Raw genomic sequence first — 132,507 nt, 5'->3', positions numbered from 1 at the left:
AGGAAAAATCTTCAGGGAAGGGCAAGTGAGGTAGGGTGGAGGTGGAGGGGTGGAGAGTGCGGGGTTTGGGGTGGGGGGCTCGGGGGCTCAGGGTGGCAATCACACCCAGACTTTTCTTTTTCTTGTAGCATATTTTGTATTCTCTTTTCTTTTCTTTTTTCTTTCTTTCTTTTTTTTTCTTTTGGATTTTTCAAGACAGGGTTTCTCTGTGTAACAGAGCCCTGGCTGTCCTAGACCCACTTCGTAGACCAGGCTGGCCTCGAACTCACATAAACCCGGAAGAAAATGCCAGTGTTATGGTGTGCTCTTAGAATCCCACCACTGGAAAGGAGGACAGAGAAGATCCTGGGGATATCTGGACAGCTTGGCTTCATCAGTGAGCACCAGGGTCAAGGAGAGACCCTGCCTCAAAGGTCAAGATGGACAGTTACTGGGTGTCTTAGCTTGGGTTTCATTGCTGTGAAGAGACACTATGATGAGGCAATTCTGGTAAAGAAAAACGTTTAATTGAGTCTGGCTTACAGCTTCAGAGGTTTAGTCCATTATCATCATGAAGCATGGCAGCGTGCAGGCAGACATGGTGCTGAAGGAGCCAAGAGTTCTACATCTTGATCTGAAGGCAGCAGGAGGAGACGGTGTGCCACACTGGGTGGAGCTTGAGCATAGGAGACCTCAAAGCCCCGCCCCCACAGTGACACACTTCCTCCTACAAGGCCACACCTCCTAATAGTGCTACTCACTGTGGCCAAGCATTCAAACACATGAGTCTATGGGTGCCCTACCTATTCAAACCACCACACTGAGGTTGACCTCTCTGGTTACCACAGCCATGTACACACATGTATATGCACTGCACATATGCACAAACACACACACACACACACTTAACCAATAAACACGTGGGACACATTTTTGGGAGGCACAGATATTTAAAATAAATACAATTATTTTCTTCAGAAAACCTTTGGCCGGAACCTTGTTCCCCACATACAAAGCGGGCAGAGATATAAAACTTTGGGTCTGAACTGCTGTGCTTCCCTGCAGACCTACTACAGAAATGGGCAACTCTAGTTTAATTGTTCCTTTTCCTCATTTCCAATTCAACGCACAGCCTCGAAGACAGGCAGGCAAATGTCTTCAGCTAGCTGATGGTAAACTAAGGCATTCCTGAAGTTGTCTCAACGAAGACAAAGAAGCAAATTCAGAGCTGAGACCTGCTTAAATCTTCAAGTCAGATGGCAACACAACCGGTTGCAGTTTCTGAACCTACTGATTTTCCTGGCAGCAAATCCGGCCGGGGATGAGGCAGCATGGGCAGCTGCTCTCTGTAGCTGCACAGCTCTCTTCTGTATCTGAGGGACACTGTGACACTAACTTTGCACATTGACTTGGCTTCCCAGGGACCTTCCTGCCATGCTTCCTGTTGCAGGCTCACAACAGGGCCCTGCCTCATGTGCCCCCTCCTCCTCGTGACCACCTGTGACCTTCAAAATGACAGAGGCGAAGGGTGCGCAAGACCGATCAGACAGAGGCTCATCACCAACTCTGGAACTCAGTGGCTGCCTCGGTGCAGATGGGGAAAAAAAAGAAATCTTGGTTTCATTCATCTCTGCCAGTGTCTCTTCCAGCAGCATACATCACCACCACATCCCAGCGGTCTCTGGAAGCAGCATAGCTATTTTCAGATCTGTTACGGTTGTGTCAGGTGGTTGAAAATGTCATTAAACCCATTACTTCTTCAAAATTACAGTCATTATTGAAGCCTGCTCCTAGACCTTGTTATTTAGAGTGTTAATAAACAAGTATTCCTAAAACCATAGACTCTTTTTTTTTTTTTTTTTTTTTTTTGTTTGTTTTTCGAGATAGGGTTTCCTTTTGTAGCCTTGGCTGTCTTGAACTCACTTTGTAGACCAGGCTGGCCTCGAACTCACAGCAATCTGCCTGCCTCTGCCTCCCAAGTAATGGGATTAAAGGCGTGCGCCACCACACCCAGCAACTCTTTCTTAAAGCATTGTACTAACTGTGTTTCAAAACAAAAGTTCTCTTCTGGCCCTGTGTATCATCCTTTTAACTAGAAATTTTCAAGAAGGGTTCTGTGGGTATCATAGACACCAGGGGGTCACACACACACACACACACACACACACACACACACACACACACACACACACACAAAGGACTAAGAACCATGGCTAAGAAATCTAAGTAAGTCTTGGATTTTGTGCAGGAAAATTTTCTGTTTTAGATTCCTGGAATTAAAAAAGAGAGAGACTTGAATATTTTATTTCCCTTTTCCTGCCATACGTCCATCCATTCATTCAACAAAAACTTAGTACCTACCTAAAAACTGACAGAGCATGGCACACCAAGGCAGCATGCCCTAAGACAGTTGCTGACTGTCAGCAGAGAGGATGGGGCCTCAGTTCTGGAAAATTAAGGAAAACTTAGATTCAGCTAGCTGCTCGTTGCTTTGAAACCCACAGACACCCCTTCCCTAAGGTATAAATTCTATCAGAATAATTAATGTCTTCCCCCCAAGGGTTCTCATCACTCTGTGACTCCTAACCCATTCTGTCAAAATCCTCCACATCCCCCTCCTCCCTGATGTCCTCCCAGGGGAAGTCAATCCCTTCCGCCCTCCCCCACGCTCACACTCTCCCCTGCAGATTTTTGCTCTGTCACTTCTGATTTTCATTCCTCACTGGAGTCTGACTTGCCTCTGGGATCTTGAGCCTTCTGGGTTGTGTGGGGAGGAGGAACAGCCTCTCTTCAACCCAGAACCTAGCTTATCCACTCAGAGCGCTGCCTCCTTAATTTCTTTAGCAAATACCTTCTCCATGGACAGGTGTGCAGCTCCTGGGAGCAAAATGGAACTCTTTTCTCCAAGACCTAACCCTTGACTTTCCACCTATGTCTCCCACCTAATGGGAACATGATTTCAAGACCTTGCTCTCGCTCTCCCATACTCTGCCCCCCCCCAGCCCCCGACAGGCCGTTTCCTTCTCACACCAGTTGTACCAAATCTCTCCTGGCCCACATGTGCAGCCCTGTGCTCATGGCACCTCACCCCACTTCCACCCTGCCACTGACGTACCCCTTTCTGCTTAGTTCCTCTGTCATCTTTCCACTCAGTCCAAGTGGCCTTGCCAAAGCTTTTCTATCATTCTTAACATCTCAACCAATACCCAGGCACAAATGACCCCATTTCCCCAGGTCCCACCGTCTCACCCCAACAGTTATCTCATGTCAGCTACAAGAAGCTGTTTGAAGGCAGATGCCAAGCCATAGCCATATTTGTGACCCAAGCACCTAAAAGGCTATATGGGCTAAGAGACGGCAGTGGAGGAATGCACAAATTAATGGGGGCCTCTCCTCCCCTCAATGCTTCTCTTTAATCAGTGGTAGTCTGGGGCTGGATTGACGTGATCATGCGAAAGTGACACCATGCCTCTGAAGAGTCATCATCCCTTTTCTGAAGGCAGAGGAAGGGGTGGAACTCGAGGCTCCTTGGTAGCTCTCCTACTCCCAGCCATGTGCTCCTGTGGTGTGACTGTGGGTGTCCTTGTGTGCTGGCCCAGAAGAGCCTTCCATACAAATCACACTCTGTCCTTGGTACCCACTCAGCACCAGGCTCCATTTCTCTCCATGGGAACTGGGAGAGTTCCTGAATCTGTGATGCTGTGGCTCATTCAAGCCCATCCTGTCTTTTGCCCAGCCAGGTACCAACCCTAGAGCTCAGTCTCTAGGCCACTAGCTTTGGGAACAGAGTTACCTGCAGGCAGAGGCCCCAAGGGAAACCTCAAGGTATGGCTTTGGTTTAGGAACCAAAAGCCGTTGCCTTCAAATGTTTCTGTCTGTGAATCTTGTCTCTCTTCTGCTTTCCCTAAGCGCCCGCCCAGCCTTGCCTTTCCGAGCATCCAGCAGACCCCTCTTTCTAGCTCACACAGGACAGGCTTCTTAGGAAGACCGCTCATCTGTGCACCTGCAAGCCTATGTGCGTTTGCACCCAGCGGCGTGGTCCTGCTGGCTCCGAGCAGGTTTCCCATGTGGGTTGTGGTTCCAGTGTCTTCTTGCCCCTTCCAGGAGCTACCAGTTTTTATATCTATGATTCACAAATGTGCAAAACGTCTTCAACCTTCCCATTTGCCCCACTTCCTTTCTCTGTTTTTCCACTTCTTTTAGCTGGGCCCTTAACATGCTGGTTTCTGCTCTGCCCTCTCACCACCTTGACCCCACCACCTCACCGACCATACCCTCGTCAGTTAGGTTTTTTGCTTTACTGTATCTAAACTCACCATTCCACAAGTTACCCAGCAACCCTTGAGGACACTTCCTACTGTTCTCTCGTGTTCATTCCAATGCTAGCCACACACTCCTTCTGGACTCCTTTGGCTTGCCTCTCTAAACATGAAAATTCTTCCTTGGTCCCCTTTACTGGTTCCAGCCCTAGTCTTCTCCCCCTGGGCTGTACTTGTTCTGAGCCCTGCATCCTCCCTAAATATTTGCTACTATCCACAACCATTCCTCAGAGAACAGAGAAAGGACCCTTGTTCACTGGGGACCCTGTAATTTACAAGCCACAGAGAGCCTAATTGAAACCAGTTAAGAGAGAAAGAGCTATATGCAGGGTAGGAATGGGGCTTCAGGGCCTACTGGTGACTGAGGGAATGAGATGAATGACACAGACTCACAGGCTCAGCCCAGCTGTCTTTCAGCTGCAGCTACTGTAGATCTACCTAATGACTCCCACAGATAGGGGAAGAAGAGGAGGAGGAGGAGGAAGAGGAAGAGGAGGTGAAGGATTTTATTGGGAGGGACACACAATACTGTGGCTGAAGTTCATTCTGATAGGAACCAAGCTGGGTCCCTCCTGTCCATGCTAACCACGGACAGTTCTATTGTCACTTGAGCGGTCCCTCAAAGGAAGGCGAGAGAACAAAAGACCCCCTCCCCCAACCCGGGAGCCAGCAAGAGCGGGTGTGAAACTCCTTTCTAAACAGGTAGGCAGTGAGGCTTTCTCTCTGAAGCTGTGCCTCTTCCTTCCTTACACACCCACTTGTTACACAAACACACCCTACACACTTCAGTGTGCTTGTCCTTCGTACAGCCCTGTAATAATCCCCCAGTGCATTTGGCCACTGGGCTGGGATGAGGTCTTTGTTTTTACCGTTTGGTACTCAGAACCACCGGGCTATCCCCAGTGCGGCACGGTGCCGGTGTTTAATTGGCACGTCAGGTTCATGAATGAGTCAATATGTCGTGGCATTGCCAACAGAAACGTTTAATCCTCCTGCACTGGTTTTCTGTCAAGTATCTATATGGGGTTGGGGAGCACAGATGGTATGTTTATACCGAGGCCACATCAGAGGGGGTAACGGGGAGTGATTCGACTTTAATGATCATCTGTGGGTCTTCTGATTCTTGAATTTACTCTTGCTCCTCTTTGGTGCGCCTCAGAAGATGCAGTTTCACGGGCTCCTGCTGGCCAGGTGACTTAAAAAGCCTTGTAAGAGCCTGAGGCAGGATCCTGCGTATTGCTTGTTTGCTGGAAAGGATGGATGTCCATGCTAGCCCCAACCTGATTCCACATGACTTCTCTTCCGGGCATCAACCAAGGCGATGGGCAGAATGGCAGCTCTGGGTCAGCTACAGACCCCCCCAGATAGGCTCTATTTTGCAAATATAGCTGCCTATTTTGGAGGAGTGGCCAAAAAGTAACTAAGCGCCCCAGATTTTGGCATGGGACAAATGTGATTTGCGCCATCTAAATTGTGTCTTTGAGCCGGGCGTGGTGGCGCACACCTTTAATCCTAGCACTTGGGAGGCAGAGGCAGGCGGATCACTGTGAGTTCGAGGCCAGCCTGGTCTACATAGTGAGTCCAGGACAGCCAAGGCTACACAGAGAAACTCTGTCTCAAAAAACCAAAAAATAAGTAAGTAAATAAATAAATAAATAAATAAATAGTGTCTTTGTAACTGACACAGTAGCAAGTGACTTCTCTCTTCTGCTGTGAAGAATCCTATCTGGAAAATGCTTAGGACATGGTAAGAGCACATGGTGTGTAGTAAGAAATGGATCCCGCATTCCTCTTCCCAGGAGGAGCCTGTGGGTCTCAAGCTGAGCCCCGTTCAGCCATTCCAAAGATGCTCATCTCTAATTGCTTAGACCAATGGCGCAAAACAGAATCCAGCAGTCAAGACACTAGGACCTATGCTTTTCTTCTTCTTTAGAAGGCCAAATCATACGAACTGTTATATGATACAGCCACACAATTGTAAGTGCCAGCTATAAGGGCTGATGAGATGGCTCAGTGGGTAAAGGCCCTGGCTGTCCATGCTGATGACCTAAGCAATAACACCTACTCCCACAGAGGAGAAGGGAACCAACACCCACAGCTGTTCTCTGACCACCACGTGTAGGAATGGCATGCACCTCACCTCAAATGAATTCTTTTTTTCTTTTTTTTTTTTTTTTTTGTTTTTTGGTTTTGTTTTGTTTTGGTTTTTTTTTGTTTTGTTTTGTTTTGTTTTTTTGAGACAGTTTCTCTGTGTAGCCTTGGCTGTCCTGGACTCACTTTGTAGACCAGGCTGGTCCCAACTCACAGCAATCCATCTGCCTCTGTCTCCCGAGTGCTGGGATTGAAGGTGTGTGCCACCACTGCCCATCAAATGAATTCTTAAACTATTTTAATAAAAAAGAATTAGCCTCTATAATCTGGCTTAAGAAGACAATCTCAAGTGCCTACCTGCACCAGGTATGGTCTGAATGAGTGGTACGTAAGTGTGGCTGATGATGGAGTCCACCACAGGAACTCAGCAAGAGTGGAGGGTTGTGGTGGCTGGACTGTCAGGCCTGGTCCCAAGGTCCTAGGTTCTCATGGCCTGGCAGCTGGCTGAGCACTGTCACAGGGAATTAGACTCAAGATGCCTTCGGCTTGGAACCAAGACCTCCTATCAGGATGAATGCTACTCAGTCACCTTTTAAAAAAACATGTCCGAAAACTGTATCTGGCCACTGGACTTGAGATGACCCAAGGGTCAACAGGCTTGACCTCTGATTGCAGCATGCACCCTGTCAGTGGTGGTTCTCAGAGTGAATCACAGTATGACTTTAGTCAGCCAATTCTCATTGCGGAATGCTTTCCTAAACTATTAGAAAAAAAAAAATTCATTCCCTCCACATAGGGAGGAGGCAAGTGTTTTGATTAACTATGCCAACGATTATTCTTCCCATGGTTATTTAATAGTTTCTTCAAAGTCAAACGCAAGAGTCATTTTTTTTTTCCAAGGGCTGGGCCACGTAGCTCAGTTGGTAGCAGGCTTACCTAGCATGCAGAAAGGCCTGGGTTTGATCCTCAGCTGGGCATGGTGGCACATGTCTATGATCTTAGCCCTCAGGAGGCAGAGGCAGAACCACCAGAAGTTCAAGGTCATCATCTTTATCTACTTAGTAAGTTTGAGGCCAGTCTGAGTACACAAGACCTGGTCTGTCTGTCTGTCTTGTCTGTCATGCTCTCTCATGTGTGTGCATGCTCACACATCTTTTTACGGATTGGGGGGGGGGTGGCGGTTCCAGGGTGGGGTTAGTAGGTAAAGTGACTATTGAGCAAGCCTGAGGTCCTGAGTTCAGACTCCAAGCACTTTTGTAACCTTAGGGCTGCAGAAGAGGAAGGAGACAGACCCATCCCTGAGCTTGCTGGCCAGCCAATCAAACCAACTGGTAAGCTCCAAGTTCAGTGAGGGATCTTTTGTTACAATATGCGGTGGGGAGTGACAGGAAGAGAACAATGGTATTGACCCCCGGCTTCCACATGTACTCACATGCACACATGTACACATCTACCAACAGGCACGTGCAGATTATCTTTTAAATGTATTCATCTATTTTCAATATCTCACTCTAATGTGCTCGATTTGCATAATATAATCCATTAATTCATATTTCTTTGAAACCACCTTACATATTTCATGTTTATGCACTAGTTAACAGACTAAAAATATGTCTAAATTAATACCAGAAATGTATTTCTTGCTCCTTTATGATCGGTTTAAGATGAAGCTAAGAGGACAAGGACTATGCTCCCCTCAGTCACTGGGGGCCTCGGGTTCGTAAGGCTAACCATCTTTCAACTGGTTTTAGTGGAGGTTGACAGAGCCCCAAGCACTGTCCATGGGAAGGGTCCTATGAACCCCCCTGGAAATGACAAGCCAACACGTCCCCTCCCCTGATATTCACAGTGGTGGCTCTGGGTACAATGTCTGCAAAGACACTCTTATTGGGAGCCAGGGAAACAATTGTGGGCCCCAATCATCAGCAACCATGAAGTCCTGCAGGGCAGGCTCTGAGAAGAGCTCTCTGCCCTGACAGCAGAGATGTGCTGTCTGATGCAGGTGACCCCAGCCTGTGGACATCGTCATGTGACAGTGCCATCTACAGAGTTCAAGCCAGAGAATGGTACAATTGAGTTTAAAAATAAAAATCACACACACACACACACACACACTTCTGGGTTGGCCACATTCACAGGGGCTCTTTGGTCCCAGGTTAAAACGCGTCTGGTAGATGCCGATTCTTCCCTATGGAAAAAGGTCTCTGGCACTTTGTTCTCCAAAGTTTCAAGTTGCTACCACTAGTTTTCCTGCCCAGGGCCTCCCAGAGAACAGTGTTTAGGAGACTGCACTTCTCGGGACCTAAACAGCTATCCAGACAGACCTGAGCACACTCCTGGCTCCTGAGGCCTGAGGGCTGTTGCTTTGAAGGCTGAGCTTTCCTGATCCAGGACAGCTGGGGAGGGCTTTCTACTTTGGTCATGCAGGATGGCACGTGCTTTACCGACATGGTCACTAGGTCTTCTGTCTGCAGACAGGGAAGAAGGCCCCAGGATCACTGAAAATGATTTTCTTCTGGGCCAGCTTGGCAGAATTCAAACCCCTCAGCACTCACCTCTAATGAGACCCAAGTCTCAAATGACCCTAACTCCAAGGAAGGTGCAAGAAAGAACTAGGCAATGGGACCTAAGGCTGCTGCTCTATCCAGGTTTGCCTGGGACTTTCCAGTGTTTAGAACTGAAAGCTACTTTCTGGGAAGACCCGAGCAAACAAGGTGGCCGGGCACTCTGAAAGCTGCCACGGCAGCAGCTGAGCACTTAGGAAAACTGTCTTCATTGAAATATACATTGTCCCTGGAAATTCAGAGAGTGTGTGACATAACCACATAGCACACACATCTACAACCAGTCTTGGTCCCTGGGTCAGCTACAGGAAGTGTGTGTGTGTGTGTGTGTGTGTGTGTGTGTGTGTGTGTGTGTGTGTTGGGGAGGGGGCATAGGGCCATCTTACCATGCATTTAACAGGACCCATTTAACAGTAATTTTTTTTAAAGGAATGTCTTGTTATATAGCATGGGATGACTTTGAACTCAAGATATTCTTGCTCCAGCTGGAACTACAGGCATACATCCCCACACCCATTAACAAAGAGTCCTTAAAGATTATCTAGCCGGGTACAGGAGCCCAGCACTGGGGGAGGCAGAGGCAGGTGGATCTCTTGAGTTTGAGGCCAGCCTGGTCTACAAAGTGAGTCCAGGACAGCCAAGGCTACACAGAGAAACCACGTTTTGGAAAACAAACAAAAAAAGATTATCCATCACTGGGTGTAGTGGTGCGCCTCTTTAATTCCAGCACTCGGGAGGGAGGCAGAGGTAGGAGGATCTCTGTGAGTTTGCAGCCAGTCATGGATGGCTTTGTTTAACAGAGAAACTCTGTCATGAAGAGCCAAAGACAAACAAGCAAACAAACAAAGGCTGAGCAAGCCAAGGGGAGTAAGTCGGTAAGCAGCACTCCTCCATGGCCTCTGCATCAGTGCCTGCCTAAAAAAATTATCATCTCTCTATGGATGCACACACATGTGCAGAGACTGATGGCAACAGTATCCCTGGCAGGTAGAAAGTTCTCATAGTCTCTGAAACTAGTACAGCATCTAAAACCCTGGTGCCCACAGTGTCCATCAGAAAGGCCTGATTTGAGCTAAAGTTTAGGCAAGCTATGGGTCTTAAAGGAGCTCTCACCCAAGCAATCCTTCTAAAAATGGGAAAGTGAGGCCGGGCATGGTGGCACACACCTTTAATCCCAGCACTCGGAAGGCAGAGGAAAGTAGATTGCTGTGAGTTCGAGGCCAGCCTGGTCTACAAAGCGAGTCCAGGGCAGCCAAGGCTACACAGAGAAACCCTGCCTCAAAAAAAAAAAAAAAAAAAAAAACCAAAACCAAAACAACAAAAATGGGAAAGTGGGTCTGCAGCTCCTATCACCTCCGAAGATCAAATACCTGGTTTACACAGTGCCTAGGCAGGATCAGAGCGGGGACCCCACCACAACACACTCCCAAGCTCTGTTAGTGGGCAGTTAGCGCTCCATTTTCAGGCTATTTTACCTTAGAGGCTATTTCATTTGCTTCTCTTTCTAATCTTACTGCTGTTATATAAAAGCAGTTCTCAGACAAGGCCCAATAGCTTCATCTTATACTTCATGCAGCCTAAGAGGCAGTAGTAGTAGTGCCTGCATTGAAATTCATTTCTAATTATGGTTATAATTAACTTTCATACATTTCTTGAGCAAATTTAAACCTGATTCTGGCGTTCTGTATTCATCACAAAATGAAAAAGTAAAATGTTGCTTTTAAAGGATGCAAAACTCAAAAAGCACAGCTCCTGAATTCTAAACATTGTTAATTTGAAACAGAAAGCAAGCACTCATTAAAATCAGGTAAAATCCGTCTGTCTCTCCTGCACCATGCAGCAGTCTATCCTGCTGAGGGTACGTCACAACACCAAGTGCTCATACAACATTGCAGGAATTTATTCCTGTCCCATGGAAACATGATGTGTGATACAACCAATTGTACAGTAACCTATAGGCCAAGGAGGCCTAGTGAAGTTTCGAAGCAAGTAGTAAAATGTCCTTAAAAATCACCTTTAAAAATGGTTAGATAGCAGCTAGCAGAGCAGAGCAGGGAAACTGTCCCAACTTTACAAAGGTGAGAGAAGGGCATGAAAACATCTTTGGGTATTTGTGATTATTATTTCACATATCATTGTCAAGATACCACAATTTTGTGGGAGTTTTGATTTAGTAGTATTTAATGAAACAAAGATGGAGACTTCAAATTCTGCACAATTACATTAGAAAGGCCACTGTCTGGTTTCCTTTAGAAGAGGGCTGCAGTTACTACTTAAGCACCCTTTGACGTCAGTGATGTAGCTCCAGGAACGATGGAGGCATTCAGGTACCTGCCAGTCCCCAGACCTCTCTCTGGCCACTGCCGCCAGCTTACAGTGAGCGACGCTTTACTCTTCCAGCTGGTAAACCATTCTTCTCAGTGAGCCCTGATGTGTGTCATGCTCCCTGACTCTCTCCGCCCCCAGCTCCTCTACCTTAGAGAATGCAGGACTCAGGTTAAGCCTCAGAGAGTGAGTGCGACCCAATTCCTGTCAGGTTAAAGAGCTGTGGCTGAGGTCCTGGGGCTGGGGACAAAGCCCAGCCCACCCTGTTGTCTCAAGGACCCTGCTACCTCCATTTATAGGATCACTCAGAAGGGACTTCAGTACCAGGTCCTACCTACCTCATGCCTAATAACAATCATTCAACCCCCAGAACCGTGTCTAAAAACACAGGAGCAGAGTTCTCAATGTGGAAGCCAACTTATCACTTCTACCTTTGATCCTGACTGTAAATACACATAGGATCTAGCCCTCTTTCTCCCCCTTGGGTAGCCACAGACCATTAAGCTCTACAGAAGCCCTTAGAATTTTAAGTAGGGAAACTGAAGGGTGAAGTGACTTTGTCACAATGTGGCCAGCCCCTCAGATAATGCAATGGCTCTAAGCATCCAATTTCTCTCACTTGTACAGTCAAGCCACTGGTGCTCCAACACTTCCACTTGTCCAGATTTTACTAGCCAAACTGCTGTTTGTCTAATGGCAGTTAGTATTAACACGGGCGCGTGGAGACATTTGTTTATCAACATTTTATATGCTTTATTGAAAGGTGACGAGTACAACAGTGAAATACAGTGGTAACTGTGTACAGAACATGCACAGAAGCGTATGCATCCAACTATACAGCTGATATGCAGAAACCCCTATCTCCCTAGCAACTGACCGTTTCCTCCAAGTAGTCAACCAGCTCAACCGAGATCTGTTCATCAGTGAGCTGGGAATTGACTTTGCAAGATTCAGCAGCTAGATTTCACATTACACGAAGTAACTAACTGTGCCAAATTTTTAAAATTTTCTTCAGGTGTGGTTTTTGCCATGAAGCAGTTTTTAAGTAGTTCTCTCTTTGAAGGACAGGCCACACCTTTTCAGACAGCCAATGTAACATCTAAATCCCAATCTGTACAACCTAAACAGTAGTTACGGTCCTCTATTGTACAAATTCGTTACACTACATACACAAATATACAATAAGCAAAACAACCTTCATAATAAGATAGCCTAGGTCCCAGCTACCTGTCACCGTTTTGCCACTAATAGCTTTGTGTCTTCTGATATTTCAGAAAAGAGGGACAGTACTACTGTGGTTTATAAACTTTGGTGACAGTTGTCGGTTTGTAAAATGACTGCATTCCCCCCGGCCCCCCTCACTGCAGTCTTGTTTCTGGCCTCTCAAGTTCCTTGAAGGGAAAAAAGAGGAGACCGAAAAAATCCTGGCACAGCCCACCTTCTGAGCCCCATGTAGGCAAGCCCCCAGGGCTCTCGGAAGCAGGGTGGGCGGCTTGGAAGGGTTGAAAAGGCACACAGCTCCTCGGCATCAATTAAACCATTCCTCAGACATCTGCCGAGCTGCACAGGGCGCTTTCCATGCTCATTCTCTGGTTAACCTTTAATTCACTCAACTAGTACATTTCTTCAAGCCAAAAGCATATGAGTGCTTAATACTGGGGGAAAAAAGCGAGAATGGCATGTGTGAGTCTCACGGCTCTTTCGTAGACAGCAATGAAATGAGTGACTGTGGAGGCGGTTTCTCGCTAGCACATCTCTTCTTCGGTCTGTTCAGTTCAGACAGCAACAGCCAGTTCTGTCGGGAGGGGCATAGCAGGCTATGCGGTTGATCCTGAGCCCTGGGACGCTGGCTGTGCAGGGGGCTGTGTGGTCCCCTGTGGCTGCGTGGTGGCAGGAGGGGAGCCAGTCTGCAGCTGGGCCTGAAACTGGGCAAGCTGCTCCGGACTGGCCAGTGTCTTCAATAGATTATTCTCCTGCTCCAGCTGGGAGTTTTTCTCTATTAGTTCTTTGATCTGCTCCTTCAGAACCTCCACCTCCTCTCTAACTGCATACATCAAATGGCTTTTCACCAGATCCTGAAAGCAAGAGGCAAAGAAAGGATTTAGCTCACTAGGTCCTGGGCTCTGGCGTTCTGAACTGTCCTTAGCTTTCCCTAACCAATGACTGTACTCCGCCTCCAGAGAGCATTAAAGCACACTTGTGGGAATCTGCGCATAACCACAACGGTGCCATACTTAAAAGTTTAATGTGATCGAGCTTTTCAAAAGTCTCTAGACTTTCTCTGCAGACATTAGGCAAGGATGGTGCCTACAGTCCAGTTTTCCCATTCAAGATGGCAAACCCGTTCCGGCCCTGTATTCCCATCCAGCCCTAGGCCTAGTGGCTGCTTCCCCGCCCCCAGGCCCTCCCATCCTAGGGAGGGCCTCCTCCCTCCCTCCCTCCACACCGGCTGCAGCCAGTTCCTACAGAGCGTGTTGCCGCATTTTCTTCCCTCCACCTCTACTCGCCCCCCTCCAGTGATTAAGCTGACATCACAGAAACCTGGGCAGACGTCGTAGCCAATGGGAGCCCGAGTTATTTATAGCTCTGAATTAAAGGTTCAGAGTTTGCCTAGCAACAGTGGGCAGAGAATCCCGTGAGAAGAGCCACAGGCGCTGCTCCAATAACAAAGAACGACCAAGGCGGAAATAAAAAATAGGAGAAATCCAGGCGCAGGCCGAGAAAACTAAACTTTTCTCCCATTCTCCTTCTCTGTGCAGCCGAGGGAGAGGTTCTGATATGGTCTAGAGACCCCCTTCCTCTGCTCCCTTCAGCCGGGACCCCCAACTCCCTCTCAGCTCCCCAGTAAAATCTTAGGGTTCCAAGTAAAGCCACATCACGGAAAGCGCTCCTAGGACGAGCAATGAGGAAGCTGGGCCGCTGTTGCCTCCTTATCCCGACATTACGTGAAATGGGTCCAGAGCAGGACCTGGGACCTGGGGCCCTTCTCCCTCGGTGGCAGGCGTCGGGGTATGTGGTTTCTCTCCATGCTGGCAGGGCACAGCGGGCAAGCGCTGGCATTTCTGACCTATGCAGCAGAGCAACCAGTACCATCTGGATTTAGCTAAGGGATGCACTAGTCCTTCCGAGACATCTCGGGTTTTGTGCTGTGCCCACATTGAGTACAACTAATTTTTAATCAGTACATACCATAGCTTGCTCGATTTTGTTGTCGATAGCTACCACACTTGCACCAGAGCTGGAAGAGAGGATAAAAAAAAAAAAAAGATCATCGATAAACGGAATTGATCTTCAGCATCCAGGATAAGGATAGATCTCTGAACTCAAATGACGTTACTACAATCATGTTTTGAGTATTTTTTAACACTACAAAATGCCTCATATTCCAGAAAATACCAGCCACTCTCCAATATCCAGGCATTTTCCTTTTTCAGTGAGCCACAAAGGACTAAATTACATAATGGGAGAAAGCCTGTTTTCGAGCCAGATCTCCGAAAATAAGGACCCTCTGACCATTTCAGAAAGCAACATCTATGTCACAGTAACCCTAGGCATGGACAAAGGAATTCGCATGGCTATCTTGTACCTGGCATTACCACAAGTCTGTTTACTCCGAGTCAATTTAAGCCAACTATCCCAGCTGACATTTACCTATTGTCAAGTCTCACAGAAGCGTTTTCAGTTCCCAGCAAAGACGACAAGAAAGAAATTGAAAAATGTCTCAGTTGGTAAACTCCTAGATCCATCGCCACTGCTCTACACCATTGGGATTTCATGCAATTGCGGCCAAAAAAAAAAAAAAAAAAAAAAAAAAGCCTCGTGGAAATAGCGAGAGGGAGGGAGCTCCAGTAGCAGCTCGGTAGAAACTAGATAAAGCCTCCTAGCTGTCCGCAGCCCGGGGCGTGTGAGAACGGCAGCGCTGGCTGGTGTGACCCGGCTTCGGCGGCGACTCGGTCCGACCCGGCTGCCGGCTCCACTCCTCTAGAGGAGGCCGCCCGGCCCCAGCGCCACATATAGGCGGGGAGGCGCCGCGCCGATTGGCCGCGCCATAGGCCCGCCCCGCGCGCTCCCGGGCTGCGGTCCCTCCCGGTGCCCGCGGCGGCGGGGAGGGGGGGGGGGGCTGGGCGCCACCTCCTCCGGGCCCGCGTCAGGGTCCCCGAAAGCACCCGGTGCCCGCAAGCTTACGTCTAAGGGAGTCAGACCCCGTCTCCAGAGCAGCCAGTCCCCGCGGCGGCGCTGAACCCGGCAGGCTTGCTATTTGCAACCAGACCCGGCCGAGCTACTGGGCATGCCCAGTCCCACCAAGACTCAGTCAGGAACGCCAGCGTCTCGATTTCAATTATTGGGTTCTTAGAAGAAGCAGTAACAGGAGGCTGTTTTGTGCAAGGATAATAACCCTGCTACAGGGATTCTTTTTTTCATGTTAATGAATTCAAAGGGATATTACATTTGCTTTTTCGGTGGGCGATAGCTTCATATAAAGTTTATCGCTTACGCGTAGAAAACAGCATTGCATTTTCTTCGCTAGGCAAATAAAAGAGTCAAAGGAATCCACAAGATGAAATGCAAGGAACCTTCCCCAAATGCCTCCAAAGTTGTAAGCCTTAAAATCAAAGCACCCTAACTGCATCAGTAATTATGTCTTCTATTTACAGCTAAAAAAAAGGTTAACCTACAGGTTCAATCCCAAACAGATCTATTTTCAGCTAGTCCCTGAGGCAAAGGGTTTTTGAAGTGCGCTGGCAATTCTGCCAAGACTCAATCCCCAGTCTTCTTCATCAGAGGGATTGGAATACTGTCAAGGACGTTTCCCAAAAAAGCACACAATTCCTTATATGTAGCCACTGCGCATTTGCAGTGTGTCCAGAACCAGTAAAAATGTCGACAGATTCTGGTGGTGGCTAAAAACAGTTCACCAGTCAAGAGACCTGCAGTCTCAGCCCCACTACACTTTGTTGTCACAGCAAACAGCTTAACGCCGCCGTCAACTCATGGTCATTAAATAAGAATGTAAAATAGTTTAACCCGGGGCAAAATTACCTCTAATAATTTAAATATCTGTAAAGGTACACCAACGAGGACTGTAATTTAACATAGTATAAAACTAAAGCTAGAAGTTTGATTACATGTTACATACAGTTTGCCTGAAGAAATTTTAACCTCTACAATACTGCCCTCTAATGGCAGAATACTATAAAAACAGGAAATCACTACTACCAAACTGCCTGTAAAAAACTCCCTACTCCACAGGCAAGTGGTAGTCATCACAAATAATTCCAAAATAAAAATTGACTATGAAACATAAATACACACTCTACACTCATATGCAAAGTGAACCCTTCATCTCTCAAGATGAGGCTCCTCCCTCGAGGAACATCCTTTCCTAAACCTGCCATCAGAGTCTCTTAGACAATCTTGGAAACTGAGTCACTGAAACACCAAATATAATTAAATACAGCACAAGAAGAGTAATTCTCTTCTGTGTCAAAATGGGTGTGACTACAAAACAATATTGTTTTTATTATGTTTCCTGTTGGGCTTTGCCTTTGAATAAAATGTTAGTGCATTGTAGTTTACGACGTGAGCTGTTTGAAGGCACCATTTTCAGTAAAAGGGAACACACAGTAAGTGAGGCCGAACAGCCAGGATGGCCCATGAAACAAGCACAGGGTCCCTATGTCCATGAGTGCTAAGCGGGGTGATAACTAGGTTCTTTGTAGCTTCTGAACTTTGAAAGTTAAACTTATAGCTCTATCAATCTGTATCTTTTAAAATATTCTACGCGATCACCAATGCCAGGGGAAAGGCTACTACACAGAGATAAGACTGTAAATGCAAAGGAGCGAAACACAGGAAGGAAACCCTCTGAGGCCACATAAAGAAACGAAGTTCAGATTCCTGGCTGGAATATAACAGGATCATGGGATTTTATTCGTGTTGACCTTCAACATAAATAGAAGACCTACACTGGTGCTGGTTCCTATCTATCCACAGCCCTACTGAGCACCATTTGGATCTCCAGTGCTGTCCACTTTAAATAACTAGCAAGGAGTGTGTGTGTGTGTGTGTGCGTGTGTGTCTGTGTGTACTTCTGGAAAACTGACTGGCTGGACCAAAGGCCAAAGAATTACCTTCCCTCCCCCTCCAAAAAACAAACAAATAAACAAACAAACAACCTGAGTCTTTTCAGCTCTTATGCACATGTGCTAGATTCCCTTAAAACTGGATTTTATACAAAGGCAAAGGAAACAGAAGTTGTCTTCTTGGGCTAAACCTTTGGATCAGAAGTCCCCTTAAATGTTCTTCTATTTATCAGGCAAGTATCTTGTGAGTCTACTGCCATGTTCGAGACTGTGACAGGCCTGCCAAGATAGTACAAAGGAAATGTAGCAGCTCTTCAGGAGAGACCCCCAAAGGCATCGGGCCTCTAAACACAGGAAAGGTACAGACACTTGAAATTTGCTACTGTGGTCTGCAGAATCTTTGAATGGGTTCCACTTCCACTGCCTCTGGCTGTGGACAGGGCCTCTGAGGTCCCAGGTAACCAACTGAGGCAGAGACTCACTTAGAACAACCTCTTTCCCCATCCAGACTCCTGGTGAAGCTACAGGGACTGCCAGGGAAACAGGCACGGTGTGCACCTTGTAAAAATGCTCGCCTAGGGACCCCCAGTCACCTACCTCATTTCCCCAGGTTCCTAGGAACCAGAAGTAGAAGAGCAAATGTAAGAAAACCATAGATTGCACAGCCGACGAAGACGTGATTAAACACATACACGGATACAGACTTGGAGAGGGGAACAGAAGCGAAGGTACCACTTGGCCATTACAGACAACACCCTGTAATGGCCACAACATGGATGGAACCACAGTTGAACTTAAATGGTTCAGGCAGCCAAAGACAGATGCAGCATGGTCTCACAGCTGGAGAAGGTGGCATCACCGAAGTAGAGGGCCAAACAGTGGTTACCAAGGTGAGGGTGATGGACGAACAAGAGGTGAATGAAAGGATGCTAGCCAAAGGATCCACAATCTCAGAGCGGAGGAGCAAGTCAAGACCAACTGACTAGCGTGGCAGCTTCAGTTAGCGAGTATAAGGAGTTCCCTTTAAAGAAGCGAAGAGCGGGTGCTGAGAACGTGGGAAATAATGCATGCTAGCAGCCACCTTAAACTAGCCCACATTATTACGTGGATATAGAAATATATGAAAACAGTGTTAAATAGTACCGTGTACCATCTTACCTTAAAGCAGAATATTGCAAGAAATAGAAATGCACAAGTCTCCTGACGAAATGAGATGAGCAAATGCCCGCTACAGTAAAAGCAAACAAACAAAACATCGAAACAAACCACCCAAGTTCACCATCACAAAACACATGAAGGCAGGGATGAAGGAGCACAGCCAAAGGGCCAGATAGAAAAGGCAAGTCACAGACAGAAAAGCGACATCAGCGGAAACGGTTTCGTACAGTTAGCACAAGACCACAGAGACAAAGGTCTTTACAGTTCTGAGAGAAAAGGCCTTCAGTGACTGGAGTCCCCACGTGGCCAAATTATCTCTTTCAGCGCAAAGCTAGAATAACATTTTTAGATATTTTATACAATATGGTGGAGACTGAAATCAAGAAAAACAGTGGGCGGGAGATACCACAGCCAGAGCCAAAGGTCAGACCCCGGGAAAGGGGATTGACAGGCCAGAAGGCTGTGACCTCAAGAAAGCCGCCCTCCCTCCCTCCCCCACAGCAGGCCTACACAGCAGCTGCTTGGTGCCTGGGTGGCCTGCTGGTGGAGGGGCAGGAGCAGAAGTAGGGCGAATAACCCAGGCTTGCAGAGTTGGGCAGCTGTGGCTCTGTAGGTACACGGTAACTCCCATGGAGCCAGCCTACACACCTCCCCCAATCTACACAGCCATTATGTTAGAGATTAAAAAACAAAAAACAAACAAACATGACATTTACTGAGAAGGTGGTAGGATATTTCTTGTGTGTGAATAGCTTAAAAGAGCTAAATTGCAGCTACATTTATCATAAATTGCTCATTTAATAACTCAAAATTGAAAAATCAAAAAGAGCAAAAGAAATCTCACAGAGAAATATGGAGGTAAAGAAAAGAAACATTAAAGTACCTGCACTCAAGAAACAGATGCGGGATCTTAAGGGGGAAATAGTAATTATTTTCACATTCATATTCAGCCTGGATTTAAAATGAAATCTTGTATTGAGGTAAAAGGGAAGAATGCAAACACAGGGACACCGAACACAAGTGTACTGACTCCCTACCAATAAAGCATCCATGAAAAGTACCCAAGCCTTGACCCTGCTGCAGCCAAAGAACAGGACAGCAGCAGCAAGAATCACGGCGGGTCTTGACTAATGAGGGCTACGGAAGCCCAAGTGAAAACATCTAAATCTGGAACAGCGAATGCTTAGAAGGACACTGGCACACCATGGAGTGGGCGTGCACCCATGTGTGTGTGAATGTGTGTGTGTGTGCCTGTATGTCTGTGCATGTGTGAATGTGTGTGTCTGTGCATGTATGAATGTGTGTGTGCCTGTATGCCTCTCTCTGTGTGTGAATCTATGTGTGTGCCTGTATGTCTGTGCATGTGTGAATGTGTGTGTGTGCCTGTATGTCTCTGTGTGTGTGTGCCTGTGTGCCTGTGTGTGTGTGTGTGTGTGTAAAACTGCCTAAAAGCAAGCCTAACATCAGTTACTCACCATGCCCGGCATTTGATAAAAAGCAGCAGATATACAAACAAGAAGACACGACGCACAATACAAGAAAAATCATTTAAATTACCTACGTGCGGCAAAGGTGGCAGAGCCTGTAGACAAGGACAGTAGAGTGACGTGTTCTTTGTATGTTCAAAGGTAGGCAAAGGAATTAGCATATTAAAGACAGGTATAAAAACCCAATGAAAAGTCAGATTAAGTTAAAATGAAAACTACAATATTTGAGAAGAAAAATATACCAGCTGGGGAGACGGCAGCAGGTCTGACGGCAGAAGGGTTAGTGCTGCATCAACAACAGACACTATGCAAAGTGCGCCACAGAGAAAAGGCTGTTAGGATATAGAGAGAGGAGGGGAGGGAGCAGTGGCCATAGCAGGAGGCGCTCAGAGTAGGGGGGACAATGTCAGTAATGCCAAGAAGGAGAACTATGGTAGAAAATAATGGTTCCTTTCCCCTAACTTTATTACAACAACAGCCCACCGATCCGAAGAGTAGCCACATAAGCCCCCAGGCAAGAAAGGGCCACAGAGAACAACCCGGTCAAACAGAGGGACAGCAGCCTCCTGCTTGCCTTCTACTTGGGAACAATACCAGGCAGCAGACAGTCCCAGCAATATATTTATGTCATGAAAGAAAAAGTCAGAAATAGATCAATATATAATGGCAAATTGATTTTTCACACCAATGTAAACATTTGAGAATAAATGGTAACTTTTCAATAAAGTCTCCTATGGTCCTGGGCCAATTGGATGAAGTCAGAATTAAAGTGCAGAAAAAGAAAAAAAAGAAGAAAAAAACCCCACCTTGAACAATTCCTCATACAGATGAAACATTGGCCACAAACACACCGTACCGTAAAGGTAAAACCCTGAACTAGACACCTTCTGTAAGAAAACCATGGAGAAATCATATACTCTTTGGGTTAGCAAATACTTTCTAGACATGACTCTAAAATCACAATCCATGAAGGAAAAAGAAAGTCAGCAACTAGGCTGCTACTGATTCAGAGTTTGGTCTCTGGAGTTGGTGCTAAAAGAATATTGGAAGCAACTTAAAAGGTGTCAGGAACTCAGAACTCAGCAGCCAGTAAAGAAATGGGCAGACAAAGATATGCATTTATATTGCTATATTAGCTTATACGTATTATATCCTATATACGTTAAACAAATGGAAAAATACTAAGCCCCATCAATTACAACAAAAACGAACCAAAGCTGTGAGCTAACCGTTATACAACACACCTGTATAAAAACAGCGTAAGGCCGGAAGTGGTGGCGCACGCCTTTAATCCCAGCACTCAGGAGGCAGAGGCAGGTGGATGTCTGTGAGTTCGAGGCCAGCCTGGTCTACAAAGTGAGTCCAGGACAGCCAAGGCTACGCAGAGAAACCCTGTCTCGAAAAACCAAATGAATAAATAAATAGAAATAAAAACAGCATGGTTAAAAACCAAACCTCAGTCTTTGACCTGAAAGCGCCGGCAGGCACCAGTCAGGCGGGCAATGGACCATTACCGGCAGTGGGAATGTATAATGGCCCAACTGCCTTGAACACACGTCCCATCAAGGCCAGTGATCCCAGCTCAGATTACGAATTCAAATCTGTATGTGCACGCTCAGAGGGGCTTTGTCATAAGCACTGTAACTGTCACTCAATTGCAAGACAGATAACCACATCCCAGCTAATCTAATGGGGTTCACTCAGTAGTAAAGAGACACGAGCTACCACTAACAGCATGAGTGAATCTCAGATAGGATGCAGTGAGTGCAAGAGGCCAAATGGGAAAGGCTGCAAAGCACAGGGCCCCATTTATATGCCATCCCAGGGAAGGCAAAACAGCAGGGATGGAAGACAGCTCCAAAGCTGCAGGAGCTTTGCGGGAGGGGAGGGAAGGTAGTAAGAGGACTCCATTCAAAGGATGCCTGTAAGTGGGAGCACCCTCAAAGCCTCGAGGTAATAGTATTCAAAGGGTTAACTGCCCCCGCCTCCCTTCCCCCACCCATGCTCCATGAGAAGGATCATTCCGAAGCCAAGTTTCTTCATAAACACCTCTCTGCTAAATGGTGGTAGATTATGAAAAATCAGGAGCCACAGATGAAAATGGCACCCCAGATTTAGAAGCGAAATGACATTCCATAAGAAACATCTGAAGCGAAAAGTTGTCCTGATTACGGTTCTATTTCAAGGATTTCATGCACATCGCCTATCAAAAATGAACACTAGTTCTTCTTTGCTTTTTATGCAGCCGTGGAAATAGATGATTTGAGCTTCTCTTACACCTTAAAAATAGCCACTTCAACCTAACATTTCATGATAAATTCCTGAGGGTAACAGTGGGAAGCACTGCAGGGGCCGTGACAGTCAGTCCTGTGGTGTGGTGACCTTAAGATGGACAAACTCAACAGAACTGTTTTATTTACAAAGGTGGAGATAAACTCGAGGGTGGTACCCAGCCTCCGACTGTCACAGCAGTATGGACTCAGGTGAGTCAGTGCATTGGAAAGGTAGCACAGTGTTACCCTCAAGTGTTCAGTGAACTTTCCTGCTTTGACAAAGGACATGTGCCTGTGCGATGGCCTCTCTGGACACTGGCTGTGGAGCTTCACCTGGGGGTCACTCTATGAGGCAGCCAAAATTTTAGAGGGAAAACTGGCTTTAGGGACCGTTTACCTTTGATAGACTTATTCTGCAGGTTTAGAAATGGAGGCTAAAGGCATTGTGTGTCCAGACTTAGCCATGCACCTGGAGGACGGCCACAGAAACGGCTTCTCAGCATATTATGCATTAGAAGTGTAGACCAAAAGTCCAGAGGCATGGACAGAGATCTAAAGCGATGGGCAACAGAGCTGGCATGGCAGAGAGAGCAGAAGATGGAGGGCCACTGTCCAGCTCAGGAGAACCTCAGCAGTCATCTAGACCCACCCTCCTTACAGGAGACTGGCAACCCACCCCACAGCCCAAATGTGGCACCCGAGCCTACAGGCTGGTGCCATGGTGTCCAGTCTGGAGAGGTGGCTGACCTTCCCAGCCTTCCATTTGGATGCAGGGCATGCTGGTCACAGATTTCAGTCAGTCCCACTGGCAGCATGCTCAGCAGTCTGTGCAGGTGCTCTCCCGGCACTGGGACAAAGTCCTGGCAGCAAGCAAGGCTCACCGCAGCTGCAGGCTGGCGCATTACAGTGCAGCCATGCCCAAGAAAGATATTCAAAGGGTGATGTCACGGGTCCTCCTTTGGAGAGAACTGTGAGAGAGGTCTGGGGGAGTTCAATAGGCCCAGAGGGAATGACACTTTGTCTCTAAGGTGGTGACCAGGAGCAAAGGAAGACCAGCTGTGGGAGCGGCTCCCCGTGATAAGCCTTGTGGTATCCAAGCACTCCTGTGGATCCTGGTGCACAGCAGAGTGCCCTCCACTCTCCTTAAGCATCGTCTGTATGTGATCCTGACCTTGTTATCGTCTCCACTAGTGACAATTCAGTAAGGGACAGGGGACAACAGCACTGGCCATGAAGAGGGAGCTCACTTTCAACACTCACACTCGCTGCCGGTGCTGGCGGGGTGATTCAGCAGTCAGGGCGCTCACCACCACACAATGCAGGCCTGACCATGTGAGGATGAAAGGAGAGAACTCACTCTGTAAAGCTGACCTCTGATTTCCACACATGCACGCACTCACTCACATAATCACACACACACACACACCACACACACACACACACACACACACAAAATGATTTTGAAAATAAAATGTGCTAACTTTTTTTTTTTTAAAGGACTAATAATACATTTTGACTAGCAGGATACAAACTAAAATTTTTAAAAATTCTCTTTGGGTACTCTTTCATTTATTTATTCATCCTTATTAAACAAGAACTGTGAAAGGCCAGGAAGTAAAGTTATAAAGATGAATGAGTCAGAGTCCCCACTTCAGTGACTCCAGAGGGGATGTGTGTGTGTGTGTGAGTGTGTGTATGTGTGAGTGTGTGTGAGTGTGAGTGTGTGTACGTGTGAGTGTGTGTGAGTGTGTGTACGTGTGAGTGTGTACGTGTGAGTGTGTGTACGTGTGAGTGTGTGTACGTGTGAGTGTATGTGTGAGTGTGTGTGTGAGTGTGTGTGGTCTCATAAGAATACAAATACATGATGATGGTTCAGAGAAAGAAGCTAAGGGGCGTCTCTGAGAGCGGAAGATCCCCTCTGGACCTTGAAAAACAAGGAATTTACGTGGTACAAGGGGAGAACATCTGTGAGAGAGGAATGACCAGGCAAATGCCTGGGTCTCCAAGCGGCCATGCCAAGCCTCTATGCCTCTCAGGAGCTGAGAGGGGGGCCGCACAGTAGAAAGATGGAGGCTGTGGCAGAGGGCTTGAAACAAGCCGGGGCTAGGCAGGCTAAAGGGAGCCGGGGATTCCTGGCAGCTGTGGTGTGTATTTCAGTAAGGTCATTGATGCACAAGTCTCCAGGAGAAGAGGTAGAAACGAAGAAAGACTACAAAGGGAGGGGCGATAAACGACTCTCTGCTTCCCAGGGTGTGGAAATGTGTGGAAGGTGATGTCATTGTTAACTGATCAGATGCTACAACTGGTGAAAGAAACTGGTTTTGGAAAACGATGGCGATTGGCTGGACCCAGCAGCCACTGGGAAATAAGGCCTGCAACTCAGGAGAGAGTAGGCATAAGAAAAATGTTTGAAGCCGTCAGGTGGCAAAAATACCTCTATTTATGGGTGAAATCACCTCAGGGCTCTACATGAGAAACAGACAGCAGAGCTGAGTTGAGTAGCACAAGGGCAGCCATTTGTCAGACACCCGAGCCTTCTAGGGGTCTGACAGAAGGTGGCGAGGTATAAGCCATTCCCCCTCCCCCCAAGATCCTGGCATAGGACAGTAGCCTTTTGAACAAGGAGACCAAAGTGATAGAGATGACCCAACAGTGGAGGGCAAGGAAGAAAGAGACAAGTCAAATTTACAATGCCTAGTGGCCCAAGGGTTCTTCAGGAAGCCCCCAAATGTGTCCTGTGAGAGAGCCCCTAACAAGTGAATGGCCAGTCCGTCAGGCAGAGGCAGACAGACACCGTCCCAATCAACAATGCAGAGAATGTTGTGACATGGCACAGGCATGCCCCACCTCCGCTCTCCCCTGCCACCTGCATGCTAGCTGGCACTACCTGAGGAGACGGCGGAGGGAAGTGCAAGAGCCAAATAGGGCCCACTGGGCCCAGGATCCAGATGGTTCTTTTCCTCTACGGGGAACAGTAGATGAGGGGTGCTTCGCTGCAGCCTCCTTCTAAAGAGAGCATTTTGCAACGACAAGAACTGAGTCGCTGCTTTTTGAAAACACTAATTGACAATTAAAATGGCCAAAACCTATTGAGAAGTGATGGAAATGGTTTGACAGGCTGGTAAAGAAGCCTGCCACCACTGAGAAAGAGCCATTCAACAGGCCCAATCAGCAGGAGTTCTCAGAAGAAATCAGACCATGAATGACCTGAGACAAAGTAAACACCCCCCCCCCCACCCCCGGAGTGATACAGAACAGTGCAGCAGAAACCACCTCATGGAGCTCCCTGGGGCTCAGCCTGGCCTTGTCTATGGGACCTGTGCCCCAAGAAAACAAGTGTGACCCACTGTGATGGGACTACAAGGTCACCAAGGGCTTCCTGGAAGTGCTAGAGGCCATGTCAGGAGGGACAAGGGCAGGTAGGTCCTGCTTGCTCTGTCCCAAACATCTGGACACAAGCACAGCCTGTGCTGGCCTCAAGGAGAGCTGTGCATCCATGACGCTAAGAAGTTTTATGCTTCTGTGAGTGTCTTAAGGGGCAAAATAGAGCTGTTAAAATAACGAACAGAATCAGAAGCCTTACAGAAGTAAACAGACTTGAAGCAGCCTGATTCTACTGCCAAGGGGAGGGGCTCCCCAAAGACAGTGTGTGGTTATCATCAGAATATCTGCCGCATAGTCGTGCCCCCCAGATGCTGAGGCCTCTCAGTAGACTGGTTCTACACACATCACCTCATCCCCACAACTCAACAGGAACAAAAACGGACAGAACTCTGCAGATGGGACTCACACTGCTCCGGGGTTGAAAAGTAACCCTGGCCAACAGATACAAACGGTGGTGTGTGACTCAGCACTGGAGAGACACAGCATGGAGCTGGGATAATCCAGATCAGAGGACAGGGATTTAGTCTTCAAGGAAGAACTCTTGAGCACAGTCTGGAAAGGAATGAGTCTACCATAGAAGACTTTTCACACAGAACAGCTAAGGACATAGGCTGCTCATGCTCAGGGACCTCGCAACAAAGGCATCGTGAGAATGGGCAGGAACCAATGCATGGTACGCAGGCTTCCTTTTGCTCTTTGATCTGGATAATCCAAGGACTGCCCCTTCTTTTAACAGAGGGACGTGCGGCCGGCATCACAAGGTACTTAGGAATTCCTGTGTGCTCTTAATAGCAATGGGTATTATAGACCTCAGTATTACAGACCTCTGTTGCGGCACGGTCTGGTGCTTTGTATTTCATCAATTGCTTGTCCCCCCCCCTGAGATCTTTACTGTTCTCTGTGCACGTGCTCACATATACTGCTGTGTAACCTTGCCTCCAAAATCATGCCAGATTGGCCACTAACACACCTATGCCGGGGCTGGGCAGAAAAGAGGTAGGCAGTGGTATGGTTCGCAGGCTTGGAGGAGAGAAGGATCATGGAAGAGGAGGAGGAGAGAGAGAGGCAAGAGAGGAAGGAGAAGCAGAGCTGCCATGGGCTGAGTGAACTAGAACCACGTGGCTGAGAGGGGCCTGCTTTGAGGACTGAGAGATGGAGAGCGGCAGCCCAGATGGAGAGCATGCGCAAGTGAAGTCGATAGGAGAGTTTTTGATGGAAGTAGCCCAGGTTGGAATGACTAAAGCAAACAGCATGGGGCTGTGAGCTGGGAGATAACAAGGTAGCTCAGAAGGTTTCTATCTGCCTTCCCCAGTGCTTTAAGGCGACTAAAAGTCTAACAGGTGTGTGTTTTATTGATACGACAGTGAGTTAACTAATAACTATGGTTTTAATAATCATATGAATTAATATTAGATATCAATGCACCTGTAATAGACCTCCTGATAGTCTAGACTAGCCTCTTCGAGAATCATTTGGGGTACTTCTTCCAAAAAGCCTTTTCCTGTCCCTAAGTACAAGTAATGTTTCCCAATTGAAGAACCATCTGCCTCAAGCATATGCACTAGCCACATGGGGGCAGCTAAGGTTTGCTAAGTCTTGACTTAGATAATTTCATGAAGCCATGTAGCTCTTATCAGGAGTTCACATGGTTAAGGAGCCGTTAAAGACTACTTCCGACCAACACGTGCGTCTGTTTCCACCTGCACACTACTGAAGTGAAAAAGAGCCCAGCTCTAACTACATAAAGAAAACAAACAAACAAACACGGTAAAACTATCAATTCTGACAGTTTTCAGGGGTGAGGGTGTGGCAAACAATCAAATGGAAGCCTTTGCAAGCGGTCAGGTGAGCGAGAGGACGGCTGACTGAGAAACAGAGGCACTGGAGAGAACACGTAGACTAGGACTGACAGGTAGATGGCCGTGAATAAAGACATCAATCTGAAGTAGCCTTTTCCACCATCAGAAAAATAATTATCTACAGAAAGACTACAGATTGCCGATCATGATTCTGTTCGAGCTAGTGGTGGCTGATTCATAGGTTTTTTTGTTTTTTGTTTTTTTTTTAATTATGTAGACAGTATGCACCAGATCTCATTATAAATGGTTGTGAGCTACCTTGTGGTTGCTGAGAATTGAACTCAGGACCTCTGGAAGAGTAGTCAGTGCTCTTAACCAGTGAACCATCTTTCCAGCCCTGATTCATAGTTTTCATAACCTTCAGCTATAGGGTGAAAGAGAGCTAAGAAAAAGGCCAGAGCTCCCACCCGTGATACGGAAGTTAGCTAAGGAAAGCAGTTACATGCCTCTAAAAAGCTTCCGAGGCCTCCATTGGGTTCATTTCATAACAGACATTCACGACACAATACTGGCCCTCATGACCTTTGGTTAGACTGACCCTCTACCGCAATGACCATCCGCATGGTTGACCATGACAATAAACAAAGTGCTACACAACGCGAACCGCATGCAATATCAAGACGAGCTCACTATTCGCATCTACGCAGTACACTTGGGTGGTACACTTGGGGCATTCACCTACATGATTGTGTAAAGTTCTTGATACAGGTCCTATGTCCACGTCAAAAGGAGCACATGAAATCTAGAGGTCCCTCAAAGAGCATGCTTTCACGTGTACACACACACACACGTACCACAAACACCACTCCTAAAACCTAAAGAGAGGAAAGTAAGAAGGGAAAGAATACAATGTCAGATTCATCCAGCTGGTGAATGCTCCTAGAAATGAAATGCACCTGTTTATCTGAGAAAAGTGCAATGTTGTAAGGTAAAGCATAATTTTAGCTGCACTTAGAAATTTAAACATTTATATCAGAGATCTTTTAAGCAGACATGGCAGCCAACACACACCTTTAACCTCAGTACTCAGGAGGCTGAAACAGGAGGGTAGCCATTAAAAGTTGAAACCAGCCTGGGCAACATAGTGAACTCAAGGCCAGCCTGAGATACATGACGAGGGGGTGCAGGGTGTGGGGGGGGGTGGGGGAGGAAGGGGGGAGGAAGGGGGGAGGAAGGGAGAGATCACTTAGCAATATTTTAGTCTGCTCTCATCTGAATTATTCTGAACCCTAACTGTAAAACAAAACTAAAGTTGACCATCTGCTCCATCGTCTAAGCAGAAGAGCGGAGCTGCAGTGCTGTGCTGGCTGCACCAGGCTCTGAGTTTAACGTGGAAGCGACCATCCTAAGCCTTGGAGCTGGGGCGGTGCAAAACACCATCAAATTACTGCTGAATCTTACTATGAGGAGACTGTCCTCTTGGGATGGCATTTTGTAACAGCCACTCTGACGTGTGGCTTTTGATTAGAGGACACCAGGAATTTTACACGACCATACCCAAGGCCACATAAAAATCTCTTCAGCATGGGGGCTGAAAGTGTCAAGAGTTTTAGAAACGCTGTCAGGGCCTTTCCTTTCCCAACACAGGCCAGGGTATCGTGCAGCACAAGTCCAACCACACTTAAAAGCAAGCTCCGCCACACGGAGTCCCTGCCAGGGCCCGCTGCCGCCTCCGCAGCCTCACCTCAGCCTGCTGGCTTGGAGCCCCACTCGCCTCTGTACAATCTCAGGACCACCTGCCGCCTCCACCCCATGACGACAATACCCCTGGCATTTCACTCTCCCCTTTTGTGTGTTTTTTATACCAACCACCAGAGCCTGCAGCCATTCTGAGCTGGTGCTGGCTTTTTGTTTGCCCAGTGCTCTGGTTACAAAGCTTCTCTCAAGAGTGGTTGGTCTCTACTCAGTTTTGTGCCTCCGCTGCCTTGTTTTTATAGTGTGAACAGTAACACCCAACAGACTACAGCACCAAGACAGGAACACAGGGATCATCTCCCCGAACCACGTAGGTGTAAGTGAGCGTTCTCCTTACCCTAAAGCCTTTGTCATGAGCTCCTGCCTTCCCCACGCACAAGACCTTGGCAGACTTGGCAGGAAGTTCTGGTCCCTTAACTCAGAGACGCAGTCTCTTGTCTAATGAGACTCGGTGTGGAGGGCTACGGCAGGGGTACAGCCAACTTGGTGGTTCTCAACTTTGGCTGAACTGTGGAATCAAGCAGGAGGCTTTTGTGGAAGACAGATGCTCATGGCTGCCTCATTTGCCAATTTCAGAGACTGGTGTGGAGTCGCGTTCCCAGGTAATTTCAATGTGGAGCCAGGCCAAACAGCCTCCAACTGCAGCTCCGGGCCGGTAGGTAAGCCAGCCGTACATAGGGAAGGGTTCTACCCACAGGAGCCACCTGGGGCTCTGAAAATCAAAAAGGCCCTATGCACAGCAGTTCTCTGAAACTCCAAGTCCCGTTGAGGCATTGGTGAGGCAGTTGCCTCTGTCCTGACAGTCAGCAGTGGACAGGCATCTCATGTTGCTACTCTGTGATCAGAGGGCTCTGCCAGGGCCCATCTTGAGAAGCAAAGGTTAGCAGGACCTCCCTGGGGCCCAAGAAGAAAAGCAATCACAAGTCAGGGACCCTGAATTCAAGCCGCACAGCAGAAGTGACAGCCCGGAGGGCAGCTGTGGCAGTGAGAAGGCTTGGCACAGGCGGTGATATCTCCAGGGAAAGGCAGCCTCACCATCCTTACATGAGAGCAGAAAGGACCAATGGACAACAACAGCTCTGGGGCTGGACAGTCCTGTGCCTGAGGGAAGCAGGCAGTTCACCCCTGAACCGCCCACCTGCTGCGAATTCCTGACGCAGAGGCACAGATTAGGGGCTAAGAATGCTGCTTTAACTTTCAAGACTTACAAAGGCAGGTCTATCAGCGTGCAGATCCCGTTGCCTTGCTTGTCTCTCCCATTCCCTTCACACTTGGGAGATACCTCAAAGCTACAACTTGCCACAACAGGGGGTAGGAACTGGGGCGGGGGTACTGTCCTGCCCAGCCCGAATACAACAAAGCGAAGGGAGACTAGCAGAGGCCCCCACAAGCAGAGGAGGGAAGCTTCAAAAGTGAAAGTAGTTCTGATGGGCGCTACAAGCCCAGTGCAGGCTCTGCACCAGCATGACTCAGGAAAGAAAAAAAATCCTCACGGTCACCTGTGCCTCTTCCCCACCCACTGCACGCACCTGCAAGCCTCCAATTTCCAACCTTTGTCTCCACACGAACGCTAACCCTTCTCCCCATCACACAGGGCTCCCTTTACTGATTTTGGTACAAAAGCTTCACTGTTTTACTTTTTAGTCTCTCTAATTTTGCTTCTGCGTTTTCCCACTGTTAGGCGATCTTAGTTTTCTAGCCTGTTTGTCTTTTCCCCTTCACAGGGTCTTCTCTTCCCCCCCCTTCCCGCCTCCCTTTCTTTACTGCACTTCTTTTTCACTCACGGTCATCATCAATCTGGTTACCCTGGACATTTTTCTACCTTCACAGCCCCGTCTGTGTTGGTTTTGTGCCCTTCTGTTCTATAGCCATTGGTAATGATTAGTGGCTTGTAATCGCTCCCCAGAACACTCTATCTTGCTCAGTTTGGTGCCATTACAGCAGCCTGTTTGCTCCTCTCTAGGTGGCACTGGGAATTCACTCTCAAGAGTAAACGGTTCATAGGAAGAGCCCCAAACAACACGGAATGTTATCTGTACTAGCAGATGTACAAACCACACAACAGGAGCTCACACGGCACAAAGAGGCACAGAAACGCGAGTCCTCTAAGGCAGCTAACCTCCGACTCCAGAGACACAGAAATGGGTGAAATGTATGAGGTCAGAGATCTCTAGATTTTATTTGTAAAAATGAGGAATAAATGAGATGAATCAAGTAAAATAGCAGAACAAACGAGAAAAAAACAGCAGTGTATGGAGTTAAAAAGTCAGCAAAATGAAACAAACTCAGCTAAATAACAGGCATTCTGAGGGACAGAAAAAGAAATGGTGGAATGAAAAGCTCAATAAATCCAATAAGAACCAACAGAAAAGACCTGGAGGAGGAGAATGAGTCCGGACGGCACTCATTCATCAACAACGAAGACGGGCAGGAGCGCAAGGTCCGAGAACCCTGATGAGGCCAGGAAGACGCCTCCGAGACTCCATGGCACAGAGCCACAAGCTGGGAGACAAACCGAAGCAGACGTCCAGACAATAAAATTAAAGGCATTTCTGAAATCTGCAAAAAGAAATGTGCATCCCAGCCGAGAGCAATTTAGAATCCTAAATAGACATGACCAAAGATGAGCCTCTCCACCACACACTACTCAAGATGCCAAATGCACAAAATTAGGAAACAGTGTTAAAAACACTTAAAGGACCCAGAAAGATAGACATGGCATATTCTCACTTATAACTGGACACTACTAGCCCAACAGGAATGTCCCCTGAAAGTCTTCACTTAGCAGGAGACTGGGATAGATGCTGGGACTTCCTACTAGGACTCCAGGTGAGAGAGGTACAGGAGAATGGGGAAATAGAAGGATCCAGAGGGTCCTAGAAACCTACAAGAAGACCATCAAGGCTGGCGGATCTGGACCCAGGAGGGCCTGCACAAACTGCTGTACCAACCAAGGACAATGCATGCAGTGAACCTAGATCCCCTACTCAGATCTAGCCAATGGACAGCTCATTCTCCATGGCTGTGTGGAGAGTAGGGACTGACTCTGACATGAACTCTGGCGCCCCCTATTTGACCACTTCCCCTTGGTGGGGAGGCCTGGTGGCACTCAGAGGAAGGGGAAGCAGGCTACCAGGATGAGACCTGATAGGCTGTGATCATATGGTGGGGGAGGAGATCTCCTTTTGTCACAGACTTAGGGGAGGAGAACAGGGTGAAAGAGGGAGGGAGGAAGGAATGGGAAGATATAAGGAAGGGAATAAAATTGACATGTAATCTGAATAAATTACTTTAAAAAATTTTAAAAACACTGAAGGAAAAAAATCACATCAACTCACTTGGGAAAACAAAGCATTAAAAGCCAGCAAAGTATGGAGCTGTGTTTCAAGTTCTGAAAACAAATAACTTTCAGGGAAAATTGTTGTCGCTTTTAAAATTGAGGGAGAAATAATGTCATTCCGAGACAAGAATAAACTAAGGCAGTTCAAGACCACCAGGCCAGCACTACAGAACATTAAGGAACATTATAGAGAGAGGAGGAAGACTGTGTGTGTGTGTGTGTGTGTGACATGCACATGAGTCTACAGATAAGCATGCATACCTGTGTACATGCAAAGACAAGAGTGAGCATCCTCCCATATTGCTGCTTTGAGCAAGGTCTTCCAGTGAACTGAAAGTTCACCATTTTGGCTAGGGTGGCTGGCTGGCCAGTGAACTCCCAAGAATCACCTGTCTCTGCACCTAATGCGGGGATTACAGGCAAACACAGCCATACTTGGCTTTTTGTGCTGGGGGAATTCGGAAAGGCAGTCTTAACCAAGAGAACACAAGAAAGAACAAGCGTTATAAACTTTTGTTTATAACATTTAATAACACACTTAATGTGACTAGCGAAGGAAGAGAAGAAGACTTAATACTCCAGCCAACCAGAGAAACAACGAAATTCAAGGAACTAGCAAACCTCTCCCCATAACATTCCCAAACTGTAAATTGAAAAATGGAACTTAGGAGACTGGACACAATCCAACTACTTGCTGCCTCACAGGAAAGGCATTCCTGGACAAAGAGTCAAAGTATGGAGTCAGTTTGCCAAGCAAACGAAGGCCTAAGCAAATAATTCAGTGTAGCTATTTGGATACTTTAAAAAGTAAGCTTCTGGACAAAACTAGAAACAAAGGAGGCAGCTTCACTAGTGGATACAAAGGGCAGACGGTCCTGATACAGCAGTAACAGACGTCTTCAACACTCCATTCTCATCAACAGGCCACCCGGACTAAGGCCAATGACGAGACTCAATCTTAGCTACAGCGTCCATGTACTTAGCGGAATGTTCCACCCAAGGGCTTCTGTAATGTAGAAAGGGAAGGAATGTTACCAAGCTGGTTCTCTGAAACCACCGCTATTCTGCTATCAAGCCCAGATAAGGACACACAGACAGAGACGAGAGAGAGAGAGAGAGAGAGAGAGAGAGAGAGAGAGAGAGAGAGAGAGAGAAGAGAGAAGAGAGAAAGAGAGAAGAGAGAAGAGAGAAGAGAGAAGAGAGAAGAGAGAAGAGAGAAGAGAGAAGAGAGAAGAGAGAAGAGAGAAGAGAGAAGAGAGAAGAGAGAAGAGAGAAGAGAGAAGAGAGAAGAGAGAAGAGAGAAGAGAGGGGGAGGGGCCACCACCACCTCCATCAACAATTATATACCAATAATCCAGATGAATAATGACACACAAAACTCAGTAAAGTGCCTGTAAACCAATTTCCCTAAACAGTAAGATCATGCATGCCACACCCAGGGTGATTTCATTCTGGGGGTGCAAAGACCCACACATGCAAATCAATGAAGCACAAAAATGGGCCACTTCCTCGGTGGGAAGGACAGCGCTTTGTCCTTTCTGGAGAGGACACTTATTCTGGTTATGGATTCGCCTTTCCTGCACGGAATGCTTCTGTCAGACCACCATCTGTGGACGTACAGAATGCCTTAACCTCGTGGTATTCCACACAGTACTGCTTCTAGCCAAAGAACTCACTCCACAATCAGAAGTGCGACAGTGACCCATGGTCTCGGAATCCACTGGCCTGACTGGATTCCCCACCATCCTGGTGCAGCTGGCCTGACAGAAAGATGAAAGGCCCTTGGAAGACAAAGGTGTAGCACCAATTAGGTGGGGGCAGGTACAACTAACTAATTTTTGACAAAGTTGTCAAAAAGCATATATTGAAGAAAGGACAGAGTTTTTAACAGAAGATTTTACTTCCGGGAAAACCAGATGTCCACAAGTAAAAGAAGTAAATCAGTATCTCTAACCCCGTGCAAAACATCAATTCAAAAATCAGTATATGACATCAATGTGTGACTTGAAACTCTTGATTCTGTTAGACAAAAACACAGTGAACATACTTCAGGATACAAGACCAGGCAAGGACTTTCCAAAATTTGCTTTGTGGAATTGTACGAAGTTAAAAGATTTCTACACAACAAAGGGCACGATCATAAAATTGGCTTTCGTTGATGTTTTCTGTTCCTGACAAAAACGTAATTTTACTTGACATTCTTTTTCTTAACCTCACCTGGCAAGTCCTGCTACCACCCTGACACAGCCTTTCACAGCAAGGCTTCTAGACCAACACAGCCATGCCATCCCATGCTCTTCAGGCAGATGCAGGGAAAACCCCACGCATTCTCGCAGCCTGGTTCTCTGCAAGCCCTACAGTGACTGTGGGCGACCTACACGACACGCCTCCAGTCTGAAGCCTGGGACCCACAGCCTGTAACAAGCTGCCTCCAGCAACAACAATGCATCTGAAAAAAAAAAAAAAAATCCTTCATAAAAACAAGAGGTAAGTGAATCTTAAGCTATTTTAAGATAACAAAAACACTTAGGTTGTAGCCTAATTCATTGAGCCCTCTTAATAAGATAGTAACATTTTTTGGAAGCAAATGTTCAGATGTCCTCTTTCAGATGAGCTGCATCTTTAGATAGCATGTTCTAAACACAGCTATGCTCCTGCTTCTGATCTCTCCGAGTTAGTTTCAGAGTATATAGTCCCACCAAGTTCTGCATTAAGGCCTTGAGGTTTTAGGGTAAGTCTAAAAGGGTAACTATATTATATATAATGTACTATGCCAGTGGGACAATTACTTCAAAGCATATAATACCTGGCCAAAAGGAAAATGTATACATTTTATAGCTACAAGATAGGAAAGCTACTCATATATTCTAAGCACTTTTACCTACCACATCTACATAGCTAGCCACGACAACATTAAGAAAGTTCTGCTACTGGGGAGAGCTGAGAAGAGAGGCTTAAGTGTCCACGGTCTGGTGTCCACTCAGGCAAAACTTAGCTCATCTGTACTTGGTAACTACTGCAGCTATGATGTACAATCCACACCACAGCCAGGGTTCGGACATTACAGAGGCCCAGGAAAGCACGGGATTGCCTTGAATCAGTACTGTAGCTACTGCTCTCTCTCTGCGCTCTTGTAAAAGAACAAACTATTAATGAACACTAGTGTGAAAATGAGCCACCAAGTGCTCTGGCCCAGGAGACAGAAGACTTAACCAGTGCCGTGTCACCAGAAACAAAAACGGCTTTGAACAGCTGATGGCTGGTCAGCCAAGGCCAGGATGAGCCACACCCCTGTGCTCAAGAGCATTTCCTCCATATAAACTATTTACAGTCTAGAGGCTGGAGGAGTACAGGAAAGATCCCGCAACACTGCTTTAGATTAGACCTTACATCTAACGGTGCTTCTCCAGAGGCCATGGCGTGCCACTTTGCCACGTGCCCTGTGATGAAGAAAACTCAAGGTTTCATAGCTCTATCATCCACCCCCCCCCCCAAACAACCAATGTCACAGAGCCCTTGAGAAAAGGCAGGGTTGGCCTGCCACCATGTGCTACATAATTTTGCAGAAAGCAGTCTTGTTCTGACATACCAAAAACCAGCGCCTGACGTGATGCCCTGCACCATTAATAGGAACACAAATGCAGATTAAAACAAAAACAACAACAAAGGCAAGCTGGTGTCAGGCAGTGTTTAAAAGCATAGGTCTTCACCCTCACCAGGGCCTCTCTAGTCCTTCAATTCCACTCCTACTTACTTTCCGTATTAGGCCTTTGTCTATCTAGTCACTGGTATCTAGAGGGGTCCCTTGTAACAGCTAAGCTACCTTTCACTGCTTAAGACACCCCGAAAGCATGGAATGAGGTTTTGACAGCATTCCATTATAAAAGTTAAACTTTAAAGTTCTGGTAGAGAAAATGTTTAACATTTAACCACATAGAAAAACTTGAGATTTTTGTAGTACCAAGAGCCTGCTGCTGTTCACTGAAGCCAAGGGAATCTACAAACATACAACCCTGCCACCTTGTGGAACACATTCAAAATTACAACCTCTGAGCTAAATTTGTTTCTCAAGACAGGGTGTTCTCTGGGCAGCCTTGGCTGTCCTGGAGCTCACTCTGTAGAACAGGCTGACCTGAAACTCAGAGAGCCGCCTGCCTCTGCCTCCAGAGTGCTGCGGTGAAAATTGTGCACCACCACCGCCCAGCTTGGGCCACATTTGTAATATACTAAAAGAAAAAAAAAAAAAAAAACCCAAAAAACAAAAACAAAAAAACAAACCAAAAAAACAGTAATCAAGATGACATGTATTTCGGATATTAACTATTAGTGTAGAAGCTCACTAGCATTCTTCAAATGTATTGTTATTAACGTTTTATTTAATGAACTCATTTGCAGTTGAAACTAAAATGTCTCTTTAAACATGCAGGACTGCTACTGCAGATTGTGAGCTCCAGTGAACTTGGTAACTCCATCTTCTCTGACAGTTGCAACAGCCACCCCACTCGGGCTAAAACAGAACCACAGCAACTTCACCAGCCACCAACAGCCCACGGGACCAATGCTAGACTACGAGAATTGTACAGGATCTTTACTATTTCATAATTAGATTGCAATTAGTCCAAACCCTCCCCAGAATCTAGTCATCATTTTCTTGATATTGAATCATCACAAAATACTTGGGTCTAAAATAAGTAACATAAAAACACACAAGAACAACCACTGACATTTTCAGAGTACCTTGTTGAAGTAATGAGTTCTTTAGAAAACAGGAAATGACGAAGCCGCCTTTAATGAGGATCCGGTTAGCAGCGGCTCCTGTGAGAACACGAGCTACCAGATTACAGAAACGAGGCTGACACCACATCAAGCCATGTGAACTGGATGTAGAGGCCAAGTGGCTGAATGAGGCTCCGTATGACCCAGAGCTCCCTATGCGTCTGTACCAGGCTCTTCCTCAGTTTCCTTTAACAGCCTCCAAGTCCGCCTTGGGGAGGAAGTAATCGTACATCCCTAATGGCACTGACAGGCCCTTAGACAGAGCCAACGTACTTCCTGTTTCTAAGGCTGTTTCCTGTTAGCACACCTAGATCGGATAGACAGCTATGGAGACAAAAATGGGGAATTTGTTCAAACCATTTTTGAAAAGCTAAGGAATTCCATCTTGTGGTGAATATTTTTTTCCCCCTTTCTGTGGGTGATCATTTTCAAGTGTTTTTCTTCGCACTGTTTCTTTACCACAAAACTTGTAGGAGCGGTGTGAAGAGAGATTACATTTTCCCCTGCTCTACAATACCATCTAAAGGAAGTTCTTTAAATTATCAAACTCTGGCCATCTCCTTATCTCATGCCTGGAGAAAAGCTCTTCTCTCTCCCTGGGAGCCAGCACTTCTCACCCTGTGAGTCAGCATTTCTCACCATGAGTCAGCATTTCTCACCCTCCCTCAGCCGCTCACCACCAATGGAATGTCTGGTCTGTCTTCCCCTTACCCATGCGTGCACCCAAACATCTGAGCACTAGCTCCTAAGAACCCTAAGTTACCCTCTGAAGACCTTAAGTACTTCAGAACCAGTCCACATGGAGTTTTATCCACACTGAAGGGGAGGCAAGAAATTCTGTTTTGAGCCATGCACTTTTGGTCTACTTATACCATTCCAGCTCACTTTCCAAAGAAGTTACACATTTCATCGTATGGCTTTGTGAAGAGTTTGCATTTACAGCCCAAATCCTGCAAGTACAGGGAGACTGCCTTTGAAAGATAAAAAGCACAAGACAAAATTTTATCAGGGACCATGAGTATACAAATGACTTCTTCTGACACTCCTTTTCTTTAAACTAAGATGACCAGACAGTCTACTAAGTGACTGTAGGAGAACTCAGGGTATCAGTAATAGGGCTCCACAGCAGCCCAGCAGTGCGTAGAGCTTTCGAGAGCAGCGTGGCCTGGCTCTGAGCCCCGCTGTGCCAACTGGGCATCACGGTCCAAGCTCAGTTACTATCCCAAGCTTCTAGCTCTGATTAAACGACAGAACCCCTCCGCCCAGCTTCTCTTGAGTTTCTCCCTCCCTGCAACAAGATGCATATTCCTCTGTATAAGCATTTTACTCAGTTGTACTGAGATTTAAAACACCCAAAAGGAAAAGATTTCAGTTAAAAAAAATAGACATGTGTGCATCGTTCTCTCTACTGTATACTTTGGATGTATTGATATAAAATGTCAAGGGTTTTATATACACCCTGACATGTATACCCAAGATAATTTTTTTACTCTTCATCCAATGTCTTGGTTAGACGTTTGCTAGAGACTTTTAGAATTTCTTGTATATTCTAAATGTCCCATATTAAGTAAATTCTCATTAAATCTCTAATGAATGTTACTTTAAATTTTTACTTTAATTCATCCACTATTTATCAAACATACTTTTTTGTTTTGTTTTTAAAGACAGAGTTTCTCTATGTAGCCTTGGCTGTCCTGGACTCACTTTGTAGAGCAGGCTGGCCTTGAACTCACATGGATCCACTTGCCTCTACCTCCTGTGTGTGGGGGGATTACAGGCAAGTGCACCACCACGCCCAGCTCAAGCATACTTTATATACACTACAAAGCACAGATTGTGGAGTAGAGTCTAGGAACCTGTCTAAGTATGCCCCGTGAGCAGCGGTTTCCTGACCTGTATCCTCACTTCTGAAAAAAAGATAAAGACATTTGCCTTCTCTCCCTCGTGAGTTATCAGTGGTCCAGATGAGAAAACACTTGTGATATGACTTATAAAACATTAACCGTCAATGCCAGTGATCAGAAGTCATGTTATAAAACAGGAAGGCGCAAAAGCTAGTTAGGGTAAGTTTCACATCACTCATAGTCCTGTGTGTTTAAAATAATTTTCAATCAACCCTTCACTTAAGGGAGATAGATATATGTGAATCACAAGCTCTAGCAGTTATAACAAAAGTGACGTTTTAATATTGTGGGAGCCATGAGGGGACTCGGTGGGCAAGGACACTTGCCACCAACCCTTACAAGCTGAGCCCAAGTCCCAGAGCCAAGATGGTAGAAAGAGAGGACTGACTTCCGACCTCCACATGTGAGCTATGGACACCCATAAATAAGTAATAAAAAAAAGCAACACAGCCAGTTTTTATAAGTATTAAATCCTAGCTGTATATTAAAAATGACAACTGAAATATAAATCACTTTAATATTTAACGAAACAGCTTTTTTCATCGGTCTTTATGTTACTGAGCGGCCATTTTCCCATTGGAAACCAGACACAGTTTAAGACGTATCCATATGTAATGTAAGCTGTACGTTTTACTCAAGCTGATGCTATTTTGTTGTTGCTGTTTTTAAGTCAAGGTCTCATAGGGGTTGTCCTTGAACTCAACATATAGCTTAAGAGGATCTTAAACTACTGACTCTCCTGCCTCGACTTCCTGTTGGCTGGGATAACAACCGCCATGGCTATCCTGATGAATTCTTAATCTGAAGAATTAAGATAAACCACTTTTAGAAGTATAGGTTAGAAATATAGGACCAGGTATGTATGCTTGGCGACATTCAATCCGCTTGAGTGACAGAGACAGCACTCTGTTTTATTACCAGCCCTTGCTATCTCCAGGGAGCTGGTTCTAGCATACCCCACTCTCTAACCCCTATATACGATGCACACACTCTGTGTACAATCTCCCAACTCTGGATTACATAGAGCACACAGTACACTGAAATGACACGTGAGTGACTGGGAGAGAGTCACTTGGGGAAGAGTGACAGGAGTCTGTGTGCCTGCAGCGCTGACACCGGCTGCTTCCTGCAGAGATAGTTTTGAAGGAAACTGGTTGAATCCAAAGAACCCACATGCATACAGAAGATCACCCGTTAACGTATACAATTCTTAAGTTATTAATAGAACCAGCCACCGCTGAACAGTATTCACAAAAAGCATGACCCTCTCCAAACAACTGTACAAGCACCCTGAAATAGTAAGAATGGCTAATATCATTATCCAAATATGGATGAACTAATACTTCCTGGCAAAAAAAGGGCTCACTATAAACCTTTTATGTAAACTCAGTACTTCTATATGAATTTCTCAAAAAAAAAAAAATAGTTAATAAGAGAAAGAAGAAACAAACTTTAAATCATTTCCAGTGTTAATTCAAAAATGGTTTCAATTGGGGTATCAAGTTTAAGGACTAACCATGCTATTCAACTTGATTTTCTTTTCCTTTTCTTCTTCTTTTTAGATAGAGGCTCACTCTGGGTGTGAGGGCGCACTAGGGAGACAGAGGCAGGTGGAGCTTTGTAAATTTGAGGCCAGTCTGGTCTACATAGCAAGGAGAGCTAGACAGTGAGAGACCCTGTCTTTAACAACAACAACAACAACAACAACAACAAAAAAAAAAAAAAAAAAACAAGGAAAGGAGGAAGAGAGGGTCTTACTATCTATCTGGCCTCACTGGCTGGCTGGGAACTCTGGAGAACAAGGGGTCCTCGGTTCCTTTATCCCCCTGCCCCTGCTGCCAAGGTGCTGCGACCACTCACTGGCTTGGACCATCGTGCTAGGGTTTTAAAAAGCATCTCATACAATTTATCTGTCAATCGCAGCAAAAGATTCCTCTTGTCAATCACCACGCAGTCCTCCAAGTAACTTAAAAGTAGCTTTTTGAGATTTCCTAACGAAGAAAAATAAAACAAAATGGCTGAACTGGACCCAATGCCAACCTCCAAGATGGGCAGAAGCCAACTGCCTTACCAGGTAAAAACCAGTGTGGGGGAGGGGACAGCCAACTCCTCCCTTATTAGAGCCACAGTCAGTACTCACAACGGTTTTTTCACTAGATCACAGTGAAGGTTTCATGTGTAGACACAATGGTAGCCGTCCTCCAAGCCTGCCTCTGGCCCCCACTCCCCCTACCCAGGCCCAACTGACACTCCTAGGGGACCAACAAGTAGTTTAGATAAAAGTTCTCAAGTTCCATCTGTCCCTGAAGGCAGTTTCTACTTAAAGGGGAAGCGACCTATTTTATTTATGATGACCCACTATTACAGAAAGAATAAAAATGCTGTGATACATGATACAGTTATCTGGCACATTTCAAGGGTTTAAGGGGCACAGGAGATTGACACGGGGTTTCCTGAAGTTACAACCATTATGACCTCTGTTGACCTTATCAACCCAACCCAAGACCTCGGAGAGTTCAGTGGGGTTCCCCCAGGCGATCAAACATGGTGTATGGTGAAAACTAGCAATAAACAACAAGAAGAGGACTTGGGAATGGAAGGAAGACTTGAAGAGAGAAAGGATAAACGGGAAAGAGGAAGGAGTGAAAGGAAGGAGGAAGGAGTGAAAAGGAAGGAGGAAGGAGTGAAAAGGGAGGAGGAAGGAGTGAAAAGGGAGGAGGAAGGAGTGAAAAGGGAGGAGGAAGGAGTGAAAAGGAAGGAGGAAGGAGTGAAAAGGGAGGAGGAAGGAGTGAAAAGGGAGGAGGAGGGAGAGGAGGGGAAAGGAAGGAGGAAGGAGTGAAAAGGGAGGAGGAAGGAGTGAAAAGGAAGGAGGAAGGAGTGAAAAGGGAGGAGGAGGGAGAGGAGGGGAAAGGAAGGAGGAAGGAGTGAAAAGGAAGGAGGAAGGAGTGAAAAGGGAGGAGGAAGTGAAAAGGGAGGAGGAAGGAGTGAAAAGGGAGGAGGAAGGAGTGAAAAGGAAGGAGGAAGGAGTGAAAGGAAGGAGTGAAAAGGGAGGAGGAAGGAGTGAAAAGGGAGGAGGAGGGAGGAGGGGAAAGGAAGGAGGAAGGAGTGAAAAGGGAGGAGGAAGGAGTGAAAAGGGAGGAGGAAGGAGTGAAAAGGGAGGAGGAAAGAGTGAAAAGGGAGGAGGAAGGAGTGAAAAGGGAGGAAGAGGGAGAGGAGGGAAGGCAGGAAAGAGGGAGAGGAGGGAGGAGGGGAGGGAGGAGGGAGAAGATGAGGAAAGGAAGAAGAGGAGTAGAAATGAGAGAGGAGGGGAGGTAAGAGACAGGGAGGAAGAAGAGAAGAAAGAAAGAGAAGCTAGAAAGGGAAGAAGAAGGGAGCAGGGGTGGAAGAAGGAGGTAAGAGGGGAGGAGGGGAAAAGGAGGGGGGAACAGAAGAGGAGAGGAGAGGAAGATGGAGATGGGGAGAGTTGAGAGGAGGAGAGGAAAAGGGAGGAGGGGGAAGGGAAGGAGGGGGGAGAGAAAAGGACCCAGTGCCCCAATTGAGCAGGTGATGACCTCTGCCCCCAAACATAGACCATGCAGTCACTGAAAATTAATATTCTAACAAAACTTGAGGGCAAAACAGATTTAGGGTTTTCAAGACTCAACTGCAACGTGACCACTGATGCGACAGGCAAGAAGGAGTTATGTCTCTCCAACTTCTCACCTCAGCAATGACAGAAACTGTGCACAACCTGTAAAGCCATGTGCAGAGCATGTCCAGGACAGAAGCTAAGTCAGAAGTATTAGAAAACAGAAGCCTTAGTTCTACATCAGTCAACAAAATAGACATTTGCAACATAGTATATGTAGTTGCCTGCTTAAGTTGACTTTCCTTTTGTTGATTTGTATCTAAAAATTGTCAATATGTAAAAATAATGATCATGTGCTCTCATTTTACCTTTATATTTTAAGTGTGTGTGTGCGCGCGCGTTCACGCACACTGTATGTGCAGGTACGCTCTTCCTGTGTTGTGTCATGGGAAGGTGAGACATCACCATTACATGTCTCCCATCATTCCCCACCGTTCTCTTGAGACTGGGTCACTGGGGCCTGGAGCCCACCATTTTGGATCTGGCAGTCTCCACCGTCCCTTGCCCCAGTACTAAGGTTTCAGATGGGCGCTGCCTCTCCCATCTGTCTCCCCTAGCTTTCACGTGGGTGCTGGAGGCCGAGCCCCAGACCTGGAGCTGGATGCTGTTTTCATTTTGTACCTCCATGCTTCACACGGTGCCTGGAAGTCAGAGGGCTTGAAGAGGAGGAAAAAGGAGAGCGTGGAGAATTGGAGAAGAATCAATGCTATGTTCTTTGAGAAAAAAAAAAAAAAAGTTCTTTACGTAAATGATAAAATAACTTCATCAGACATTGAAAAGTTTGGGACAGAACTTAAAACATGAACCATTTCACTGTTTGGATAGCTAAAACACTGCACTCTTGCAGATAGACGCCAGGCAGTTTCACTTGTTGTTTGTTTGTTGGGTTGGTTGGTTTTGTTTTCTCAAGACAGGGTTTCTCTGTGCAGCCCTAGCTGTCCTGGACTCACTCTGTAGACTGGCCTGGCCTTGAACTCACAGAGATCCGCTTGCCTCGGCCTCCCGAGTGCTGGGACTAAAGGCGTGTGCCACCATGCCCAGCAGGAAGTTTTACTTTCATTTCAAATGTTTTCTACAGAAAAAAATAGATAGGTAACACATTAATGCTACTGACCTTGTTTCAAACATTACCAAAGTATTTAATACATATGGTGTTTATTTCATATTTTTTAGATGGAAAAACCAAGGCATAAGAAGACTAGTACAGTAAAATTCCAAGGCACAAAGGAATCATTTTTGAGCCAGGCTTGAAAAACTGGTAGCCTGATGGGTTATTGAATTTTTTTTTTCATGGCATTTTTAGTGTATAGCAATTCTTTATACAATGAAAATAAGCTAATCTGAGGTAGGAGAATGTGAGTTTGAGGCCAGCCTAGAGTACAGAAGGAGACAGCCCACCAGAGCACTGGAACTGCCAGTGCCGGGGAGGAGGATGGTGTCTGCGACCAGCAATTACCAAGGCCGCTACATGCCCATCCTTTAGACGTTTTTACCCTGAGGAGGTTAGTTAATCTGTAACAGGTAATGGACTTTATGAAGGAAAGCTCCTTAAACAGGAAGGCAAACAACTCCCAACAACTTCAGAAAGTTTCTCAAACTGACCAGACAGATTCACTAGGCTTCTCCCTGCCAGATTATACAATAAAAGCTGAGACACAACCCCCTCACGGGACACCGTCCCTCAGAAGAGCGAACCTGAGCATCAAAGAAGACTCTCAGTCAGGCAAAGCTGCAAAGACTCTGAGACCAGATCAGCTGCCTGGAAGAAGCAGAAACCAGCTCAGCTGCCCGGAAGAGGTTTAGACAGACTGAGGCACCCGGAAAGGAGATTCTCCAACCTGTTGAGTTATCTGCAGGCTATGCGGTGTGCTCCAGGTTCCCAGCTCTGTAAGCTGTCACTCATGCTGGGTGGGCTTTAGTGACTCAGCTGTCCTTGAGTCACTTCTGCCCCTGTAAGTGACCCCTCACCCATATTCCTCTAAGTGACCCCTCTAAAACTCACTGGTTCACCAACTTCAATTCTGGTGGCATCCATACTGTGGCTCCCTATCAGGGTGGGTGAGTGAGTGTGTGAGTGTGCGTGTGCATGTGTGTGTGTGTGTGTGTGTGTGTAGCCTCTCCCCAGGAAAAGTTTTGTCACACAGCCATAAATAAACCTCTCAAATGGAAGCATCAAATCAGTTGCAGCGTATGGATAGAGCTCTCAGAATGCTAATCCTAGGCAGAAGGACAGCAGGTCAATGCCAGGCGTGGTGGCACTCACCTATACTCTCAGCATCCTGGAGGCTAATGTTGGAAGACAGTGAGTTTGAGGTTAGCCTAGGCCACCCAGTGAGACTCTGCTCCACCCTACCCCGCCCCTAAAAACAGAAAAAGACATAAAAGCAAATGGTAGAATCCAAGGGGTCACCAACTGCTAACAGGCCTGAGGAGGGAAGAAGAAAGCAACAGTGCACACAAGCCTGGGAGAGGGCCCAGAGCCAGGAGGAGCAGAAGAAAAGCGTGGACTGCAATGGAGAAGACCCGCAGAAAGTGAGGAGTCAAGACTGCCAAGGTAAGGGAATCAAAGGAATACAGATGACTGTGGAAGCAACGGGGCGCGCGCGCACACACACACACACACACACACACACACACACACACACACACCCCTAACTCACCCTTGACAGTGGGCCCTGACAGACCCAAGTATGGATACCACCAAAATCAAATTTGGTCAATCAATGAGTTTTAGTAGGGTCACTTACAGGAATATGGGTGAGGGGTCACTCACAGGAACAGCAGTGACTCACAGACACAGCACAGAAGATGAAGGAAGGCAAGAGGTGACGCGTTCTTAGTAAGGAAAGCCCAGAGGACACAAGAGGAATTAACTGGCTGCTTCTAATTCCATGTGCAGGTTTAGTTCTTCCATACATCTAGGATACATTTTCATTCATTCATTCACCCTCTCATCCGAACAGGCACGGGCATCTACTCTGCTCAGAAACGACACTGGGTGCCATCTTTCCCCTCACACTCCCAGGGCCCTCTGTTCACAATGGACACTGCAAACGCTCGCAGCCTTGGTCTATAAGGCCTGTAGATGATGTGCAATCGATGAATATTTCTAATAACCAATGAGTAGGTTTATATTACTCATATCCTCCTAGAAAGCCCAACAGAGCGCAGTACGAGAAGGGTGCTGACATGAAGGGTGGTGGGGGGCCAGGGGAGCCCAGCCCGGGGTTAGAAGCACTGTTCCCTGAGCCCCTCTGCAAACTCTCCTGTTTTACTTACTTTGCCGCCCCATGTGCACTACTATCTAGATTGTTATCCAAACACCAACCCTGCGCTGTTCGAATCCTGTATCTCACTCACACTCCTTGTCAGTGTGAAATGTCTTTGTGTTGGCTAGTCAGGGCCATCCTGGTCTACAAAGTGAGTCCAGGACAGCCAACAACAGCAACAACAAAAAGAAATTAAATTCCAAAACTATAAAATACCTGGTATAACTTTAGACACAGCTTTCCCCCATTATACCTATGTACTCAATACTGGGCACACTGGACACCCAGTTAGTAATAAGCAGTACGCTGATGCTCTCGTAATGTTTGCATATAGAATAAAATTATAAATGTGTGAAGAAACATAATATATCAAACATCATGCAGCAAAGCCTGAAGTTAAAAAAAAAAAAAGCTAGAAAAGCTAAGGTGTTTTACATAAATCATACACTAATGTACTGACGTTTGCTTAGCCTGCGAATCTGCGATCACTTCCACAAACCAACATATGTGGAAGGACCCAGAAATCTGCTTAAAATGGGAAGTGGGAAGAGGCAGCACTGCCAAATTAACTCAAGAAGCCTGGGACAGGCTGCTCAACCCCAGTTTTAATGCAATAGTCTTTGTCCTAATGATCACTTGGCGTATTTTAAACCAAGAATGCTACGCGGGAAACTAGCACCATCAGTGTTACAAAGAGATCAGCAAAGTTCCTCGGACGACTGTGAAGCCAGAGCTCCAAGCACAGGCCAACCATGAACAGTCACTGCAGTCAGAGCAGCCAAGCACCCAGACTGCGGATAGCAGCCACTAGATGAGAAGCCCGCAGCAAATAATAAGTCCATCTGGCCTTTCTTCTGAGTAAGTCCTCAGGAAAAAAGCCAGATGTACATGAAAGGGTAATTATTCCTCAGAACAGTAGATGGCGCCAACACACCATGTCCTATCAGACTGGCTCAAATACCCTACAATGAATTTTTTTATGTACAACCCAGGTTACCTAATTAGTTTATGTATGTAATATTTCATAATTTGTATGACATTGCTTTTACTATTCTCAATACATAGGCATTTCATACTTTCATTTCAGCTATTTTTCAAAAATGCATTGCTTTAATACAAAATAAAACTAGGAAATGTTGATAAATAAGAAATACACTCCTGCAAAGCTTGGACTAGAGCAAAATGACCCCTATGCATGAAAAGGCCAGAATGAGACCATTCCTTGTTAACCTAAATTTTTATTTTAAAATGTAATAGAGTAAAATATAAGTGGGAAAAAAAGAGGCTATGAACACAGTAAAGAAAATAAAATCAATAGTATATGAATGCGCTGAAACCTGCTTAGTCTCAATGTCTGAAACTATTCCAGAGTCAATCATAGAAGCGCTGAAATCTTCTTTTAAGCCCAAGGACCTCAATAAGAGTTTCACTTCTATATGAGACTATGCAGAACATGATTTGAGCCACAAACTAGATGACAACAGTCCATTGTCCCCTTCCCCAAGTGACCCATCCTGAGGGCTTCCAAACTGGACGCTAGTAGGGCCTCTGAATGGAGTGGTGGGTGGTCTGTCAACCGGTCTGCAGCAGGAACTGTGCCTAAGCATTTATTTCTTGTTATGTTAGTCTAGGAAGGGTATTGGGTCTGGGGAAGGCAGCTAATGACAAAAATGGCTGAAGCTGTACCTAATAATCATGGTAAACAGGATAAAATATTTATAGCATAAGATAACTATACACAATTCTCAAGTTAATCAATTGTAGGCTGTTGCTTCTCCACAGAATAACAGCACGCTGATAGTACTGGGTGAGGGTTTCCTCGTGTGGAACATTAAGTCAGCAGAGGGCTGCCTGCCATGGGGCATCTGACCTGAAATTACAGAAAACGCCAGTTTGTGTCTTGATAATTACATACACCAACAGGGAGTTTGCTCTCAAAGTCAAATTCTATACAGCAGAAGAAGACGGCTGTTTAGTGAGGAGGCTGCGTGGCTGTGCCCTCTGTGTGTGTGGCTGTGCTCTACCTACAGTAGAGAGAACAGCTGGACGCCACTCGCCACTTGCATGGACTTGACAAGACAGCAGACAGAAAATATGATTCTAAAAGAACAGGAACAGACCACCTTGCTTGTCATCAAGAAAAAACACGGTACACCTTTTCTGAAGAAAAAGAGTGATGCTATAAACAGAATACTAAAATCAACAACAAAGAACCAAAAGAGCCTAACATTGCTCATCTCTCCTCCCCCATCTCCACTCTTGTTTAAACCTTTAGCTCTCAATAGTCTTTTTCATAGAAGCCATCTGAAACCTCACTAGTTGGTAATCTGACTTAAAATGTTTCTTTTTTTAAAAGGGGAGTTTGAACAGAAGTATCCTAAATTAGGAAACGTGATTCCCAGAAGGACATGGAGTTATTAAATGAAAGTCTGCGGGCCCAGGCAGATATTACCCTCCCCAAGAGTTCCTGCTAAGTCAGGTCCCAGAGGCACCCAGAACAACACAGGCTGTTGGCACTGCTTAGCTACCCACCACAGCTGGACACAAACAGCCTTCGGCTGAACGAAGCACCACACACTGGGGTTTCAGAACAAGGGAGTCAATCTTAACTGCCCGGAAAAGTCCCCACTGAGGAGCTTTCTGGTGCGGGAAGGTGCTAGGCTGGCTGCTGGGAGACAAAGGGCATCAGTCCCCGTAATTTCATACCGGACACTCAGGCTACAGCAGTGATCTGTCAGCGGTGGAGCAGTGGCAAGACTGTATTGGGTACCCAACTGCTCTCCTGATGTGCTCTGAGGCCTGTTCCACAGGAGGGAATTCATACCTGACACTACAGACCTAGCTGAAACCCCTACCTAGGGAAATAACAGAATAGGAAGAAACTATTGATGTTTTTTGTTTTGTTGTTTTTCCAAATGGTCACTTTACCAAACTGCCTTCTAAATGTTTATATCCGTAGGCTGGTGCTGCTCCCAACCTTGGTCAGAGAAGCTTCTTACTGCAGGGGGTAGAAACGAATGCACTGACTAACAGGCAACTGCGAGTGCGCGCTGCCGTAAATGGGACATCTGTACCCCGACCGCGGATCCGAGAACACTGCGGAAGAGGGGGCGGAAAGAATGTAAGGGCCAGAGGATGGCGGAGTGTCTCCAGACATGACATGGCTGCTTTACATGCGAATTCACAGTACCAGCAGTCACCTGCACAAGATGATGCCAGTTTGGAAGGCCAGAGCGAAGTGGGAGGGGCTCCTGAGGCCCCGCCCCCAGCTGAGGAGCTACTGATAGCAGCAACTGCGACTGAGGTAAGAGTCACTTTCTCTAGGAGCACCGCCATTGGTAGGAACCCCACATTCTCCAGTGGATCACCACACACTTAGGCACACACCACAGATGGCGCTAGTTGGATTCAATAGTTTTTTTAAATGTATGCTAATTAATTAAAAAGTATGAAGGGAAGGCATGAAATTCAGAGGGCGGTGTGATGGAGGGGTGGTGGGGAGACTTGGAGGGAGGTCGTGAGGGTGGATATGATCTGGAGACGTTGATATGAGCTAGATACACACACACACACACACACACACACACACACACACACACACACACACACACTTTAAGAAAGCTTCAAACAACTTTCCATATGCAGCAGAGGTGGCCATCCTTAAGATTAAAAGCCACTCTGTCCTGACAGGACAGCCAGCATTCACGTGCATACAGAAATTTGGAGTTTCTTCAGTCTTTCTCTGTGCAGCATTTCTACCAGTAACCTGCAAACGTTCCGGAGATGACTGAGTGGTTTTCTTAGTTAAAAACAAACAGAGCCTCAAAGCCATATGTAGTAAATATTAGATTTCTGATTGCTTTTCCTAAGAGACATTTCAAAGGCATGCCACTGGTTCAGAGAGAATAGCTAATGAGGGTAACTTTCAAAGCCGGCGTTGGGGACCTGAGTATTTCTAGAGCTAGAGTGGAATAGATGGGCACGGAATGAAATCTTCCTGCCATCTGATACTTGCTGCAGGAACATCCAAAACATCTCATTAAGAAAAGTAAGCAAGAGCAGGCGAGGTCAAGGACTCCACAAGACAACCTACAGAGTCAACAAACTGGGCTCTTGGGGGCTCACAGAGCTGGAACCACCAACCAAAGGGTACGCATGGGCTGGGGCTGGGCCTGGACCCCCTGCACATCGGTAGCAGATGCACAGCTTGGTCTTCACGTGGATCCCCCAGCACCTGGAGTGGGTCCCTCTCTTACTCTGATTCTAGCTGGGCTGCCTTGCCTGGTCTCTGTAGGAGAGGATGTGCCTAGTCCTGCAGCGACTTAAAGTGCCAGGGCAGGTTGGTACCCATGAGGGACTGCCCCCTTCTCTGATGAGAAGGAAAGGGAGAATGGGGAGAAGAGGGGGTGGGTGGGTGTGTGTGTGTGTGTGTGTGTGTGTGTGTGTGTGTGTGTGTGTAGGGGGAACTAGGAGAAGGAAGGATTGCAACTAAGTTGTAAAGTGAGTAAATAAATAAATCTTTAAAAAAAGAAAAGTAAGCAAACCCAATTACAAAGATATGAGTTAGAAGGAAATAATTTGTATAGAGAAAAATCTTAATTTTTGTATAGATAATGTCAGATGTATAGAATTATTAAGTATAATTTTAAAATTACAAACAATAGTTCATGTAAACTGTGAGGAGTAGCATTAAAATATAAGGGGATTGATTTTGATCTTTCTTTGAAAGTTAGTTTTAGGATAATTTCAAAGCTTTAAAGTAGATAATACAAATAGCAAGAATTACAAGAACATCAATAGAACACAGATCTCTCAAAGCAGAAAATGGGCAAAACAATAGGTAAGTAAGCAAAATAAATAAATAAAACAATAAATCCTGAATCTGTAACAATCAAGCAAGAATTCAGAAAACACAAAAGAGCAGGGCAAATGGAAAGCAAGTAGGTGGAGTTCAGAGCAATAGTCACACAGTGGACCAAACCCACCAGGAAAGGGCCTCAGCCGCCACTATCCAGACTCCACTGCACAGCACTGTCTGTAAGACTAACCAAACTTGAAGGGCATGGAACTGAAGTGTGGAAAGGTGGTACTAACCATGTTAACCTGGAAAGGTTGTACACCTTCAGAGAGGTAAGACAGATCCAGGAAATGGGCTAGGGAAAGAGACCAGGTTCATTGTACCACGGGAACCCTAAGCTTGCAGGCACTGGGACTATATAACGTAGACGCAAACAAGGACAATGTTAAACTGGTTCCATTATTACTGTTAAGTCATTCAGACCACATTAACTGTAATATTAAAGATTTAACAAAGTAACTTAAAGCTTGAGTTAATGCACACACAAAGAAATATCAACCCCAAATTAAACAATGCAAGCCCTTTGCGGGCACCTGGCAAACACTGTTGCATAAAGGCCTCCTGAGCTAAATCATAAAGCTAAACAAATTTCTAAGAATGAGCTCAAAAGATAAGTTTGAGGGCTGAAGAGATAGCTCAGCAGTTAAAAGCATTTGCTACCCTTGCCGAGGACCTGGGTTCAGTTCCCAGCAGGCAGGTGGCAGCTCATGACTGCCTGTAACTTCAGTTCTGGGTAGGATTCTAGTCTCCCCAGGCATCCAGCACATACACACACATATACATATATACAGGTAAAACATATATACACATAAAATAAGTCTTTAAAAAAAACTAAAAGAAATACTTCAAAAAAGTCAAATTTGCAGCTGGGAGTGGTGGCACATCCCTTTAATCCCAACTTTAAGGAGGCAGAGGCAGGTAGGTCTGTGTGAGTTCGAGGTCAGTCTGATCCACATAACAAATTCCAGGCCAGCCAGGGCTACACGAAGAGACCACGTCTCAAAAAAGTTTGCACACTAACATACAATTAATATTTAATTCATTAACAAAATGGTAAACATATTAAAAAACCATATTCATATTTCTAAGTATCTGTGGGTAAAACCACATTACAAATATGCAGACTTAAAACATTTATATTAAAAATTCAGACTTATACATCATGTAATGACTTAAAAGAAATTCTGTAGCCCTTTAAGCACACCCTAAGAAAGAAAACTTGAAGTCTAATGGACTAAAATTTCAACTTAATCTTCTAGAAAAGAAATGAGAACAAAATGCAGAGTGAAGGAAATAAGAAATACTTTTTTAAAATGAGATAAAAATTTTTCAAGTCAAATTTGGCTTCTTGAAAACACTGATACAAGACAGCAGTTAGCAGAGGCTGGCAGAAAAGGACACATAGCCACGATATACTGTGTATGTCCGGAACGTCTCAAGGGGGGCCTGGGAGTGTCTGCACCGAAAGGAGCGGTAAGTGTTTGCCAAGAGAGGTATGCTTACCCTGACCTGAACATTACTCAGTGTGCAGCCACCTGTACCGAGCATCTTTTGGTACCACACAGACAAGTATAATTTTATGTGCCCATTGGAAATTTGGAGACTAGTAAAGGAAGAAAGGCAGGTTTCCCCAAACATCTGAGAAGCAAAAATAAATGCCAGGGGAAATATTCCTATGGAAAGCAAAATATAGATGATTATATAAAGCATAGAACACACAGGACCTACAGTGGGGAGGCTACAGGCCAGTCCTGTTAAACTGCCAAAGGAAAATGACACTGTTATAAAAAACCTTCCAGAGATTTTACACACGTATAAAAACTTGTTTTAACCTAAAACTTATTTTAAGAAGCTAGTAAAACCTTAAACAAATAATAATAATAAAAGCACAGTGTAAGAGAACCATAAACTGGCTCCCTCTTTTAAAAACCAACCAAACAAACAAACAAGACCCAGGGGCCAAGCAAGACTGGCTCAGTGGGACCCTGATGACCTGACCTGAGCTTGATGCCCAGAACCCACATAAAAGTGACGGGGGAACTGATTCCTGCATGTTGCTCTCAGGCCTCCATGAGTGCGCCAAAGAGGGAGTGCTCCATCCCAAGCCTCATATAGAATAGTGGGGAAAAAAAATAGTTAAACTTGTAGGGAATAAAATGCCACGATTGCGCTGGATTTATAGCAACGTTACTAGGGTGGCTCTACATTATAAACTCTATACATTTACCAGATCAACAAAAGAAACAGATGACAAAAGGAACACAACACTTCAAGAAATAAAAATGTAAACCCAAGTATAGCGGTGCCCACCTGTAACCCCCGATTTCAGAAAGCTGAAGAAGAGTTGCTGTGATCCAAGACCGCCTAGGGAGAAGCCTTCTGAGGAGACTGAAGCCAGGCTGGTGAGGAGGCTGGGAAGACACTTCTCACCACTCCTGATGACCCACATAGTGAAGGAGAGAGTGGACTTCCACCAATTGCTCTCTGACCTCCACATGTGCCCCATGATGCATGTGTGCTCGCACACAAAAAAAATGATCATCATCATCATCACCATCTTTAAAAAAAAAAATCAAACAGTAACTAATAAAGCAATAATAAAATTCAATATAATCTTAAGAATAAGCATTAAAGAAAGGGGAGAGTGGAGATGGTGGTCACCAAGAAACTACAGAGCACATTCTTCATAAAGATCAAATATCAGAAGTATTTGTTTCAAAGCTTGTAAGAATACACCCACTATCGTTGTCCCTCTCAATTTTGATATGGCATGTGTCTTTTCATCAGAATGCTATGCAAGTCAGGCTCACAGAACAAACAAGAACAGAAAGAACGAACGATGCACGGGAAAACAAAGCTCCCTCTCAGATCCCCTGAAGCCCATAATTGGAAACAAACTGATATGCAAATATTTATTATAATCAATAAGAAGGCACAACAAGGGGACTGCTGCACTCTATAAACAGCAGCACCCGGTGACGCTGGGCTTTGGAGAGGTCCAGTCTACAAAAAAAGGGAGGGCGTGCTGGGACGCGAGTAAGAGACATGCGCAACTTTACTAACCTCTGTTAAAGACAACCAAATAAATGGTGAACCGAGTCAAACTCACAAATCCCAAAATTAACCCAGAAATTCAGCAGTTTTCCATCAAAGTTTCAAGATGCTTTTATGAAGCATCATATTTACAGGGAGGGCCATCGAGATGACTCACTGGGTAAAGGTGCTTGCCACAAAACCTCAACACCTGAGTTCAATCCTAAGACTTGTAGAGAGAATTAAATACCAAAAACTGTTCTCTAAGCTCTACAAGTGCACTGTGGCGTAAGCACACACGAACATGTCGCGCATGCCCTCTCCCCCCATACATGCAAAGATCACAGTGGCCAAGGCCTCAAGGAAAAAGGTAGACTCAATCTCCCAGGTACAGAAACTCTTAACAAGCAATGCGATACTAAAAACAGAATGAAGAAATCAAGTAATGTATAGATGAATTTATGATGAAGGCAGCAGCAGAAAGAATGCATTGTCCTCCCATTAAAGATGCAGTGACATTGAAGAGAGATTTGTCCCACATCCCAGAGATCATTTCAGGCATAAAAAACTCCTAAAACCAGCAAGGGGGGGTGGGAGTGGGGGAAGACCCAATGGTAAAGGGCCTTCTACAAAATGACACCTGCAAATACGACATCTGCCTCACCTGTCCATCTACCTGTGCTTCACCTCACTGGTGGCACGGAATTTAACTTAAAACCAAGTGAAGTTAGCACTCGGTCACCCACCAACACAGCTAAAACCAGAAATACCACCAAGAGGGTTTACACTTTAAAGAACCACCAAACACCTATACGCACTTAGTAGACAAAAACAGACACAACTACTTTAAAATCCGGCAGTATCTAGCAAAGACGAACACACATTAAATGCCTAGCAAGAAAATAAACAAAAAAAAATCATAAAATATAATGCATTCATACAATGCAGTATATAGTTGTGAAAATAAGCAAACGTTTACTCACCTCAGTAACAAGGAGGAATCTCACAAGCACAACATTCAGCAAGAGAAAGCAGAGAGAACACGCTCCACAGCAGACAAGCTCACGAACGCGTCAAAGCGGACAATCCGTAAGAAATAAGAAAGGGACTTTCACAGGACAAACATGAGTGATTAGTACGCATCCGTAAAAATGACCTTAAGCACAAAACCACACACGTCTAATATTACATGCTCCTCTTTGACAAAACTGAAGTAGCCGGATGATGCCAAATGTTGGCAAAAATAGCAATCAATGGGTTGTTTAATGTTTTACTGGTGAGTGGCAAGTCGGGACAGTCTATGCCAATCACCGTCCTGCAAAGCTGAGAGTGTCTCTCCCGCCATCCTCTACTCTGCTCTGCTGCAAACGCTGCACAGTTATAAACGTGTTCACAGGAGCACTGTACATCTAGGAAAGAAAAGACCTGGCAACACATCACTCCGAGAAGCCGACAGGAGAAAAAATGGACACCCGTGCACTCCTACATTTAAGTCTGTGTATTCAGAGATGGCATCGGGGGCACAAAGACACGAGTGAAAACCGCACAAGATGCTTTGTGTAATCCTGCTCTTATGAAGCTCAACCGCAAGCCAATGGAAGCAGCACACTGTCTAGGAACAAGCACAGATAGTTCAGCTGCTCTGGGGTCTCCTTGGTTATGAAACAGAGTCTAAGCTCTCCCCACCCACCCAGAAGGAAGCAGAAGACTGTGCTACAGGAATGCAACGTTTTCGAAGTCACTATCACGGTTTAGCCAGGGAAAAAGCCACAGGTGGAACAGATGAGAACATTAGCATGACCCAGCCACTACACTCAAAAACTTCCTGTGGCCGTGGCTATACTCTCAAGGACTGCACAAGATTAGACCCCCTCAACACGTCATCATGAGTCCGGGAGGAAGCCATGAGGCCCCACCCCCTCCCTGAAGGATTATTGGAGGAGGGGGCATCATTTTCTTCAGTGGAAGACCATGGACGATGTCCTTATTTACTTCCCACACATGCTTGGGCCAAACCCACTAATTAAACTCTGTGGGACAGACACACACATAAAGACGCCACAGAAGTAGAAGGGGCCTTGCTGAAAAGGAGAGTTTTAGCAGGAGGGGGTGGGGAGATGGCTGGGTGATGAGAAATGACTAGAATTGATTATAGAAACCTCGGAAAATGCCCAACGGTGAACCAAGAATGTAAACAAAGAAAATAAACAAGGCAGGGATGCACAGGAAGAGCTGTGGGAAAGCGCGACACTGAGCACAGAACGGTGAAGCCCACTGTGGTACAAATAAATAATGAGTATAGTACCTTTATCAAAGCCAGACATTTACAAGTATTGTACTAAAGCTTTGTGGGGGAGAGTAAGAGATTATATGGGGAGGGGAGGAGGGGTAGGAGTGGACCATGCTCTATGGAAATGCTCTTTTCCAAAGCATGACAGTATGATGTATCTCCCCTCATTTTGCCTTTATATGTAGCAAGAGATCCGCGGGCTTATACACCTGTGTCACAATGAACTTCCAGTTGACATTTCTTTTTCGGAAGAAACTGTTGAAATCTCTCTTCCCCGTCACCATCTTCAATAAGGCGCCCCATGACTGGGACGAAGTGGACACAGGCTACGTGCTTACTGCCGAGCATGTGTCTTCCGTGAATGATCTTGAAAATGCAAACCAGCGCCTTTCCACCTGGTAACTTGGGCTGCTGGTCTTCCTAGCCCATTTTACGCCAGAGATGTGTCCTTAGCGGACACTAAAGATGGGGAGATATTTTCACACGCCCTTCATTCCACATCTCTTACCTGAGAACACCTTTTCCTCTGAGTAACTAAATTCTCTTCTTTTTTTCAGAATCCAGGAACAGTAAAAATGATCAGCTCTACACCTATATGGCTTATCATATGTTGGCTTATTTAATTCTTTACCAAGGCTCCCTGCCATACCACTGCGTACAGAAGTCTAAGAGGCTGTTTTCTCACCTCCCAAGGATGGACCTTAAGTAGTCCCATTCCAGGACCATGGGACAAAAGTCAATCCATTTATATAGCCATGTAGAGGAATTTATTTATTTATTACTTATTTATTTTAGCTTTTTTGAGACAGGGGTTCTCTGTGTATCCTTGGCTGTCCTGGATTCACTTTGTAGACCAGGCTGGCCTCAAACTCACAGCGATCTGCCTGTCTCTGCCTCCTGAGCGCTGGGATTAAAGGTGTGCATCACCATGCCTGGCTGTGTAAAGGAATTTTAATTCAGAGTGTGGCTGCTCTGACAAGAGATCACATCCAAAGACTTTCTGAATCTGTGCAATCTGGCTTTAATCCAGGAGACCTAGGCAAACAGAGCTGAGCTCAAGGCCAGCCTAGTATAGAGCAAGTATCAGGTAAAGAAAAGCTTAGGTCCAGGTGTGGATGTATATGCCTTTAATCCCAAACAACAAAGGTAAAGCTAGTTTGTAAATGGAAGCACCCATGTTTGTAAGTTTTGTTTGAGTGGCGGGAAAAGTGATGGATCAGCAGAAGATTTGACAGACTAAGATACGCCCAGTTCTCATGAGAACAGAGAGGAAAGGGAAGCAGCTTTAGGACAAGGCAGAGAGGAAGAGGAGGCAGTTACACCAGGACAGTAATAGAGAGACAGGCTGCAGAGAGAGAATATACTAGACACAGGTGAAGACACAAGCGGGCCCAGAATGAGAAGAAGCCAGAAGATTAGAGCAGATTGCTGAGTTAGTTTGAGGCCGAGCAGAGCAATTCAGAGGTCAAGAAAGCAGCCAGATTAAATAAGTCAGCTGGGAGAGGAGTTAGAGCCACAACCACTGAGTTGAACCAGCCAGCTAGAGATCAGTAAGAACAAGAAAGGGTGAGCATATTCAGTAGCAAATCTCAGAGGCTGAAACATTCTAGGCCTAGGTTAGAGTGTACGGAGGCTAGAAGCTTCCAGGGTTAGGCCTAAGTTAGCAGACAGAGGCAGTAATCCCCCAAGACAACAAATGAAACAGGCAAGTAAGAGTTTACATAGATGCTGTCAAATTTCTCAAGAAACCACAATAAAGAAATGACAAGTCACAACCCAGCAGGTAGGACATTACTCAGACAGCCAAGAAAACTGAGACCGGAGTTGAGTTACTTGATCCAGCTCACGTTATTCGCAAATCATGGAACCAGTGTGCAAATTTAGCCCGGCTCTGAAGCCCTTGCTGCTGCCAGTCCAGTCCTTCCTCCACCCAGGGGATTTCTGGCCTATACTTAAAAACCTCTTTTCTAATCCTATAGATTAACTTCTGTAAGGTTATGTTCACAGTAACACGCTAGACACATAAAATAAAGACCACAAAAACACTTCCCCTGGGTCCCTAAAGCACGGGGCTTACCAAGGGTATTTGAGATCTGCCTCATTGATCACTGCAACTAATAACAGTCATAACAAAGTGAGAAACAAGCCGGGTGTGGTGGCACATACCTGTACTCCCAGCACTCAGGGAGGCCGAGGCAGGCAGATCACTGTGAGTTCGAGGCTAGCCTGGTTTACAAAGCGAGTTCAGGACAGCCAAGGCTAACACAGGGAAACCCTGCCTCAAAAAACAAAACAAAACAAACACACACACACACACACACACACACACACACACACACACACACACACACACACAAATAAAAAGGTAAGTGAGAAACAAAGGAACTTGAGGCTAGACAGGCAGGCATGGCTCACACGGCATAAGCAAGCCGTGGCTAAAGTCAGCCCTAGGACCCTGGAGTGTGAAGGCAGAGATCTGGACAAGCCTTAAAATGCAAATTTCCATAATCGATACTTTTCAAAAGTTATATAGCCATAGTATGACGCTTGCTATCTCTTAAGCTTTAACTTCTAATGGGCAGACAATCCCAAGATACGAATTAAAGCAGAGGATGTAAAGAGAAGTCTCTAAACACCTGCTGCGCTCGATTCTGCAATCTATAAACCTAGTTATCTTGGTAGGAAAAAAGGAAAATAAATGGTCTCCACCCAAACTACAGGAAACCATTCGCAAATGCCTTGGGGTTTTCACACAGTTGTCGTTGCTAATAGGTTTGTAAATTATCCTGATGCCCAAGACTTCATCAGTTTGAGAAAAGAAGGGGCAAATATATAATCTACAATATAAAAATCTCTCAGTATTTCCAGCTCTAATACAGAGGAAACACAAGCTTTTGCCGTACAGATGTCTTAGGTCTAAGACAAAGGTGGGGCAGACAGATGACACAGGAACAGAGCTGGCATCTGATCAAGTGGGTCGTGCGTATCCCATCACTGTCATCTGACCCTCTCCCTCCCGCTGCTCGAATGCAAGTCCTCCTCGGTGATCTACTTGTCACTTCACCATTGAAAACACTTCACTGCTGTCCTGACAGGATTAGAAACATCGAGTGCGTTCTAAGGGAGCTGACACTCTACCAGAGACAGTGTTTCGAGTCAACCACCTCAAACATGCAGGTTAACAGCCTGGGCTCCAGGTAGGAACCCCAGCGAGGGTAAAACAGAGGCCTCTGCAGGTACTTCCTGCCAGTGCTTCCAAACACTCGGGAAAACCTGGCTGAGAGAGGGTAGACACTGGAACCTGATACTGTCCAACCGTATAAAACTGCTTGCTGGTTAAAAGTCTTCTTCGGGAGGAAATCACATTATCTTTCTCATCCATCACCTAGTTTTGAAGGTTTCAGAAGTCCCTACTCGAAGCCTTCGGTGAACCAATAAAAATAACCTGAAATGAAACTTCTCCCCAATGATAATGTCTGTCATTTGAGATCATGTTTTCCAAATATTAAAAGTCAGTCGTTTCAGCATCCAGAGACTCGATAGTCACCATCTTTGTATGGTTTCAGTTAAAATGTGCTTTTGTAATGACATTGTTTTATCCAAGCCATGTAATTAAATAAGGAAATCATATGGTCTTTGCTAAATAATCGCAGAAAACTTCAGCGACCTCACTTAGACTGATGAGATAACATTGTGTACTGGCTTAAATGACTATATTTCAAAACAGCCTTCATAGCTGTTATTGGATAACTAGACTTTTTGATGAACTTCAGTTTGATTCAAAAGGTACTTCATGGAGTGACAACTATGTATTAGGTCCCATGCTAGACTCTATGTGGCTATCCACAGAACCATAAAATATGCCTTGTCCTGCGGGTGCTTAGGGGGACCTTTTATTCTACCATGTAACAATGGAGCTGGGGAGGTGCACAAGGAGGAGACGACCTGAGTTCAAATCTCCAACACCCGCTAAAAAAAACCTGAGCCCAGGGATAAGCCCTTTGACCTCCAGCATCCAGGGAAAAAGCTGGGCATGGGGGTGGGCATCTGTGATCCGTGTGACGGAAGCAGAGGCCAATGGCTGGCCTATCAGCAAGCCTCACATCCAGCGAGAGGCCATCTCAAAACACTAAGTAGGGGGCTACTAAAAAATGACATATGACAGTCCACTGCCTCTACATGCATGTACATAGATGTGCATGTACACACACATGCAGGTAATAACAGCAACAAACATTTCTCTACTGCTGAATGGTGTCTTAAGTCCTTTGAAGTATATTGACTTATTTAGTCCTCACAATAGCCCAGAGGAGAGTATTCTTACTGTCCTCAATTTAGAAAATCACCTCTTCAATCTCTCCAATCTCCAGAGAGATTGGATAAGCAGCTGAAGGCACAGCACTGGTAAGAGGGTGGTATGAAGGAACAGTAGGTGGGAACTTGTTAAAAGTGCAACGCAAGTACATATCATGTTTTCGAAGGAAGACGCAATCTCATTGGGCAGAACCCGCAAGATGGTCCCTAAATGGGAGGTGAGCAGGGAGTAGGGGGAGTTGGGGCAGAGGGAGGCCAGGAGCTGTGCTGAGGTGGTGTGTTAGGCAGGAGCTAGAGGGACACTAGGAAGCCAATGGCGAATGTCATGCAGTGAAGAAGGAAAGTGTGCTTGGAGCCTGGAAGGTTCTCTTGCTAATAATCAAGTATCTCCATTGTCTGTATTATTGGGGGGAGGAGGGGAAGGGACAGGGAGGGAGATGAGAACACAAAAGCAAAACCATCAAAAACAGTTACGAAACTGGGGGACTGTGCACTACCCACCATATCCCAGTGCTGGGGCTCAGGAACAAGTACGCTGGAGGTGATCAGGATGCTAAGCAGGGTGGTGGGTGAGTGGGGTGGAATGTTGGGGGGCTGAGGGGTGTAACTAGCAAACCAGAGCAATTACACACAGCAGACGCGTGTGGGAGTGAGGAGCTCAGGGTACCTGGAGGGACCCAAGAGCTGGGGTCATCTGTGCAGCGCAAAGGGAGGTGACAAGAGTGTGTGGGGACAGGTAAATAGCCAAGAAAAACTGCCCACATGAGAGAGGAAAGGCCAAGCTCAGAGAGAACTGGCCCGGATGAAAGAAAACATTAGAATGAATGAAACCAAAACTAGATTCTGTTCTATTGAACTTAAATGCCTTATAGGAAATTACATTTCTCAAATTTACAAAGCTCAATAATTGGACGCCAACTGAAAGCATCCAGATACTACAGAACTTTAAACCTCTTCATTCTGGAGATGGGGGTGTCCTGTCCCCCCCCCCCCGCAAAAGATGTACCTATGATATAAATGAAAAACACAGTGCCCTATCATGTCAATTCCACTTAATACAAGGTCAAGTGCTTCCTATCAAAACAGAACAACAGCACAGAATAAAATCAATGGATCACAAGACTTTGTCCCCCAGGTGTGCCACCCCTCAGTTTCCCTGTGTGCACACGGTCTCCCAAACTTCATCTCTGTCCTCAGAGAGCCATGTGAGTCAGCATAAGGGACGCTTAGCACCAGGGACCACATGGGTCCTGTGACAGCAGAGAGCAGAGGCCTGTCCCTGTGCCTAGGGGGTGAGGTAAATACATGAAGTAGTCACAACAACGCATACCAGAACCTACGTCAAACACTTTCAGCTCACCTAGGCACTGAAGTTACAACAGAACTTGGAAAGATTCGGTGTCTGACACTTATAAAATGGAGTGTGAGGTCGGGAGGAGCTGACAAAATACTCTCCTTTCTGTTTCGACATTGTAAATGACCCGGCCTTCTGCCCTTCAGATGAAAGACAGGAATATGGGTGTCTTTCTAAATTCACCAAAGCATTTATATAGTTCAATTTCAGTAAACTTCACAGCAGAGTTCAAAGACAGCTGACAATAAGCCTCTGAGATTAACACGTAAACTGCCTAGGTTGAGCTAGCTGGGGTGAAGAGCCACGGCAAGCTCGTGGCTGTGGTGTTTCTATTTGGTAAGCTGTATTTTTACCATGGAGAAAAGCTCGCAGCTATCTTTAATTATGCTGTGGATGGTCACAATGTAAGTGTAGCTGAAAGTGGCGAGGTGAATGAGTCGGTATAACCGTGTCCCCAGGACAACAGAAGTCACTTTCCAACATAACTCCCAACCTCTATGATTTGTCTATAATCTCCAACAAGGTAGCCAGAAGGATCTTAAACAAAACATCCAAACAGAAGAACATGGCAGGATGGTGCTGCCACTCCTAGCTCTACGCAAAGTCCTTTGTGTGGTCCCAGCAAGGCACTGGGGCTCTACCTGTGTACAGCCCTGCAGCCTGTGGCCTCTGCAATGTTGGCTCAACCACTGGCCCTCTGCTCCCTTCTGAGCCAGACTTCTCTTCTGAGCCCTGAGCAAATTCCCTTCCTTCCTACTACAATGCCTTTGTCTCTCCTGCCAGAGCAAGGGGCAGAGACAGACACACAGCCCCCAGCTTCTGATAGAATTCTAAAGAGTGAAGTGTCTCCTCAAAACCAACGAGCAACTTCGTAAAACCCCACAAGACCCCATGCCCTAGGCATGAGGTGACAAAAGAGAAATGGTGGCAAGACATAATAAGGAATGCAGAAAAACGAATTAGTAAGTCATGTTCACTGAGCAAGGTTCTCTAAAATTTTGAAGCAACGTCAGAGACCCAATATAAACTAAGGCAACGGTACTTTGACCTCTCCATCAGCTAGCACGGTTATCAGAAAACAAAACAGCAACAGGAAGAATGGTCCATGGAAACTAACACCCATGGGAAGAGATGCTGGTTCAGTCTGAAAGGAACCTGTTTGGTATGTACAGTCTTCATAAAACGACCACATCTGTAAGATACGATTGACTTGTTCTGCCCAGCAGACCTACTTCTGGGAATTCACCTAAGGAAGCAATCCTGAAGTCCTGTGCACACTCCTGCACGAACGTGAGGGCTTGTTCGGCACGAGCCGTAGGGGAGGGAGTGGAAAATGAAACCAACACTCGGCAATAGAGAACGCAACTCCGGAGCATCCATATGTTTTTATATGGTGAGTGAAAATGTTTCTGAAGAACTTGAGATAACACGAAGACAGTTTTTAAGGCTAAAAAAGAAAAAAAAAAATCTGCAAAGTTGTATGTGCCAAGTGTACTTTTAAACATCTCCAAACAACACGAACAGAATCTTTGCCTAGTGTGCTGCCTTTCTACAGCTGAGTTCACATCAACGTCGTGAAGATGGCATCCAGTAGATTTAACAATAACACTCAACTTGTATTTGGGAAGAGAAAGGGAAGCTAGGAACGTTTATTAAACGCCCACTGGTCCTTTGTTTTTATCATTGTTGGTACACTAAGGTTGGAGTTAAATCTGATTTCTTTCTAACATCTAACACATAGCCAGCATAGTAGCTGTCCAACACGACTATATGCAAACACTCACCCACTCACAGAGCCAGTTTTCTAAGCAAAAATATACACAAGATGCTTTTTTTAAATAGTCGAAAAACAGCTTGCCAAGTCAAAAATCTTTTGTGTGAAGTATAGTTATTACTAAAGGCAAGTGCGGACTCCTATAAGTGCCTTTGGGGGGAAGGGGTGTTCAAGACAGGGTTTCTGTGTAAACCAGACTAGGCTCGAATTCAGAGATCCGTCTGCTTCTGCTTCCCCTAGTGCTGGGATTACAGATGTGCGCCACTGCATCCAGTGAGCAGCTCCAAGTGCCTTTTTTAAAAAGCCTTTTGAAATGTAAAGATTGCTTCACAGCTGACACAGGTTCTAATTTAAACGCTGAGAACAGATGAGATGTGACTGAGTGATGAGCTTGGAAGGAAATCTGAATAAAGAGGAATCGCCCTGGCTATGGCTTTCAGCAGCAGCCTCCACTCCCAGCATGCTCCTCAGGCTCCCTGGGAATCACATTTCTTCTCGCTGCATTAATTATCACCATTAAGATGACAGCTCCCAAACCAAAGCCTTCATTTCGGATTCTTCTGTCAAACTCGGGGCTCAAATCTGAATGCCCACCATCTCCATTTAGATGTTACGAATTCAATGCATTTGAGGTGGATTTAGCGTTCCCTCTAGAAACAAGTTCTTCCTGTGTCCCCCAATGTCTGTGAAACAAAACCACTCCCCACAGAGAAAACCCGCTCATTCTTGACTTATCCCGTTCACTTCATCTATATCCATCGGTGAGTCTTAGGAATCCATGGTAACCTGCAATTAGCCCTTGCCACTTCTCTCCTTAAACCCTGTCCTAGCTCAAGACCTGGAACCCGCCTCCCCAGGAGCCATCTTTGATAGCAATGGCTTTCTCAGAAAGGCCTTCCCGTTCTCCAGAGCAGCTAGGTTAAACAGGGATGGGTCATACGGTATTCCCCAGCCCTTCCAGTGGTGGGTTTTGCCTTGTGAGGTGGGCTGCAGTGCATGGGAAACCAACCCCTTCACTTCCCCTAGGCTGGCTCAGCGGACAGGATCTAATGTGGGACTGGCAGTTCAATAGGCCCCACTCTGCAAACCTCAGCACGGGCCTATTTATGTTGTCAAATGTGTACACGTGATTTTGTGTCTACCAACTAAAACCTCAGTTAGACATGCTTGCCATGCGTCTTTTAGTCACTGCAAGGAACCAGTACATAGAGAATGTTAACTGTTTTGATACAAGAAGTAGGTCTTCACATGTCAAAAACCTAGAGGGAAAAGCCCATCAGAGACACACTGAGCAGAAGGGAGGCTGTCCCCTAAGCCTGGCTGCTGGCTGGCTCTTTGCTCGTTTTGATCCAGAATTTATACAAACCTCTGGAAACCATAACAAACAGAAGAGCTACCAGGAGACTCAACTCCAGTTTCCTGAGTCAGCCAGTGCAGGGAACCAATCTCCTCTCTCACCTCTTCTACCTGCTTTTTTTTACTAGAAAAGGCCTTCGTGGGAGAGACTGCAAAGCATCTGCAGGAACAACTGCAGAGGTCAACTAAAAACCAGCTTTGCTAGAGATGGCCTGGAGGGGCCTGGAGTAAGCTCCCAGCACAGTGGCCAGGAAGTCTAACAAGGACCAGGGTGAGAGGACACAACTAGACTACTCAATAGGTCCATGACTCTGAAATTCAGAGCATTTGAGGGACGTCCAAGTTACAACCCATTCTATTGGCCTGACAGGCAGTTCCGTGGCTAGCACTCTGGACTCTGAACATGATCTGACCACAGGAGGAAAAGCATAAATTATTCATTAAAGACTGTTAGAAACAACCAGGAGCAAGAGTGAGTGCAAGAATGAGTAAATATTTGTATCAACTCAGAATACCAAGATACGCCCCAAATGAGCCAAAGATTTACACAGGAAAAAAAAAAAAAAAAAAAAAGGTAATTTCCTTATATCATCAAAAAAGTAGGTTTTTCCTGACTCTGAACTCCAATCATGATGGAAAACTTTGATAAATTTTTATATATATATATATATATATATATATATATATATATATATATATAAACACATAACTTTTGCATGACCAAAACACAGCACCCACCATAAATAAGGTAACAGAAAACTGTCAAATAGGGAGAAATATTTACCACTTTTCATATCACATATAAAGGTCCAACATCAACAAAAACTCCTGGCAATACACAAATAAAATATGCACATAAAGATAACGTTGCCATCTACTGAGGAACATGCAAGTTAGAACTACTCTAAGTACAGTTTTCAGGCAACGGCACAAAGACAAAGCAGTAAGAAAACCAACCGACTCTCATGCATTGCTAGTTTCAGTAAATTACGACTCTCAGGCTGGGTGGTGGTAGTGGTGGCTCACACCTTCAGTCCCGGCACTCAGAAGGCAGAGGCAGATGGAGCTCTGTGATGTGAGTTCCAGGACAGCCAGGGCTATACAAAGAAACCCTGTCTCAGAGAGGGGTAGGGATGCGTAGGGGGGAAAGAATGTTGACCCAGTCTCCTGGGAATTTGACTTGTGAAAACGCATATGCAGTTAGGAAATGGCATGTGGGATGGTCACTCATTACAGAACTATTTTTAGCAACAAAAGAAATGGCCTAAATATGAGAGGGTTAGAAACCAATATGGTTCCATGCAGTACTGACAACTGTTATGAGACAGGAAGAGCCTGCTGTGGCGGTGCATGCCAAGGTCTAGCCCGGGGCAGTAGCAGGAGCACCATTGCAACTTCCAGGCCAGCCTGGGCTACACAACGAAAACTAATTAAGCAGCTACTTACTATCCATAGAGACTGCCTAGGAACTGTAAGTGAAGAACAGAAGTGGGCAAAATGGTGCATAGTATAGGGTGCTACCGTGTGAGCGAATCTGCTAAATGAAAACCTAAGGACATAAATTGCTAATTTCTTGACTATGTACAGAACACATCCACGGGAACACACAGCAGGCAAACGGTTTTTTTTTTTTTTAATGAGTCGCTGAAGCAGAAGTTGAGGCCAATTCTAACAATGTAGGGGGTGGGGGGTGGGGAGAGCCCCATTTTACTCAAGTTTCTAACTGTTTTAGCCAGAATGCAATGTCCCTAAAGTGGTATGTTACTTGGTCTGCAGAATTCTGGCATTTATACTGCTTCTAAGCTGGGCGTGGTGGTGCACGCCTTTAACCTGAGCACTCTGGAAGCAAAGGCAGATGGAGTCACTCTGAGTTCCAGGCGAGCCTGGTCTACAAAGAGAGTTCCAGGACAGCCAGAGCTACACAGAGAAAACTCTATTTTGAAAACCCAACCCCTCCAAAACAAACAAACAAAACATTAAAAACAAAACCAGTTTTACGATGAACATTAGGGTGCCTGGGAATCTCGGTGGGCACTAGATGAGGCCAGCATCTACTCCCAGCTCTCCCCTACACGATCTTTCTTCACTCTAGTTGTCTGGTTTTCAAAGGTCTCTTAGCATCTCAAGTAAAAAGTTCCCAAGGACTTTCATAAGTATGCAGCTGGGAGGGCGACAAGTACTGTTTACATGGCAGCGCAGTGATGACAAAGCAGGCCATCTCATGGCAAACACAGCCAGGCCACTTCTAAGGTATTACGTCACGAAAAGCAAATATCACAAGCGAAATACTACTTGATTTCTACTTGTGGAAAATTTCTCCCCCCCCCCCAATTTTTAAAAATTAATTTATTCATATTACATCTCAATTGTTATCCCATCCCTTGTATCCTCTCTCTCTCTTGCTATCACCCTATTCCTTTCCCCCAAGTCTGTGACCTCCTCCCCCTGTATATGATCATAGGGTATCAAGTCTCTTCTTGATAGCCTGTTATCTCAATATGTGCAAAGCTACCTTAGAAAGGCCCCTATCAAGAATCCACTAAGGAAGCTGGGCATGGTGGCACATGCCATTAATCCCAGCACTCGGCAGGCAGAGACTCTTAGGAAGTCAGGCTTTCCCATGACCATTTTCTGCGCCTCTTTTATGTCTTAAATTTAGCTACACTACTGTCAACAGGAGCATCTCCAAGCAGGACACAAAACACCTCAACCCAGGCTGAAGGGGACTAGGGATAGTAACCTCTCCCTGAGTCTGCACTGGCTTGTCACACCCTCTTCTACCAGCCGCCTCCTGGTCTCTTAGCTCTACCATGCCAATCATGCTATAAAAAGCAACTGGCGATTGGCAGCTGTCAGATTCAGCTCACCCTTCTTGACCTAGGATGGAGTGTACACACATGTGCACCCACAAGCATCTGACAGGCTGCCTGTTTATGTATGTATTTGGCCTATTCTATGCCTTGATTTTCACTATTTACCTGTGCTCAATAAACCTGGAGTTCAGGAAAAGTTAAGCAGTATCGTTGATCTATGAAACCCAAGCACCTTATTTCCAGCCTAATGCTGCAAATGGAGCGCCTATCAATAACATATATGGTTTTTTTTAGAGTTAAAACTCTATATGTTGTGGCATACATTTGTCATCTCAGCACCAAAAACAAAAACAAGCAAAAAACAACAAAGGACAAAACGAAGCAAAAAACAAAACAAAACAAAAAAGGTTGAGGCAGAATAATCTTAAGTTTGAGGCCAGCCTGGGCCATGAAGTGGGGCCACATCTTGCAAGACCAAAACAAAAACAAAAACAAAGACCTGCCTGTATAAAATAATCAGCTCTGTCAAAATGAAGATAACTGGGTTTTACATTAATTCACAAACAGTTATTCTCAGTAGATTCCAGGCATCCACTCAGAAAGGACAAAATTAAAAACATGCTGCCTTATTTCATTTTTATTTAGAGGTTTTATTATAGACCCTAGCAAGGGCTTGCTTCAATATTTACCTAGTATTGTTTAATTCAGAAAAGGCTACCTGACCTTGCTTTTTGTTTTTGTTTGTTTGTTTGAATTCTGGCATTAAGATGACAGTAAAAATTAGGGACTGGTAGGGCTGGGATTTATTTTTATGTGCAAATCATCCTCATTTCAAAGGACTATATGAGAGAAAACTCCCAAAATTTGAATTATTCCCTTACCCAGTTATCTATAGAGTGATGTATTTGGTGCAGTAAAAAAATACTAGAATTTGGTGTTTAAAGTTTGGAGAGACAGACAAATCCTTTCCCATCTCAGCACTGTGAGTGATCCAACCTTCTGCTCTTCAGATGAAACCGGAATACAGGCCTATTCTTAAATTTACCAAATTATTTTCCATCAACAGTTAAAGTTCAGTTAACTTCACAGGGATGTTGACAATAAGCCTCAAAGATTAGCAGGCAAACTCTGTTCGCCTAGGTTTAACCAGTGAGGTGAGAAACACTAACGGGCTCATGGCTGCAGTGTTTCTACTTGGTAAGCTGCATTTTTCCAAGGAAAACTTTTAAAAAGGAAAAATAGATAACGCTGCACTACTAATGCGCAAACGGGCGCTGCACACTTGCCATCACCCAGACTGAGGCAGTTATGTCCAAGCTGCCTCCCCAGCGGCCTCACCAGGGCGTAGGGTCTCCAGCCGCCACTATCTGGTAACCTGTGATGCATAAATATAAAAAGTTTCAAGCCTCATGGCTGGTGGACACCTGACGGAGTTAGTGTTCATGAAGCTTCCCAATGCTTGCAGGGACACAGGGTCAGGACCACTAGTGCCAGGGCCACAAATGGAAGAGGAACCCATCAGACCCAAGTTCCATGTTAACCCCATCAGCTCATGAGCGCAACAGGAAAGCCAAACCATCAGGAAGCCTGTACGAAACACACATCTGCCCACTAATGAAATGCTCGGTCCTAAGCCAATTCTTCAGACGCTAAGAGTACCACTATCAACAAGACCTAAAAATTAAACAGCCAAGGACGCAGACAAACGTGTCTAAAGCCGCACAACACTCAATGCAGCTCATTTAACATTTTCAAATGCTTGCTAAATGCTACTAACATCTCAGAAAGACTAGCTGTTTAAATTATTTTTTTTGTAAATGCAATGACTTATCAGTCCAAGAAGTTCTGGCACCTGTGAGGCTCTCAAGATGGGATATAAATAAGATAACGGTCTGGATGAGGCTGGCAGCCTGTAATCACCACTCAGGGGCTAAGGCAGGCTGCAGGCACACTGCCTGTATGAAATAAAAGGGTGAGAGGAATCCGACCTATTTCCTGCATAGCTCGGCCTCTGGCATTTGCTACATTGTTTACAACATAAATAAAGATGGTATATATGTAGGTGACACACAGACAGCAAGTTTTACTGAAGATATAAACTCAGTAACAAATTCCCTTTATATATACATTGTATTGTAGACTTTCTACTTTAACCAAACAGTAAGTCTGTGATAAGTTCAGAGAGCTAGTGCTGAAAGTTACCCAGAGGCTCCCTGAGCCACATGTAAGTTACTGCACAGAGAAGCCAAAGTGAGTGAGGCCTGTGCCACCGCCCAGGACCCCAGCAGCATGGTTCATATACACGGCTCTGCACACACACACAGGAAGACCTTCAAACAGAGGGATCCTTGGGACATTTAAGTAAGAAGATGGAGCTGAAATTACCTCTCCCTCCTTCCTTCCCTCTCCCTTTGCCCCCCCCCCCCCCCCCCCCCGTCTGTCTCTCTGTCTCTCCCCCACCCCCCATGGTTCACCAATCACTTAGTGTAAATACTTGAAAAGACTGTGTAACTTAAAAGACAGGCTAGGGGCTGGAGAGAAGGCTCAGCAGTTAAATGCCTTGGCTGCTTTTTCAGAGGACCCGGTTTACTGCCAGTACCCATATGGCAGCTCACAACTATCTATATCTCCAGTTCCAGGCACCAATGGACACAATAAAATAAAATAAAATAATAAAAGCCAGGCTTTAAGGTTTTTCTCTCACACAGCATACATCTTAACAGCACGCGGAATCCACTCTCTCTGAAAGGAAACTGTTTCACCAGCTCGGAAGGGTACCCATTCCTGTAACACCTTATTTAAAAGGAGCTTTAAAGACAGAGGTTTTAGGAGACCCACAGCCACACATTGGGCAGAGCTCGGAGACTCTTGTGGAAGGACTTAAGGAGTCAGAGAGGTCAAGGACACCACAAGAACACCTACAAAATCAACTAACCTGAGTCCATAGGGGCTTAGAGAGACTGAACCAAAAAGCATACATAGGACAGACTCAGGCCCCCTACACATATGTAACAGATGTGCAGGCTTGTTTTCATGTAGGTCCCTTAACAACTGGAGCAGGGGCTGTCTCTGACTCTGTTGCCTCCTTTGGATCCCTTTCCCTAACTGGACTGCCTTGTCTAGCCTCAACAGATGTGCCCAGTCCTACTGCAACTTGATATGCCAAGGCAAGATGATGCCCATGGGAGGCCTCCCCTTTTCTGAGGAGAAAGGAAGGGAGAATGGAGAGAGGGGAAAAGAAGGGGCTGGAAGGAGAGGAGCAGGGAGAGGCTTCAATCAGGATGTAAATATATAAATGAATTTTTAAAAAGATAAGATACTTTGAAACATCTGCATCAATTAGTAATTTGTATTAAACATGTAAAGAACTTAAAAATCCATTTGCATACTGAATTAGTTGAAATTAGAATTTCTATTTTTTTTTTTTTTTAATTCTTATTACCCTCTTTTATTTCTTTAAAGAAAAAAAAATGTTTTTAACCTTATTTATGTGAAGGTCAGAGGACAACTTCCAGGAACCGGCTCTCTCCTTCCACCATGTGTGCTTTAGGCACCAAACTCAGGTTGCCTGGCTTAGTGGCAGTCGCCTTGACCCACTGTGCTGTCTCCCCAGGAAACAAGTTTATTTCTTAAATTGATAGAAGTTCACAATTTTCAATTGGGAGCAAGGGAAAACTGAAGTCAGAGCAGAGAAATCCACTCAACATGAAAGCTGAGGCACACACCAGGTGTCAGCAAACTCAGGGGGCCATGGAGCAATGAGCAGCCCCCCAGACTGTTCATTCGTGAACTGGCATTTACAAAAGCCATAAGAAGTGCTACACCAAGCTCACCTTGCAACCACTCATAAAACTTGTAATTAAAGTGTTATATACAGATGAGTGCTCAGAAAATCTATCATTCTGTGTTTTGTACCGAGATGTCAGAGTGACATGAGAAAGACCCTCACATCTGCACACACAACGTGAGTGGTGAGCGTAAAAAAATAAACAAAACTAAACTCTCAAGTCACAGGAAGGGATTGCTACTAGTCTTGGTTATTAGTTCATCTGAGAAATGGCAACTGAGCAGTGTTTAAAAACTCGGTCACCGCCACAGGACTGTTATTAACATCATTTGAGATGCTGATGGAAAATAAGGCTGATAGTATTACAGTCACATTTTCCCTGGGGGGGGGGGGGGGTTAACAGGTGAGCACTGACAGAATGTGGAGCTGGTAAACTTCAAATTCAGGGAAGCGCCCACTTGAGATGTCTCTATAACAAGTCTGCAGGATAAAGTTCCTGCTTTATGATTCAAAATTTTAGCAAACATTAATATGCGATTTTGTAAAGAAATTCTCTAACTTTAGCAAGAGAGGAAAAAAAAAAACCATAAAGGTTGTCAAACAAGCTGGAGAGGATCAGGGTCCTATTAACCAATTTTACAGATTGTCTTTTCCCAAAATAACCTTGCGGGTGCTTGAACACAAGCCTGGGAAAGTACTATAGACTCCAACCTACGCTGTGCTCTGCAGAGGTGCCACCTAGACACTGCCATTAATTACTTAAAATAGCCTGCGCTCCAGAATCTATTTTGGCATTATTCAGTTGTGGGGAGGGGCGCACACTAAACTCACAATTGTCACAAAACTGTTCCACTCAGTAAGACAACTCAAGCAAGAAAAACAAAAAAGAGCTACAATGTAGACGTTTCAAAACCATGACTCACAGCTAATGAGTATTGTTAAATGACTGCGAAGAGCTGAAATGATATTTATTCCAAAGACTAGAAGTGAGACTAGCAAGAGAGTTTATCAGTTTCCTAGTAAACAGGTCCTCCTACAGGCCCCAAGTTTTTGTTTTTGTTTTTTAGTTTAAGAATTCTACAATTGTAACAACAGGTGACTCCTCACTCCTCTCTGCTACAACAAGCTTAAGGCCTCCCTCTCTCTCCCTCCCGCCCCCATACACACGCGTGCACAAACACACACACACACACACACACACACAAACACACACACACACACACACACACACACACAAACACACACAGCTGGAGCAAGGCAGTGAAGCAGACAAGCAATACCGGCAGCATTTCTAAATCAAAAGCACTGTGGGAAGTCATAGAGGGGTTCCAGGCAAGTTTGTGGAATTCACCAGCTCACCCTAAAATGTACAAGGCCTTAGCACATTCTAGGGGTACAACCACCCCAGCTTGGAGTGCACACACTACAGGCAAACCTAGTTTGGACATTTTCCTTTCCATTAGAAACAAGTCTACTTTTTCAGCTTTAGAAAACATGGAAAATGGAAAAATGTCGATCCCTTAAAGTTGCCAAAAGTCTTGAAAAAGAAAATCCCCAGATTACTTCTTTTACCACTAACTAGAAAAAAAGGGGGAGGGGGCTTGGGGGGCGGAGTCACAGTTCTAGTTAATCCCATTTTAAAAGAAAAATCTTTCAAGCTGGAGAGATGACCATATGGTTTAAGAGTACCTGCTGCTCTTACAGAGAAGCCAGGCACAGTTCACAACCACCTGTCACTCCAGGTCCAAGGGATCTGAAGCCCTCTTCTGAACTCCACGGTAACTACATGCACACGGAGCACATATAGACCAGCACACATACAGAACAGAGCACAAACATGCACAAAAAATATACTTTTAAACTATCTTCAAGGTAAGTGTATTTAGATATAAATGAGAGGCAAGGAAAAGGCAGACAATATCCTGGGCCTCAGGAGCTCAGCCGATACACAGAACAGTATGCACTTTTCTGTTTTTTTGTCTTTGCAAGACAAGATTTCTCTGTGTAGCCCTGGCTGTCCGGACTCACTTTGTAGACTAGGCTGGCCTTGAACTCAAAAAGATCTATCTGCCTCTGCCTCCTGAGTGCTGGGATTAAAGGGATGCGCCACCACAGCCAGCCACTAAAGGTATTTCTAAAGGGAAGAAATTTAACTGAATTCTAAAAGGGGAAGTAGAGGTCCCCAGTCAACAGAAACCCCCTGGGGCAGAAGGGAGTAAGAGATCGGATCTGATGAAGCCTAGCCTACGGCAGCTGGGAGGACAAGTCATAGGGCTTACTATTGTTTGTACAAAAATAAGTAATTTTTTTTTTTTTGGAAAGGGCTTTAAGCAGGAGACAGGGATGAGGAGGCACGGCTGCGGTCAGAGCTGCAGCAAGGGGGTGCACGTTAGGGGGAGATGCTAAGAGCACAGGTATGAAGTTGACTGATTTAAGTTTAGAGGTATTGGGGGGGGGGGATGAGTCACTGGAGGAGAAAACAAGTTTCAACAACTGGTGCAGCCCTCGCTGTCCTGGACTCACTTTGTTGACCAGGCTGGCCTTGAACTCAAAAAGATCTGTCTGCCTCTGTTTCCTGAGTGCCGGGATTAAAGGGGTGTGCCACTATGCACCCCAAGTACAGCAGAAAAATAAGAACTACAAGCAATGAACCTGGCCACTGACCTCACTTCTCATAAATCAGTTCAAAACAAGACCACAGACTTCAACGTAAAGCTCAACTGTTTGACTTCATTGACAGTAATGCAAGGACCCGTGAATTTGGAAATTGGTTTTTTGTTGTTACTGTTGTTTTTTAAGTAAAAACCACCAAATTCATTGTGCATTAAAAAAAAAAAGTTAGCAAGGCACAGCTCATTAAAATTAAACACTTTTTCTTCTACCAGGCACTGCTGAGTGAATAAAAGGGCAAGCCAGAGAACGGGAGAAGTATTTGCCATGATGTAACGAGCCAGTGTTGGACTGTGCCTCTTCAAAGTCGCTAAGGAAAATGGCTTTTAAGCGGTTAACAGTTATAGGTGCCACTGCGTGACGTGAGCAGACAGGACCAAACACTGGCACTGACAGAAGCCAGTGATGATGTCAAATGACAGAACTGGTGGTCACAGCTGACAAGAATGCAAAATGAAGCGGCCACTTTACAAGACAGTGATAGTCTGTGCTACAGAGTGGAGCTAAGAATGGGTGCTTCCCACACTGAGGCCCTGGGTCTACATACAGAGAGCAGTGCACGGCTTTCATGAGGTTTTATTCATAGCCCCAAACTGGGTGCAACCAAGATGCCATTCAACACATAAACAAACTATAGCAAATATGTATTATGGAAAGGAGCTGGCCTGCCCAAGAGAACATTCAGCTGCCTAGTGGCAATGAAAGCAAGTCAGTCTGTCCCTCTGTGACACTTAAGACAGGCAAAACTAGATGGTAAGGCCATGATGAGTGGGTACCAGAGGTCACAGTGAGAAGTAGGAAGAACATGTATTTTCAATTTTGTCACAAAATGAATATACGGATCACACAGTCGGTGTAAAAAACTACTCCACCAACTGCCATGACTATGCCACCCGATTCAAGATAGTAGTGGAGCAACGTCAGCAGGAGGGCTTAGTAGCTACAATGAGATGAGGTGAACTCCCAGCAAAAAGAGCAAAGGGCTACATGCTACCTTTCTTCCTCTTCCTTTGTTTGGATATTATCTTCTCCTGAGTGAAGGGCTTGAAGTGGATGGCTCAGCAGAAGCAGACCATTGGTTTGGGTGAGACCACGTAAGCACAGTGAGCTCTGAGCACACTCATGGCTGGGTGGGATAACAATGTCAACTAGAAAGAGAGCAAGTGAAGATACAGAAGCCAACAGTGCATGTCAGCAAGCACAAGTGTTCAACACAAGGCTGTGGCAGTGCAAGGTCAAGCGAAGAGCGGGTCCCTTTCTCCTGGGTTTGGCAACAAGGGAGACCTCAATGGCTTCGACCACGGTCATCACAGCGGTGCGGAAAGTGACAGCCAAGCTGGAACCCACTGAAGAGGAAACAAAATCTGAAAGACAGTGATGATGCAAACACGCCATTCTGGGTACATGAAGGGCAGGGGCTGGAGATGTGCTGTGCAGGGGGAGGTCACACCAGCTTTCTTTTCTTAAGATGACACTGTGAGGTGAGCTGCTCGGCACCATCATTTGGCCCCAATAGCGATGGAGCCAGTCGGCCACAGACTCAACAAGAAAGAATCCTTCCTATGAAAAGTTGCTTTTCTCCAAGGCAAGAGGCACTTGTCAGAGCTGGCACTGCGCAGTTCTCAATCATTTTCTAAAGCTGTTAGGCTACATAAGCCTTCCTTATTAAGAGCCGATGCATGGCACTATGGTGTATTTGGTGAGGCTGGAGAGCTGGCTCAGCTGTGAAAAGTGCACACTGCTCTTACAGAGAACTCAAGTTCAGTACTCAGCACCCACACCGGGCAGCTGACAACTGCCTATACCTCCAGCTCTGAGTCCTCTCCTGGCTTCCATGGGACCCTACACTCTTGTCCACGAACCCCCATATAAATATAAACAGATACACACACACTCTCACTCTCTCTCAAATGAAAACAGTATTTTTTAGAAGATACTCATAGCAATAAACTATTGAGGATAACCTGATAATAGAGGAAAGAGAAACTATCAAAGCCCCAAATCCCTTAACAAGACTCAAGAGTCAGGAAAGACCAGATAAATCCAAGTGACAATGAAGGCTGGCAAGGCTCTTGGGGACTAACTAGGAGAGAAAAACTCTGGTGGAGCACTTTGGAGGAGACCTTGCTCCTACACCATCATTAACGGCAGGAACGCCTACAGGTTCTTGTGGTAAAGAACACACAAAACTACCGGTCTGATGACCACAGCAGAGTTACCAGGGTGAAGATGGGAGCAGGGGGCCTTCCCAGAGGCCAACCAGCTTGGGCTTAATCCATACAGCGGACATAGCTCGCTTTCAACTTCCAAAAGAAAGTCTCTGACGTGCTTAAAAGGTTTTGTCAAAAGACTGGATATATTAAACCAGAGTCACTGGGAACGGCAGGTATTTCTTAAAAGGCACGTGAGCAGCGACTGCTGGGAAATACTTTTAAGAGATTGAAAGTAAGTAAGAACTCACAATTTTGTACCTAGCAAAACTATCCTTGAAATGTGAAACAAGACTGACAGACAAGAAGAGGTGGAGGAAAATGGTCACAGAGATGTGCCTGGGAATGGTAAAAACTCCCGGAAAAGGAGAATGATACAGACCTCACAGAGAAAGGAAAGCACAGACAGTAGGGAAATGTAAAAGCTGTTTTTACAATTCTCACTGATCTGTGTCTTTTTGACACGGTGACTCACCAAGTGAGTGAAGGACGGCAGGAGGGCCAGGATGATCCAGGCAGGATAAGGCACCTGCAGGGCTCATGAAGTGAACTATACCTGAAGGTGGGTTTGCCATAAATGGATACTGTAAACTCCAAGAGTAAATTAGACCTTACAGTGTAAGACTAGGAGAAAAGTAACATGGAATTTCATTTTTTAAAAAATGCTTAATTACTACCAAGTGGGGGGTGTAGCAGAGTAATGATGAAAGCACATAAAAGAAAAGTTATATACAGGTAGCTAATAAGTCAACAATTTCAGCCATCATTTCAGGTGCTAACAGAGTAAATAAACCCCTCAAAGGACAAATGCTGCCAGGAAGACAAGTATGAAGATCCACATATGTGTTGTCTATGAGAAATCGTGTTCATGTACCAAAGCACATACAGATTAGGAAGAGACTGGTAAGACACAGGCATGGTGGTATATACTTGTAGTGTCAGCACTGAGGCAGAGTGGCAGGATCATCTGGAGTTCAAGGCTAGGCTGGGACTACAGAGAGAGCTGCTATACCGTAAGGGGGTGGGGGGGGGTGGGGTGGGGGTCGAACTGGCACAGTAACTCAGAGGGTAAAAAGCCTTTACTAGGCAAGCAGGATGTGGTGCTGGGAATCTCTAAAGTCTGGCACTGCCATAGTCAGATGGCAGGTGAAAACAGAATTGTCCAGGACATCAAGGGCCAGCTAGCTAGCGGGAAGCATGCAGCTCTGCAGAAAAAAGAGGAAGGACCCAGCGCAACAATGCAAAAGGAGAGACCTGATGCTGGAACACTATCCTATGGCTTCCAAACACGCCCATAACATGTGCCTACATTCATGAACATACATCACACACATAGCAGCAATTCTCGTTTTAGAGAGAAAAAGATACACGATGCTATCACTAACAATGAGAAACTGGAAGGCGGGGATACTGGCAGAGAGCTCGCTGATCATACATGAAGCCCTGAGTTTGTGCATCAGTACCATATACCAGGAATGATGGATGACACATGCTTAGAATCCCAGCCCCTGGGAGAGGCACACAAATGACAAGTTCACGGCCATCTATGGCTACATACTCAGTTTAAGGGCAGCCATCCTAATACAGAAGAAACTTTAGGGGCTAGAGAGTTGGCTACTCGCTGCTCTTCCAGAAGACCCTAGTTTGGTTCCTAGCATCCAAGTCAGGTGGCTCACAACTGCCGTTAGCTCCAGGGCACCTGTGTTCTCATCCACAATTCCCCTACCCTCACCCCCACTCTCACATGCACATAAATAAAAAAGAAATTGTTTTTGAAAGAGAAAAAAAATCTAAAAAAGTGTTATTTATTTCAGACAAAGTAGGTGTAAAAACAGGAAAAATAGTCAAGATCTAAGTAAGGATTAATGATTAAAAGGGTCAATACTGTAAGCTGTAAATACCTGTAGTATATATGTGCCTGACAAAAACATGAGACTATGAGGCAAATATTAGAAAAACTAAGCAAATCCACTGTCACAGTAAAAAACTTCTATCAGTGATTGACATATCAGGGGAGACTAAGGGTGTAACCTAACAGCACGGACAATCAGCAGGACTAACCAGTGGCTACAGGTAACCACATTCAACAAATCAGATTCACCTTCTGAAGCTCACACGGCACACTCACCCAGAGGACCCACATTCTAAGCGGTGAGACACCCAAGAGCAAATGCAAAACCACTCACGTGATGTTTCAGACAACAAAGGAAATTAAACTGAAATTCAGTTAACACTTACCAATTACTTCCCATCAGCTGAAGCTCCTCAAATCCTTGGCAATTATTAAATTCACATAAATCAAAAAAATGGTCTCAAGAGAAGCAAAGCATTTCAGAGTAGGGGCTGGCAGAAACGACCTAGTGAGCCAAGCACGGTTTGATCCCCAGAACCCACACAGAGGTGGACAGAGAAAACCAACTCCACAAAGTCCTTCTCTGAACACAAACCAGTATAAACAAACTTTTCAAAAATATTTCAAACTAGAAAATGAAAACATAATTCATCAAGATCTGAGGATCACTGCAGCAAAAATAATGCCTGAAGGGAAATACATGGTGCTCAAGTGCACGTGTGAAAAAAGACTCGATAATCTAAACACTCTCCTCGGGAAAAGTAGATACAGAGCAGGAACAGAAAGAAACCTAGAGGAAAAAGCAGGTAAAACTGTGTGATCAGAAACCAAACAACCTAAATCCAAGAAAATACAGGAAAAAGCAACAAAGACAAACTCAATTCTTTGATCAAAGAACTGACTACTGGTAACAGTAACCAATAAAGGGAAATATGACAAAATACACCAATAACACACTTAAGAGAAAGAAACCTTAAGATCCCACAAACACTAAAAGGACAGCAAGCATGAAGAGCTGTCCCCAAACTTGGCAACTTACATGAAATACATCAATTCCTTAAAATGCACAGACCTTATTAAAGAAACAAAGATAGTGTTCTTAACCTTCCCAAAATAGGCAAGCACAAGATACTGACCACTGCGCTTCTGAACCCAATTCAAGTATTTAACCAACAATGTTCGCTAAAGGCCTTTGTTTGGCTCATGTGCATGTATGGTGTGCCTGCATAGAAACATATATAGTCTCTGCAGAAAGATGAAACAGGTGAAGATTGCCAAGCATTAAAATATATCTAAAACAATGGTACACAAGAAGTGAATTTACTCATTCACTTCTATCAACAATGATGTAAAGATCCTTGACAAAAGAAATCCAATCACACATGTATGTGACTATAATTCATGACAAATGAGATTTATCTGATGTATGCAAGGCTAGCTCAACTCAGAAACCAATTAATAGAACTAATAGAATCAAGCAAAAGCAGAAAAGATATAATCATAGCAACCAACGGTCTTTTAAACATCTGTTTTTTAAGGTGTGTGTGTATGTGTGATTGGCGTGTGGGTCCAATGAGAGTGTGTGTGGCTCTAGAGACTTTAAGACAGCGCCTAGAACCCTATGCTGTAGAGGCAGTTCTAAGCTACCCAACGTGGGTGCTTGGATCAAACTTGGGTCCTCTGGAAGAGTAGCAAGTGTTTGCAACCACTGAGCCATCTCCCCAGCCCCTTCAATAAATGCTTCTTACACATCTGTCAGAAAGTCAACATCAATTCAGCATTTAAAGCACTAAGTAGGGGGCGGGGCGTGGTGGCGCAAGCCTTTAATCCCAGCACTCGGGAGGCAGAGGCAGGTGGATCGTTGTGAGTTCGAGGCCAGCCTGGTCTACAAAGTGAGTCCAGGATGGCCAAGGCTACAAAGAGAAACCCTGCCTCGAAAAACCAAAAAAAAAGAAAAAAGAAAGTTTAAAAAAAAAAAAAAAAAGCACTAAGTAAAACTAGAGCGGGGGGGGGGGGGTAGGGGGGAAACGACACACGACTTCAATCTCAAGAAGAATGCCTACAACACTCTAACCTCACAATGCCTCCCCTAATGCTGAAAAGCCAAGAACATGTCTTCCCCCACTTGCCCAGTATCAGAGGGGTAAGTTCTAGTGAGGACTGTAAGTACAGGAAATGAAAGGTAGATTCAGGAGAAATAAATCGCAACTGTCTTTGTCCCTAGATACCACTCCACATGTTGAAAATCTCTGGGAGGTGGAGTGGGGTGCAGAACTTAACTCTAAGTCACTACAGCAAGGCCGCAGGACATGAGGTTAATACCTGACAATTAAGCCAGCTGCTTTGAGCTGTGAGTCACTGGAAAGGAAATAAAAAACACTGCTTCACTTCGCACTAAAACAAAAATGGGTGGTACACAACTATTAAGACACTCACTCAAGAGGATAAGGCAGAGGCCTGAGCCTGAGGCAAGCCTAGGCTACACAACAAGACCTTGTTTCGTTTTAAAAGTGGGGATTAAATCTTACAAAATATTATCTCGTAAACAATCTATTTAGGCGAAAGACTAAAGTGCTGATAAAAAAAAAAAAAATGAAGATGAAGACACGCCCCGTCGTCATGGATGTGTAGCCTGAACCTTCTGAGGACCTGAGCTCTACTAAGTTGACTTTAGAGTCCATACAGCCAATCAAATTCTCAGCAGGTTTGGTGGACAGAGACAAAGAGAGCTGACCGATTAAGAGGAATAGAAAAGAGCATGAAGCCACTGAAGCCGAGTGAGGCCTAGCACTGCCGTGGCTTCAAGCCTTCCCAGTGCTCCGGTTCCGAGAGGGAGATGGTAGCAGTGCAGCATCAGGATGGGGTGTCATGGCGAGGGAGGGCCACCAACAGCGGAGGAAAGGCAGCTCTGAAAAAGGCAGCTCAAGAGGACTAAGTCTTCACATGTTTGCCCCATTTCTCAAAAGAAAATAAGCATGCAGCCTACACCTGTCACAAAAACTCAAGGCAAAGCAAATCAATGAAATACTTGTAAAATGCCACACTTTGGCAGCGAGGGCTGGGGGTGGGGGAGGGTACGGGATGGCACAGGATGGGACTACACAACAAAGGGTGGGGAAAAAAAATCGATGTGAACAGGTTTAGAATACATTTTTACAAACACTAACAAACCGTGACTCACAGGGAAAGCTATCAGGATGCTTAAAATAAGTAAAATAGAAACACGCCTCTGAAAAGAGCATTGTCAGAGACTGAAGACAAGCCTGTGGGGTAAAATAAATACACTCCTCTGAAAAGAACACTGTCAGGGACTGAAGACAAGAATGGGGGATAAGTTTTGCCAAACATACATCTGATAAAGGACTGGTATCCAAAATGCACCATGAACTTGTCAAAAAGCAATTAACTGACTTTCAAGCACGCAAAAACCCTTAGCATACCTAAAGAAGCTAAGAGTGGTGAAACCTACCTTATGATAAAGATCTTGAGTTCAAACCATGAGATCAAACCACACCTGTACTAAAACAGCTCAAACCAGACACCACCCAATTCTGGCAAGAATTTGGTAGGGATGCCAAACAGGACAGGCAAGGGGTCTAAATTCCTAAGATGCCTTCAGGGACAGTTGGTCCCATGCCTCAGCTTGAAAATTATCAGCATGGAGGAAAGTAAAATCCTTCCTGGGGTAGGGGGATAACTCAGTCAGCAATGCACCAGCCTTCGGAACAGTTTGGCAGCTTTGTGTGTAACAGAGCTGAGCAGAGGCTTACCATAAGACCCAGCCACGTGAGCAAAGGAGCCCAGGAGACTCCTCGGGCAGTGACACTATTCTGCTGCTTTGGTGAATCTGTGACAGCGAGTAATCCGGCACAGGACACAGCCTGAATAGTAACGCAGACTGTTAACAAGGTACCAAAGTCTGTTCATCAATTCAGGTGTGCCACACTAATGAAAGATGGGCCAAGAACTACAGGAGAGGAGATGGCCATGTCACTATCTGGTGCCCTTTCCCATACTCCCGAAGCTGCTCTTCAAAGCCTGTGACTGCACATTCAGTCAGCTCATCTGTCTGTAGGCCTGATACTGCAGTTCTAGGTGAAAACAATCTGTCCTCATCTGGCAAAGATTTTTGATAAGCAAAGACAGAATACAGTTCTTTAGATTAACAAACTGTTTCCAGTTGTGTCTCCTTTGCCCATTGACAGGATGCTCTTAGGCAGCTTTTCTAAGCTGAGCTGCTTGGCATACACAAATGGACGTATCTCCAGCTTTCTCACCAGTTAGCAGAACTGCTGGACAAGCATAAGCCAAGCACATAAGGAGGGTGTCCACTGTAGCTATGTAAACAGCACTGTTATTTTCTCCAAAATCCTAATTCCCCTAAAGTACGATAGTCAGCCTTCCTCCACACCATGGATCCAACGCTGCAGCCTGAAAACACTAAGAGTAAAAACTACATATATGTGAGCATGTCTTGTTGCTGCCCCTAAGTACCAGTGTATCCGCTAACCTAGAGATGCTCGTTAACACATGGGAAGATGTGGGTGGGAATACACACATCCTGTGTCCCTTTATAAAACACACGGGTATCTGTGGAGCTGGGCATCCAGTCGCACTCCTGAGACCAGTGAGCTCCTCATGTCTTCCTGGAGGGTCAGGTCTGTATCCTAGTGAAAACCTAAGTATTCTGACTGGCGACTCAAGTCCTGCTAAGCTCCAATGATGCTGCTTTATAAAGTGTCTGTGCTTTGCTTCACTAGGCAGCACAGGGCTGCGTCTGCGTTAGAGCTCTGGCTTCCACATCTACTTCTCCACCGTCTTCCGTGGGTTGGTGCAATTCCCAAACTGCTCCAATGAAGCTCTGCTTCTCGTTTCTACGTCTGTTACTAAACACAAGTTCATCTTCTCAATGCCAGTCACGTAACCATAGTTTGGCTGCGAAAGGCCTGATGCCCCTTAAATCTGCAAGGACACCCTGGAAAAGTAACATTTCATATTATACAGGTCATTTAACACGCAATTCAGTCATTTTGTGTCCAGAACTAAGCAAACAAACCAAAAATACCTTAACTGGAGCCTATACTTCTGTATCTGATGTTCTGAATACCTTGACTTCATTCTTGTACTAAATTATGGGCCTTGCACAGTCTTTTGACCACTGACCTGATTCTTACAAAGAAAATAAATTTTTTGGGCACCACTACATTGGTTATCTGCTCAAACCCACCTCAGCATGATAAAATTAAGTGTGTGTGTGCATACATATATACACACATATATATTATGTATATATATATATATATATGTGTGTGTGAGATATAGGATCCTACGGACAAGGAAGGTCAGGCTTTAATAGCCAGACACACCTGTACTGTGCTAGGTTAGTATTATAGACATGAAACAACAAAAACCTAAGAAGACAACTTATATAAGTTTTAAGAGTCTCTAAGACATGCTTTATGAATAGGGGTACAGGGGTGCTTGATCTAGTAGAAAGAGGGCTCAGAACCAACATGGGAACAACACTAGACATCTTGACGACTGTAATATATGAAACGCATCCAACCTGTTTCGTCACCCAGAAGTAGGGCCGGTACGACCTGGTAACATGATAGCTCTACCCTGGCTGTGGCTTGTCTTCCACGTTTATTATTTATGAGTAGCGTGGAATTAGAAATGCTATACTGCTTCTATGTATAAATCAAGACGTATGTACAGGGGTAATAAACTGATTAATTTGAAGGTCAAGTTTGAAAAGCACACAGGAGCAAATTGTGGGTCAAGTTCTATCCCAAACTCGGAACCAGCTAGCTCATGAACTGATTTACACCAGCGATTAATATTTTTTTTACACCAAGGGTAGGACAAATTTAACAATCCTTGTAAGTAGAAGCAAAACATTGGCAAGCTGAGTTCTTACAAAACAACTCAAATGTGACTTAAGTTCATGCTGTTTTCTATAGTACTTCTCATGAGTCAATGACACTGGTCACCTTAAGAAACAATTCTAACCTGTTTTTCTATCTCACTGTCTAGATGGAATTTCTCTTGGATATTCTAAGTGTTATAATAACATTCAAATTTTTGAACCTACTTAACTGTCCTTAAGAAATATAATAGTTAACTTTCTCCCATCTTAATCTTCGAAATACAGGATTCCTACTACTTTAAGTGAATTGTTACAACAATTTATCAAAGCAAAATAAAGATTTAGTTATTTCCTAAATCCTAGGTGTGAATCAATAGAAACAGGAAGACACAGGCAAAGTGAAGCCAGGCAGTAACTGAGGAACACCCACATTTCCGTGCCAGGTTCGGTGCTTTCATGGTCCTCACATGAGGCAAAGCACTACACTGAAGGCCAGGAACAGTGATGCACACCTGTAATAATGACTCAGGAAGCTGAGGCAGGAGGATCACAAGTTGAAGACAGCCTGTGCTACATAGGAAGACTGTCTCAAATAAAATCCACTAAATTAAACATGCATCACAAACACTAAGAGGAATGGCAGAATGCCTTGGTACCTTGTAGTATTAGAGATGACTTGTACATTAAAAGAAAGGACACAAACAATGTCTCTGGACCTGTTTTTAAATAAGTCCTAACCATGTAAAAAGCAAATCTGTGTCTTGTCTATTTCTGTACTGTCTGGAAAAGTTCCCAGGAAGATCACCTTCCTACTTCTTTACCTCTCTGTGGAGAAGTCAGCCTGTTGGGGATTATGTCGTCAGCAGACACATCACTGAGCGCACGCTCACCGGTCCTCTGCCTGCACCATGCCTTACCTCTTGTGCAGAGAATCCCTTTCATCAGAAAGTCTGAAAGCTCCGATGCACACTTCAAAGTTCTGCAGAATTTTTACTGTAATAATCTAACTTGCCTTAGATGTATATACTAGTGGAAAAAATCCAGGCCACCTGTGTGATTACTTTGGAGCATGAATTTTTCACGTTTAGAACCCAATTAATATGAAATTCTTTTTAAAGATAATAAAGATAACTGGATGGAGGTGGGAGGAAACGTTGCTGAGGACATCCCAAGCAGGGACATTCTGCTAAGTCGAGCAGAGGAAAATGAGATGTGTAAACATTTGCAGTAAGTTTAAAGGTCAGCATTTCATAGTCATTGGTTTGTTACTTTTCATAGAAAGAAACTATCCAAAGACTCTGTCCTCCTCCTCAAAAAAAAAAAGTCCAACCTTTATTTCATCACACAACACACACACACACAAGTACACACAATCAAAACATGTTCACACTACAGCTAAATTCATCAGTGGTGGTGAAGGCGGAGTCCATGCTTGACTCCTGAAGTTAATGGTAAGCAATCACATTTGCACTTTGCAATGTTTTATTTGAAGGCTAGTGACAGTGTAGGGGAAACTCACGCAAAGGCAGCATGTAAAACTCTTGTTATTATCTGTGCACACGTTTTGAAATTTCCGGTGCATATAGAAAAGCTTGTGTAGAGAAGACACAGCCTTCCACTGAAGCAGGGCTAGGACCCTTTCCACAGATTGACTCTAACGTTGGGAACTCGGCCCTTTAACAGGAATACAACTCATCTTTTCCAAACTTACCCAATGGACAAACCAAAAGCCTTGGCTTCATTTCCCCCTGCCCCAGTGTAGTAGCCATTTCAAAATAAAATTTCTATTTATAATGCTCATTTTGTTCAGGGTAGCATTTCTGAGGGAAGCCAAGTCCCCAGGCTCTTAAGCCTCAAGCTTTAGTTCTTGTGTGGGACTCCATCTTACACGATTTTAACGTGTCAAGTCCACTTTCTAAACTTCTGACTGTTCTAGCAGCTGCCCTAGGGACATGAATGCACACGGTGATAAAGACAAAATCACCTTCATGTCTGGGACAGTTAAAAGCAATGGGCTCTGAAGTCAAGATCTGTTATTTGTTCAATCTGAACAGTAAACAGAAAACACCTTTCTTGGTAACAACCTGGGTATAGTTCTACAATCAGCCAGTATTTCCAATGGTTTTGGTTTTGAGCAGAGTGACTAGTTATGTATGCTATTTTGTAAGGGGTTATATTTTGATCAATCTTTATCTCAAAAATGTGTCCAAATTGTTCCTGATATTTACTATACTGACTCTTTAATTGTAATAATTAGAAGAAATTTTCTTAAAAAAAAAAAAGATAGAAAACCATATACTCAGAAACACTTAGAAAAGGCACATTAAAGTACACTTTAAAATACAGTTGCAATTTTCACTCTCTACTCCTGAAACAAAAATAAACCATTTATCAGTAAGTGCATTTTTTCCATGGAGAAAATATTTATTAGTTTTCAAATGATCACATAATACAAATATTACACAATTAATCATTCTAGAAAAAAAATCACTTATTCATAAAGTAAACATGGAAAAGATATAAGATTGCATATTGTGACACGAAATTGTTCTTTTAAAATCTGAAAAGAAAATGCATCAAAATTAAACTTTAAACAAATCAGTTCACAGTAATACATAGAGTTTCACTTTGCAGTAGAGCTTGCCGTGCATGAGGTAATGGAGATGCTCTTACATTTCTTTTGCATACTTTAAGGAACAGAGCTGAAATTAATTAAAGTTTGAGATTCCAAGCTTAAATCACTCTCCATCACTCTTCGGTGCTGAGACAACGGCTAGTGAGCTCAGGCCAAAAAATGGTTTGCACCGAGGGTTAAAGAATGAACTGGAATGTCTAGGTGAATCTCACTTTCAGTTCTGAGCTTCCTAAAAGATTAGGTAATTTGTTTTTTGCTTATATGTATTTATAAACTATCTTATTAAATCAGGAACACAATTTCAGCTCAAAATTATCTTTAACATTTACTTTTAAGCATTATACTTTTGAAAATTGATTTATAAGTAAGAACTATTTCTTATAGCCAAGAAAGACTACAAGGCAGTTCTATCTTAGCAGGTAAGAGTTCTTCACTTTGAGAGGCTAACATTTCAGATTTCTTCTATTATCATTCTGTAACTTCTCTTCTTAAGACTTATTCCAAATTAAAAGGAACTGGCAGCATCAGGTGAGTTGGTTTTCTTTAACAGCTTTGACTGGCCAGTTACTAGATAAGCAAAGACAGAAACAGACACTTTGACAGCTGCTGCCAACTAACTGGTAACTCACTCACACAGACAGGTCCGTTCTGACTCTCCGGGGTCTCGGTTCTGCACCACTCACATGGCAGAGTGAAACAGGCATTTACTGCCTGGAAACGCAGGCCAGACTCCACTGGTCCCGGAGGCAGCTCTAGGACTTTCTGGACTTGATAAACTACAGTAAGACTAAGGCTCGGGACCAGCGCAAGGTGAACTGAGAGTGCATCCTAACGCTAGAGAGCTCCTGAAGAGCTGGCTTCGCCCTGTGTTTGCTCGTCCCCTGTAGCACTGGCTAACAAAAGGACAGGTGGTAGGCAGCAGGCCTCATCCAGCCTTGTGTAATTTTCACACTACTTTTTAAAGTGGGGGTTGCCTACTTAATTAAAATGACTTTCAGTCCCACAAATCTTTTAAGTAAAGCACATACAGAGAGCTGCTTTGAAAGACAAGACTCTCTACTTCAGTCTTCAGAATAAGAAATATTTTCATGGCCATGTAAAACTCCAATAGGAAAAGATTACTTCATTATCTGAGCCTTTCCATTTTCAGACCAAAAATAAACCAGAGTAAATCTTAAAGTTTGTAAGTAACAAGAGCAGGTGGTTGGCTCATCCTTGTGTCTTCTAGACATACTGCCTGGATCCATTCACCACTGCCTTCCAAGTGCAGGTGCTGGCCTGTGTGACAGATCATCCATGAGGGCTCTGCTAGAAGAGTTCCTTTTGCTGAGGAGGGATGATGTTTTACCAGTTGAAAGAAATCTGGGCAATTAGAGAACAAATAAACCGGTCTCCCATTATCAAGATACCTGGAGTCACAGAAGGAAGCCACCAAGGAAACAATGAAAACTTGCCAAAGCACCAACCTCACATTCTGCCCACTGTAGATGGTGAGACCTGCCTGGACTCACACCCTACCCTTGGCATCAAAGGAACTAACAAAGAACCATCTTAATGCCCTAGGAACATTCTAGTGAGAGGCTCTTTTTTTGTCACAAATTACACTCCTAGGGACTAGAAAACTACTTTTTTGAGTATATTAAATATAACTTTCAGGGCCATTAAATCTCCTGAAATGCATACTCATTCTTATTTATTTTATGAAAGAATGAAGCCTACATTTGACAGTAAAGCCACACAGTACTATTGTTCCATCTCCCAAGAGACTGAGTGTGAAGGCCTAACACATAAGGTAGGGAAAAGACCAAAAAGTCGTCACTAACAGGACACCGCGACACCTGGGCATGCAACTGTATAAATTTATAGACCTCAGGTGTCTGGCCTACCCAAAGACGAAGCACAGAAACTTCAATTTCTGGACTCTAATAGCTCTGTCAACTCCACTGCTAGAATAAAGGCCAAAGCAGGAAATGACCGCCTTCCCTCAATTCCTGTGAACTACACAGGCATGGACCAAATTGTGTGTGTGCCCCAGATTAGCCACTGCATTAATTATCTGGAGAGAAAATAAAATTGATTTGAGGTTTGTTTTCTGAATGGGCACCAGATAGTACTCTCAGGAAACACACGTCTACAGTCCCACCTGGCTCTTGTAAGAAGCCAAGGGGCTCACCAACAGAGTAAAATGGGTAACGGAAGGACACTGCACTCCATAGATAAACCCAAGGAAATAATGGAAAGCACCCACTTGTTTATTATCCTTTCCCACTCTCTCCAGAAGCTGGAAATTCTGTCTCCAAGGGTTCAGTGGACAAAGTGGAGCCCTGACGTCAAAAGCTCTCCGTGGTCGTGGCTGTATCTGTGGCTCTAGGATCACGCCTTGCACCTCTGGGAGGAGAGAAGCACTGAAATAGAGCTGAATATAGATTTAAGAAAAAACTCTTATTAAAAAAATTACATACTCTGGTCATTTGAGTTTGTAATGGCTTATCCTCAGGACAAAAAGGAGTTATCTTGGGCAAACTTTAAGTACCATCTTAATTTGAATTATAGAAATCTGTTACCTGGTAAGTACTAAGAAGGGACCTGTACTGGTCTAAGCCATAACATACTCTGTGACAAACCTCTCAACCTCAAATAGAAGATCAAAGGGAAAAAAAAAAATCATAAATTATGATGGGAAACAAGATCATGGTTGTCCTAAAGGGGCAGGGAGAAGGCATTCAACATGAGATACATCACAAGACCCAGTTATTTCTTCTATCAAAGAGAAGAAGATGGATTGGAAAGTGGAAACAGAATAATCATAGTGACAGAACAGTATACTTCAGGAATGTCTACAAGGCTCAATTTAAGGCTCAATTTAATGGTTTAAATTCCAGTGATTTAAAGAGAACTGATCCACATTATAGGCCAATATTATGGCAAAAAAAAGGTTAGGCTTGAGTTTTATCAAAGCTCTGACTAATGTCAATGGAAAAGGTTTCTTCAAGCATTCATCCTTGAAACTGGAGGGCAGGCTAATGTTCGCAGGTAATAGATAGTCCAGTTTTTTAAAAGTACGGTCCTTTTGTTTGGAGTCAGGAAGAACCAGGAATATCCATTAGTGCCCACAATGTAGAAATTAAAACAGCAAGCATACCAAACAATAGGTGATGCTAAGCATGCAGGAAAATCACTTTTCTACAGGACAGAAGTTTAAAAGCACAAAGCCTCTGGTCAAGGGAAAGCTGAAAAGGAGAAGCAGAGAGGCAGGTATGCATTTAAAGTTACAGGGGTTAACAGCAGTGCCTCACGGGAAATGCTAATTCTGTGGTACAGAGTGGCACATTCCTGTTAAATCTGAAGAGCCTCCTCTAACGATGGACCTACTGCGTGTCCCTGCTCTATGATCAGTCAAGTCATGGTGTCCTACTTCTGGGACATGTTGTATTTTGGGTAAATGAAGGGGCAAATGCTACTGAGTTATTTTCCTCTCACACCGACTGGTTATCACAAGGTTTCCTTACCTGTTAGTGGAATGAGGGTTGCGCTCTCCTGTTCTCTACCAAACAACCAACAAAGGTTATAGTCTCAGCATTAAGGAGGGGGCAACCAACCAGTTAGTGTCTACTGCCTTCACTTCCTTCTGGCTCTGGCAGCCAGTTTGGAAACATACCAAAGCTGAAAAGGAATGGTTACTCCATTATCTAACAACATTGAGACTCAAAATTTTGAAAAGCCTGAAGATGACAAGAAAGCTGAACCCTTCTACTTAGGAACATATCCAACTTTGCACAAATGAGAGAGAAAAAAATTGGCCTAAGAAAAGGAAACCTATGATGAAATTTAACCATCCAACCTATAATTTCCAAAAATGAAAAGAAAATCGAAAGTAATAGAGGAGGTGGAATTGCCACGTAATAAAGACAGAATAAACATCTACAGAGTGCTTTGTGAGGCAAAATGGCAGCACCTGGTCCTCGCTTACAGTTCCCAACAGACTGTAGTGGATCAGTGTGCTGTCCAGTGTTACTATATTAAGCAGGTGGACCGGGAATGATAAAAGAACCACAGTTAGAACCAGACTATCTCAAGGAACGCAGTCTAGTCCTCAGAACTAAAGAAAATGGACAGACCCCGACAGCTGGACTCTTACTGCTAAGACCCTGAGAACAGCATAGCCACAGTGTGTCAACGTTGCCTCATACGTCTCCTACTCAACAGTGCAAGTGCTACAGCAGAGCTGCAACTGGCCAGCAGTCACCCTCTCATCTTCTCCAATTCTGTTGGCAAACCCTTCCTTTTGTGATAATATTTCAATATAAACCACTGGCGATTGTTTATGAATTCTATACTAATGAAAGCTAAGTAAAATTTAATAATCAAGGTAGGTTTAAAAATCTATTCAAGCCAGGCACAGTGGCCCACACCTGTAATCCCAGAACTCAGGTGTGTTCGGAGCCAGCCTGATCTACAAAACAAGTCCAGGACAGACAAGTCTCAGAAAAACCCTGTCTTTAAAAAAAAAAAAAAAAAAAGCTTTTCCCCAATTTCCCCCTAATGATCAAATAACAATCAATCCTAACACAGCGTTGGGCAAAAACTGGGAAAAAAGTGAACAGCATTTTGAACAAATACACATGACAGTGTTTTTTAAGTTTAGCTTAACATTAGGTTGAGTTCACAGCCTCAGCAGGAGCTTTAAGCTACCCACTTCCAAACCTGTGGTTTATTTTTCGCACCTTCCAGAATTCATGTTAAAAAGAGCCATCTTAGCTTGAAGACAACAAAAATCACACAAGGAAAACCCTAAGATCTTTACGTTAAGTTAAAAAGCAAGTTCAAGTTAGCCCAAGAAGTCTGTGAACTTCCCAAAGTCACATTTCTTTCAGAATATTTCTTCATTTTGCCCTTAGTATCAGAACTGCACCATGCTCTTACTCGGTGGTGAATAAACACACAGATTTTGTCAAGTAAAAACGACTTTAAAAATCATTAAAGAGAGATGGAATTCTTTTTACTACAAGTAAAAATTCTGGTTGGATTTGATTGTATATAGAAAAATGCACAATTTGAAATTGAGGTCGTACGTGAGGAGCACCAGTGACAGTGCATCAGGACACAGGAGACCGCCTCATGCCGGGCTCCCCAAAGCACTCCTCCATGAGATGTTTTAAATGGGGAAAACAACATATTCTGTAAGACTAAAATGTAAGCACGAGAGAGTAAATTTCAAACCAAAGGTGACAAAATCTGTAGTGCTGTGATGTCACACAGCAAGGATATGAGTGGTCTCTCCGGCAGGTCAGTGAAGTTACCAAAGCTCTCTGTAACTCTACATTTCTAAAGATACAGCCAGAAAGTCCAGCTATGTTCAAATCAAAAACAAATGCTAAGTGTTATTTATGTATGCTTTGCATTACATGCATTACACATACCACCGAGAAAAGGCTCTTTTGAAACATCTGTCAAGAGGCTGCTTGTAAACTCTGTCCTCAGAACTGTATCATTAAGTGAGGATATACAGCTTATTGGTTTTAAGCACTTCTGTCATCAAAGAAAAAGAGAAAGCTATGTCTATTTTTAAACAGTGCGCCTGTTGTTGTTTTTGAGGCAGGGCCTTACGCAGCCCAGGATGACTTCTGCATCTCTAGTGCTAGTACCACACAGCCTGCAGCAGTCCAGGGATGTGGCTCTCTTAAAGACCTGTGTCATTCCTGACCTAGGTAAACCACTGCTTACAAATGTGCAGATTTGTGCAATAAGACCTTACAAATGACTTGGTAACCTCCACAGCATCTGTTTCATACCTACCTTCCATCACTGATTCTTACTGGTTCAAAAGAACTTCTACTTAAGAAATGAACTTCCCACAGACTCCTCTGTGCAGAACAGTCCCGGTTGGTCATCAGAAGAAAACATTTCTTTTTCTTTTCTTTTTTCTAACAAAAGCAGAATCTTTGTCTCTCCAGGCCCTAGAAGAGTGTGTGGTACTCTGAATAGATAATTCAGAAAATGGTTTCCAAATGAAACACACTGGTCAAGAAACAGTAAGGAAGGGAGAATTGTGTTTCCTGGCTAACATACAGGTAGACACCCCACAGTTCAACTTTAATTCTTAAGGCAACAACTTTAAACAAGGTATCAAAATTCAGGCAGGAGGTGGCATCAAACCAGGCTACCTACTAAGTGCCAAGCCAGTTGTGGCTACTTAGGCGGACCCCCATCTCAAAACAAACCACCCACTAGACAATAAAACCCCCTCAACAGCTAAAAAAAAAAATCCATTAAAATATGTTTTCTCATCCTTTTGGAAAAGGTAACATTCAAAGTGTTACTGGGACTGAACTCACACCACTAGATTTAAATGTCCAGTTTTGCTAAAGGGAAAACAATAGGGGGCTGGAGAGGTGGCTCAGAGATTAAGAGCACTGTCTGCTCTTCCAGAGGTTCTGAGTTCAATTCCCAGCAACCACATGGTGGCTCATAACCAACAGTAATGTGATCTGATGCCCTCTTCTGGCCTGCTGGCTCACATCAGGCAGAATACTGTATAAATAATAAATAAGTCATCTTTTAAAAAAAGTAAAACAATAGATAAGTAACCAAATATGTCTTCATATCCACTAAGGCATAGGATGAAGTAACACAGATAAAAATGTAGACAATCAAAAGGTTGTCATAGAATATACCTGGTAACTTCTACCAGCTAGCTGTAACAAAGGGTAAAGGGAAACCTCAAAAGAAAGACAAAACATAAAATTCCTTAAATCTGACTCTTCTGAATGAAAAGGAATTGTCTATTTGACCTGCCCACATTACTGAAAGTAATCTTAAGCCTCACGGTACTCAATTGTGATTTTTACAATTAGCCCAACTTTGCCCTCCCCAATAGCTCTGATGCCTGCTTGTTTTCTGAGTATAAATTATTGGCTTTGTTCTTGGGCTAGTCAGGAGACTCTGAAAAAAGTTACTTTCAGATAAAATACCTCTTCTGCTGTATTTTTTTCCTAAGATCCCAAGTGGTACATTATATAAATATACTCAGAAAAAAGTGAAAAAAGACAGCAGGTAATATTCATATTTCATTAATTACATCAATTCCATTAGTATCTTTATCCATATGGCAAAGATTGCCATCAGTCAACACCACCAGCACCAACAGAGTAAGACTAAAACTGAGAAAGCCCTGATGCAACAAGGATGTCAAAGAAAGACACACGAGTACAAGTAACAATACTTAATGCCATCAGTCTCACGTCATCACCTCCACGACACAAAGAGAGAAAATCAACACCCACTTATCAACGATGGTCGTCCAGCAGTGGAGTAGACGGAGAGTATGCACCTCCTGACCCAGGCACTGGGCAGAGCACACTAGCTCTCCTGCCCCATCTGATCATGAGAAAACAGCAGGTGAGCAGAAAGTGGAAAGCCACTGGGCGAGCTGCTGCTATGTGTCAAGGTCAGTGAGACCCGGCAGGGAATTGCCAAGTACAGTGTGGGAATCTAGATGGGACCCTAAAAGGATCAGAGTAAACACGGTGTCAAAGCTCAAAGCCAGCTTACAGATGGGTACTCATTTCCTAATCTCTCCATTTGTATAGGAATGCCAAGGAAAGCTGGGTGGTAGTTTCTGGAAAGACTGTGTACTACTCACCCCTACTGTTTCAAAACAAAAGGCTAAAATTTAAAAAAACAAAATGTCTGGAATCAGTTTCTGTAACCATGCAATACTCACTGAAAAGAAATATAAATCAAATTTTTTTTCAGATTCAGAATAGTTTAGTGTGCTGTTTCTTCAAAAAGTATTCCTAATGAAAATAACAGCAGTGTGTCACTGTGAATGCCAAAAGTCCACGTTAGCCAATGAAAAGAAACTAAGGCAACCTGTCTGTCTACTGCTCACCAAGATAGATTCCTACACAACACTCAGACTGCAACGCCCCCACAAACTAAAACTGTCCAGCCAGATTTCCTGTACTTAAAATCCTAGTGGCTTACTAATTATTCAAAGCTTTCATCATTGTTTCAATTTTTCAAACATTTTGAGAACAAAATTTTCATTAATGTCTAAGAAGGAAAATACTGAATATGGTGAAAATATTATTATCACCATTAAACTGACAACTCTAGAAATACAACTTAGGCCAGATATGGTAGAGGACATTCCTTAACACCAGCACTCAGGAATCACAACCTCAACCTCTGTACGTTCAAGGCCAGCCAGGGAGGGCTACATAATGAAATGCTCTATGAAAGAAAAGAAAGAAGAGAAAAGAGGTTGGGGTGGGGCAGGGGGCGGGAGAAGAAGTGGTTTCCTTACATTAATCTTAGTACTGGGAGTTTAGGGGCAGGAAAATTAGGTATTCAAGACCAGCCTTGGCTACATGAGACCCTGTCTGAAAAGCAAAAACAAGAACAGACAAATTTGAGTTCACACCACACTTGATTTCAACCCTTCAAAGTGCCAATGCTACAAGAAAACATTTTCTTTGTATTTATCAAGCCAAAGATCTAAACCTCCGCTATAGAGACTGTGGTGCTAGACAGATGGCTCAGCAGTCAAGAGCACTGTCTGCTCCTCCAGAGGACCAGGTTTCAGTCTCCAGCACCACATGGTGGCTCACAACTGTCTGTAACTCCAGTTCCACAGGATCCAATATCATCTTCTATATCCCCTAGCACTAGGCACAAGCATTGTGCACAGTCATACATGCAGATGAAACATAAGTAAGATTTAGACGCGAGCGAGCACAGGACTGGAGCGACAGCTCTATGCTTCAGGGTGATCCCTTTCTTCCAATCAGCTCCCAGCCCCTGTGTCAGGAAGTTAAAACAGTCCATTTTAACTCCAGTACCAGGGGATTCATGTCTCTTCTGGCCTCCTCAGGGATATGCACTCAAATACACATGTGCACACAAGTGCGCGCACACATAATTAAGTAATAATAATAAGTAGTGCTTTTTTTAATGAAATGAAATTAATCTGGCCTCCTTCACACATTTTGGAAGTCACTGACTGCATATCATTCAGAAGTAATACCAGATTGTGGTATTTCTAAAAAGTAAAAACAAACATTTTTAAAAATCCATTCTGTCCTCCAATTTTAAGTTCAGCTAATACTTTAAAACCTGAGTTTACTTTAAGTTTTACAGCAGACTAGAAGAGTCAAAAGTCCCCTCCATATTTAGTATCACTGTCTATACATTCCATGACAAATTTTTCACCTTAAAAAAAAAATCTCAGGCTACAAAGGACTTCAAATTTTACCTCAAATTTTGAGATTTTTAAACCATATATGGTGGCTCAATCTATAATCCCCCATTCCAAAGGCTGCATCAGGAGGGTCACTGCAGGAGGACAGCCTGGGCTACATCTACCCGCCCACCAGTGAGAAGGCTGCATCAGGAGGGTCATTGCAGGAGGACAGCCTGGGCTACATCTACCCGCCCACCAGTGAGAAGGCTGCATCAGGAGGGTCACTGCAGGAGGACAGCCTGGGCTACATCTATTACCCCCATACACACCCAGTCAGAAGGCTGCATCAGGAGGATCATTACAGGAAGACAGCCTGTGCTACACAGCAAGTTACTCCTGAGCTACGGAAGCAAGTACTATGGCTAGGCTACAGAGCAAGAACCTGCCTCAAAACAACAACATACCTCTCTTGTATTCCATTTCTCAAATGAACACATAAGAAACTGATGGGCAGGTTCAATACACTTCTTTCCTTAGTCAACGCCACCAAGATTTAACCCTACAGCATAAGCAGCCAGGAACAGATAACTGATGAAATGCCTTGTATGTCTGTGAAAATTGAAATATTTATACTAGCTAGCTCCTTGTAACCTAATTTGGATTTCCCTCAAGAATACACTAGCACACAGACTCCATCCCTAATAACTGCGAACCATTTACAAGGTAGGGACAGGCAAATGAACCGAGGGCATGCCGACACAGCATGCTTCCAAGCATCTGGCAAAAACCTATTTGGTGCACTCTCACATGGCAATAAGCACACTTTTATTTCTAATATGAACGTACAACTTAGGAAAAGCAAGATAAGAAATGCTAACATTATGGTAAGGTAGTAACTGTAGACAGAAGAGGGCTGAAGGGGATATAAAAAGGATTCAACAAAAACCCTTGGACTCTAGAACTTTCCTTTTCCCATGTGACAAACTAGTATTACAAAAACACCTATTTTGAAAGTTCATAGAGAACTTCATGATCCAGTTCAATCAATCTATGAACCTAAACATCCCAATCCTGACTCACTGTCTTATTAAACCAAACCAACTAGTCTCCTTCATTCTGTGAGATGGTTTACCACCCCATACAGGGCTGAGAACAGAACAGATGCTCCTTAGGGCACTGTGCCCATCTAAAACCATCCTGACAAAGTTTCAGATCGCTTCATCTGGAAAATGGTTCTGCTGTGGTAAACTGTCACATGGGGTTTAAACTGTCACATGACACTGTATTTCCCTAAGTCCCCTTCACTCCCATTAGAAAAAAACAGATGGCCTGTTTGTAACTACTTTTGCACTTGTGAACTTTTCCCAAGTACTTATCAGATGTAGGACATTCCTCACAGAATGGAATTCAGAAAAAGATTAAGCCCTGATTTCCCCATTGAATGGAATGAGGTATTGTTTGTTTGTTTGTTTGTTTGTTTGAAATAGAATGAAGGCACTCAATATATACCAATCTTAGTAGAACTGAGAAAGAAGCCATTCTGAAAGTAAGTTCTTTCGTAGAACCCCCAGTGATCACAAAGACCCAGGACCCTTGTTCAGGAGGCCGTGGTATGTAGAAATCTTAGCCAGGTAGGCAAGCTTTCTTCTTTAACCTACAATGCCACAAAGGAACCGTCTAACTTGGCACATATGATCACCCACCATGTACACAGCTACAAGGACTTGAGCTGGGTGCATTACACACCTATCTCCTTTAATCTTCCCAAACAGTACCAGAGTATCCTTTAGTCCCAAAGAACAGGTAAGAAAACTGGACTGAGAAAGCTCAACTCACTTACAAAAGCCATGCAATTAAGAGGTAGAAGAAACAAGGTTAGAGACCAGGTCTCATGCCAAAACTGATATTCAGTACAATCTACCTCATTATACGCTGAAAGCACTAACACCTTTGTCCGATCAACTGACGTGAATGTGGAAGCTGTCACGCACACTGTATGTGGAACAACAACTGAGCATAGACTTCATCTGGAGACATCGCGGTCTATGCTGCTCAAACACATGAGGCCCTCTGGGCTTTCCCCTCTATGGCCTTAGTTAGTACTTCTGCCAACACCAGGTATGGATGAAGCACCTGGTATTTCTGAGACAAATACATCTCTATGGAAAGAACTGGCAAGAGCTTTCGAGACTGACAGACAACTGCTTAAAGTAGCTGTTACCATTTTTACTTCCCAGGTAAGCAATGAGGGGAACGCACCACTGGATAGAAAACTGTACCAAGTTTTTCCACAATTACCAACCATCGCACCTGCTTCTTTCCTTCCACCTCTGTAATGGTGTATCGCCTTTCTGGCTTTGTTCATCTCCTAGTCATGTGCTGAACCTCTAACTCAGACTCGGTACTCATGGTATTTAGACTCAGTACTAATGGTATTTAAGCTTCATACTCAAAAGCTCAAATATAGCAGCACAGCTTGGCTCGGTTACACCAGACTCTACTCTTGAAGCTTTTGTTTTTACATATTGGATCTATTTATAATAAGCCACTGTAAAGCCTCATGGGCTTAGACTCTGAGTACAACCAGAAAAATAACCAAAATGCTAAGGAAAAATATCCCCAAATGGGCCTTAACTTCCACAAAATCAACTCTTCAAAACGTTCTCCTTCTGCAGCTGCTGGGCTGGTGTAGAAGCAGGCCACTTGCAGGTGTAAAGTGAGGGGCTTTCAGCAGCAGCTGCACCTTCCCACTAGTGACAGTGGGGATGGGGGCATTGCCCCAGTGATGATGTAAGCATCACCATCATACCCCCCCAAAACTCCAGCTGACACTTTCAACAGCTCCAATGTTCATCCAACAAAAAATAAAATTTACCTTCCAACATAAAGGAGCAAAATGATAAATTCCATTTTCCAATTGCATATTAGTACATTTGTGGTCCAGTAACAAACATATGACATGAATACAACCTGCAACAACTCAAAACTAAAGATCTGAGTCATAAATATGCTATTATGATTCAACTAATTAGAACAAGGTTTCTGTATTTATTTATTTATTTATTTATTTATTTTTTATTTTTTATTTATTTTTTTTTTTTTGGTTTTTTGAGACAGGATTTCTCTGTGTAGCCTTGGCTGTCCTGGCCTCGCTGATCTCTAACTCAGCAATCCTCCTGCCTCTGCCTCGCAAGTGCTGTGAATTCAAGGCCAGCCTGGTCTACCCAGTGAGTTCCAAGATAATCTTTTTAATCATTATCATCATCATCTTTTAAGAAAGAAAGAACACAAAGTGTCTCCAGTTATTCTTCTGATTTGTGACTGGCGCTAAACTTCAAAGCTTAGTGCTAGGCATTAAATTTGGAAATGTTAGCCACAGCGAAAGGAATGCAAAGACTGTCCTCCTCTCTGTGTCCACAGCGTCCGAGAGGAGAAGCTAAAAGGCCTGCAGTGTGGGGTAGTGCTTTTTATCACGATAGGACGTTAAAGCTGGCAAAAGCGCTAGTGATACAACAGTGCACACCCTACTTCACAGACTGTGTGGAGGATCTCCACGAAGGGCGACAGCGGTCAAGACTGCAGCTTGGGTGTGTGCGGGAGACAGGGGAGAGAAATGGGTCCAACAGAAAAGCGGCTGGAGCAAACCAAGGCTCCACAGTTCACTAAAAGGAAGGCAAACCCCATACTGGAGTCTAGGGAAAGGCAGGCGGAGCATGACGGGACACCTGTTACAAGTGTTAGAGCGGAGCTTCACATCACTGGGGGCTCACCATACCTCGGCTGGGGACCTTAGCACACACAAAGCCAAGACTGTGTCAACTCCTGTCCTTCAGCACAGTGAAGAAACCCACCAAGGCGCACTGTTCACTTAGCAGCATGTTTCACATTGTATTTACTAGGCAAGTTTCATCAAATACCATCTTTTTAAAGTAAATTTTAAAGTAAGCCTACATGTGATTAAAAAAAAAAAAAAAAACTATGTATAACTGTCAAAAACACAACAAAAGTATCTAGAGCGAACAATCAAGAAAATGAACCTAATGTCAAACATAAAGCTTCCTTTTAAAGCAAAGTTAACCGGAGTCTTCATTTCTGTAAAAGATTAAAGTGTAAGACAATATCTGAAATATTTTTACTAGTCATCCTTTTCAACACAGCAAATCACAGGGAGTAAACAACTAAGGAGCCCTTTACTATATAAAAATATCTTTATTATTCAGTATTTCTACTGTGGTAACAGAAAACGGACTCAGCCCCAGTGCCTCCCAACATACTTAAGACTGACTTGGGGAGGCAGAACATTCTGGTTTTAATCACATGCTCCAAAAGTGTGATGGTTCAACCCGAGATTCAGAATGACCATGAAATAAAATCATTAGGCATGAAGGCATTTCTAGGATGGCCTGGGGTGAAGGGCACCCCATAAGGTTGAGGTCACAGTGACTAGAAAGGAGAAAGTGTGCTGAGCAGCTTCCTTCACATAGCCCACCCCAAGGTTGAAGGAAAGTTACTTTGTTGCAGCCATGAGAAGGGAAAGGTAAAGTGAGAACTCTGGAAGCAGAATTCCGTATTTAACCCCAAATGCCAGTTTACAGGTAGGTAGGTGACCTTGAATAAAAGGCTTAAAGAACTAAACTAACTCCTCTGTGCTCAGAACAAAGCCATGACTGGTGTCACCAGGGCCTGAACTGCACACACACAGCACACAGCAAAAACCATTAGCTACAAGACAGGACAGAGCCTCAAGAGAGCACAATCTGAGTTAAAAACAAGTTAAAAGCCATACGAAAGTAGCCTGATTCTATTAGTACTGAGATATACTGTAACCACACGGTAATTTTAATGGTAACTATCATTTAGACTGTATGTGTATACTTTCAAATCACTCCTAACTACTCAATACGCTATTGGTTAGTACATACATGTACACACACTAAGAAAGCCTAATGACAAATAAGTAATAACTAAATAACCTGAATGAGGCATGAGAGAATTAACTCATGAACAATGAACAATTTTGAGTTCGTAAGTCACTCATCAAAGAATACTCAGGCATGCACACAGGATATCAAGAATTCCCCAAACTGAGCAGTCACATGTTACTGTAGAAATGATGTGAGGGCCCTGGGAAAAAAGCAAGCCGTTATTGCACCTGTCTTATCCACACAAAGCTGAGTTGCTCTGCTCTGTGGCTCCATGGATGAGCAAAGCCACACGCCCTCCATGACCTAACGTTGATCCTTTATGAAACCAAGTCACAGGAAGTCTCCGCAGCCAACACAAAATAGGTTCACAGAGGCGAAGGGGAAGTCTGTAAACTAGCCTCTGGCGATCCCGACATTACATCATTTTCCCTTCTGGTGATGGTGGTGCTCCTGCTCCTCCTATTGCTCCTCCTACTGCTCCTGCTCCTCCTACTGCTCCTCCTACCGCTCCTGCTACTATTCCCTTGAAGATGAAGGCCTCATCTCTTGATGCTTGACTCCTATAGAGCACACATGGTCACTAAAGCATATAGTTAATTGAGAACACTGCCAGTCCTTTTCATGGTTCTTTTCCCTCTGAAACATCCCTACTTTCCTATTCTGAATAATAGGTAACTAATGATGACCATAAGTAAAACAGATCACAGAAATTGTACACAAATGTTCGCTAAACTAGCTAACCGGGGTGGGGGTGGGGGGGATGAAGGGGGATCATCAACAGAAGCAAGCTCAAAGCCTGCTTTGAACAGCTGAGACTGCAGAGAAGATTGCCAAGATAATACCTAGGAATTTTAGAACCATTTTATGGAAAATAGCAATGGCAGTCAAAAGCGGGACAACTACTGACCATTTCAATTAGGGAATGAAGGTAGGGTTTTTTTGTTGTTGTTGTTGTCGTCGTTTCATTCAAGTTAGAGAATTTTTAATGGCATAAGCTTAAGTGAATACAAAATAAGCAAAACACAATGCTTGTTTAAGGGAGGGGGACCCAGCTAACTCACAAGCAGCAAAAAAGTAAACCAAGTCTCAATCATATCATTAATCAGGGGGAAAAACTGATGTCACACGATAACCTCTAAGAAATTTAATTCTATTCTCTAAGAAGATACATTTGACTTGCCTGCTCTTACACCAGAATAGATTCTCTTCATTAAATAGACTTTTACCATCTCCATAAACACTGAAATAGGTTTGGACACTCATAGATCCCAAACTCCCCTCCTCACAAAGGTTAAAATGTTATCAGATAACCACAAAGTTAATAAATTCTAACAAATACTATAAACAAAAGCAACAAGTTTTTACAGCCAACCTAAATTTAGGTTGGTATGCCAAGGCCTCCCAAGGTGTCAGCAGCTTGGCCGGGGTACTAGTACATACCTGTCATCCTGGGCTCCGGAGACTGAAGCAGGACCACCACAAACTCAGGCCAGCCTGTGCTAGGTAGCTAGTTTCAGGTTGGCCCAGGCTACATAGCAAGATATTGTCTCAAAACAAGAAAAAAAGAAGTGGCAAACTTTAAGGGCATGTTGGGGAGGTGACACTAGGCATGTTTATGTTCAAGAAAGCATGTGCAAATGCCCAAAAGAAGAAGAGCAGATGAGAGGTGAGGAAGGTTCTGAGAGGCCATCATGTGTCATTAGGACTTGGAGGAAGCAGGGGAGTGGAAGCCTGGGGGCACAGTTCCTCAGTGGCTGAGCATCTGCCTGGCATGCCTAAGGCCCTAGGCCCTATGCCCAGCACCAAGAGAAGAGAAAGTTTACTTTTCCTTTTTATCTGCTTCTTGTCTGCCAAGAACAGCGAGCCCTTGCCACATGCTCCCGCCACCAAGTTCATGGGGCCAAGGAACCAAGGACAGAACCTTCTGAAACCGTGAGCCAAAATAAACCTTTCCTGGGGGAACAGGAGCCAGCTAGGAGGCCAGGAGTAAACATGGACAAAGGAATTACCTTATACCAGATGGGAAGGCTTTAAGGGCATCTGGGCAAGCAAGTTACATAAAAGATTGCCACATTAAGAATACCATTCAGACTGCAACGAAGTACCAGAGAAGGCTCTGTGAAAAGGCTACTACACTCAGCATGTTTTAAGTGAAGGCTGTTTTATCTTACACTAAAATTGTGCCAACTGAGAAGGGATGGGATATAAGGACCAATTCTACACTGACAGAGCCAATGTGGGGGAAAAAAACAGATGAAGAATGTGACTCTTGGTGTCTAAAGTGATGAAGTCACCTCATCAAAATGAGGGCAACCTGAGGAGGGCTGAATATTGGGTGTTAGGTTGGCACCATGCTCAGCAGGCATGGCCGCTCAGGCCTCTGATCCTAGCACCTGGGAGGCTGAAGCGGGAGGATGGCCTCACCTCAAAGTTTGAAGCCATCCAGTACTACACCGCAAGAACTTACCTCAAAAAATAAGACCGAGAACTTGGTGACAATCAGACCGGCTAGAAAAGCTGACAGTGGTAGTCTGGCAGAGGATAATCTCAGTGAGACCAATACAAAATAGCAAGAAAACTGGGGGGCGGGAGGGGGGGGGTAGAGAGACAAAACAAAAACAAAGAAGGATGTCACAGCTGGCCAGAGTGCTAGGGAGAGAGCTACATCAGCCAGGTGAAGGCATCAAAAGAAGACTTTCTGGGCAAGGTGGCTGGGAAAGAAGAAATGACAGCAAGAAAAGGAATTTCTGTTTGTGAGATCATAATCCATTTTTACAATACAGATCAAGAACAAAAACAATACAGAACAAGGTGCTTTATTTTTTTTCTTTTCCTGTATCTTCCTTCTAATCAGTCATTAAAGGGTATTTTGGAGCCATGTGCGGGAGGCCTTACCAGGAATCGCAGAGTGTGGAAGGCTGAGTTAGGAGGCTAGTCTCTGCTGTATACAGGGAATGTACGTCAAAGAACAAAAACAAAGAATAGGCAAGCCCACCCTCTGCTAGGCCAGCCCAGCCCTGCGTGCAAGTCCAAGCTAAGGACAAAGCTCTGACATCAGCTCCGGACCAGGTCTTTTCAGTTTTGTGTTTTAAATTTTAATTTCTAAGCAAGAAGTCATACCTATTCTTTTGCTATGAAAGTGAAATTTTGAGGCCTTATCTCAAATAAATAATAGGAAAGGTATAAAGGTGTCCGCAAAGCAGACCATGAAAAGACAATAATAAGACAAATTTGGAGGCTAGGGAGCTGAAAGTTGAGTGCCAAATGACTTAGCAAACCGTAAAAACAATCAGATTTGGCAAACAGTAGCCAACAAAAACCCAATTTAAACTTCGCAAAGCCTCAAAGGCCCCGGACCTGCTGCACCACAGGCACTGTGGGAAAGGATGCTTGCTGAAGGCAGGGTTAGCCGGCTCTCGGCCTGCTCCTCACCCCGATGGCCACGCCGACAGTCTGAGGGGGGCCTGAAAAGCACAAGACTGAGGGAGTGAAGCACAGCAAAAGGCAAGAGGGGACTGGAACCTGGCCGAAGGAACATATGGGCTGGGGATCTATGACCCCCAAGACTTCCGCTCCTTACCTCCCTCTCCGCTCGCTGGAGCCCCTGTGGGAAAGCGTTTCCGTCTGGGCATAAACCAGAAGAGCCTTCTTATAAGGAGCTAGCCAACCCAAGGGAAGTACAGAGACATCAAGATCCCCAGTCAAACAGCCCACTCAGGTTACTGTCCAGTGAGGCCAATGGCTGACAAGCTCAATTGAGAATCTGTAACCTATATTTCCATCGACTACTCTTACAACGGCCTACCATTTAAAGGAAGGGCATACAACATGAAAAGATTACAAAGAAAAAAGGAAAAAGAAAGAGAGAAAAAGAAGGAAAGAAACCGAAACTTGGAGAAAACAGACTGCACAGAAAGAAGACTTTTAAAGAGCTAAGCATGATGACACGTACTGTGATCTCAAGACTCCAGAGGCCGGGCTGGAGAACGGCAAGTTCAAGGCCAGCCTGGACCACACAGAGAAAAACTTTGTCTCATAAAACAAATCAACCCATGCCCTGAGCTAAGAGAAAGCACTGTTACATTAAACTGGAGCAATACACAGCTAAAGAGCAGCAAAGATCAACAAAAAAAAAGCTCTTGGGAATTACATGTAAGAAAAACTCAGCAGAAATGGAGCAAATGGAAATGAAGGAAACTAGAAGACAGCCAGCGAGGCATATTATGCAAATAAGTGTGAAAAGCAGAAAACGTTTGTGAAGTAACTCACTGGCCGAGCCTTTGCCAAGCCTACTCATGGACGTGGGTTCAAGCTCAGCACCCCAGACTCTCCAGGCTAAAATGGCACGCATCAAAGACTCATGAATAAAAAACACCAGACACACATGCAGTCAGTGTGAAACACTGAAGCAAACTTTAAAAGGCTTTCATAGACTTTAAAAATGAAGAGAGGAGAAGAAAAAGCAGACAGGTCACATTCAACTGTAAAAAACCAAAATGGCTACAGATTTCTCAAAAGCAATATGGAAGCTAGGAAGAAGTGTCAATAAAGGTTTAAGGGGACACAAGTTTTACAACCTGGTACCCTTTACCTAATCAAGGGATCAACTAAGTGTAAAGGTAATAAATAACAGCAAGTAAATCAAGAGTAAAGTGAGCACTGGCTGTGGAAACGGAAGATGTGGCACTGGGAGGAAAGGATGGGTATCCAAGAGCAACAGAGGAGGAGCAGGCCTAAGCAGAGGCCGGAACAGAGGCCAGAGCAACACCAGACTTGCTGGAGAAAGGTCAGCTAACACCCGGAGGTTCGTGCTGAGAGGCGGGGCTACTGAGAATCACTGATAAACAGAGAGCAGACTACATGTAGGGTGTGGTGAGGACTGAAAACTCCGGCCACCTGACCCTCAAGCAAAGTTCCACACTAAGAGGAACCCCAGGGCGACATTCTGAGCAGCTCTGTAGTCCTCTTTCACTCAAGTGCCCAGCACTCAAGCAAGGAACCCCCAGCAAGCCGAGGAAGGTCTCTAAGAGGTGGAGACGAAAAAACACACAGCTTGGAGGCTGGAGAGGTAACCCTGGACAAAACAGACTGCTGACTAAGGCACTCCTAGAGGAGGACCCCCCCTTCATACACCAGACAGCTGAGGGCCCGAGGACACTGCACTGTGGACAGAAAAGGGATCTTTTACAAGGCTTAAGAGGACTATTCAAGGCTGACAGACTATTGGGAGAAAGGAGTACTGGAAAGAGGGCAACAAGCAGCCAGGTCCATTTCATTCAAGACATTTAAAACACAAAGGATTAGCCGGGCGGTGGTGGCGCACGCCTTTAATCCCAGCACTCGGGAGGCAGAGGCAGGCGGATCTCTGTGAGTTCAAGGTCAGCCTGGTCTACCAAGTGAGTCCAGGACAGCCAAGGCTACACAGAGAAACCTTGTCTCAAGGGGAAAAAAACACAAAAACAAAACAAAACAAAAAAAAAAAAAAAACCCCACACAACAATGATTGTTTTATTTAATAAACTCTTAGGAGCACAAAGAGTTCTTTCATTAATTCATTTAATTTACAGAACAATTCTTTGAGAAATACTATTTGCCTTCATTGTTTTCAAATGAGGAAACAGAGGCAGAAGCAAATTAAATAGCCTGAGGACAGAGAAAAAGACAATGCTGGGCAGTCTGCCTTCCGAGCTGCTCCTGACCAACACAGGCTCGTCAAAGAGGAGTCATCTGTGAGAAGTTAAAATGATTCTATGGAAACATGTGAAGGAGGGAAGCAGGAAGTATAGACTTTGACTTTTTAAATAGTGAGTATAAAAAATAAATACTTCATGTTGCATGTGATGGCGCACACCTCTGACCCCACAGCACTCAGGAGGCCGAGGCAGGCTGATCTCTGTGAGTTTAAGGTCAGTCAAGGCCAAAACAAAACCCTTTTTAAAGGTATTTGGTATTTTACATTAATATAACTGATACAGCCTACCATTCTCAGTAAGTAAGTAAACTAAGTATTGTTCCTTTTTTTTTTAAGGTAAGAAAAACACTGATTTCCAGGCTGGGGACATGACTTGCTCACCCACCTTCCAAGATGGGAAGTTCTTGCTATGTAACACGTGAGCCTGAATTCGAATGCCGAACCCACATAAAAGCCAGAGGCAGAGGTTTCTAATCTCAGCACTGGGGAAGTGGAGACAGGTGTGTCCCTGAAGCTTGGTGGCAAGCCAGCCCAGCCAACAGTGAGCTCCAACTCTGTGAGACTCTACCTCAAAAATGAAAGTGGACCTGACTGAGGAAGACACTTGACGTTGACCTCTGGCCTCCATAATCACATGCACACATGCAACACAAAAATAAATATGGGGGGGAAAACCCACTCATTTCTGTGTTACTACAAAACAGATTTAGGAGGCTTACACCATGCCCTCTTAAAAAGCAGGGAGCTAGCACAGTCATTACTCACTTTAATTCATTTCATGAATTATAACACCTGCTTTTCTAGTGGTATGCTTAAGATGACAGGTGGTATGAGCTGTGTCATGAAAGGAAAAACAGAAAAAGATCTGCTAAGTTTGTTTAAAAAAAAAAAATTGTCCCCTCCCTTGTGGGGAAAAAACTGGTAAACATAATTATCATCAAATATACAGTACTTAAGTAGAGACAGTAAAATGTGCTAAGGAAACACTCCCTGGGGAAGAACAATCTTTCAGAGGGAACATCTGAGCTCTGCCTAGAAACAAGAGAATAGAATTTCACATAACAGTGTGCTAACGAGCACAGAACACTGTGGCAGAACAACTGTGCCTTCCCGTTCCTGTGAAGGTTAGTTCACATCAAAGCCTAAGACATCAAGATCTTTATAATAAAGCAATCTTTAAAGAAACAAGTCACAGAATCTTAATACCTCCACCCACATTTGTAATATTTAGTCTCCATGTCTAGTTTTGCAGCTGACGAATGGGCAGCTGAGAAAGAGCACTCTGAATGTACCTCAGCATTCAAATCTGAAGAGCTACAGTATTGTGGCAATATATACTCCAGGACACTCACTCTCTTCTTCAGCCATCAAACATTTTTATGCTAACACACTTCCTGGGTCATAAAATGAAATGAGGGCACAACCCTTCCTTCCACAGGAGATCAATGGTGACAAAGCCTGGAAGATGCAAGTGACAGGGAGGCTGGCGTGGAGAAGGAAAAGCAGTGGTTAAGGCTGCTCCACTTTTTTCTCTCATAGGCATTTCCCGATTACCCCTCAAGGGAAAATGTAAATGATTAAAAAACAAACAAACAAACAAACTACAGTGAGAGAAAATACAATCTGCAACAAAACACAATTAGAATGGCCCTCCCAGGCTGGTCTTGTATGTGACTCAGCAGCAAGACTTAGCTCTCAGAGTACTTGAAGGAGGCCTGGCAAACAGTGTGTCCAATCTTGATGACTCAACGTTGATGTCAACTAACACAAGTTTATGATAAACTAAGTCCAAACAGTGTGAGGACAACCTATGTTGGTCATTGAAGACAAATGCTTCCTATTTCTTCTTGTGCCTTCCTAGAACATAACCCTCTGTCACTGGCTCCTGACTCTACCTCAGTTACTATCTATCTATATGGAAAATGGATCTGCAGTATCTCAACGGGAACTCACTCTACAGATAAAACACCAGCGTGTGGCATTCCTCCGGCTTGACTGGGTGGACAGCGGCTCTTTGCAAGGCCAGCCATCCACCCTACCAACTGGAGGAAAACAAAGTCCCCACAGGAGCCTGCACAGGTTTGTGATCAGTGTGTGGTTTTCAATGCTCCCTGTCCCCTGGCTTGCACTTCTCTTTAGTTAGCATCTGTATTATATACTTATTTTAACGGGAACTTCACTCAGTTCACACCCTTTTGATTTTGATTTAGGAAACAAAAAATTAGAGGAGTAAACAATTCCTTAAATTAAAATTACAGGTAAGGATCAGAATGGTAAAGGTGAAGTTAAAGGCTGAACAGTGATTATGAGTGGACTATTACAGAAACTGCCCCTTAGAAATCTAGCTTGTGAAGTCGTTTTGTACAACGATAAGGACTACATTTACTAACAAAATGTAAGTATATAACTAAAAAACAAAAAACCGAAAAAGTATTTTTACCTGTTTCAATTAGCATAACCTTTCTATCTTTTTAACGACTGAGGGGGAAAAAAAAAAATCAAGGAAACTTCACTGAAACATTTGGCCTTGTTTTCTGTTTATACAATTTTCTTGCAACATTCTCAATTTTTCCAAAGTAAACCCACAAATATACATACAGAATATAAATGCTTCAATTGGAATGGAGAAAGTTCAATGTCAAAAATTTCCAACAGACTCTAAAATAATTAACTATCTTAAATGCTTTTTCAAAACTTCACAGTGAAAAAGAAGTCTTTTGACAACTACAATACTTCTGATCACTGTTTGTAAACACTGGCAAACTCGCACCCCCCCCCCAAAAAAAATCCCTTTAAAAAAAGAAAACTAAAACAATGCAGAAATGTAATTCACAGGTTTTCCTAGCAGTCTGGGTCACTAAGTGCAATAAGCTTATCATTTCTAATATAATTGAAAAAATGTGGGCTTAACGCTGACTTTTCAGACTTTCTGTATCTAGCGAGAGAAGAAACAGGTGGAACAGATTAGCCTGTATAGAACCAGCCCTCAAGACTGATTTCACTTTTTACCCCCCTCATTCCAGATGGTTGTGAGTCACCATGTGATTGCTAGAAATTGAACTCAGGACCTCTGGAAGAGCAAGAAGCGCTCTTAACCTCTGGGCCATCTCTCCAGCCCCGGACTTCACTCTTTAAAATGGCTACCTTCACCTACTACCAAAAGAAAAAAATGTTCAGCATTGAATACTACCAAGGATAAATCTGGCTATTTTCCCCTTGAAGAATACGCTCCGAGACTTGTTATTCCTCTTCTGTCTGGATAAAGTAACCATTAAACTAAGTTTACAAAGGGCTGGTTGCTAACAGTATGAGGGCAACCTATATCGCCCAGATTAGGTCATCTTTCCCACAGTGCCTCAAGAGGACAAGCAGGTAACAGGATCTCTCACAGCCCGGAGAACAAACATACTAGGACAGAAAAGGGCTGCATTGCAAGAACGGAAGGTGGGAGCCACAACCCCACCCTCTCCCAACCCCCGACAAGAAGTCATCACCAAGATTTTAGTAGCTCAAAAGAAGAGCTTAACTATTTCGTAGGGTGACAAAATGTAAGCTGCTCTTTATAAATGATCTTTGCAAAAGCATTTTGTAAATAAGTCTGCCAGATAGCCCCAAGCCTATTTGTGATACACACTTACACTTTATAACTATCGTGAACATTACTCTCCTAGCCTGTCCTACTCCCCCGCCCCCAGCCCCCATCACTGTTACACTCCTACTCTGGAAAACTTACCAACATGTACTTTTCACAGGCAAACGAAAAGGTGTAATGCTCTAACCAGACCCACAGACTGCTACTAAAGAGATTAACTTTGAACTGCTCCGTGTCTGCAGAAGCACGTGGCCTTACCTCTCATCCTCGCCATCCACCAGGGGTGTTGTCAGCGGTAGCACCTTCAACGGGAAGAGAGAGGCAGAGGCTGCTAGGCTGCTGCAGCTGCTCCCATCTGAGACTGCTGACACTCCCCCACTGTCGCCACTGGTAGTCTGAGGTAAGCCGACCAAGGAGGGCTCCGCTGGGCGCCTGGCATCTTCCATTTGGCTTCCGATTGCCTGAGCTAATGATTGTGTAGAGAACTGAGTAGAACTTAGCGGTATCTGTTGTGCCAGAGGCAAATTTATGTTAGTGGCTATCAAGGGAGACTGACTAACACTTTGAACCAAATTGCCATTTTGGGTGGCTGGGGGCTGTGCTATATTCTGTGGTGGGACTAAGTTTGTTTGGGCAGAAGGCATTCCAGAAGGACCTGCGGAACTGACCTGATTTGTAACGGAAAGACTACTAGCAGAGGGCAAAGGACTACCTGCAGGCAACTGCTGGGAAACAACTCCTTGGGCCACCGGTTCTACGCCCTGCGCTGGGGGAGGCGCAGTTAACAAGGTGCTCTGTGGCGCAATAACCAATTGCTGAGGAAGGCTTGCAGCACTAGTTTGAACTCCCTGATGAATAATCCCACTTGGAGCAGGTAGAACTACTTGTGAAGACGGAGGAGCACCTTGCTGAATAACTGAAGGTGTAACTTGGGCAGAGGGTGGCTGTCCTGCAGCGGGCACGTTTGCTTGTTGACCAACAGTTGCCATTGGACCGCCAGCTGGGACGGCGGACACTGCTGTTTGTGCCTGGCCAATGGGCTGCCCAGGGGCCCCTGCAGGTTGTGCTTGTACCACTGCGGGCTGCCCTGGCAGCTGGATGCCCTGTGGCTGAACCACAGGAATCACTGATGTTCCTGCTCCCATGCCTGCAGAACTGGACTGCCCAGAGGACATCGCTGCTTGAAGGATTGGCTGCTGCTGTACGTACTCAGAAGTAGGATTTTGCATCACTGGCTGGCCGTGGCCTGGGGCTATCTGTGTAGGGACCATTGGCTGCTGCTGCCCGTATTGTAACTGCTGCGGGGGTGCCCCTGGAAGAGGAGTCTGCCCTGGAGGAGCTGTCTGAGGATACGGCAGTTGGGGTTGAGCCAAACTGGAAATGGAAGGCTGTTGACCCATGGCTGACGTCGCGCCAACCACGTTGACAGGTGAAGACTGGATGTCAGTCCCTGCACTCATAGTGGCTTGCAGAGGTACAGGCTGAAGACCTTGCTTCTGCTGAAAGCTCAAGTCTTGAGGCTGTAATTGTACTTGTGACATCTGTGACTGAGAAACACTCTGCGGTATACTAACTGCTGCAATACTCTGCGGACCAGGGCTACTGAAGTCTATCTGTTGGAGGGCCACACCTTGAAGACCCGGAGGTGCTGGTGGCAGCGGCTGGGGCTGCATCACAGTAGGGGCTCCCATCTCTCCACTTCCCACACTCTCTGTGTAGTGACTCAGAGTGCTGACACTACTGCTCACTGAACTCCCACTAGTGCTCTCCCTCTCCGACGACACTTCCGTGGGGGTTTGCTTCACAGTCTCTACGGCCTTGTTTAGGGCCACGCCTTCCATAGCCGGCAAGGCGTTTTCTTTTTCATAGAACTCAGTGCAAGTCCATCTACCTTTTTTAAAAGGCTCAGAAGTGGAGTCTAACCTCACAACTCTGAACCTTGACGTGTTAACTGTTGGTGGTTGCTGTGGTTGCTGCTGCGGCGGCTGCTGCTGCTGCTGCTGGCTTGAAACCGCTCCCACAGTGATACCTGCAGCTGCATTAAGGACACTGTTAGCAACAGGAGAGGAAGAAACTGTACCATTGCCCATGCCACTTAAGACATTCACATTAACACCACTGCTAACTCCAGCCCCAACACTCACACTCGCAGCATTAGGAGCACTGCTCGTACTTAGAGTGGCACCACTACCATGCACGCCGCTTGTCCCGCTGGGGCTGAAACTACCCACGGTAGCAATGTTAACATTATTTGCTGCGTTCGTGCCAGTAACAGAAGTTAAACCTATGCTGCCTGGAGTACTTGGAGCACGGATGTTAGTCATCGCTGATGCAGGCGCGCCACTAGATGATACAGCAGAAGTTGGCGCAACTGGCACGCCACCATCAGAACTTCCAGTAGTTGAGAGTTTTCTGGACAGTGGGCTCGAGGGCGGCCCTCCGGGAATGGATGCACTGGCCACAGCAGCATGGGATGAATGGTGGTGTCCATGGTGAAGGTGGTGCCCGTGATGGACGTGATGGTGGTGATGGAGGTGGTGCGGATGAGCACTCCCATTGATCACAACGTTCTGTTGTGCAAGGTGAGGCAAAAGAGGCTGAGGAAGGTGGGGCTGGTTAGGAGAGACTGCCCCGGGCGTCTCAGCTTCCTGGAAGTTATTCAGAGTCTCTTCTGAGGAGCTGCGTTCCGGCTCACCTAAGTCAGTGGCCCTGGAAAGGGAGACGTCAAGGATCTCGGAAGAAGAGAGATCTTCCGTGTGCGACTCATCCAGATCGTCGTAGCTCTCGGTGTCTTCTGCTACGCTGTTGTTAGAGCTGATGCTGGCAGAGATCTGAGCTGGGGTAACGCTAGTTATCTGGAAGCCACTTTTCTTTTTCATCTGAGTTCCGCCCTGCGCAAGAGGCTGTGCCTGCAGCTGAGCCTGCGAGAGGAGGTTCAGGCTTTGTGGAGGCGGAGGCTGTGGTCCCTGTGTGGAAGATGCAGCAGGAGGCGGCGGCTGGAGCAGCGAAGGGGGAGGAAAATCCTCAGAAGATGGAGCAGCACCACTGACGCCGGTACCTGCTGCATTGAGAGGAGAGGCGCTGCCACCACTGCTGCCCCTTCGAGGGAACATTGCTGGGTGCGCCATCTTCCTAGCACTAATGTCGGCAGCAGCAGCAGCGGCCGCCGCCGCGGTGGAGTCCGGCGGCTGGTGCATTGTGCTGGGTACCGGGGAAGGGGGGGGAGCGGAGGAGGAGAGTGCAATTTCCTTCTGCACCGTAATCTTTGTATGGAGAAGCCGGAGAGGCGAACAGGACCTGAAGCTCCGCCCGACGCGATTCCTCCTCCTCCTCCTCCTCTGCCGAAGGCGCCGGCTGCTCCTTCCTTCCTTCGAGGGCTAGCTTCGGGAAGGGAGGATGAACCGGGTGAACTAGGTGGCTGGGGAACCGAAGGGGGACCCCTTCAGTCCTTCGCCATTCACTTTCCCCTCCAGTCACACCCCCCCTTTATATTCCGCTTCACGTGGGGTGCGGGGCGGGAGGGAGGGGAGCCCAGGAGGGGGCGGGGGAGGCGAGGAGAAGCGAGAAATGCCCACCTTCTTTGGCCAACTCCGGAGCCAGCTCAGCCCCCTCCTTCCGCGGCGACAGCCGCTGCAAAGCCCCGCCGCTCGCCCTGCACCGAGGCAGCGCGGAGCGAGCGGTCGCCCGGCCCTCGCCACCCCCGGCGCCGCGGCCGCCGGCGAGCCCCAAGCTCAGCGTCGCTCCAACCTCCCCTGCCGACGCGGCCGGCCCCGCTCGGGCCTCCCCCCGCGGCCCGCGGCCCCTCTCAAACCCCCTGGGCTTGCGACGGCTGCTCCGGGAGAAAAGGCTGGCCGCGGCTGGGGCCCGGGCGGCGCGGCTCTGAGTGGGGCGGCGGCAGCGGCGGCGGGGCGCCCGGTACGGTGAGCCCAGCAACGAGGCGCGGGCGGGCGCGCAGAGACGCCGGGTCCTCGCGGAGCGCGGCCGGGGCGCGGTGGCGGCGGCAGCGGGAGCCCAGGGACCGCTCCATCACTGGCAGCCATGGAGCCCGAGCATTTTCCTCCCTCGGGGCAGGCGCTCGGCTCCGCACACGTCCTCGGGGAGGAAGGGCACCGGCGCCCGGGCTGCTCTGGCGGGCGGCGGGACGTACGCGGGAGCGGAGGGGCGAGCTCGCGTCCTCTTCTCAGCCAGCCGGCTGGCTCGGCACCGCGCTGCTCCCGCGACCGGGAGGGAGGGGGCCTCGGGCGGCAGTGGCTCCTTTCGCGGCGGCGGCCAGACGGGGCTGGTGCAGCAACTGCAGCCGACGCCGTTCAAAGAAATGAGAGGTGGGGTTGGTCGGTGGCGGCGCGGGGCGGGGGAGTGGGAGGGCGTCGGGCGAGGAGGGGGCTGTGGTGGTTGTTACTAGTGCTCTTCTCCGGCAGCTCCGTATCCCCTGGTCTCTCTCGGCATCCAGGGAGGAGGGACCAGCGCCCCAGCGCGAGAGGAGGAGGGTCGAGCCGAGCGCCGACCGAGAAGGAGGAGGAGGAGAAGGCGGCAGGGCGGGGGAGGGGTCGCGGTGGAGAGGAGGGAAGATGGCGTCTGCGCGTGCGCGCCGGCGCTGCAGACATAAAGCCGGGTCTGACTCGGGGGAGGTGGCCCGGTCTTCGGTCTCCGCCGAGCTCTAGGCTTGTCTCCACGGAAATTGCCGAAGGCCGGCAGAGCCGCCGACGCCTGAGGGCGGTGGGGGTGGGGCACTTGCGCGCGCGAGCGAATCCGGGTCGCGTGGAGAGCCCAGGGTGGGGCGCGGAGGGGGCCACGCCGCGCGCGCTCCCGCGCTCAGGCTAGGCGTGTCCGCTGTTGTCTCCCACGCGGACCCTGGCGAGGCCGGTGAGGAGCGCTAGGTCTCGGGCGTGCGCGCCCCGGGGCGGTGTCCTCCGGCCTGCGGAATGGGTAATGAGGCTTTTCTCCTCGGCAACTGCATCACGAGTTGCAGTTCCCAGGAGCCCTGCGCTGCTGCCACGACATGAGTCAGGCTTTCTTCCTCGGCTCGTGGAGTCCTCCTCCTCCTCCCTTTCCTCCTCCTCCCTTTCCTCCTCCTCCTCTTCCAAGCCGCACCTGGGCTGCCCCTCGACCCGCACCGCCCTCTCCCTTTCCGGGGATGCCCAGGCTGCGGCTCCGCCGGAGGCTGGTGTCTCCCCACACCTTTTGTGCAGAGTGGTGGTGGCTGCCACGCGGTCTCTCGCCCTTCGACGGGCAGAGGCGAGGCTCATAGCACACGGCACAGCTGTTTGCGGGGAATCTCCCAAGCCCCTTCAGGGGAAGGCTCTTTGAAAAGGGAGTGGTCCTCGCGGTCCCTCCTTACCTGGAGGGAAAAAGAAGGGCGGCCCTGCGAGCTAACTAACCCAACAGGTGGAGCTTCCTTCCAACCATTCTTTGTCTTTGTGTCCATACTTGGCTCTTATAGAGGTAAAAAGTCAGGGCTGGGTCTTAGTGGAATTTAAAGGAATTTAGTGATGGATGCCTTATAGGGCTACAAAAGAAAATGGACCAGCTAAAATTCCTTTTTTAAAAAAAAGCGAAAACTGCATTTCATGGCTGTGAAGTAGACAGGTTCGCTTGGAGGCAGTTTTCTGTTAGCTGCGTCCGAAGTGTCCGTGTGGAAACCTCTATAAACATTGCTTTGCTTTTGACCAAGAAAGTACATCTCATCCAGGAGTTTTTTTGGTTTTTGTTGTTGGTTTTTTTTTTAGGCAGAGGTGAAAGGGTTGTTGTGATAGACCCCAGACTCAGGAAGTCACCAATTTAATTTCTGGAGGTTGTTAACACCAAACAAACAAGGGAAAAAGGAAAAAAACAAAAGCAAAACCTGTATTTAGTTTTCTTTGAGCTTGGCACCCCACGTTCTAGACGTCAAAAGTTTGAATGTCACCGATACTGTTGAAGAGAAATGCCTCCTTGGCATCCTTTATCTGACCTGAACCACACTTTACTTCATACATGTTGTAGGTCTCCCCCTCCCCCCCCAAAAAAGATAAGATTCACATTTTGATATTTTTTATAATGAGACAGGGACTCATTATAGAGCCAGGGTAACCTTAAACTCTCTGTGCCCCGCCTTGTTTTCGTGAGTGCTGTAATTACAAGCTTTCACCACGCCCACTCGCTAATATAAAGGGTTCTGTACTAAGTACAAAGTATGTGCTCACAAATTCTGAAAGGAATATACGATGATAAGTCAATTTGAAAAAAAAAAAACAAAACAACTGCTTTGTGTGTCCTATATCCAGTATGTGAATGTCTGTTTTCAGACAACTGAAGTCATTGAAGTATTTTACTAAAATAATAATTTCACTGAGGAGACGGAGGCAGGGGGACCTTGAGTTCCAGGGCAGCCTGGGCTACACAGGGACACTGTGGCCATAACCCCAGCAGCTTTTGTTGCAAGTGACTCACCAGTTTCTGAAATGCGTATTGGACATGCTTTTTCAGCAGTTTTTTGTTTTTGTTTTTTTTATAGAAAATAGAAGCTGCCCTAATGGATTAAAACTGCAAAAGGATATAGACTGGCAGAAAGACGTCTCTTCGGACTGTAATGAGGAGAATGTCCCTGCCATCTCAAAATGTTGCCTTAAATCGAAGTTTTAAATGGCAAATGGCAGTCTGTCACCCCGTGCAGTATGTCACCCCGTGGCCAACGGAAAGCCTGCTAGTATTTTGATGAAATAGCTAAAAAGTAAAAGTACAGGAAAGCCTTGTAGGAAGGGCTTTATCAGATGTGGGCGCTCATTCTGACACCCCAGCTGAGAACAGGGTTGTGAATGCCTGTGGGGCTGGGGGAAAATTAAAGACCTTTAGCTGGTCGCCTTTAATCCCAGCACTCAGCAGGCAGAGGCAGGAGATCTCAAGGCCAGCATGGTCTACTTAATGATTCCAGGCCAGCCAAGGCTATATAGTGAGACCTTGATGTTCCAATATCTGTTACACACTTATGAAATAACTGGAGGGGAAAAAAAATAACGTTTTAAATCAGGAGCAGAGATGGTATCTCACGCATATAATCCCAGTACTCAGGAGACCAAGGCAGGAGTCCCTACGTTTATGGACAGCCTAGACTACACAGGGAATTCCAGTACAGCCTGGGCTGTAATGTAAGACACGCCCCCCAAAATAATGTTAATTTAGTTTTGTTGTTGGTTTTCTTTTTCTTTTTTTCCTTTTAAGTCTTTAATCATGGGATGATGATATAGCTCCATGGTAGAACACTTCTGTAAAATATAAAAAGCCAGGATTCAGTCCCCAGCACCACAGATAGAAAGATTAAAAACAAAGGCTTTAATCAAAAAGCCCTCCAGACCTCACCAATAACAACAGCTCATACTTAACCCTAACCACGCTGTTGTTCTATTCGCTCCCCTCAGTCCCCACAACTGTGTAAAGGTAGGAGCTTGAATGGTCCTCGTCTGACAAATGAGGAAAGTGAGGTTCAGAGAAGTTGTGGTCTCACAGCTTGGCTTGTCACCAGGCCAAGATGAAACCCTGGCAGTCTACCACTCTGTCATACATCTCACCAACGCATAATTCAGGATCCGGTCCCCCCAAGCACCCAAGTTAAACTTCTACTGAAGACACGGGTTTGAATTTTCCTAACTAGACATCTCCAAAGAATTGATAAGTACTGTTTTTAGGTTGTGCAGGAGACAGTCCAGGAGAGGATGTATGCTGTAGGGACCAACTCTGGCTACATAGGAATTGGGCGTAAATGAGCAGAACACTAATTTGACTAAGTCGAATGATCCTATACTGATCAAAAGAGATGCCAAATGCTTGGAAGAAAGGTGTTAATCATACATAAGTAACGCATTTTCTGTATAGGACAAGGTAAATGCTTTCCTATTAGAGCAGTTAGCATTCTGATAGATGCTCATAAGAGCCTGTAGAAGAAACCATAAGCCTCTCTTCCTAACATGCTCTTTTAAAGGACCCGTTTATATCTGTTCACCTCTTTAACTATAAAAAGAAACACGTGCCGGCGGGGGGGGGGGGGGGCAGATCTCTCTGAGTTCAAGGCCAGCCTGACCTCCAAATCAAGTCCAGGACAGCCAATGCTACACAGAAACCCTGCCTTGAGAAAAAAAAAAAGAAACAAACAAAACATGAACCATACTTGCTCGTATCATGATGCTAATAAGACTCAGCCCACTATGAACAACAAGTTAGGTCCAAGCACCACAAATAGTCCAAAGCAACCATTACAGGAATCATCTTCCCAAACACCGAAGTGCATCATCACACTCAGCTCACAAGAATTGAGACCTTGCCAGGCATGGAGGCACACACCTTTGATCTCAGCACTTGGAAGACAGAGGTACGTATGCAGCCTGGTCTATGTAGGGAGCTTCAGAACAGCCAGAGCTCCACAGTGAGACCCTGCCTCCAGAAAGGGGTGAGAGGTGGAAGAAGTTATATCCCTTAGGAATTATCTTTTGGTCACTCATTTTCTCCTCTGCTCTAACTTTCAGGGGGAAAAAATGGTAAGATGGTTTTTAGTAACATTCAAGTTGTCATTTGCATTTAATTTTGTTGAAGAAAAAAAACAAAACAAAGCAAAAAAATCAGTAGTGTTAAGGACCAGAATAGTTTGGTTGGTTGGTTGGTTGGTTTTGGTTTATCAAGACAGGATTACTCTGGATAGCCTTGGCTGGCCTGGACTCACTTTGTAGACCAGGTTGGCCCCAAACTCATAGCAATTCACCTGCCTCTGCCTACCAACTGCTGGGATTAAAGGCATGCGGCACCACGCCCAGCTGTTGTTAATCTAAATGCTATTAAAAACTAAAGTAAGCCTTAAAGCAAACATAGTGGTTCACACCTATTAGACAGACCCTAGTGTTCTGAAGATTGGGGCAGGAGTATCACTAAGAGTTTGGGAGCTGGCTATAAAACTCCAGGCCAGCCAAGGTGACAGAATAAGGCCATGCCTCAAAAACAAAAACAAGGTGGGCAAGACAGCAACATAGCTCAGAGGGTTAAGCTAAGGACCTGACTCAGTCTCTGGAATTCATGTGATGGAAAGAGAGAACCAATTTCTGCAAGTTGTCCTCTGACTTACACACACACACAAACACACACACACACACACACACATACACACACACACAGTGTGCTGCCACCCTCCATAAATAAAAGGTCTTTGAAATATCCTAAATACATGCGAGGTAAACTGCAGTCAGAAACATACAATAACATTCCGTTACTATCACAGACCAGACACGTATAGGTAACTTCTATTTCACATACAGGTGATTTTTACTGTTCCATATGAACAATAAACTGGAATTCATAAACAGGAAATGCTCAAATTTCTGAAAAAATTGCAAGATTTGGGAGGAAACACTCAACAAGATTATTATATGTAACATAAAGATACCTGTCAAGCACAAGAAAATTAACTGTAAGGCTGACTCCACCTCTTCCCTGAGTTAAATATAAAGTCAATTACAAAGAGGACAGCAAAGCCTTCCATCAAACTGGAGGGGAAATCCAGGTGCCTCTGGTACCATGTGACAATTCCAAGCCTGTCTTGTGTCTTCAAAGAGCTGCTCAACCCTGTAACTGAGATGCAGAGGGCTAAGTTACAGTGAACTCAGCATGTATTTCAGGGGAAGAAGGCACAGCACTCTTTGTGGCCCCCAGCGTTGATCCCAGATGACTGATGAACACACACAGAGTTTTGAAATAGTTCTAATACAAAACATCCTGAGAAAGGAGCGCCGTGTGCTTTGTTCTTTCAGGGATAGGAGAGAAACCTGATACTTGCTAGCAACTGTGCCAATAAAATGTATCATCTGAACTTTACAACTAGGTTGTTTTGGGTGTCTCTGAAAAACACTGGGTTTGGAAATTACGGCATCAGAAAACAGGCTCATCATTGAAATTTGGATCAGGGTATCTAATACTGTTGGGTTGACGTGAGCTCTGCAAAGTTCTCTACGTCCAATAGCTTGCTGACTCCCCCCTCCCCCCACCCCCCCTTTTTTTTTTAAGTGTAACAACATCCAAAAAGCATTTCTTTTAGAGGGAGAGGTCAGTAAAAATGCACATATTTTGGAGTTGAGTCTATGTCTGCTGATTGCTGTGCACCTGCTCAGGGGTGGCATTTGCTGTGGAGCCTCTGCTTTAGTGAATTTCCTTACATTTTCAGGCATGTGGAATCCGTATGCATCACCTGGTCACGTGAGCTTGCGGACACTTTCTGAGGCACCTCCTTAGTGGTCTTTGTCACACCACTCACAAGACGCCCACGAGGAACAGAGAAATTACAGATGCGGTGCTTCACAACAGAAGTTTGACTTAGTTAATTCCTCTAAAACATTTACAGCCTGTTTGCTGATCAGAAGTCCCTCTTTGTAGTGTCTTACCCAGTGAAGTTTCTGCTATTAATTTTCTTTCTTTTTTTTTTTCAAGTGAACTTTTTAGTATCCTTAGCAGGTAAAGGCACCTGCCACCAAGCCTGATGATGGAGTTAGACACCTGACTCCCACAAGTGATCCTCTGACCGCCATACTACCATGGAGGTATTTGAGCACAGCATACATGTACCAGTACACACACACATATATGAATTTTGAAGGAAAATTTTTTTTGGTTTTTTAGGACAGAGTTTCTCTGTATTAGCCTTGGCTGTCCTGGACTTTGTAGACCAGGCTGGGCTCGAACTCACAGCGATCCACCTGCCTCTGCCTCCTGAGTGCTGGGATTAAAGGTTGAAGGAAATATTTTAAACCACTTTGTATTATATATAAGTAAAGTTAGAATAAAGAAACTACCTTGCTGATTATGACAGATGAATTTTCAAAATTAAGTAGCTGTGGTAGCACATGAATTTCATCCAGCACTCAGGAGGCAGAGGCAGAAGGATCTCCATGGATGAGAGTGGCCAACTTAGCCAACATAGCAGGTTCTAAACCAGAGCAAAACACTGTCTCAAACACACTACACACATGCACACAGGCGCATGAGGTTTTAATATTGATGTTTCCCTTTTTTACAGTGGGTTTCTGGTATGTAGCTCGGGCTGTCTGACATCTCAATCCCCTGCTTTAGCATCCAGAGTTCTGGGATTACAGGAGTACAACCACCATGCTCTGTTACAGATTATTTTTTAATGAAAACAATTCTGTAGCCAGGTATAATTTTAATGGATGCATATCAATTGACTGAAATACGACTTTCTTCTTGTTATTCTATGTAACATAAAATAGTTGTAAAATTCTAGAAAATTCTAACAAATAAGGAGAATCTGGTCCCCTAGCCTCCTGAATCTGTAGAACAGCCAGGGGAAGCAAATCACTGTTTCCACACAGCTCCACATTACTATACTGTCAAAAAAGAGGAACCCATGGCCCTGTTGTCAGGACTCTGTTCTGATAACACATTAATTCAGCATTCATCTCATAAACTACCTGTACTGAATTAGTAGCTCCTGTGACACCTATCCGCTAACATGCTTTCAAATCGCTTAGAATTCAGTGGTTCTCAGCCTGTGGGTCCAGATACCCTGCATATCAGATATTTACATTGCGGTTTTTTTGTTTTGTTTGGGGTTTTGATTTGTTTGGGTTTTTTGTTTTTGGTTTTGGGGGGGGGGTTGTTTTTTTGTTTGGTTGGGGTTTTTTTTGGGTTTTTTTTTTTTGTTTTTGGGGTTTTTTTGGTTTTTGTTTGTTTGTTTGTTTTTCCTGTTTTTTTAAGACAGGGTTTCTCTGTATTAGCCTTGGCTGTCCTGGACTTGCTTTGTAGACCAGGCTGGCCTGGAACTCACAGCGATCCTCCTGCCTCTGCCTCCCAAGTGCTGGGATTAAAGGCATGCACCGCAACACCCAGCTTACATTACGATTTCTAACACCAGAAAAATTACAGTTTCGAAGTAGCAATGAAAATAGTTTGTTATTTTTGGCATGAGGAACTGTATTAAGGGGGGAGCACAGCGTTAGTAAGCTTGAGAACTGCTAGCTTAAATGCAGGCCTCTGGATGTTAAGTTTTTAAGATTTTAGGAGAGACCACAGTTCAAATCTCCTCCCCTTTCTTTCCTTCCCACTCAGGGTTGTACCCACTACTCCCTTCTCTGTAATCTCCCTCATTCTACCTCCAAATTTGAAATTACAACCATCTTCGTGTTGGCAAAACCCCAGAACAGTTAATATTTTATTTTCTGCCTTGTGCTAATTATGCCACTGCAGTCAACTACTAATGCTGTTTGCCAGTATGCTCGTCCTAGGTACATGATGGGCTGTGTTCAATGAATGGTATATATATTACTTGTATTTCAAGACTGGTACTGCCATAGAAGCTTGGAGCTAAAAACCAAAAGACATCTATTAACTATAAAGAGAAGAACATTAAACATCTCACAAATACATGTTGACAACAGTGGCTGATTTCATCTGAGTCAGTTTGAGGCAACTTTTCACTTTATGATGTAACACAAAATAAGTTGAATTAGCCCAATAGCATAACAATCTGTGTGCTGCTGCATTGGTAAGGACTAGAATATGGGGAATGTAGGATTTGATTCTCTTTAGAAAACTTAGGACTAGGACTGATAAAATTAATTCCATTTTTTTTTTTTTACGTCATTGATTCAGTGGCTGCTGGCTGGTTTGGAGTGTGTGGGTTCTTTGCTGGTTGGTTTGCTTGCCTTCTGACTTACTTTTCAGGGTCAGGCTCTTCCCTGTGCAGTCCAGGAAGACCTTGAACTCACTGTGTATCCCACACTGGCCTCAGACCAAAGGCAATTCTCCTGTTGCAGCCCTCTGAGTGGCAACTGTACAGGCATATACCACCAAGCTTGGCTTTGGTTCTTTAGAAGACAGAATCGCCTATGGCATGTTTCATTTTAATATTTGCAGGGGAGGCAGAAGAGGTGGAGCCTTCCTGACCACCCCCAAAATCTGCATGAACTTACTAAAAACAGGAAAACAAAACAGCAGGAGACTGATTTGGTTCAAATTGCACCCATGTTTCATTTTAATATTTGCAGGGGAGGTAGAAGAGGTGGAGCCTTCCTGACCACCCCCAAAATCTGCGTGAACTTACTAAAAACAGGAAAACAGAAAACAGCAGGAGACCAATTTGGTTCAAGTTGCACCAAAGACAGTTTCCCTCTTAGGTGTCATCAGAGTCTTCCAAGTCATTGCAAACCCTCTTGAGTTGCTAATTGCTAACAAGCACAATAATAGGTCTCTGGAAATTGGATAGAATTAGTTTTGATGTGAAATGATCGCAGTACTGTTCAAGACCCCTGATACCAAGACATCATTGGTGCGTAGGTCTGCTAGGGTCAGAGTTTGGTAGAAATAGAAAAACTATCATGGCACTTCAGTAAGACACAACATTCTGAGCAAGCACACGGGTTTGTTAGCTGTCTCAATGTGCTGTATCACTTTTACTCTTTGTTTCTTTCTTGATGGCAGAAACTTGGGAGGAGAAAGCCCAAAGGGAAGATTCTGTTTGTGATGTAACTAAGTTTAACTATTATAAAACCAGGAAAGGACACAGCACTTGGTAGGAAGCTGGGACTCTGACAGCACAGCCAAGGACACACACAGCCAAGGCTGTTAAATGTCATGGTAGCACTCAGCCTTGCAGAGAATAAAATAGCATCCTTTTTATATTGGCAATCACCAACCTTATTCCATGACAAAGCATTATTTTTGTAATGAGAGAATAGTCCATAAGGAGAAAGTGTGGTGTGTTTACAGGCTACCGTAAATTATAAGCTGTACTTTTAAAGTACCGGACTAAAGTTTTCTTTCCTCCATTCTCCGCAGGGACAGGGGCCATCTGACATGTCCAGACCTACTTGCCCTGTTCAGGAAAGCCCGGTGACATTGACTGGGTTAGCCAGGGCAGCCCAGAGCCCTAGATCAGAACATGTGAACAAACTGAGCTGCATTTTGATCTGCAGTTTGGATGCAGCCATGTCCTAGTTTGCTTTCTACTGCTGTGACAAATCACTGATGAAAACCAACTGGGGAGGAAGGGGACTTGTTTGCCTTACATTTCTGTATCGTAACCCATCCGTGCTGGAACTTAGGGCAAGCAGTCCAGCAGGAACCTGCAGATACAAACTTAGGTGGAGGCCAAGGAGGAATGCCCCCCATGGCTTGCTCAACTTGCTTTCTTATAGCACCCAGGACCACCAGCCCAGGGTACCACCACTCACGATGGGTCAAGCCGTTCAAATGTTAATCAAGAAAATGCCCAGACTTGCCCACAGAATAATATGATGGCGACAAGGCCCCAGCTGGGATTCCCTCTTCTCAGATATGTCTAGGCTTGTGTCAACTTACAAACTAACCAGCACGGACAGCCGCCTCATTCTCCAAGTGTGAGTTCCCCACGGGCAGTTCACACCAACCACACTGAAACTCTCACTCAATGCAATGGGGTCCACCAACCCCACATCGCATGCTGTGTGTGCACAAAAGATGTGTGATCATTCCAACTATGGTCTAGAGCAAAAGAAAAGAGCGTACGTAAGCGAAGTCCTTGAGTGAGAATACATTCATTGAATTTAATTCAGGTTCCACTATAGTTTAGCCCTATTTTAGGGAAATCCCACGAATGCTCTCTTCTAATAGTGAAGTTAACAGAGACTAATTGCTGCTGGGCCTGAGGCTTCTCTGCCATCAAACTTTTACCAAGGACTTGACTACATGGAGCTCATTTTTCATGTGGACCAGAACACCCTACCTGTTCCTACATACTCCATTGGAGATCATTGTAGAACTAGAGCCATACACTTCACTAGGCTGTGCTTACACTCCTCTGCAACCAGCAGACACCTAGAAGAACAGCGATGAACGTTAAGGTGACAGAGTCCGTCACGGAACGAGTACTGCGTTCCAGGAAACTGAGGGAACAGCCCGAAGTCCCCAGTGCCACCTTGGGAGAAGTGCTTCAGAGCACACTCCCCTGCAGATGGGTGGGAAATGGCTAGATGTCGGTATCAGAGGAGGAAAGCATACCCATGGCCAGGCAAACCCCTTTAAAGGTTAAAAGTCACTGCCAGTACTCAGGAGGCAGAGGCAGGTGGATCGCTATGCATTTGGGGCCAGCCTAGTCTATAAAGAGAGTCCAGGACAGCCAAGACAACACAGGAAAACCCTGTATCAAAAAACAAAAACAAAAAAAGGTTAAAGGTCACAGACTTAGGACTAATTGTTCTTGTTGTCTTAGTTTGGGGAACACAGCCATGCCTTCATAAACTAAAAATAAAGCCTAGGCATACCTGGACTCCTAAACATAATCTTACATCACTTCCGTGGAGGCCCAAGCTGGTTTCCTAACTATGCCCAGTGCCTGCTGGTCACCGGAAGTACCTACCATTTCGTGATTTACATGACAGATGTAGTCACAACTACTTAAATTTAAAATTGTTCATCAGAATTCATAAGCAGAGCCAGGAGTGGTGGCACACGCCTTTAATCCGAGCATCGGGAGGCAGAGGTAGACAGTCAGATCTTTGAGTTTGAGGCCAGAGTCCAGGGCAGCCAAGGCTACACAGAGAAACCCTGTCTCGAAAAAGAAATTCATAAGCAAAATTCGCTCATAATCTCCTTTCTAGAATTTTCCATGTCTGGATTGTTTTCAAAATACTATTTTCAGGTTCATTGGTTGTTCTATGTTTCTGTTATTTATTTCTATTAACTCCCACTATTAATTCCATAATTTCTCTTTTCTACTAGTTTTGTTTGTTATGGGGCTTGTGTAGTTTTGTTTCATTCTTGAGACACGGTCCTGGCTAGCCTGGAACTCACTAGGCCCAGGCTAGCCTTAGGCTTGCAGTGATTCTCCTGCTTCTGCTTCCAGGAGCGCATCATCATGCCCAGTGCAAATAGAAATATCTGAAATGATTGTGTCACTGAAAGTTGTGACACTACAGGAAAACATGAAATCATGAACAATACTAATCACCAACTCTCTAAACGCCCCCTTGAGAAGTGGGTTTTACTGTTCCCACTGTATAAATAGACAGAGAAACCCCATGGTTGAGGGGCAGGGGTGACCACCTGTGGACTGGAGTTCAGCTTCTGCCTGAGTCCGTGGTCCAGCACAGCAGCTATCCACTGTCTCATCTTGTTCATCCCAGCCGTAGCCTGGGCCGACTACCCATCTCCCACCACACACGGACACCTCCAGGGTGTGACTGGGAAATAGGAGAGAGCTCTGACAAAAGGGCTGGGGGTTGGGGGTCAGCTTCCTGCAGACACAACATGCTTTGCTGGAGGTTCATTTTCTCTGTCTTTGAGAATAATAACCTTTCAGGTTACAGGAAGCACAGTTGCCTAAACACTGGACATGGACTGTGTGGTACTACTTAACTTTTTCTGAATCTTCACTGATGATGATACAGGGGCTCTCGGGTGCCAGAAACTACACTGTGTATTAAAAATACTGTGTTACTGTAATGTCTGAGTATCGCTGTATGTTCTCTCTAGACACCGTTGAGAAAGCTGGGGATTTCTATTTAACAGAACTATCTACTTATTATGATATAGTGCTGTACAATGACAATTACTATTTAATTTCTTGTTTTGTTTTGTTTTGTTTCGAGACAAGGTCTCTCTGTGTAGCCTTGGCTGTCCTGGAGTCACTTTGTAGACCAGGCTGGCCTCGAACTCACAGCCTCTGCCTCCTGAGCGCTGGGATTAAAGGCGTGTGTCACCACGCCCAGCTAGTATTTAATTATTTTATATTACACTCCTGCTGACAACTGCTTCTCATTATTTCACAGATGTATCAAAGTAACCTCTTCGGTCTTGTCCCAGCAAGCTAGGTGGTAAGGGAATACTGCCTGTAGCATAGTTTCTGACTTCCCGTTTGTGCTTTCTTCCCCGTGACCAGGAGGGTTTGAGAACTGGTGACTGGGATTGTCCTTCTTCCAGCTTCAGTGCTTGGATTAGCTTTCCTCCCTCTTTTGGTTTTTTGTTTGATCTTTACATTTTTTTTTCCCCCTTGGTTTTTCGAGACAGGGTTTCTCTGTGTAGGTTGGCTGTCCTGGACTCACTTTGTAGACCAGGCTGGCCTCGAACTCACCAGCCTCTCTACATCCCGAGTGTTGGCATTAAAGGCATGCACCACCATGCCCGGCTCATTATTTTTATGATAAGCATGTATGATGATTCCAAAGAATACTTTTAGAACATAAATGTATGCAATTTAAAATTATGGGATGCATATATACATACATATATGTATATACATGCATATATATGTATATATGTATATACATACGTGTGTGTGTGTGTGTGTGTGTGTGTGTGTGTGTGGGTGGAGAGAGAGAGAGAGAGAAAGAGAGAGAGAGAGAGAGAGAGAGAGAGAGAGCCCAACTAAGTAAACCTTTGCATTTTTATTTAGATAAAAAGTTGTACTAATCCATAACATTGGCAAGTATCACTCCAGGTAGTAAGACTATGAGTTATTGGGCATAATATCTAAGTATTTTTCATGTTTTCTACAATGGGTTACATATTATCTTTTCCCAGACCTGGGCCAGAGCCAAAAGCCAGAAGAGAAGCCAAGGGGCAATTTTGCTGATCAGCTTCCTGCCACTGAGGGCTGTCTAGCCGTGAGAAGGCTTTCCCCGATTGCCCAATCTGGAGAGAGAGTTGGTTAATTGCCAGCAGCTGGTGGGACTGTGAGGCCCTGGGGCTTGGGTGTGCATGGTAAAGTGAGCAATCCAAAGAATCCCAATTCCGAAGCCAAGGCTTATGCTCTGAGGCTATGATGACAAGTAGCTATCTCATGCATCGCATGGAAACTACATCTAGAACCAGCCAGCGGCTGACCGGCTCTGTCCATGTTGCCCATTTCACTATTCGACTTGAAGTTCAATTCCCTGCTCTAGGACAGTTGAGTATGTTCAGATATTTTTTGGTTTGGTTTGGTTTTTGAGGCAGGGTTTTTCTGTGAAGCCCCACCTGTCGTGGCACTCGCTCTGTGGAGATCCACCTGCCTCTGCCTCCCACGTGCTGGGATTTAAAGGCATGCACCACCAACACCCAGCTAAATTCAGATCTTTTAACTTATACTAATAGTGTAATATTTCGCAGCCTCCCTTTGCTCACTGTTGCGCAGTATTAAGGACCTAATAATAATGATCTTCCACTGGCTCATGAAAATGTTATGAAGACTAAGAATATGTCTCCTGTTCATTTTGCCATTTAGATGTGGCTCTTTGCCATTAAATTATGTTGCCTTTCTAGAAAGACATGTGCAGGTGTACACATGTCTGCCTCTGTGTGTGTGTGTGTGTGTGTGTGTGTGTGTGTGTGTGTGTGTGTGTGTGTGTGTGTGTGATGGCCTTTTTATCATAACTTTTCCTCTGGATTTAGTTATCCATTGCTCTTCTTTCTGGGAAATGAGACAGAAGTGGACTCCTGTCACCCTTCAAGACTTGTTTCACCTTTATCCCATGTGAACACAAGGAGGCATAGCTAAGAAACACGATGGACGTGATCACAACTGGTCCATAAGATGGAATCCTTGACCGAATACTAGCGTGTCACCTCATAAAACAATGTTTATAATTGCTTTTTTAGGACAGAGGCCCAAGCCACGTAAGAAAAGTGAAGGGCACTCAGGTTTTCTCACTGAAGGGAGCCCTGAAACAATAACCTAAGTGGTTTTTTCCCTCAAGGTACATTTCCTCACACAGAAAAATGTGGTGTCATTTCACATGACAAATGAATATACATAAAGGATATTTACTAGGAACTGTTTTCATAAGAGCTAACAGCTAGGGTTCAGTTTCTGTCCATCAAACCATGTTCTGCGCCCCCCCCCCCAATCTTGCCTCTGGCTTGCCACAAGCTTTTGGACCAATAGACCACACAGCTGATTAAAGCTGAGGTGGTGCAATTCCGTCACTCCGGCATGACCTTCTCGGTCTTGAAGTCCAAACAGGCCACCAGTTTCCTTTGGTACAACTTAAGACTTCACACACCAAATGTGAGTAAATAAAACTTGAAAATTATTTATGTCTGAGGGTGAAGGGTTAAGGGTGAAGAAACCACCCTTTGCTGTGGATTGATCCTCTTTGAACTCAGCGCATCTCGTGTTTGCACAACACTCATGCTGTCACTGGTGTGTGGTTTGATGAGAGAACATGGAGTCCACTCTCACCACTAGAACAGGACTCAGAAAAACCAGAACCACAGGCAGAATTAGGCCTGAACTCTAATTCAACATTCTTCCTGGAAGAATTTACTCACTACCACAAACCCTCAAACCAATGAGCAGAGCGTGGAGGTGGGTCATTCTCTACAGACTGCTCCGGCTCACGATGGGGACAGTGGAGCTCTTCGCTTTGCACTGAATGGAAGAACCAGCAGCCACCCCCATTCCACATTTTAATTTGGTGAAATCACAGGTGCTTTACCCTTTAGAAACATTTAGACAACTGATTAAATCATGTTTATTGCTCAAATATATAGAGAGTCCGGCATGTTTGGGTAAGCCTTGGCTATGACATCATTTAGGATTGCTGGACTACCTACCAGCTGTTGGCAGCAAGCCATTCACTATGGAGATGCTTGTTTGGTACTTAGACATGCCAGACTTTGGCATCTTCTTTCAAAGGAAGAGTAACAATTTCTCGTTAGACATAAATGATGGGTCTCTTTATGACCAAAAAAGTCAATAAGAAGCTCAGTTTGAAACCAGACTTTTTCCCACTGTGAATGAGAGTCCAATTATTTTCTCATGTAAGGTTTGACATCGCTTTTCTCCTTTTGGACATTTTTGTATCTCATTTTTTGGACAGTTGTCTATTGCCTTCAAGGCTTTCACAGAGAATTTAATCCTTGGCAGTGAAAAGAAAGAATCCCAAAGGGTCAAATCAGTAGGGAAGGGAAAAAGACTAGACAAGTAAGGGGCTTAATTCAAACTGAAAATCCTTTAGCCATGCCAAAGATATGTAATTATCAAAGAAATGTAGCACTTACGTTGTAAAAACAGCAAAAGCACCACCTTGCAGGAAGCAGGTTTTTCTCCTCTAAACCTAATAATATGACATAAATGTTGGTGGTTTTGTTGGTGTCGGTGATGTTGGTGGTTTGTTTTTCTGAGACTGCATCTTGCTCTGTCACCCAGCCTGGCCGGGAACTCTTGACAATCCTCCTGCCTCATACTCCTCAGTGCTGGGATTACAGGCTTGAACTACCACTTACAGCAACTTCTTGAAAAGGAATATTACCTTTATCTTCGGAAGTCCTTTGCTGCCTTATGGCAGGATTATTTTTACTCCTAGAGATGTGCTGACATGATTGAGCGCAAATTTGCATTTTTGATTCAGGATTAAGCTGGAATTGTTTGTTCTCTCCGTGGCTGTCTTTGGAACTGAAAATATATTCTCAATGGATCTCATCCCAAGCCTTATTTTGCCTTTATCCCCAGTCATTTTGCTTCCTTAGATGTATCAGCTGATTTTTGGTTGCCAGCAGCAGTACCTGGTAGACTTAATCAAGGACACTTATTGGGCAAATTAAAGGAACTGCAAAAGATTGAAAAGAGAGGGCCGAGGGACCAACATTGGGAAGGCAGATGAGGAAGTTCACTTAGGCCCCCATACCATGAAAACCATACCAATGGCCCCATATAGAATAAATAGGTGCAGAAGGCATCACGTGACTGCGTTAACTAAAGCCAACTCCTCTTTCCTTGGCTAGAGAGAAGGATGGCCACCCAAATAGCAGCCCAAAAGATGACAGCCAGATGAGGATGCTACTATTGAAAGAGGCTGGGCTGGGTGCTGGGAAATACAGTGAATAAGTAAGAAGTCAGGACCAGTGGAATGGCACAGAGGGTAAAGGGACCTGCCTCACCACAGGCCTGGTGGCCCATGTGTGCTCCCCAAAGTGATGTGAAGGTCAGAGGAGATCCATCTCAATAAAGTTGTCTTCTGACCCCATTTGTGTCCACAAATACCGCCCCCTCCGTCTCTGTCTCTCTCTGTGTCTCTGTCTCTGTCTGTCTGTCTATCTATCTATCTATCTATCTATCTATCTATCTTTCTTTCTTTCTGTGTGTGTGTGTGTGTGTGTAACAATAATAATGAAAGGAAAAGGTAGTAAATTTGAGAGGGAGTGGGAGATGCACAGGAAGGGTTGGAAGACACTAGGCATACACGTAGTGAATATACATGCATATAGGCAGAACATTCATACATATAAAATAAGTCATTTTTTTTTGAAAATTTGTAGACCGGTTAATATACAAAACTCAACTATATAGTGCTTACAAGAAACAAAATGTACAGATATAAATTAGTCAAAATTAACATGACAGAAAGTGATTATCATGCAAATAATTAAGGAATTATTCTGAGGACATAAATTATAACTGGCCAACAAAGGCGAAATGAACACAAACACGTAATTCACGTGATTTCCTCCCCCCCCCCCCCCGGTTTTTCGAGACAGGGTCTCTATGTGTTAGCCTTGGCTGTCCTGGACTCGCTTTGTAGACCAGGCTGGCCTCGAACTCACAATGATCGATCTGCCTGCATCTGCCTCCCAAGTGCTGGGATTAAAGGCATGCACCACCACGCCCAGCCAAACACATGATTTCTTTCAAGGGGAAGTACTTAAAAGACTAAGTGAAGCTTGGGGATTACAAGTTCAAGACCAGCCTGGTCTACATAGTAAGTCCCTGTTTCAAAGCACAAATAGCAACCAAAAAACTATGTTAAAGTAAAATTCTCTTTGCCTTGCTGTGAATTTGAAAGAAAAGATGAATGCCACCTCAAGAATCAGCTTTGTTAGTTCATTGAAAACACTATCTTCTGGTTAGCTTGTGCATACCCCAAGCCATGTACTCTGTGGCCTCTAATGTGCTAGACTGTTCAGGGGCTGCCCCACTGCTCCATGTCCACTCGTGTGTGAGCTTCAACGACAACGACAAAGTAATTCTATTTTATATTGCCCCAAATTATCATTCTTTTTCTTTTCCTTTCTTTTTTTTTTTTTTTTTTTTTTCCAGACAGGGTTTCTCTATGTAGCCCGGGCTGTCCTGGAATCACTCTGTAGACCAGGCTGGCCTCAAACTCACAGAGATTCCCCTGCCTCTGTCTCTGCCTCTGCCTCTGCAGTGCTGGGATTAAAGGCATGCTCCACGATTACTGAACCC

At 45.0% G+C, this 132,507-nt stretch overlaps 1 protein-coding gene across 4 annotated transcripts; it reads right to left on the bottom strand.

Moving 5' to 3' along the window:
• Positions 1–12,006: 12,006 nt before the first annotated feature.
• On the bottom strand, positions 12,007–113,858 carry Tsc22d1 (TSC22 domain family member 1). Of its 4 annotated transcripts, none has more exons than XM_051160849.1 (3): positions 110,601–113,832; positions 14,468–14,516; positions 12,007–13,353 (listed from the first exon to the last, which is right to left on the bottom strand). In XM_051160849.1, the coding sequence occupies exons 1-3, from the start codon at positions 113,537–113,539 to the stop codon at positions 13,096–13,098; spliced, it is 3,246 nt and encodes a 1,081-aa protein (XP_051016806.1). In that variant the 5' UTR covers positions 113,540–113,832; the 3' UTR covers positions 12,007–13,095. The 4 variants fall into 4 exon arrangements, 3 of the variants coding, with proteins under 3 accessions (XP_051016806.1, XP_051016809.1, XP_051016808.1); XM_051160852.1 differs by lacking the exon at positions 110,601–113,832 and adding an exon at positions 15,464–15,533; XM_051160851.1 differs by lacking the exon at positions 110,601–113,832 and adding an exon at positions 14,930–15,279.
• Positions 113,859–132,507: the final 18,649 nt, after the last annotated feature.

This window comes from Acomys russatus, chromosome 18 (assembly GCF_903995435.1).
Source record: "Acomys russatus chromosome 18, mAcoRus1.1, whole genome shotgun sequence".
NCBI classification, from domain to species: Eukaryota; Metazoa; Chordata; class Mammalia; order Rodentia; family Muridae; genus Acomys; species Acomys russatus.
This window is presented reverse-complemented; position numbering and strand designations above follow the sequence as displayed.

What these genes read in the sequence shown, in the direction of transcription:
- Tsc22d1 (XM_051160849.1), bottom strand. Translation starts at nt 113,539, where the DNA reads ATGCACCAGCCGCCGGACTCCACCGCGGCGGCGGCCGCTGCTGCTGCT. An exon ending in GTGGATGGCGAGGATGAGAG is followed by an intron (nt 14,517 to 110,600) that starts GTAAGGCCACGT and finishes CCTCTCTTCCAG; the next exon opens with CTCTGGTGCAAGTGTGGTAG. An exon ending in ACAAAATCGAGCAAGCTATG is followed by an intron (nt 13,354 to 14,467) that starts GTATGTACTGAT and finishes TCTTGCTTTCAG; the next exon opens with GATCTGGTGAAAAGCCATTT.